A 112,258-nucleotide genomic window follows, 5' to 3' on the forward strand; every position below is an offset into this window, starting at 1 on the left:
TTCAGAGAAAGAATTGTGGTGATCAGCATCAACAAAATGTCATCAGCAAGCTCATAAGGGATTTAAACCTGACTTAAGCTGATCACCTTTGGAGAAGGAAATGGCAACCCACTCCAGTATTCTTGCCTGGAGAATCCCAGAGACAGAGGAACCTTGCGGGCTACATAGTCCATGGGGTCGCAAGAGTCAGACACAACTGATTGACTTTGACTTGACTACTCTATAGCCAAGATTACTTCCAACCATAGAACTCTAAAAGGTCAGTTTTCATAATAATCCCCAAAAAAGACAATGGCAAAGAATGTTCAAATTACCATACAATTGCACTCATTTCACATGGGAGCAAGGTAATGCCCCAGAGCCTTTAAGCTAGGCCTCAATGGTACATGAATTGAGAAGTCCAGATGTACAAGCTAGATTTAAAATGGCAGAGGAATCAGAGATGACAATACTCATCGAAACATAGAGAAAGCAAAGGAATTTCAGAAAAACATCTACTTTCTGCTACACTGACTATAATACTAAGGCCTCTGATTGTGTGATCGCAACAAACTTGAAAGTTCTTAGAGATGGAAACATCAGACCACCTTACCTGTCTCCTGAGAAACCCGTATGCAAGGCAAAAAACAAGTTAGAACCAGACATGGAACAATGGGTTGGTTCAAAATTGAGAAAGGAGTACATCAAGGCTCTATATTGTCATCCTGTTTGTTTAACATCATGCAGAATGCAGGTTGAATGAACCACAAGCTGGAATGGAGATTGCCAGAAGAAATATCAACAACCTTGGATATGCAGATGATACCACTCTAATGACTGAAAGCAAAGAGGAAGTAAAGACCCTCTTGATGAGGGTGAAAGAAAAGAGTGAAAAGGCTGGCTTAAAACTCAACCTTCAAAAAACTAAGATCATGGCATTCAGTCCTATAGCTTCATGGCAAATAGACACATGGCAAAAAGACTCTAATGCTGGGAAAGATAGAGGGCAGGAGGAAAAGGGGGTGACAGAGGATAAGATGGTTGGATAGCATCACCAACTCAATAAGCATGAGTTTGAATAACTCCAGGAGATAGTTAAGTACAGGGAAGCCTGGCATACTGCAGTCCATGGGGTTTCAGGGAGTCGATTGTGACTTGTTGACTGAACAGCGAGATTACTCTATCCAGTAAGGATCTCATTAAGATTTGATGGTGAAATCAAAAGCTTTATAGACAAATAAAAGCTAAGAGAATTCAGCTCCACCAAATCAGCTTTACAATAGATACTAAAGGAACTTTTCTAGCAAGAAGCATAAGAGAAAAAAAAGTTCAACAAAAACACACCCTAAACAACTAAGAAAATAGCAATCAGATCAGATCAGATCAGTTGCTCAGTCGTGTCCGACTCTTTGCGACCCCATGAATCACAGCACGCCAGGCCTCCCTGTCCATCATCAACTCCTGGAGTTCACCCAGACTCACGTCCATAGAGTCAGTGATGCCATCCAGCCATCTCATCCTCTGTCGTCCCCTTCTCTTTCTGCCCCCAATCCCTCCCAGCATCAGAGTCTTTTCCAATGAGTCAACTCTTTGCATGAGGTGGCCAAAGTACTGGAGTTTCAGCTTTAGCATCATTCCTTCCAAAGAAATCCCAGGGCTGATCTCCTTCAGAATGGACTGGCTGGATCTCCTTGCAACCAAATCCTATGGAATTCAGCAAAAGCAGTTCTAAGAAAGAGGTTTATAGCAATACAAGCCTACCTCAAGCAATGAAAAAACCATCAAATAAACAACTTAACTACAGCTAAACCAACTAGAAAAAGAACCAAAAAAAAAAAAAAAAAGCCACAGGTAGCAGAAGAAAAGAAATCATAAAGATTAGAACAGAAATAAATGAAAGAGAAATGAAGGAAAAAATAGCAAAGATCAGTAAAAGTAAAAACTGGCTCTTTGACAAGATAAAATTGACAGACCACTAGCCAGACTTGTTAAGAAAAATAAAAACTCAAATCAATAAAATTAGAAACAAAAAAGAAGTTACAACAGACAACTCAGAAATACAAAAGATCATAAGAGACTACTATGAGCAACTATATGCCAATAAAATGGACAAACTGGAAGAAATGGATAAGTTCTTAGAAAAGTACAATCTCATAATACTGAACCAGGAAGAAATAGAAGTGATCAGACCATTCATAAGCACCAAAATCAAAACTGTAATAAAAAAATCTTTCAACAAACAAAAGTCCAGGGCAAGATGGTTTCCCAGGTGAAATCTACCAAAGTTTACAGAATAGCTAACACCTATCCTGCTCAAACTCTTCCAGAAAATTGCAGAGGAAGGAAATCTTCCAAACTCCTTCTATGAGGCCTCCATCCCTTTGATACCAAAACAAGACAAAGATAACACCAAAAAAGAAAATTAGAGGCCAATATCACTGATGAATGTAGATGTAAATATCCTCAACAAAATTCTAGCAAAGAGAATCCAACAACACATTAAAATGATCGTACTGTGATTAAGTAGAATTTACCCCAGTGATGCCAGGATTCTTTAACATATGCAAATCATTCAATGTGATACAACATGTCAACAAACTGAAAGATAGAAACCATATGATCATCTCAGTAGATGCAGAAAAAGCTTTTGACAAAGTTCAACACTCATTTATGATAAAAACTCTCCAGAAAGTAGGCATAGAAGGAACATACCTCAACATAATAGATGCTATATACAACAAACCCACAGCAAACACTATTCTCAATGCTGAAAAAACTGAAAGCAGTTCCTCTAAGATCATGAACAAGATGAGGGTGCCCACTCTTGCCACTATTATTCAGCATAGTTTTGGAAGTCCTAGCCATGGCAATCAGAGAAGAAAAATAATCCAGATCGGAAAAGAAGTAAAACTCTCACATGCAGATGACATGATACTATACATATAAGACCCTAAAGATGCCACCAGAAAATTACTAAAGCTAATCAATGAATACTGTAAAGTTTCAAGATATTAAGTTAATACACTGAAATGCCTTACATTCCTGTATGCTAACAATGAAAAATCAGAAAGTGAAGTTAAGGAAACAATCCCACTCACCATTGCAAATAAAAGAATAAAATATCTAGGAAGAAACCTACCTGCATACAATTATAAGACACTGATGAAAGAAATCAAAGATGATGCAAACAGATGCAGAGATATTCCATGTTCTTGGATTGGAAGAATTAATATTGTAAAAAAGACTATATGGCCCAAAGCAATCTATAGATTTAACACAATCCCTACCAAACTACCCAGGGTATTTTTCAGAGAACGAGAAAAAAAAAAAAATCACAGTTTATATGTAAACATGAAATATGCTAAATAGCCTAAGAAATCTTGAGAAAGAACAGGGAGCTGGAGGAATCATCCCTTCTGATTATACTACAAAGATACAGCCATATATCAAGACAGTATGGTATTGGCATGAAAACAGAAATATAGACCAATGGAACAGATAGAAAGCCCAGAGATAAACCCACACCCCTATGAACCCCTTATCTTTGACAAAGGAGGCAAAAATATACAATGGGGAAAAGACAGCTTCTTCAATAAGTGATGCTGGGATAACTGCATAGCTACATGTAGAACAATGAAACTAGAACCATTCCTAATACCAAACACAAAAATAAATTCAAAATGGATTAAAGACTTAAATGTAAGGTGAGAAACTATAAAGCTCCTAGAGGAACACATAGGCAGTACACTCTTTGATATAAATGACCACAAGATCCTCTTTGACCCACCTCCCAGAGTAATGGAAATAAAAATAAACAAATGGGCCCTAATTAACTTAAAATCTTTTGCACAGCAAAGGAAACTAAGCATAATTAAAACTAAGCATAATTAAAAGACAACCCTCAAAATAGAAAATAATTACAAATGAAATAACTGACAAAGGACTACTCTCCAGGATATATAAGCAGCTCGTACAGCTCAATATCAGGAAAACAAACAGCCCCATCAAAAATTGGGCAGAAGGCCTAAACAGACAGTTCTCCAAAGAAGACATACAAATGGCCAGTGAACATGTGAAAAGATGCTAAACATCACTAATAGAGAAATGCACATCAAAAATACAATGAAGTATCACCTCACATGAGTTAAAATGGTCATCATCAAAAAATTTACAAACAGTAAGTGCAGAAGAGGGTGTGGAAAAAAGGGAACCCTCTTGCATTGTCGGTAGGAATACAAATACAGTCACTATGGAGAACAGTATGGGGATTCCTTAAAAAACTAGGAATAAAATGATCATATGACCCAGCAATCCCTATACTGGGCATATATTCTGAGAAAACCATAATTGAAAAAAATCATACACACTCCAAAGTTCATTGCAGCACTATTTAAAATAGCTAGGGCATGGAAGCAACCTGGGTATCTATCAATAGACGGATGGACAAAAAAGTTGTGGTGTATATATATATATATATATATAGTAGAATATTAGTCATAAAAGGAACACATTTGAGTCTGTTCTAAAGAGATGGATGAACCTAGAGCCTCTATAAAGTGAAATAACTCAGAAAGAGAAAAACAAATATCATATATTAATGCATATATATAAAATCTAGAAAGATGGTATTGATGAACCTATTTGCAAGGCAGCCTTGGAGACACAAATATAGACAGTAGACTTGCGGACAAAATGGGGGAATGAGGGTAGGACAAATTGAGAGAATAGCATTGAGACATGTACATACCATGGGTAAAACGAATAGCCAGGGGGGATTTGCTGTATGATGGGGGGATTTGCTGTATGATGAGGGAATGCAAACCCAGTGTTCTGTGACAACCTAGGCAGAGGGAGGTGAGAGGGAGGTCCGGGGGGAGGACATGTGTATACCTATGCCTGATTTGTGTTGGTACGGCAGAAACCAACAAAATATTGTAAAGTAATTATTTTCCAATTAAAAATAATTTTTTAAAAGCACAAATTTACTCAATTTTCAGAGCTTATATATCTGCAGTTTCTTTAAAATAATCAGCTTAAGATAATCCTAATAAAATCAAATTTACATTTTATGACAAGATACAAGCTTAAATATAAACTTTTCTATGCCCATTTAGTCCTCTTTCCTCCCTTTTGATGTGTTTCATGCTTCTGTATTATCTAGACCTCCATAGGAGAAAACATTCCTTTTTAATTCAGTAAGGGTTCACAACGATTCACTATTCACCTTGTAGTGCAAATCTGGATTGTGTAAACTATCAATACATAGTTTAAAATATAGCCCTTTGTCTCAAAAATGTATGTAACTGTTTCTTGACCTCTAATGGGGGGAACAGGCCTCAGAGCTTTCTGAAAGACTGTCTCCCTGGTTATAATCCTCAGGTTGGCTCATATAAAATTTTTTATTTTTTATTTTGACTATTTATATTGATTAAGTTTTTGGCCTACATTTTTGTGGCAGAACCAGCAGGATATCAAAGATACCCAGTAGAGAGAAAAACAAATATTGTAAATTAATGCACATATGTGGAACCTAGAAAAATGGTACTGATGAACCTATTTGCAGGGCAGGAATAGAGACGTAGACGTAGAGAACAGACTTGTGGACACAACAGGAAAAGGAGAGAGTGGGACAAATTGAGAGAGTAGCACTGAAGTACATATATTACCATATGTAAAGTAGATAGCTAGTGGGAAGTTGCTATATAACACATGGAGTTCAACCTGGTGCTCTGTGACAACTAGAGGGGTGGGGTTGGTGGGGGTGGTGGGAGGGGGCGGTGGATAAGAGGGAGATTCAAGAAGGAGGGGATATGTATACTTAAAAAAAGAAAGTGAAAGAGAGAGTTGTTCAGTCGCATCCGACTCTTTGCAACCCCATGGACTATACAGGTGATTGAATTCTCCAGGCCAGAATACTGGAGTGGGTAGCCTTTCCCTTCTCCTGGGGATTTTTCCAACCCAGAGATCGAACCCAAGTCTCCTGCATTGTGGGCAGATTCTTAACCCGCTGAGTCACAAGGGAAGCCCAAGAATACTGGAGTTGGTAGCCTATCCCTTCTCCAGCGGATCTTCCCCACCCAGGAATCAAACTGGGGTCTCCTGCATTGCAGGCAGATTCTTTACCAACTGAGCTATCAGTATACTTATGACTTATATGTATACTTACGACTGATTCACATTGTTATACGGCAGAAACCAATACAACATTGTAAAGCAATTATCTACCAATTAAAAATAAATTTTAAAAAATTTGGGGGAAGAAAAAAAGGCACCCAACAGTGAACATATAGTCTACCTTGAACTGGTGATCAGTATTGGCACTTTCAGTTCAGTAGCTCAGTTGTGTCTGACTTTTTGCAACCCCATGAATCGTATTACGCCAGGCCTCCCTGTCCATCACCAACTCCCGGAGTTCACTGAGACTCACGTCCATCGAGTCAGTGATGCCATCCAGTCATCTCATCCTCTGTCGTCCCCTTCTCCTCCTGCCCCTAATCCCTCCCAGCATCAGAGTCTTTTCCAATGAGTTAGCTCTCCGCATCAGGTGGCCAAAGTATTGGAGTTTCAGCTTCAACATCAGTCTCTCCAATGAACACCCAGGACTGATCTTTAGGATGGACTGGTTGGATCTCCTTGCAGTCCAAGGGACTCTCAAGAGTCTTCTCCAACACCATAGTTCAAAAGCATCAATTCTTTGGCGCTCAGCTTTCTTTATAGTCCAACTCTCACATCCATACATGACCACAGGAAAAACCATAGCCTTGACTAGACGGACTTTGTTGGCAAAGTAATGTCTCTGCTTTTTAATAAAATTGGCACTTTGAACCCCACCAACTTCTTGGTACTCCTTAGTGTTCTGATGAGTTCCCCTGATATCTGGGTTTCACTTTTTTTTAAATGGTAATTCTAAATTTTTTTTTATTTGAACTGTTTTTACTTAAGATTTAAGACTGAGGCATTTTATAGGCATGAGCCTAGGAGGTTATGGGTAGGAGGTCCAGGGAAACAGAGGTGGGTGGGTTTTTGTTAAATTTGGTTTAAATTGGGGGAAAAAAAGTTGAATTATGGTCTGAACAAACGGTTCACTACTGAATTATTTAGCCCAAGAATGAGAGACATTTGCTTCTTCTAGCCACAAGGTGTCCTCAGGTGACTGAGAACCTAGTGGAATTGTCTGAGGATCAATCCTTTTGATAAGGAGCTGTTTCACAGGGTATCCCACTACAACAGTTGAGTAAATTCTCCTCTTTCAGGGATGCATAATAGAGTCTGATCACCTAGTGGTCTGAGCATTCATAGTGGTTTTAGACTGTCAGAGGGAGAAGCTGAGATATACGAAAGAGGCCAGCGGACCCAAGAGTGACTCTTTGTGGAGCTAGATGCAGAAGCAACACAGGTCCAATCCACTACACTGTTTTCAGAAACTTGTTCAGATCGTATTTCATATCTGAATTAGACATAATAGTACTGGGAAATGGTGTCTCAAAGGCCAAATAGCTCCCGGATGGAAGAGCCACCTATGTGTATACCAGCTGGGTTTATGTATAACGTAGAACTAATACTTACAAGAAATATTGGGAATTAAAGTAAATCCTGACCTGATTCCAAAATTTATTTTTGTGTGTACAGTTAGAGAAACCCTATGGAAGGAAAAGACCTCTCATTAGGTCAGTCAGTCTCCTTGATCCTGGCCTGCAGGGTCTATTGGAAGCAAGAGTGGTAAGAGCTTTTATCTTTTCTAAAATTACATTACCAGGAGAAAATATTTGTGGGACTAGCTCCTTAGACCCTTTGAACTGGAAAGACAATTGGTAAAATTTTAGAATTCTCTCATCTTAAACTATTGTATGAATTTTAATTCGTATGCAGAAGCCCCCAAAAGGCTCCAAAATTTCAAAATAATCTCATTGAAGGATTTGCTATAGAAGGCTAATCAAAGACTAATGATATAAAAGGTATTTAAAACAAAAATTTGTAAGACCTATGTAACTGCTGCTCCCCTCTATCCTCCTTTATTCGAGTACTCACTCTAGCAATCCTCTATTTGAATTGCCTTTCCACTGTGAAAAGACTTAAAATGCTGCCTTTAAAAATGGGACTACATGAGACTGTACGTGATCCTATTCAGGACAAGGCCAAACTGAAAGGCATACTAACAAACTATTTCCCTGGTAGTCCAGTGGTTAGGAATCCACCTGCCAGAACATTTGGTGACATAAATCAAAGCAAGATCCTCTATGACCCACCTCCTAGACTAATGGAAATTTTTTGAAAAGTAAACAAGTGGGACCTGATTAAACTTAAAAGCTTTTGCACAGCAAATGAAACTATAAGCAAGGTGAAAAGACAACCCTCAGAATGGGAGAAAATAATAGCCAATGAAACAACTGACAAAGGTTAATTTCCAAAATATACAATCAGCTCATACAACTCAATACCAGAAAAACAAATAACCCAATCAAAAAGTGGGGAAAAGACTGAAACACATTTCTCCAAAGAAGACATACAGATGGCTAACAAACACAAGAAAAGATTCTCAATATTGTTCATTAGTAGAGAAATGCAAATTAAAACTACAATGAGATATCACCTCACCCTGGTCAGAATGGCCATCATCAAAAAGTCTACAAACAATAAATGCTGGAGAGGGTGTTGGAGAAAAGGAAAACCTCTTGTGCTGTTGATGGGAATGTAAATTGATCCAACCACTATAGAAGATGGTATGGAGATTTCATCCATATACCCTGAGGAAACCAAAACTGAAAAAGACACATGCACTCAGTGCTCATTGCAGCACTATTTACAAGAGCTAGAACACGGAAGCAACCTAGATGTCCATCGACAGATGAATGGATAAAGAAGTTGTAATACATACACACAATGTAATATTAGTCATAAAAAGGAATGCATATGAGTCAGTTCTAATGAGGTGGATGAACCTAGAGCCTATAATACAGTGAAGTAAGTCAGAAAGAGAAAGATAAATATCTTACAATAACTCATATATACGGAGTTTAGAAAGATGGTACCGAAGAATTTATTTGCAGGGCAGCAATAGAGAAACAGATATAGAGAACAAACTTATGGACATGGGAGAAGGGAGGAGAGGGCGAGATGTATAGAGAGAGTAACATGGAAACTTACATTACCATATGTAAAATAGATAGCCAACAGAAATTTGTTATATGGCTCAGGGCAAACAGGGGCTCTGTATCAACCTAGAGGGGTGGGATGGGGAGGGAGATGGGAGGGAGGTTCAAGAGGGAGGGGACATATGTATACTTATGGCTGACTCATGTTGAGGTTTGACAGAAAACAACAAAATTCTGTAAAGCAATTATCCTTCAATTAAAAAATAAATAAAGAAAAAAATGAATCTACCTGCCAATGCAGATGGCACAGATTCCCTCAGAACTAGCATCCCGCATGCCTCGTGGCAACTGATCGTATGTGCCACAACTACTAAAGCATGCACACCCTAGATGCTGTGCTCTGCAACAAGAGAAGTCACACAAAGAGATGCCCATGCACCACAGCTAGAGAATATATCTCACACTCCACAATTAGAGAAACCTTGTGTGCAGCAACAAAAACCCAGTGAAGCAAAAAAAAAAAAAAAAAAAAGAAGAAGAAGTCTATGGGGCAAATGTTTAAAAAAAAATAAAATGAATTTCATAAGTCCAGGGAGGATCCTCAAAACTTTTTGTAAATGGCTACAAGTTGGGATGCCACAGGTCAGACTACAGTCAAGTTGTTCAGTCACTCAGTCATGTCCAACTCTTAGCAATCCCATGGACTGCAGCAGGCTTCCCTGTCCATCAACTCCTGGAGCTTGCTCAAACTTATATCCATTGAATCAGTGATGCCATCCAATCATTTCATCTTCTGTCATTCCCTTCTCCTCCTGCCTTCAATCTTACCCAGCATCAGGGTCTTTTCCAGTGAGTCAGTTCTTCGCTTCAGGTGGCCAAAGTATTGAAGCTTCAGCTTCAGCATCAGTCCCTCCGATGAATATTCAGGATTGATTTCCTTTAGGATTCACTGGTTTGACCTCCTTGCAGTCCAAGAGACTCTCAAGAGTCTTCTCCAACACCACAGTTCAAAAGCATCAATTCTTCAGTGCTCAGCCTTCTTTATGGTCCAAATTCCACATACATATATGACTACAGGAAAAAATCATAGCATTGATTATATGGACCTTTGTCTGGCAAAGTAAGGTCTCTGCTTTTTAATATGCTTGATCACAGCTTTTTTTTTTCCCCAAGGAGCAAGCATCTTTTAATTTCATGGCTGCAGTCACCATCTGCAGTGATTTTGGAGCCCAGTAAAATGAAGTCTGTCACTGTTTCCAGTGTTTCTGCATCTATTTGCCATGAAGTAATGGCACAAGATGCCATGATCTTCATTTTTTGAATGTTGAGTTTTAAACCAGCTTTTTCACTCTCCTCTTTCACCTTCATCAACTGGCTCTTTAACGCCTCTGCATAACGGTGGTGTCATCTGCATATCTGAGGTTATTGATATTTATCCCGGCAATCTTGATTCCAGCTTTTGCTTCATCCAGCCTGGCATTTCACATGATGTACTCTGCATATAGGTTAAATAAGCAGGGTGACCACATACAGCCTTGACTTACTCCTTTCCCAATTTTGAACCAGTAATCCCATGTCCAGTTCTAATTCTTGCTTCTTGTCCTGTATACAGGTAAGGTAGTTTAGAATTCCCATCTCTTTAAGAATTTCCCACAATTTGTCATGATACTTGTAAACTGGAAAATGTCCTGAATTATTCTAGTTTTCTCACTATCGACTATTCAAACATTTCCATTTTTCTCCCATTCTCTTAACTTGAAATTGTTAAGAACCGAAACTGCTCCTTTTCTGAAGACACTCAAGCTAACATTGGATAACATGACATAAACTTCAGAGAAATCACCATAACAGGTCACATGAAATTTTCATGTCTAATGCTGTATGAGTTACTCAGAAAGTTTACCTGAACACCCAATGACATAATCAGAGACATTTCAAATTGCAAAAAAAAAAAAAAGCTTCAACCCATAAAATCTTCTTCACTTGGCGCCCTTCTTGTCTTGATGCCTTATTGTGATCTGGATTGCACCTGGTTATACTGGTTATTTTAATTTGTTCTCTATTGGCTGCTTTCAAACCATTCGTGCTTTGTGTGCTTCACTGCTAGACTATGACACCCTCCACAGCAATAACGATAGCTGGATAGCTGGAGATGATTGACAATTCCTATAAGGTTTCTCTTTATAAGGATTCATTAACTCCTCCTATTTTGAACACCACCCAAGACTTACTTCTTGGAAAACTCCATCTCATTCTTCATAGTGGCTGTAAAATCTACATTCCCATCAACAGTGCAAGAGGATCCCCTTTTCTTCACACTCTCTCCAGCATTTACTGTTTGTACATCTTTTGACAATAGCCATTCTAACCAGCATAAGGTGACTCCTCATTGTTGTTTTGATTGGCATTTTTCTAATAATTAGTGATGTTGAGCATCTTTTCATGTGCATATTGGAGAAATGGCTATTTAAATCTGCTTATCTTTTGAGTGGGTTCTTAATTTTTTTATATTGAGCTGCATGAGCTGTTTGTGTATTTTGAAGATTAATCTCTTCTTATCAGTTGCTTTACTTGTGATGGATATGTTCATGTTTTCTATTTGTTCCTGGTTCAGTCTTAGAAGATTCTACCTTTCTAAAGATTTGCCCATTTCTTCCAGCTTGTCCATTTTGTTGGCATATAGTTGCTTGTAATAGTCTCTTATAATCCTTTGTATTTCTGTTGTGTTAGTTGTAATTTCTCCTTTCTCATCTCTAATTTTACTGATTTGAATCCTGTCTCTTTCTCTTTTTTTTTTGATGGGCCTGTCTAAAAGTTATCAATTTTGTTTATCTTCTCAAAGAACTAGCTTTTAGCTTTATTAATTTCTGCTATTATTTTCTTTGTTTCTGTGTCATTTATTTCTGCTCTGATTTGTATTATTTCTCTCCTTCCAGGTTTGTTTTTTTGTTGTTGCTATTGCTGTCCTCATCCTCCACCACCCCTTTTCATTGATTGTTTCAATTTATTTTTTATTAGTTTGATTAGTATGTGTCTTGGTATGTTTTCCTTAGGTTTATCTTGTAAGGGGCTCTATGTGCTTCCTGGACTTGTGTGGCTATTTCCTTTCCCATATTAGGGATGTGTTTGATTAAAATCTCTTCAAACATTTTTTGCATATCCTGTTTTTCTTCTTTTTCTGGATTCCCTATAATCAGTATCTTGTTGTGTTTTATGTTGTCCCAGAAGTCTCTGAGATTGTCCTCGTTTCTTTTCATTCTTTTTTCTTTATTCTGTTCCATGACAGTTATTTTCATCATTCTATCTTCCAGTTCATTTATTTGTCCTTATGTCTTAGTTATTCTGCTATTAATTCCTTCGAGTGTATTTTCATTTCAGTTATTGTGTTTTTCATCTTATTTGTTGTTTAGTTCTTCTAGGTCCTTATTAAACAGTATCTTAGAGCCTATATATGGAATCTAGAAAAATGGTACTGATAAATCTATTTGCAAGGAGAGAATGGAGACACATTTTCTTGATCTGTGCCTCCTTGTTATTTTCTCCTTTTCTCCACTTTCTATCTGGCATTTATTGTTTGTAGATTTTTTTTTATTATGGCCATTCTGACTGGTGTGAGATAATATCTGACTGTTGTTTTGATTTGCATTTCTCTAATAATGACCAGTTGAGCTATTTCAAATCCTAAAAGATGATCCTGTGAAAGTGCTGCACTCAATATGCCAGCAAATTTGGAAAACTCAGCAGTGGCCACAGGATAGGAAAAGGTCAGTTTTCATTCTAATTGCAAAGAAAGACAATGCCAAAGAATGTTCAAACTACTGCATAATTGCACTCATCTCACACACTAGTAAAGTAATGCTCAAAATTCTCCAAGCCAGGCTTCAACAGTATGTGAACCATGAACTTCCAGATAGTCAAGCTGGATTTAGAAAAGGCAGAGGAACCAGAAGTCAAATTGCCAGTGTCTGCTGGATCATCAAAAAGGAAGAGAGTTCCAGAAAAACATTTACTTCTGTTTTATTGACAATGCCAAAGCCTTTGACTGTGTGGATCACAACACTGTGGAAAATTCTTCATGAGATGGGAAGACCAGACCACCTGACCTGCTTCCTGAGAAATCTGTATGCAGGTTAGGAAGCAACAGTTAGAACTGCACATAGAACAACAGACTGGTTCCAAATCAGGAAAGGAGAACATCAAGATGGAATATTTTTACTCTGCTTCTTTAACTTCTATGCAGAGTACATCATGTGAAATGCTGGGCTGGATGAAGCACAAGCTGGAATCAAGATTGCTGGGAGAAATATCAATAACCTCAGATATGCAGAAGACACCACTCTAATGGCAAAAAGTGAGGAAGAACTAAAAAAACCTCTTGATGAAAGTGAAAGAGAATGAAAAAGTTGGTGTAAAACTCAACATTCAGAAAACAAAGATCATGGCATCTGGTCCCATCACTTCATGGCAAATAGATGGGGAAACAATGGAAACAGTGAGAGACTTTATTTTTTTGGACTCCAATATCCCTGCAGATGGTGGCTGCAGCCATGAAATTAAAAGATGCTTGCTCCTTGGGAGAAAAGCCATGGCCAACCTAGACAATATATTAAAAAGCAGAGACATTACTTTGCTGACAAAGGTCTGTCTAGTCAAAGCTATGGTTTTTCCAGTAGTCATGTATGGATGTGATAGTTGGACCATAAAGTAGTCTGAGCAAAAAAAAAAAAAAAAAAAGGCTGAGTACCCAAAGAATTGATGCTTTTGAACTGTAGTGTTGGGGAAGATTCTTGAGAGTCCTTTGAACTGCAAGGAGATCCAACCAGTGAATCCTAAAAGAAATCAGTCCTGAGTATTCATTGGAAGGATTGATGCTGAAGCTGAAGCTGAAGCTCCAATACTGAGAGAGTCAGTTCCTAGGCAGGTTGATAGGGAGTCTAGGGGTCCCCAAGGAGAGAAGGGTCTGGAATTCTCAAGGAGGAAGAAAGGACAAACTTTTTTCTTTCTCCACATTCCTTAGGATTATATAACAATAAAGTGTCCTGCCTAAGGACAGTCTTTGGATTCAACCTTCTGTTGTTTTAAAATGTTAATTCTGGGAGTAGACCTGGTCTTTACAAGGGTGTATCTTGCCTGAGGACAGTGTTATCTTAAAATGTAAATTATGGGAGTAGGTCTGATGAGGTCTTTACAACCTCCAGACATTCTTTGGATTATATAAGCTCAGTGTTAACACTAGCAAGCGGGTATTCTTTCTGCCCCCTTCTGATGCCTATGTCAGAAGCTTTCTCTATCTCCTTTATACTTTAATAAAACTCTATTACACAGAAGCTCTGAGTGATCAAGCCTCGTCTCTGGCCCCGGATTGAATTCTTCTCCTCCAGGGGCCAAGAATCCTGGTGTCTTCGCGTGATTCAACAACAACCTTTCATCTTGGGGGCTCGTCCGGGATCCTTCAGGACAAGGTAAGGATGCTTGGAGCTTTAGTTCTTTGTTCTCTTAGCGAACACGTTTTTCTGCTGTGCTTTACTAACTCTACCGTGTGCTTGTGTGAATGAATGGCATGCCCTGAGTGAAGCAAGTAAGGGGCCCTGCTCTGCGGTTCCACGGTGATCTCATAGGGCTTATGGCAGAAACCTGTCGGGGCGTTATACCGACCTGCCAATGCCAAGAGGCACCCAATGTCTCCTTCGGGAATCGACCAGAAATGGGCAAAGCATGTGGACCGAACTCTCCTTTCTCGGTCAAACTTTTCGGTCTCTTTGACCATTTCATAACTCCTTGGGAATTAGAAGTACTAACCTAATCTATCGGATCATAGACTTTCAAGGGACTTGTGATCTATACTGTTATTGTATACTGTGATTTAGGTCCCAAACTTGGATCGGTAGCCAATAAAGTGCCTAGTCTCGCTAGGAGTCCAAAGTTCGGAAGCTAGATGGAGCTCTAGCTCCCAGAACATCTCTGAGGTTACAGGTTACTCAGATTGGGACTGCAATGGTTTTTTTCCTTTGGTAACGCCAGCTCTTAGTGGATCAGAGGAGGCTGTTATACTGGTGTGGTGATGCTTGGAAAGAACATCTCAGTTTTATGTTCGTGTCGGTCTTATTGTAGTCAGGAAATACTCAGGGTCGTGCACAGGCACTCAGGTGACGAATGTTTCCCCCGGTAGTCTTAGCTTGGGAGGCATTCCGGAAGGTTACTCTGACTCACCCGGGGTGACATCAGAGGCAAGCAAGGTTAAAGGTGAAGAGCTGGACGTCAAGTAGGGATGCTATCAAGTCTACCCCTGGTACATCCCCACCCCATCTCAGTGGTAGAACCGGGAGGGATGAGTACGGCACCTGCGTCGGTAAGGGACAGACTAAGTCCAACCAGGAAGGAAAAGCTTTTGGTGTAACGTCTGTCTACACCCCCATCTAGAGCAGGGAGGGACGCCTCTGGTAGAAAAATGGCCTTGGTCGCTTTTTTTCTCTCTTACAGATGGGAGCTAACAATTCCAGCCTCACTCCTTTGAACTGTATCCTGAAAAACTGGGATAGATTTGATCCCCAGGGCTTAAAGAAGACACGCCTGGTCTTCCTATGTGATACTGCATAGCCACGGTATCCATTGGAGGCGAACGGTGGCCAGTTGGAGGGTCTCTTAAGTGTAATACTGTTCTACAATTAGACTGGTTCTGTAAGGAACAAGGGAAATGGAAATGTAGCATATGTGTTGCCCTTTTTCTCTCTGCAAAATATGCCAGACTTATGTCCTAAGGGTATAGATTTGGGCGTGAAACCTTCAGCTCCCTCCTGTCCTCTTACTTTGCCCCCATACTGGGGACTCCAAATTGGGATTCAAACTGCCCACATGGAGGTCCAAACAACTCCTGTCTCAGTACGACCTCAGACTACTCTGATTTCAGTAGAAACTCAGACCATCGATGTAAGAGATGAGATGGAGGACAGGAGACAAAGAGAAGAGAAAAAACAGGTTTCTCCAATCTATCCCTGGGATCATATGCACAGAGCAGCCAGAGAGACTGAGGAACAGTCACACAAGCTGTTGCCTCTTTATGAAACACTCACTGGGAGAAATAATCAGTCTGTGAGAGTCAATAAGCCTTTCTCTTATCAAGAAATACAAAGAATCAAGGAGGATCTGGGAGACTATTTAGAGGACCCAGAAAAATATATTAGAGCTTTTAAAGGTGTTACTCTGCTTTATGACCTCACTTGGAAGGATGTGATGTATATCTTGGGACATACACTGACTCCCGAGTCAAAGACTCGAGTTTTGGAAAAAGCGGTTGCTTATGGAGATGAATGGCTTGGTAATGAATCAGTAGGGAAGAAGGAGAATGAGATAGCGGCCCTCCCCACTGGGAATCAGGCAGTCCCAACTATAGCACCAGACTGGGACTACAACACAGCTAAAGGAAGATGGGATCAGAGTCATTTTTTTTTTAAATTTTATTTTATTTTTAAACTTTACATAATTGTATTAGTTTTGCCAAATATCAAAATGAATCCACCACAGGTATACATGTGTTCCCCATTCTGAACCCTCCTCACTCCTCCCTCCCCATACCATCCCTCTGGGTCGTCCAATAGCAAATGAAGCAACTGACAAACAACTAATCTCAAAAATATACAAGCAACTCCTACAGCTCAACTCCAGAAAAATAAATGACCCAATCAAAAAATGGGCCAAAGAACTAAATAGACATTTCTCCAAAGAAGACATACAGATGGCTAACAAACACATGAAAAGATGCTCAACATCACTCATTATCAGAGAAATGCACATCAAAACCACTATGAGGTACCATTTCACACCAGTCAGAATGGGGGCGATCCAAAAGTCTACAAATAATAAATGCTGGAGAGGGTGTGGACAAAAGGGAACCCTCTTACACTGTTGGTGGGAATGCAAACTAGTACAACCACTATGGAGAACAGTGTGGAGATTCCTTAAAAAACTGGAAACAGTCATTTTGTTAGATGTATTCTTGAAGGACTTAGGCAGGCGTGTTCTAAGCCTTTAAACTATGGCAAATTGGCAGACATAGAACAGGAGAAGGAAGCTCCTGGTAAATTCCTAGATAGACTGAGAGAAGGCCTTCGCAGATTCACTGAGATTGATCCCAAAAGTGAAGAGGGAAAAGTGATCTTAAAGGATAGATTTCTCACTCAGTCGGCTCCAGATATCCGCCATAAGCTATTAAAACAGGCATATGGACCAAATCAGTCTTTAGATACTCTGTTACAACTGGCTCAGACAGTCTATTATGGTAGGGAATATGAGGAAAAGAAAGGCAAAAAAAGACAAAGGAAAAGGCGGAAGCCTTCGCCATGGCTATGAAAAACGTTCTTAAACAGCCTGAGAAAAATGTCCAGAGGGACCCAGGTGAAAAGGGATGGGCTTGCTATTACTGTGGAAAGGAGGGGCACCTCAAGCGGGATTGCCCTCAGGCATCTAAGCTGCCCCCAGCTCCATGTCCTGTCTGCAAAGGACCACACTGGAAGAGAGACTGCCCCCAGAGGCGTAGGTCTCCGGGGTCGGACTCTCAAGACAATCAGGACTGAAGGTGCCCGGGGGTCCCCACACAAGCTCCCATCCTAATTACACCTGAGGAACCCCGGGTATTAATAATTGTGGGGGGCCAATCCGTCGATTTCCTTTTAGATACTGGGGCAACTTATTCTGTGCTTACTGAAGCCCCTGGCCCACTTTCTTCCCGATCTGCTTCCATAATGGGACTGTCTGGACGAGCCAAAAGGTATTATTTCAGTTATTCTCTATCTTGCAACTGGGATTCTGTGCTGTTTTCACATGGGTTTCTGATCGTGCCAGAATCTCCCTCACCCCTTTTGGGAAGGGATATACTGAGCAAGGTCCATGCCTCTGTTTTCATGAATATGGAGCCCTTCCTTTCTCTCCCTTTAGTTGAACAAAATGTAAAACCTAGAGTATGGGCTGATGGAAAATCTGTGGGTCGAGCACAAAATGCTATTCCTGTAGTTGTTAAGCTCAAAGACCCACACGTACTTCCACATAAGAAGCAGTATCCACTGAAACCTAGTTAAGGAAGGGTTAAAACCCATCATCAAAAATTTAAAGGAGCAGGGACTATTAATTCCCTGTAACAGTCCTCGCAACACTCCTATTTTGGGTATAAAGAAATTGAATGGTAAATGGAGACTAGTTCAAGATTTACGAATAATAAATGAGGCTGTAGTTCCTTTACACCCCGTGGTGCCTAATCCTTATACTCTATTGTCTGAAATTCCTAACGGGCCAAATATTTCTCAGTAATTGATTTAAAGGATGCCTTCTATTCAGTGCCTTTGGTGGAAGAAAGTCAATTTCTATTTGCCTTTGAAGACCCTACGCAGCCAGCTTCTCAGTTAACCTGGACAGTTTTGCCCCAGGGATTTCATGACAGTCCTCACTTATTTGGACAAAGTTTGTCACGGGATCTACAAAACTTTAATAGTTCTGAAGCGGTGGTGTTACAATATGTAGATGATATTTTGCTCTGTGCTGAGACAGAGGAAGCTTATTCGCAAGCCTCAGAAGATTTCTTAAACTTTCTGTCAGGCTGTGGTTACAAGACATCAAGAGAAAAGGCTCAGCTTTGTCAACAATCGGTTAGATATCTGGGCCTAATCATATCAGAAGAGACTAGGGCCATAGGCCCTGAGAGAATTAAACCTATACTAAATCACCCCCTACCTATGACTTTAAGACAATTAAGAGGATTTTGGGGAATCACAGGTTACTGTCGCATTTGGATTCCGGATTCCGGGTTACGGGGAACTTGCCCGGCCTTTATATAAACTTTTAGCTGAAACTCAGCAGGCCCAAACCGACAAACTTGTTTGGTCTCCAGAAACTCAAAAGGCTTTTAAGGTTCTTCAGACTGCTCTCCTGCAAGCTCCAGCTCTGAGCTTGCCCACAGGGTCAGAATTTAATTTGTTTGTCACTGAAAGAAAAGGTGTGGCATTGGGAGTTTTGACACAACCCCGAGGGCCTCACCAGCAACCTATTGCTTATCTAAGCAGAGAATTAGATGTAGTTTCACGTGGATGGCCCCACTGCCTAAGAGTAATTGGGGCAGCGGCTTTATTAGCACCTGAAGCTTTAAAAATAATTAATGGACGAAACCTTACTGTACTGACTTCTCATGATGTGAGTGGAATCTTAAATTCTAAGGTTAATATTTGGATGACAGACAGTAGGCTTCTTAAGTATCAGTCATTGTTGTTAGAAGGACCAGTAACTAAGCTTAAAGTTTGTGGAAATTTAAATCCTGCCACTTTCCTTCCAGAGAAGGAAAATGAAACACCTGATCACGATTGTTCTCAATTCCTAACTTTAAACTATGCAGCTTGGGAGGATCTAAAAGATACCCCATTAGACAATCCTGACATGGAAATATTTACAGATGGCAGTTCTTTTGTTCAGGATGGAAAGCGTAAAGCAGGTTACGCCGTGGTGACTGCTGAACAGGTTTTGGAAGCAAAATCTCTCTCCCAAAGAACCAGTGCTCAGTTAGTGGAGCTTGTGGCTCTGACCTGAGCTCTAGAGTTAAGCAAAGGGCAGCGGATGAGCCTGATAATCTATGTGAGTCTACTTCTGCTGACTCCAAAAATCCTGAGTCTGCTGTTTGAGCCTCAAGACAATGCCTTCCTGTCCTGGGCTCACTCCTATGCTGCATTCCACAATCGGTCTAACTGCTGGGTCTGTGGAGCACTCCCCTCTTTATCAGTGGAAGGCTTCCAGCGGTAGACATCTCCACTTCAAGGAAAAGACTTTCTCCAAGTCTGTGAGTACCTTCGACAACAATCACATACAATGCCTCTTCTTCATCTGATGACATCTACCAACCATAAAATGGACAGATGCAACACGTTGCACTTTAACTGTGGACACAATGTGACTTTTAATTTTGATTCTGATTGTTTTGTTCTTGCTGTCTGCACCCTGCATCTGTAACTGTATAACTGGATTTGTTTCTAGCCACGTGAAAGCTTTTAAGTTACAAATGGTTGCTCAAATTCCTGCTACTGCTGTAGCTTCCTCCAACTACTCTTTGGGGCCCCTGGATCAGATATCCTCAATATGAGGATTAGGAGAATATGTTGCCTCACCAATTTAGGGACAACGCCCCTTGTCAGCTCGGAAGTAGTTATGGAACGAGAACGACTCCCCTTTTCCCTAGGCAACATAATTCTCCTAAAAGAAAAGTGGGGAATGAGAGAGTTATTTCCTAGGCAGGTTGATAGGGAGTCTAGGGGTCCCCAAGGAGAGAAGGGTCTGGAATTCTCAAGGAGGAAGAAAGGACAAACTTCTTTCTCCACATTCCTTAGGATTATATAACAATAATGTATCCTGCCTAAGGACAGTCTTTGGATTCAACCTTCTGTTATCTTAAAATGTTAATTATGGGAGTAGACCTGGTCTTTACAAGGGTGTATCTTGCCTGAGGACAGTGTTATCTTAAAATGTAAATTATGGGAGTAGGTCTGATGAGGTCTTTACAACCTCCAGACATTCTTTGGATTATATAACCTCAGTGTTAACACTAGCAAGCGGGTACTCTTTCTGCCCCCTTCTGATGCCTATGTCAGAAGCTTTCTCTATCTCCTTTATACTTTAATAAAACTCTATTACACAAAAGCTCTGAGTGATCAAGCCTCGTCTCTGGCCCAGGATTGAATTCTTCTCCTCCGGGGGCCAAGAATCCTGGTGTCTTCGCGTGATTCAACAACAACCTTTCAATACTTTGGCCACCTGATGGAAAGAACTGACTCATTGGAAAAAACCCTGATGCTGGGAAAGATTGAAGGCAAGGGGAGAATGGGATGACAGAGGATGAGATAGTTGGATGGCATCACCAACTCGGTGGACATGAGTTTGAGCAAGCTCCACGAGTTGGTGATAGGGAAGCCTGGCTGCAGTCCAGGGGTCACAAAGAGTTGGACACGACTGAGTGACTGAACTGAACTGAAAGTTTATGTGCCTGATGCACAGTGAGGCCAAATAAAAATAAACATTAAAGTTTGGAGCAAAGAAAGATTTACTAAAGGGCCAGGCAAAGAGAATAGGTGGCCCAGGCTTAAAAACGTTGAATTCCCCTATGGTTTAGGAAGGAAAATTTTTATAGGCACAATGTGAGGTGATGTGTGACTTTCTTCTGATTGGTTGATAGTGAGATAACAGGGCAGTGCTCCAGAGATCTTTTACTCAGCAGGAAGTTACCATCTTCCAGCAGGGTAGGGCTTTAGTTCCAGCAGAACTTAAAGAAATTGTTATATTTCTTGAGGGGGAACCAAGACAATGTCCCAAGGCTGCACTATTGTTTCTTGACCACTCCTCCCTTGTTTCTGCATTCCCTCCTTTTCCAGATTAGCAAATGCTTGGATCTGCCCTTTTGAACTCAGGGAAGGTAAGGAGGCTGAATGAAGCCTCAGTTCAGTTCAGTTCAGTCGCTCAGTCGCATCTGACTCTTTGCAACCCCATGCACCGCAGCACATTAAGCCTCCTTGTCCATCACCAACACCCGGAGTTTACTCAAACTCGTGTATGTCGAGGCGATGATGTCATCCAACCATTTCATCCTCTGTCGTGGCCTTGTCCTCTCGCCTTCAATCTTTCCCAGCATCAGGGTCTTTTCAAATGAGTCAGTTCTTTGCATCAGGTGGCCAAAGTATTAGAGTTTCAGCTTCAACATCAGTCTTTCCAGTGAATATTTAGGACTGATCTTTAGGATGGACTGGTTGGACCTCCTTGCAATACAAAGGACTCTTAAGAGTCTTCTCCAACACCACGGTTCAAAAGCGTCAGTTCTTCAGTGCTCAGCTTTCTTTATAGTCCAACTCTCACATCCATACATGACTACTGGAAAAACCATAATCTTGACTAGATGGACATTTGTTGGCAAAGTAATGTCTCTGCTTTTTAATCTGATGTCTAGCTTGCTCATAACTTTTCTTCCAAGGAGTAAGCATCTTTTTATTTCATGGATACAGTCACCATCTGCAATGATTTTGGAGCCCCCCCAAATAAAATGTTACTGTTTCCACTGTTTCTCCATCTATTTCCCATGAAGTGATGGGACCAGATACCATGATCTTTGTTTTCTGAATGTTGAGTTTTAAGCCAACTTTTTCACTCTCCTCTTTCACTTTCATCAAGAGGTTCTTTAGTTCTTCTTTACTTTCTGCCATAAGGGTGGTGTCATCTGCATATCTGAGATTATTAATATTTTTCCCAGCAAACTTGATTCCAGCTTGTGCTTCCTCCAGCCCAGCATTTCTCATGATGTACTCTGCATATAGGTTATATAAGCAGGGTGACAATATACAGCCTTGATGTACTCCTTTTCCTATTTGGAACCAGTCTGTTGTTCCATGTCCAGTTCTAACTGTTGCTTCCTGACCTGCATACAGATTTCTCAAGAGGCAGGTCAGGTGGTCTGGTATTCCCATCTCTTTCAGAATTTTCCACAGTTTATTGTGATCCATACAGTCAAAGGCTTTGGCATAGTCAATAAAGCAGAAATAAACGTTTTTCAGGAACTCTCTTGCTTTTTTGATGATCCAGCAGATGTTGGCAATTTGGTCTCTGGTTCCTCTGCCTTTTCTAAAACCAGCTTGAACATCTGGAAGTTCACGGTTCACATATTGCTGAAGCCTGGCTTGGAGAATTTTGAGCATTACTTTACTAGCGTGTGAGATGAATGCAATTGTGTGGTATTTTGAGCATTCTTTGGCATTGCCTTTCTTTGGGATTGGAATGAAAACTGCTTTTCTGAAAGGTCACATCCTAAAAGATGATGCTGTGAAAGTGCTTCACTTAATACACTAGCACATTTGGAAAGCTCAGCAGTGGCCACAGGACAGAAAAAGGTCAGTTTTCATTCCAATCTCTAAGAAACGCAATACCAAAGAATGCTCAAACTACCACACAACTGCATTCATCTCACACGGTAGTAAAGTAATGCTCAAAATTCTCCAAGCCAGGCTTCAACAGTATGTGAACCGTGAACTTCCAGATGTTCAAGCTGGATTTAGAAAAGGCAGAGGAACCAGAGGTCAAATTGCAAGTATCTGCTGGATCATCGAAAAAGCAAGAGAGTTCCAGAAAAACATCTACTTCTGCTTTATTGACTATGCCAAAGCCTTTGACTGTGTGGATCACAATAAACTGTGGAAAATTCTGAAAGAGATGGGAATACAGACCACCTGACCTGCCTCTTGAGAAATCTGTATGCAGGTCAGGAAGCAACAGTTAGAACTGGACATGGAACAACAGACTGGTTCCAAATAGGAAAAGGAGTACATCAAGGCTGTACATTGTCACCCTGCTTATTTAACTTCTATGCAGAGTACATCATGAGAAACACTGGGCTGGAAGAAGCACAAGCTGGAATCAAGATTGCCAGGAGAAATATCAGTAATCTCAGATATGCAGATGACACCACCCTTATGGCAGAAAGTGAAGAGGAACTAAAAAGCCTCTTGATGAAGGTGAAAGAGGAGAGTGAAAAAGTAGGCTTAAAACTCAACATTCAGAAAACGAAGATCATGGCATCTGGTCCCATCACTTCATGGGGAATAGATGGGGAAACAGTGGAAACAGTGTCGGACTTTATTGTTTTGGGATCCAAAATCACTGCAGACGGTGACTGCAGCCATGAAATTAAAAGACGCTTACTCCTTGGAAGAAAAGTTATGACCAACGTAGATAGCATATTCAAAAGCAGAAACATTACTTTGCCAACAAAGGTCCGTCTAGTCAAGGCTATGGTTTTTCCAGTGGTCATGTATGGATGTAAGAGTTGGACTGTGAAGAAAGCTGAGCGCCAAAGAATTGATGCTTTTGAACTGTGGTGTTGGAGAAGACTCTTGAGAGTCCCTTGGACTGCAAGGAGATCCAACCAGTCCATTCTGAAGGAGATCAGCCCTGGGATTTCTTTGGAAGGAATGATGCTAAAGCTGAAACTCCAGTACTTTGGCCACCTCATGCAAAGAGTTGACTCATTGGAAAAGACTCTGATGCTGGGAGGGATTGGGGGCAAGAGGAGAAGGGGACGACAGAGGATGAGATGGCTGGATGGCATCACTGACTCGATGGACATGAGTATGAGTGAGTTGGTGATGGACAGGGATGCCTGGCATGTTGTGATTCATGGGGTCGGGAAGAGTCAGACACAACTGAGTGACTGAACTGAACTGAACTGATGCAAAGCACACAATGCTTCCTGGTTTTCTGTCTCATGAATTCCCCTCAGGACACAGTCAGGAGAGTAGGGGGTGGGGATGGTAGGGCTACAGTGGCTGATAGCTTGATCCTTGTTTACAGAATGATAGGCAATATTCCCTATCCACAGTGGACACCCACCCAGTTGGTGTTAGAGCAGTGGTGTCAGGATAGCAGCAGGCTCTTCTCAGCATCTGGACCCAAGCTGGTTTTCAGGAGTCCAACAGGAGTCCATTCTCTCTTGGGAGGCCAAAAGTGACAAGGTGCACATTGCACATTATCAATATCCAACTCTGTATCAGATACTGAGCTGACAATGTAGACAGATAAACTCAATGAGATTTCTGCTCTTGGTGATTAGCAGTGGAGAAAGCATTGAGCAATCTCCTTCTCAACTACAGTGTGGATCTATGCCACCCTCTCTAAACTCCAATACTGCCCACCTGCCTAGCACTTTCTCAAAGGACAGAGTGTGCCCAAGCCAAAGTTATGTGTTGTCTGTCATCAAAGGTAACCACATGAAACTCTCCAAAGGCATGAGAGAAAGCTTTAAGGATGCTGGGGCCCCTGTTTCAGTAGCCATCTTTGCTGGAACACCTGGTTCTGCATCTATAAATTTGGTGAGTTCACATCTGGTTAGATTTTTGGCTTCTCGAGCAGATGGTTAAAGGAAGTTGCTAGTTAAGTTTTCAGATCATGACTCCCATATCATCTTGAGATTAGGCAAGCCATTCTAGAAAAACATGCGTGGCAAAAAAGGGAGTTCAAGATAAATTTGGTCCAGCCACTCAGCAAACCCACACCCCACACCCCACTCCCCCTATCTGCAACCTGACAGCTTAAAGTTTGCTGAAGATGAAAACTGTTGGTGTGATTCCCATATGAGTTTACATACTTTTCTACCCAGATCTTCTTCCTCAAAAATACTCAGGGAAAACACTTAAAAATGTGTAGAAATCTCGTTTTGAATTTACCTTTGATGGACTAGAAGCAGGCTCCCATCTCTTCTGAGCACCCAGACACCTTCAAAGGGGATGCAGCTTGATTTGGATAGGATCAATTTACCCCAGCTATTAAATCTGCACTTTTTCATTTTCAGGGCAGGTATCCTGGCCCCTTTATATTTTGACAAGATGTAGCAAGACCTGTATATAATAGGCTAGTATAGACACAACTGTATCAAATTTTTTTTTTTTTTTTTTTAATGAGTGATGGAAAAGGTGATGCCATTTACTTACATGCTAAGAGTACAGTCCTTTGACTTGTGAAGGTTACCAACCTGGCTGTAACACTGAGGTAGAAATTGTTAGGCAGTTAGTGTAGGAACTCTGAGACCTCAGCCTATTTCAATAAACATCCTACTCCATTAACCTAAAATTATATCCTTTGTCCCAAATTCCTGGCTCTCAGAGAAATGTGTTCTGGGTCTGATAAATTATCAGCACTCAGATCCAGGAAAGGTAATTAACTTCTGTTCCATATGCCTGAGGGAAAAACAACTGGTGATCATTAATTTTTAGCACATACATCTGGTCCATTGTAAAATGGCTGGAGGTCATATAAAAGGGTCATGGTTGGCAACTAAATGTCTAAGACAACTTAAAACTTGAGGATCAAAAGATAACTCAGGAATGCTACAATAAAAATTGTGACCTTTGATTGGTTAAAAATGACATATGCTAAGGGTAGAGCCAACCAGAAACGTATAGATCAATACTAGTAAGAATATAAACTACTACAGATAACGCTTTCAGGGGACACTTCATCCCCTATCAATATCTATGCTGAGAGTTTTGTACTTGTCTTCTCTCTGAAATAAATTCTGTCTGCTTGCTACCCTGAGTGTTTGCGTGTTTGTGAAGTTCTTTCTTTAACTCTGAGAACAAGAACTCAGATTCCCGTTTCAATATCCTTGGCTATAGCCTAGATACAAAAGGGAAGCCTGGCCCTTCCCACTTATATATGAATCTGGTCTTCCATTTCGTCTGCATTTTTTTTTTTTTTAATGGGGAATTGATAACACTGCAATGTACCTTGGTGATGATATGCACATTAATCATGGTACCTTGGTTGTTGACTATGATTTAGAGAGAGGATAAAATTCCCAGTCTGTATGGGATGGTCAAAGCAGGTTTGGATGGAACCCAGGGCTTTGTACTTGATGAACTTATGGCCCTTAATAACTAGCCAGCAGATGCTGGATGCCTTAGATGTGGGATGAGGCAGCAGGAGAGCCTGTCATCCAAACTTCATCCTGATGTTCATTTCCTAGTCAAGCACAGGTTCACATGTTACCTAATCTGTAGACTTGTTTGCATTGGAGCACTGGTGGGCATTGACTATTACTTATAAGATAAAACAGCATTAACTTCTGTTGTTAACAGAAAAACACCTGGGCTTGTTTGGTGGAACGGGGTGTGTGTGGGAGGGGGAGGTGACATAAATGTCATCAAATTCCCTGTATTACACTGCAAGCAGAAGTGTTTGTGCCTGATCAAAATTCTGCTTTTGGTAGAGGATGGAAACTATCCCATGGCAGAAAAGCAACCAGGACCAATCTCTAGTCTAAGGTTGGCACAGACTTGTGCCTTCTCTTCCACTTGTATCATGATTTTGTTGATTAAAAAAGACGCACAACTTGAGAGTTTTGAGATAAGTTTTATTTCAGGGCAAAATGAGGACTGCAACCTGGAGGACAGCACCTCAGACAGCTCTGAGACTGCTCCAAAGAGGCGGTGGGGGAAGGGCAATACATAAGATTTTGGTGAAAGGGGAGTTCAATACAATGAAATGTTCACTTTATGAAAGTCTTTCTGCCAGTCATGAGGAGCTGATGGCATCATTTAGTGATTTAGTGCTTTTCAAGATATGAATAGATGCAAGGGTTGGGATCATGAAATCAGTTCCTGAAAAACTATCTGAAGACCTGGTTCCACGAGATTCCCTGGAGCACAAAGTGCCTCCATTCCATCCTGAACTCCCTCGGGGTGTTGAAGGTCAACAGCTGCAGCGGCACAGGGTTCAATGTCCACAGAGGCAGATCCCCTTGTTCAGTCACTGGCAATGCTCTTGGCAAGTGCCAATTTGTAGTTGACAACTTATTAGCAAGGGACCTTTCCACCATTGGCTTAATCTTGGTTTTTCCCAGCTGGGGCAAGAGGTTAGGAGAGGTTGTATGAAAATGGCTGAAGTTGGGTGAAACAGCTAACAGCTATGGTGCGATCAGGAGTGTATCCTAATCCTGTTCCTGGTTACAGGGATTTCCCTAGTGGTCCAATGGCTGATTCCATGGCTCAGGTTTGATCCCACATGCCACAACTAAGAGTTTACATGTTGCAACTAAAGATCCTGCATGCCAGAAAAACCCCACATACCACAACTAAGACCTGGTACAGTCAAATATATATATATAAACAAAACATTAAAAAAAAAGTAAGTCATTACTTCCTCTCTCTTCTAAAAAGACAGGTAATCAGATCAGGTGACCAGGACTACCTATCTGAGGCCTAAAAGTTTTATAAGGTGATGTCTGACATCCAGAAGGGCTATTTTCAGCATCCTCCCACTTCAAGTTCTTTTCTAAAACTTATATTTATTTCACTGTGCCGGTTTTCCTTGCTTTGTATAGGCCTTCTCCAGCTGTGGCGAGCAGGGACTGCTCTCTAGTTGTGGCGCACGCAGGGTTCTCATTACGGTGGCTTCTCTTACTGTGGAGCACGGGCTCCAGAGCACAGGCTCAGTGGTTGTGGCGCACAGGCTTAGTTGCGCTGTGGCATGTGGGATCATCCAGATCAGAGACTGAACCCGAGACTCCTGCGTTGGCAGGCGGACTCTACCACTGAGACACCAGGGAGCCCTCAAGTTCTCTTTGTCAGGCCAACTGATGAGCTCTCTCAGCTGTGCTACTCATACTGTTTTAATTGAAAAGTCAAACACGAATATTAATTCAGCAAGTCAAATTTTTATTTTGCACCTGTGAATTTATGGGAACAATGCCAAGGGATCAGAGGAAGGGGGAGGACAGATACTTTTTGGATGTGGGGTCTGCACATCCACGGGAAGGTACACACACAGTTCATCTGTCTGCCCAGCCACCCAGGAAGGGAGGGGAGGAAGGATGAAGTGAGTCGGTTCTATCTTCTGGAGAAGCTTTTTCCAGAACCCAATGGTTCCTCTGCATGGGAAGAACCTAGGATTTGAGCTGCACCATCCAGAGGGGCTTCTGAATCCAGGGGGAAGGTGAACTTCTGATTAGCTAGGTACCCTGGTCAGGTCTGAGTCAGTGAATTTGATACTCCCTCACAATATCTGGTGGGTACTGATAAGATATATAGCCTCCCCATGGGTTTCAATTCTGTTATACCCCCTTTTGTCTTTCTTACTTATGATCTGATTTTACAGATAAAATATACTAAATAGACCAGTTTTCTTCTTTTATACAAATATCTAAAGTGGGTGAGTTCATAACTTCCTCCCTTAATGGGACTGTTGGGCAAGAGTGCATAGGTGGGTAGGGCAAATGTACACAGAATCTGGCCTCTATTTGAAATTTTCTCTTCCCTTGTCCTTCAAGATACATATTTTCCCCTTTTCTGGCAAGGTCAACCCAAGAGGGAAACTATTTAGAAAACAAAGAGCCCCAATAGTTTATTTCTTGTTCAGGGTATAACCAAATTATTTTATTGTATTTACTGTTCCTGGGTATATAGATGCATCTACACAGGCACAGAACTCATAACTGTAAAACTGTTACTATTCCATTGGCTTTGTTATCTCTTGATGTGGTAATGAAGTGACAAAGAGCAAAGGGTCTTGCATTCATTTGCCCGGCCTTACTGCCTGCTAATGGGACCTGACATATAAATATAAAACACAGGCCTGGTGGCCGGCTTTCTGACTCAGCCATCGATACACCACAGCTTCCATGCTTTTTCATCACTGAGCTGAGCCAACCTGGCCAGTCTCTCAGGATCAAGACAATGGTTTTCATTGCTTGAGGCTTCACTACCAGTGTCACTCCCAGTCCAGAACCCCAGGCTACGAACTTTAAAGGCTATCCTGCAGAGGATTCCCAACTCTGGGAACAGAATCTTGAATCTGAGTTCTGCTTCCAATGGAACTCAGAGTAAGCTAAATCAACTTTGTACTAATTCATTTGAGAATGAGAAATATCAGCAGAACCTCAGGATTATCTAGTATTGTGGGTTAAATTGTCTTCCCATCCCCCAAATTCATATTGAAGTCCTAACCCCAGTACCTCAGAATGTGAACTTATTTGGAAATAGGGTCATTGCAGATATAATTAAGATGGGAACAGTCTGGAATCAGTAGGGCAGGCCCTACTCCATATGACTGGTATCTTTACAAAAAGGGGAAATTTGGAGACAGACACATACACAGGAACACCATGTAAAGACAGAGAAGATGGGGTGATGCTTCAACAAGACAAAGAACATCAACAATTGTCAGCAATCACTGAAGCTAAAGGAGAGGCAAGGAACAGATCCTTCCTTTACAAGAATCCAACCTTGCTGACACCTTGATCTTGGACTCCAGGCCTCCAGAACTGAAATGATGAATTTCTGTTGTTCTGAGCCACCCAGCTTTTGGTACTTTGTTACAGCAGCCTTAAGGAATTAATACAACTGGCACACGAAGTTAATATATATATAGAATGACTTCACCAAAAGTTATGTTTCTCCTGCTCAGCTCATCCAGACACAAGAACTTCTCATTCATGGACCTGAGCTCTCCTTTACGGGCCCTGAGTGAGCTCTCCTTTCCTAGACATGACACAATGGGGAAGGGAAAGTTAAGCGCCTTTCAAATGATGGTGCTGTCACTTCTATCCCACAACTGAGTATACCAAGGACCTTCAAGGTACAAAGAAAGGACACTTTCTTTGTAGTGTGTGCCAACAAACAAATTAAAATGTGGGCTTTAACGTGGGCTTTGCCATGAATGAGCTCACAATTCCCAATAACCAGTCACCACCATAAAAGACAGACTTCCCTTTGGCAAGCTATAAAGTCCCCCACAAAGGCTTCTGAGCCTGGAAGGGCCATCTGATCATTCTGAGGTGTTCTTATGGACCAGATGGTGCCTGGGACACAGACTTCTGATGACGTGACATGGCTTGGTGTGCTTGGCCCTGCTGCCCTTGTGCCAACAGGTCCAGCCCCACCTTACTGTCTTCCTCCTAACCTATCACCCCACCTGCTTCCTGCTGTCAGGTAGGAAGAAATTACCTCCAGACGTCAGGATGGGGTAGGAATTCAGACAGGGCAGGAAGGGAGTACACTGCAAGCTGGCAAGGGACAGACCCCTCAAAGGTTTCCTGTGGTAGGGGGTACCCCAGTCCCTTCACCAGGTGGGAAGCACTGAACAGGGTTCTCTTAGACCCGAATCACCGGGCAAGTCAAAGCTGGTGCTGACACACTCTCCTGGTTTTCGGCACAGCAGAGACAGAGCAAATACTTAACTGGCCACTGTCTCGTTTCTACCTGAGAGTTAAAGGTCAGGAGGACGTGGTCTCTGTCCTGGGGGAGTCTGAAACCAGTCAGTACCAAGCACAAGTGGGATACACTTTACCCACGCTGGAGCTGCACGCAAAAATGTGTGCTAAGCCCCCGACTCAGTAGGAGTTCAGAGCCTGCTTGGACCGGCGCTTCATGTGCAGGCGCTGGTGGCGGAGGAGGTCAGAGTTCTGGGAAAAGCTTTTGACGCAGTACCTGCACTGAAAGGGCTGGGACTTGTCCATGTGAATGTTACTGCGGTGCCGGGCCAGGTGCTCAGGCCGCTGGAACACCTTCCCGCAATCACAGCACTGGCAGCGCAGCTTGGCCTTGCCCTTTGTCAGCAGGTCGTCAGAATCCCCACCCGTGGTCCCTGATGCCTCCTGTTCTTTCTTCTTCACTAACTCTAGTCCGTCTGGCTGCAAGTGTATCCGCCTGTGTGAGAGCAGGTGGGAGTTGAGGCGGAAGCTCTTCCCACAAGCACCGCACCTAAAAGGTTTCTGGACCTCGTGGGTCTCCAGGTGCCCGTCTAGGTCCTCGCTGTCACTGAACAGCTCCCCGCACACCGAGCACTCATGTGGCTTCTCCTGCTCCCTGCGGCTCCGCAGGTGTCGGATGAAGTTGACCCTCCAGCGGAAGATTTTGCCACAGTTAGGGCACACGTAGGACTTTTTAGAGGAGGTCTGCACCTCACCCGCTGCCTCAATGCCGCTCCGGTGGGAGATGGGGAGGCTGTGCTGCTTCTCTGTGGGGCTCCGCGGCTCGTCTGTGCAGTAGGGGCCAAGCTGGGAGTCCTCATCTCCAGAGCTGGACAGCACAATCTCGATTGTCACCTCCTCATCCAGGCTATTCTCGGGGAATGGTGCATCACCTCCCACTACCAGAAAGCAACAAGGTGATCAGTGATGCTGCCCAGGCCACATCCGAGCCCCTGCAAACCCTACCCAAGAAGGTTCTGCGTTGGTCCAGAAACCCACATTTTTGTAAGGAATCTTCCCCTGCAGCTATCTCTGTGGTATGCCTTGTGAGAAGGAATCCCTTAGCATGGGCCACACTGCTAACCCATTCTGCATACCTCTTTCTTCTCTCACTTCCCTACCTTTTTCTCCTAAATCCCCAGATCCAGTCCTTTTATTCATTTCTTTTCTAGCCACTGAGATCCCTTCAAGCTCTAAGACTGTATCTATCTGTGTAAGCCTTGACCATTTACACATTATTTAACTCTACCTTTCTTAATCAGACAAGGGAAAAATTGTCAGGGTGCATTAAAAGTCTTAAGACAGAGAAGGGTCCTGTATTCTATAAACAGTGACAGGAGGCTGCCAGCTACCATATTCTAGGCACTTAAATTCCCTAGGGGCTGTTCAAGACTTCTGACATGCACAAGGCCATTTGATCCTGGACACAAGCCAATAATGTACTACTTGCCATTATAAACATAGGCAAACTCAGGTCACATGCTTAAGGGCTCAGGGCTAGTGATATTGAGCCCTGCTGTGATGGTAGGGCTTTTCAAAGGCTCCAGATTACTCAAGGTCATCTCTCCCTCTCTGTATCATATCAGAGGCCAACCAACAGCCACTAGTGGTAATGCATAAAGATGCACTGGACTTTATAAACTAACTAAAGCTGGCTCAATGGATCTTGAGTCTGTGATGTTGGAAAGATGTACTGTGGGGAGGAGCTGGGTGGGCAGTGGGGACCCTGATATGAGGTCCTTGCCTGCAGCCCAGAGACCATTACACAGCTTTCCTTACAGTTGTTTCCTCATTTTTGTGAAATGAGGGGCTCAGGTCTAAAACAGGGGTGGGGGATAGTGGTGCCAGGTCCTTTGAGACAATAATAGGAATATGGTTATTCTGGACTTAAGTGCTAGAAGAAGGAGAGTTGTGGCAGCTTAGGGAAGTGAGGGCAGGTGAAACTGGACAGAACCTAGCAGGAACACCCAATACCATAGCAAGCAGGAGAGACACTGGGCAGTGGAAGAGTCTATGCGGGTATTTACCCATACATCAGAGCACAAGTGTGAGGGGACTGGGTACAATGTGAAATGGGGGAGCAGGAAGGAAAGACTTGAAGATTAGAAAATTTTCAGTCTATCTATTCTGCAAAAAATGAGAAAGTATGTTCTGGAGAGAATACCAAGCATGTGGCAGGACAACCACGGATCCTATCGACCATCTAAGAAGCCAAGAGTGGAGATGAGATAATCCAGGAATGGTCTGTAGAGGACCCTCTTGTCCGATGGCCTGGATCCTTGTAAATTTCATGGGCGACCAACAGTGGTTCTGAGAATATCCATCTTGGAATAAAAAGGAAAGAGGATGAACTAAAGGAAGGCTTTCAGATGTCAAAGGCAGTCCATGATGTCAAAGAGTTGGACAAGACTGAGCAACTAACACTACTACCTCTATCAAACTTCTAAAATAAACTAATAGAGCTATCTGGATGCAAACATGGATTATCCTTGAAAGAAAAGGAAGACAGCCCCAAAGGCAGTTCAGAGGTTGACAGAGCTGCCACTGCATCCACAGGCACATAGGATGGACAAAGCACTGAGCCAAAGATGAATCTCAAACCCTAACATCTAATGGAATTTGCCCTGTTAGGATTCAGACTTTCCTGGGAACCATCAGTCTTTCTTCTTAGATGATATTTAGATTAAGTTATGGATTTAGAGCTGATGCTGGAAGAGATTAAGGGATGTTGGGATAGAATGGATGTATTTTATATATGAGAAGTATGAATTATGGGAGAACAGAGAGTGAACGGGAACAAGTATGGATTATGGGGGAACAGAGGGTGAAGTATTACAGGCTGAATTGCACCCTCCTAAAAATACAAGATGAAGTCTTAACCCCCAGTAATCAAGAATGTGACTATAGTTGGAGATAAGATCTTTCAAGAGATAATATGCAAGAGACCTCTTGGAAGAAGAGATTAGGACATAGACATGCAGAGAGATGACCATGCGAAGACGCAGGGAGAGGACAGCTGTCTGCAAGCCAAGAAGAGAGGCCGCAGGAGAAACCTCTCTACTGAAAACTCGATCTCAATCTTCTAAACCTCCACAATGTTGAGAAAATCAGTTTCTGTTGTTTGAGCCTCCCAGTCTGCAGTACTTCATTATATCATTCCTAGGAGACTAATGTAATACATATGGGATTCATGCATATGTGCTAAGTCACTTCAGTAGTGTCTGACTCTTTGCAACACTGTGGACTGTAGCCCACCAGGCTCCTCTGTCCATGTGATTTTTCAGGCAAGAATACTGCAGTGGGTTGCCATGTCCTCCTTCAGGGGATCTCCTAAACCCAGGGATCGAACCTGTGTGCCTTAGGTCTCCTGCATTGGCAGATGGTTTCCTTATCACCAGTGCCACCTGGGAAGCCCACATATGGGATGACAGCCCCCTGAAACCAGATGAAGTGACTAAAAATGGATGCAAAGTTTCTAAAAAGGGGAAAATAATTCATCAATAATGTTGCTGTGTGCCACTGACACAACAGTGTAAAGAATTTCTAGTAGATGAGATGAGACTTACAGAGGTGTGTCCATAACACTGCAGAGAGAAAGTAACATTAGGGATGTCTCAGCTCAGCACTGAGATAATATTATGGGTGATTGGGGGAAGGTGCAGGGCAAGAGAGAAGCTAAACTGTTAGGATAACAGTAGAGAAAACAGGGAAAAGTTACTGGTTATAAGTGCTTTTACTTGTATTGTATCAATCTTCAACAATAACCCCATAAGGTAGACTTGACTATTATCTCTATCTTACAGGAGAAAAATTTAAAACAGAGATAAAATAGCCCAAGGTTCAGGGGAACTGTGCTTAACTGGGGATGGGGGTAGGGGTATGTACTAAGATTATGACTATGCTCTTCCAAGGCCAAGGAACAAAGGCTGCTTTGTATTTTCAAGAACAAAAAGCTCATGACCAGGTTGATGGCTAACTCCTCAAGAAGGGTAAGCTGTGGCTTGGGAATAAATCATTCCCTGTCAGCTGGAGGTGCTAAGGAGAGAAGCAGGAGAATAGGAAGCTATATGTAAAAAAATAAGTAAATAAAGACACCGTAACAAATATATCCTTATAACGTTAGGATGGGGAGGCTTTCTTAAGCAAGATACACAAAAAAAGAGATGAATAATTGTATTTACATATTTAAAATGTTTTTTAAAAGAACATTTCTGTGCAGACTTCCCTGGTAGTCCAGTGGCTAAGAATCCGCCTGCTAATGTGGGGGACACAGGTTTGACCCCTTCTTTAGAAAGAGCCATGTTGTCACAGGGTAGCTAATCCCATGCGCCACAGCTACTGAAGCCTGAGTGCCTAGAGCCCATGCTCCACAACAAGAAAGGCTACCGCAATGAGAAGCCCATGTACCACAATGATGAGTAGCCCCTGCTCACTGTAACGAGAGAAAACTGGCAAGCAGCAATAAAGACTCAGTACAGTCAAAAATAAATAAATAAATAAAATTTAAAAATTATGTGCTAAAAGACACTTAAAGTTAAAAAGTAGTAAGAATTATGTACAAATAATTAGAACAGGGTTTCCCCAGTGGCTCTGCAGTAAAGAATCTACCTGCAATGCAGGAGACACAGGAGATTCATCCTGGGTTGGGATGATCCCCTAAAGGAGGGCATGACAACCCACACCAGTATTCTTGCCTGGAGAATCCCACGGGCAGAGGAGCCTGGCAAGCTACAGTCCATGGTGTCGCAAAGAGTCGGACATAACTGAAGCGACTGAGAACGCACGTATGCACTTAGGAGGCAATTCACGGAAAAGGCAAGCAGATATGGAATAAAGAGCATGGGGTCTGGAGCCTAATCACATGGGTTCAGATCCTCAGTCTGATACTATGGGCCAAGGATTTGTGTCTTTCCAAAATTTCTATGCTGAAGCACTAATTCCCAATGTGATGGTATGTAAAGTGGGGTCTTTGGAAGGTAATTAGGTTTATATGAGATTTTGAAGGTGGGACTTTTGTGATAGGATTAGTACTTTTATAAGAAGAGGAGACAAGAGTTCTGTGTACCAAGGAAAGGTCATGTGAGCACATTAGGGAGAAGGAAGCCAACTAAAAGCCAGGAAGAGAGTCCTCACCACACACTGAATCTGCTGCTGACCTGATCTCCGATTTCTCAATCTCCAGAACTGTGAGAAATATATTTATACTGTTTAACAGAACATATCTCTTTGGTATTCTGATCTAGTAGCCTGTGCTGACTAAGATGGTATTTATCTCAGAAGGTGCATAAAGATACATGAATATAATCACATAAAGACCTTATACTGGTGCAGTGCTTGGGACATAAAGACACAGAGCTTACCAAATGTGAAGGGGGAAGGGCAAAAATGAAGAAAAAAGAAAAGGACCAAAGAGTATTCACTAGGCAATTCACAGAAAAAACACAATAAGCAAGATACTCAGTCTCAGTGGTAGCATTATAATGTGTGGTTGGACTGACACAAATGGAACTGGTTGGAAGGATCCTTTGTTGAGCGTGGATGTGGCTATGCAGACCCTTCACCTGCTGTCAGGAAGTGTGGGAAGAACTACCAAAATAAAAACGATGCCTATTCTCTGCAATCTATCATCTCACTGATCTTAGATAGATAGCAACCCTTAGCTTCTTGCCATTTCAAAATAGATTTGGTATCAGAGCTCAGCAATGGGAGAGTAAAAACTCCCCTGTGGTAATGAAAATCCACATTCTCTAAGTATGCTGCCAGGGCTGAGACTTCCTGTGAGCAGGCAGAAGCAGAGAGGATTCAAACTTCATCCTGAGAATCAAGCTGAACTGGGAATAAGCCACACAGGGACGATCACCCTCGGCATGCAGAAGCAGGCTCCTCAGAAAACCAGGGCATCAAAGTTTGTGGGGAGGGAGTACTGTCAACCTAGATCTGCTATAGATTTACAAAAACAGAAAATCCCTTTAGTCTACACAGGATAGGGGGTGAATGCAAATGACTGTGAACTCTGCATGATACTAGGTGGAAATACCAGAATATCACGCAAATCTTGCCTCCAAAAGGTATCAAATTGTGCATGAGTCACTGTAGTGGATTTAAGTAAGGACTGGAGACTCAGGAGTCTAAATGTTGCTGGGCACACTCTCCAGTGGTCCTCCTTTTAGCATTCTGCTAACCTGTTCTTTAATTGCAACATTGCCCAGGGACTCTGGTCTTTATGCTCAGAGAAGAAATACACAGACCATGTGTCCAAAAGCACTATGTCAGCACCCTGCCTCAACCAACCCACAAGAGAAAGGCATGGAGGGGAAGGCCTCAGATTGGGGTCAGCTGGAAAAGATCCTAGAAAAACAAAGGTAGGGCAAGCAGCCTCAGGAACTCTCAGGAACTGTCAGCAGAAATTTCAGAAAGTTCAATTCCTGAACCTACATCACCCCCACCACCACCAGCACAGATGTATATACATATACAACACACATGCATGCACATATATCACATATGCACAATTTCACACACACAAAACAGCAGACATTATATAAACATACATGTACCACATACATAAATGCCCACAGGCATGCTCACATGTATACAACACATGCCACATACCCTGCACATGTACACACTCACACACAATACACCAAACATACTACATACACACACAACCTACATGCCATTACCACATTCATGCACACACATACATGGATGCACATGTACACATCATACCCCCATGCTACATGCACCCACATACTACACACATATATACACACTCAAGCCACACATCACACACAGGTGCACCCAGCCCCACACCCTCCTAAGAATTCCTTTACCTGGGCAGGTGCTTTGAGGGAGCACTGTCTGCTGGCTTGTCTGGAACTCTGGCACCTGCAGCTCATCCCGCTTTCTTCTTTCTTCTACCTGGAATGGCTGGAGACTTGGAAAGTCTTTCCAGAGAAGAAAATGAAAAATTCATTTTTCCTGCTGCTGCAGCACTACCTGGAAAAGGCATCTTAAGAGATATCAGGCTATGATCCAAGAGCAGGCCTGGGCTCTCTCTCAGGACAGTCTCTCAGTAAATTAATGTCTGATGAGCAAATGAATCTGCCGGCAAAATGGGCCAACACCATAAACGTGGGTTTTGAAGCTAGAGAGCATGAACGTGGATCTGGGTCCTGCCCGTCCACTTGACTGCGGACAAGGAACTGCCACCCACGCTGTCATTTTCACTTTCCGTGGTGGGATTTCCAGTACTCCACGCAGACCCTGCATAAACACGGTCTGGACAGTCTGCTGGGGCAGAGACGGGATGGGAAACTGAGCACACCAGAGGCCCTGGCTGCTTGTTCCAGGTGGGGGTGGCGAATGGAATACTGGTCTGCTCTGTGCCAGCTCAAAGTCCCAAGAGAAAGGAGGCCTGGTGGTACTGCTGGCACGGTACAAAGCTTTTCCCCTGAAGAAGCAGGCATCTTAAGGCATTAAAGCACAGTGGCTACAAACACAAGCTCTGGTGACATGGAAAGCTGGGGGTAGGGGCAGAGGGGTGGGAAATGCTGCTTCTGAGCTGTGGCATGTCAACCAAACCCCAGCACCTCCCCAAGCCTCAGTTTCCTTACACTTCCTGAAGTATGTGGCTGGAAGAAGACAGGTGAGGCACCCAGAGGCACTGTGTCCAGTGCCCAGCTAAGAGGTGGCATGCCCTCCTCTTCTCCTACCTGACTTTTGGAGAGTATCTGACCTCACTTTTAAAGGGGTCATTGCGTTGTTACCACAAGCCAGGTGTTACTTACAGCAGAGGAGAAAGATATTCCTATTATATCCTAGTTCCTGGTTGAAAGAGGGCATCCCCACACCTGGGAAAACTGAAATACCACATTCTTTCCATAAGGAATGAGGGATGGGGCAGGATTCATTCTACCAAGACATGGTCCAGGGGTGATAGAGGGCTCAGGGAGTGGCAGGAGCAGGCCTGCCTCTGGCCAGCAGCAGCCTTCCATTCCACTGAGTTCTGGTATCATTCCTCACCCAAGTAGGAGACCTGGGACACGTCCTTCCCCTGGAAGTCCTGCAACTCTGGAACACGTGGCTCATTCTCTTCTCCCTGGGAGAGATCCAGCTGGGCAGCTGCATCATCTATTTACAGAAAGGGAAGGATATGCATTTATCAGGCCTCTGCTCCCACAGGAAACCAGGGTGGGAGGACAGTGGTAACTCTGAGACAGGTAGAGGAGAGAGAAGTTGGAGGGACACACAACACACCAAGAACACCAACAGGGGCCATGCAGGGAACGTGGAAGGACCAGGGCAAGCAGGGAGAGGGCAGAGGAGGGGGACACTAAAGGGGAAGTTGTGGGCTTGGGATAACTCTTTCAGGCCTATCAGAAAACCAGCAATGAAAAGAGTCAGAATAAGAACGACAGAAGAAGAGTAATGCAAGGGATACAAGTTATATTTGATTGTGTACGTAAAACAGGTAACAAGCCTAACTTTCATGTGATAGCACCAAGCAATGGTTAATCTGCAGAGTGGCCTTGGCACCGCTGTGCACAGGTGCCTCCCATTAGGGTGGACAGTGAGGTAAGATGTGGACCCCCAGGTCCCTGGTCTCAGGAGAGAGCTGAGTTAAGTCTTACTTGGAGGCAGTGAGACCCCACAGTCTTCTCCAATGATGAACTCTCCGTAGAAGCCAGTCTGGGCAGGGTCTAGAAGGGACCAGTCCTCTTCTGAGAAGCAGAAGATCATATCCTTGAAAGGAGAAACCCGGTTCTGAAACCACAGAACAAGTACACCTCAATCCAGGCACAAGCTAGGGGAGGGATGTGGGAAGGAAGATGAGTCTGAGGCAAAGCCCCTAGCAACACATACAGCTGGGATAAAGACAAAGCAGAGAGGCTGCTCCAGAGCTCACAGTCTCCCCAATTCTAGCCTGAGATCCACCCTCAGATGTATATGGTTTGGCAGAATCCAAACAGTGGATACCTCACAGGGTGGCCAAGGATGTGTAGGACAGGTCTTCCTACACAGTGCTGGAGAGGCTGCATATCTACAACCCTAAGCAGGCAAATGCAGAATGTGCTCAAATGATCAATGTAATGCAGAGATCCCAGTTCTAGAATTTATTCTACACATGTGCAGCATGAGGTCTATATGAGCTCCTCTGCTGCAGCACTGGTGATGATTGTTAAATTTATTCTCAACAGAAGACTGTTTATGTATGCTGCAGAATATCCTATAAAGCATAATCACCAGTATTAGAAAAAAATAAGAGCTTATTTGTCCTGAGTAGGAAGCCCTCCAAGGTGTATTGTTACATGAAAAAAGCATTGTGCAAAGATGGTCTAGATCCCACCTAGAAGTCTTGACCATTGGCTGCTTCTGCACAGTGAGCTAGGACTTCCCAGATAAGTGTAATATTGAGACTTTTCTTATACTTTGTGTCATGAACCATGGGAATGTATCAAAAATTAACTTTGATTTGTGACATGATGGCACATCCACATAATATCAAGAGACCATAAAAATAAGTCTTTTACAATATGGAATTACAATACTTTGCCAGTTAGAGCATGATGTTAGGTTCTCAAATTACCTGTAAATACTGATATAACAATAGATTAATGGCAAATGTAAATGTCACTGAAAAATTACTCAGTTTGTAGTAATCTGGAACCTCGATCATTTGACAGAATAGTTGGGAGATGTAAAATGTGAAAGATGGACAATTACTGGTCTAGTTGAGATTTCTGTTTGCACCTTCTAATTCCAGAACAGAAATACATAAGTACATTTCTACTAAGCATGTCACTATACATTGGCTTAACGTGCACATATTTTCTGCAAAGGGTTTTAATCACAAAGCATTTAAAATAAAATTCTATTTGGGGTTTTTAAAAAGAGCCCTTTATACACTTAATTGGAAAAGACTTCAAAATATTACCAGTTATTGCCATATGGTTGCCCTGGGGCCAGGTGCCAGGAGGAAGGGACATGGGAATGGCTGGGTAAGGAGAATTTTTGTTAATTTTCTGTTACTGACCATGTGGTATGTGGGATTTTAATTGCCTGAACAGGGGTTGAACCCATGTATCTGGCATTAGAAGCATGGAGTTTTAAAAACTGGACCACCAGGGGAGTCCCAGGAGAGTTTTCAGTGAATCTCCTCCAGTATCTTAGGACCCTTCCTCCCAGCCACATACATACTTTTTAATTTTTTCAAATTAAGCATAGAGAAAACAGAGTAATACAATAAACATGAAGGATATACAATTCTGCAGCTAGAGTCAATAAATTAACATTTTGTCCACAGTACGTTTCTCCCAACATGCATCAATGTGAATCTCCTACTACTAAAAAGTTATCCTCCGACATCAGTACAATTTTTTTTTTTTTTTTAGCACAGTGGTTCTCAACCAAGGAGGACTGATTCTGTGCTCAGAGGATATCTGGCAATGTCTGGAGACATTTTTATCACCACTGAGGGGTGGGTGCTACTGGTATTGAGGGGGTGGAGGCCAAGGATGCTGCCTAACACATCCCTGGGTAGTGGTGCCCAAGACAGCCGAACGCGACAAAGAATTATCTAGCCAAAATGTCAACAGAGCCATGGGCAAGAAACTGTTCTACAACACCCAAGAAACAACACTGGTTCAATAAGCATCTTCTGAATTATGAAACAGCATTATACTTTCAAGGAAAAAAATCATGAAGAATTACATAACTATGACAAGAAGTCAAGATAGGAATTTGCTGGGTTAAAGCTTTCTAATTGGCCCCTAGAAGTCTTTCTAAACATGCATTGCCTTAAAATGTCAATCATCTGAATATAAATAAAATTCAACAGTCTTATGCTCATATAACCATAGGTGTATGCTTACAATTACTTATTTATAATTTGGGGTTTTTTTTTTTTTGGCCAAAATCCATTGATTAGAAAAAATTAAAAGTGTGATTCTCCCCTAGGTACTTCAGGATGTAGAAAAGTAGGCCTTTATACACAATTAGGAAAAATGAACACTTGAACAACATTTGAGAGAGTGTAGCAGAAGGATACCCTGTGATCTAGTAATTCTATTTCTAGTAAATCATTAGAGATGTAAGTAAAACTGAAGGTCCCACCACTAAACCTTCCCAGAAGGAGGCTTCGCTATGGAATTGGTGTTTAATATTCTGTGCATGTCTTTTGAACTCCCACTACATACGAATACAGCATGAAATGACAGCATTGCTCTGTAAGTTTTCATCTGTCACCTCATCCATGTGTAAGAGTGTCTCCAGAGTATATGTGTAGAGGGAGCAATGGGAACACACATTTTGACTGATATTAAGTATTTCCACATTGGTTTTCAGGTAGAGTACCTAAAGGACATTTCCACTGGCAACCCAGTGGCATGCCTGTTTCCATACACCTTTGCCAATACATTGGGTATTGTGAAAAATCTAAGGTTCTAGCAACACTGTGGGTATGAGGCAGTCATGGCAGTGTAACTCCCCTTACCTCGATGAACATCTTGTTGTGGATTTACTGGTCAATTGGGTTTTGTCTTAAGAGGCTCATTTATTCATTTATGCTAGTTTTCACTGAAGTATAGTTGATTTACAATGTTGTGCTAGTCCCTGCTATACGGACTCAGTTATACACAAATGTGCATTCCTTTTTTTTACATACTTTTCCACAAAGGTTTATTACAGGATACTGAATATAGTTCCCAGTGCAATACAGTGGGACCTTGTTTATCCATTCTAAATGTAAGAGTTTGAATCTACCAATCCCAAATCTCAGTTCAACCCTTCCATCCTTCCCCAACCACAAGTCTGTTCTCTGTCTGTGAGTCTATATTTTGTAGATAGGTTCACTTGTGCCATTGTTTTAGAGTCCACATATAATACCATATGGTATTTGTCTCTTTCTGACTCACTTAGTATGGTAATCTCTAGTTGCATCTATGTTGCTGCAAATGGCAATATTCCATTATTTTTTATGGCTGAGTAGTATTTCATTGTATATATGCACCACATCTTCTTTATCCATTTATCTGTCCAAGGACATTTAGGCTGTTTCCATGTTTTGGCTATTGGGAATAGTCCTGCTATGAACATTGGGGTGCATATATCTTTTTGAACTATAGTTTTATATGGGTTTATTTCCAGGAGTGGAATTGCTGAACCATATGGCAGTTCTATTTTTAGTTTTCTGAGGACCCTCCATATGTTTCCATACATTTTTTCCCACTTACTTTTTACAGTGGCTGCACAAGCTTGCATTCCCACCAACAGGGTAGAAGGGTTCCATTTTCTCCACACGCTCTCCAGCATGTATTATTCGTAGATTTTTTAATGATGACCATTCTGACCAGTGTGATGTGGTAACCTCACTGCAGTTTTGATTTGCAGTTCCCTAATAATTAGCTTAGGGCTTCCCTAGTGGCTTAGTGGTAAAGAATCCATGTGCCAATGCAGGAGACATGAGTTTGATCCTGGGTTGAGAATGCCTAGAGAAGGAAATGGTAACCACTCCAGTATTCTTGCCCTCTGTCCTGGGAAATCCCTGGACAGAGGAGCCTGGTGGGATTGAGTCAGACACAACTTAGAGACTAAATAACAACAATAATAATTAGCAATGTTGAGAAGATGCTTGTTTATCTAATGAGTTGCTCTTCCTTTTTAAAGAAAAATCAGCTTGTTATTAACTGTGGCTATACTTAACTATCATAAAATAAAAAATAATAATACGATTTCAATTAGAAAAATTCTAAGTATACTTCAATCACTTTATGGTGGTATGAGTAATTAATCAGTAATATTAGTGACACAGAAAGAATTGCAAGAAAATGTTTAACAAGTTAGTAGGGTGATCATTTTAGAAAAGAGCTTCAATATCAGAAATGTGGCTTTGGAACAAAAACAGGGCAACACAGAAGAGAAGAAAAAGTTCAGAAACAAAATTTGGTAATATGTAAAAATTTAATTAATAAATTTTACTTATGGAAAAAAATCTATAAGTAAAAACAGGACCCTAATCAGTGGGGGGGGGGAATATGATTTTCATCTGATGTGCCTGATACAGTTGGCTAACTATTTAGAAATAAAACTAGATTCTGGTCTTTTATCATAATTACTACAAAAAACAAAAACAAACAAAAAAAAGCCTTGAGGCCCATCCCCCAACTAAAAAGCTTTCAAGCACTAAAAATAGAGAGGCCATATGAAAAAGTAATTGGCAGATACTCCACATAAATTATAAATATTCATAGTAATGAAACATCATGAATGAAATTAAAAGACAAATGACAAACTGGGAACAAAGATATACCATTAATGAAAGGCAAAGAGTACTTAAAGTATATGGAGCCCTTACAACACAACTGGTATAGCTTTCTAATATAGTAAAAAAAAGTGAGGGAATCAAGTAAATATTTTAAAACATATAAAAAAAAATTCACCTGTACTAGTACATGAAAAAAATGTATATAAAATACCAGTACCAATGTTCTCTTTGATGAAGTTTCAAAAAGAAAAGTGATAAATTTCATCTGACCCCAGAGGTCAAAAGTCCTACAATCCAATCACAGAAATCCCCTGGAATCTTCATAAGAGCTTCTATACCAATACGTAAAATTAACAAGGTTGCTGGATAGAGAGTCAATATTCAAAAATCAATTTTATTTCTATATATGAACAAGTGGAAGACGAAATATTAAAAAACCATACCACTTACAATAGCATCAAAAATCATGAAATTCTTAAGGAAAATGTTTACTAAATATGTACCCTATCCAAACACTGAAGAACTAAGTAAATGGAAGGATTTAAATGTTTCTAGATGGGAAGACTTCAAGCTATTAAGATGTCAATTGCCCCACAATGATCTATAAATTCAGTGAAATTTCATATAAAAATTCTAGGAGGCTTTATTTATTTAAGTTGATGTGTTGATTCAAAAATTTATGACATACTAAGAACTTAAGTATGGATGTGAGAGTTGGACTGTGAAGAAAGCTGAAAGCCAAAGAATTGATGCTTTTGAACTGTGGTGTTGGGGAAGACTCTTGAGAGTCCCTTGGACTGCAAGGAGATCCAACCAGTTCATTCTGAAGGAGATCAGCCCTGGGTGTTCTTTGGAAGGAATGATACTAAAGCTGAAACTCCAGTACTTTGGCCACCTCATGCGAAGAGTTGACTCATTGGAAAAGACTGTGATGCTGGGAGGGACTGGGGGCAGGAGGAGAAGGGGACGACAGAGGATGAGACGGCTGGATGGCATCACCGACTGGATGGACGTGAGTCTGAGTGAACTCTGGGAGTTGGTGATGGACAGGAAAGCCTGGCGTGCTGCGATTCATGGGGTCGCAAAGAGTCAGACACGACTGAGCGACTGAACTGAACTGAACTGAACTGAACTGAAGAACTTAAGAGTAGCCAAAAGAACTCTGTAAAACAAAAGTCAACCTGGAGGACTCACTACCAACTGCAAGGACAAAGTATAATGTTATAGTGTTCTTGACATAAAGGATCAAAACATAAATCAGTGCACTGTATAGAGCCCAGATGTCCAGACATATGTGGACAATCAATTTATGACAAAGGTCCCAAGGCAATTCAATGGAAGAAAGGGAAATCTTTCAGTAAATCGGGATAACTAAATATCAACATAAAAAAACCAAACCAAACCAAAATAAAAAACAAACCCTACGCCTCGTACCATACACAAAATATTTTAAAAGGAACCAAAGGGACTTCCCTTGCTGTCTAGTGGTTAAAACTCCATGCTTCCAAGGCAGGGGGGCTCAATCCATGGTCAGGGAGCTAAGATTCCCACATGCTGCTCATTGCAGCTGGAGGGGAAAAAAGAGAAAAAAAAAAAAAAGGAAGCAAAGACCTAAATGCAAAACCCAGAACTATAAAACACAGTAGGAAAATATTTGTGGCCATAGGCTAGACAAAGATTTGTTAGATAGGACACAAAAAGTATTAAATGATAAAAGAAAAAACTGATAAATTCAGTCTCACTAAGATTGAAGATATACGATCTTCAAAAGTGAAAGTGAAATTGCTCAGTCATGTCTGACTGTTTGCAGCCCTATGGACTGTAGCCTATCAGCTCCTCTGTCCATGGAATTTTCCAGGCACGAGTACTGGAGTGGGTTGCCATTTCCTTCTCCAGGGGATCTTCCCGACCCAGGGATCAAACCCAGGTCTCCCGCATTGCAGGCAGACGCTTTACTATCTGAGCCACCAGGGAAGCTACGATCTTCAAGATCATTAAAACAATGTAAAGGCAAGCTGAAGACTGGTAAAACATACTTTCAATACATGTATCTGACAAAGGACTTAATCTAGAACATATATGCTTTAAAAAGTTCCTAAAATACAGAAAGACAAGCAACCCGATGAGCAGGAAAACATTTGGACACTTCCAAAAAGATGCAGAAATGATGCACAAGCACATGAAAAGATACCCAACTTCATTAGTCAACAGAGAAGTACAAATCAAAACCACATTAAGATATCCATTTCAATAACCAAAATACATGTTTTTAAAAATGACAGTGCCAGGTTATGGTGAAGATATGTAAAAACTGGAACTCATATTCATTGCAGGTAGGAGTATAAGTGGTTAGATCACTATAGAAAACAGCCAGTTCTATAATTCATTATATACACTTCCCCTATGGCAAGTGTATATACCATATTCATTCCCAGGTAATTGCCCAAGAGAAAGGAAAACATATATTCACAAAAAGACTTGCATATGAAGGTTCATAAAAGCTTCATTCATAACATTCAAAAGCTGAAGTGACCCAAATATTCACCAACAGGTCAGTGGATAAAGCAACTATGTGTGTTTGTTTTTGGCCACACTATATGGCTTGTGGGATTTTAGTTACCTGACCAGTGTGGGCCCTCTACAGTGAGAGGGGAGTTTTAACCACTGGACTGCCAGAGAATTACCCTGGATAAACTAACTGTGACACAGTTATACAACAGAATACTACTCGGCAATAAGAAGGGACAAACTACTAATACACACAGGATGAATGATGCTTAAATCACTGGGCTGAGAAAGAGAAGCCTGACTCCAAAGATACATACTGTATGATTCCATTTATATAAAAATTTAAAACAAGAACAAACCTTATTGTGACAAAAAGGAAATCAATGCTGGTCTGGGAAAAAGAGCATGCAAAAGGACACAGGGAACTCCTAGGATGATGGAGATGTTTTATATCTTGATTGGTTAATGGTTACATGGGTAGACAGTTGTCAAAAACTCTCTAAACTTTACATTTAAAACAGGTGTTGTTGTTGTTCAGTTGCTAAGTCATGTCTTGACTCTGCAACCTCATGGACTATAGCATGCCAGGCTCCTCTCCTCCACTATCTCCCAAAGTTTACTCAGATTCATGTCCAAAAATAGGTGTGTTGTATGCAAATTATAGCACAAAAACTAGATTAAAAAATGTGAAAATATAGAGACCATCTTCAGCCATCATTTCAACAAAGATTTAAAAACAACATTAATATTAAAAAATATCTATGTAACAATTATACATAAATTCTACATATGTGGGTCACATTAAAAATCACCTGAGATCCTTACCCCTGAGGTCAGAGTTGGCATCACCCATATAGGGAAAACCACTTCAATGGCCAAAACATGCCACACGGGGAAAGACACTACCCAGCTTGGCACTTCCACCAAAACATGCAACCTGAATCTCAATGTGAGTTAAAACCTATCCGAGCAGAGTCTGCAGTACAACTAGTCTTCACCCTTCAGAACTGTTGACACTGTGCAAACACTGAAATTCCAAGGAGAGAATGTCAGACACAGGACAACTAATTGGGAAGCATGACACTCTAAGATTACTATTTCAATGCTGAATTTCCAGAATGTAGTAACTGCATTATGGTTATGCAAGGAACTGCCCTGGCTTTTAGGAAATATGCCCCCTTGGCATGAACAAAGCGATAAAAGGGGTAGAATTTCTGCATATAACTCCCTAAAAATTCTGGGGAAAAAAAAATGGGGGAGGGGGTGGGTAGAGGTAAGGCAGAGACAGAAAGACAGTGGGAGGGAGGGACAAGCGAGAGAAAGTGACCGAGGATGGGGGAATTAAAGCAAAGACCAGGGCTCCCCTGGTGGCTCAGTGGTAGAGAGTCCGCCTGCCTATGCAGGTGACATGGGCCCCATCCCTGATCCGCACAGTAACTAAGTCCATGTGTCACAACTACTGAACCTGTGCTCTAGAGCCCAGGAGCTGCAACTGCTAAGCCCACATGAAGCCTGTGTGCCCTAGAGCCCATGCTCCGCAACAAGAGAAGCCACTGCCAATGGGAAGTCTGTACACCACAACTAGATGAAAACCTGGCAGCAATGAAGACTCAGCACAGCCAAAAATAAAAATATAATAAATTACAAATAAATAAAGTAAGGCTCTTTGCAAGTCTACTATTCTGGCAATCTTCCCCAAAATTGATATCAATGCCAAAGAAAAAGTTAAAAATAAAAATAAACACAATATTTCAGGGACTTCCCTGCCAGTCCAGTGGTTAAGGCTCCTTGATTTCATTGCAGGGGGAATGGGTTCAATCCCTGGTCAGGGAACTAAGATCCTGCATGGTGTGCAGTGCAGCAAGAAAAAAAAAAATCAAAACTTTCTAAGGCTGAATCAGTTTGGAACTGGACTTCTCAAACTTGGATACATATCACTCAAGCACCTTGGTAAAAATGCACATTCTGCATCTGCAGGTCTAGGGTGGAACCTGAGAGCTCACATTTCTCAAGGGGTTTTATTGCTAGCCAGAGGCCAGTGGGGGAGAGAAATCTGTCCTTCAAGATAAGTTCCACAGAATGGAAGGCAAGGCTCAGGAAGTCACAGGCTCTCCTCTCAAGGGCCTGCAGGAGAGAAATTGTTATTGGTCTTAAAGGAAATACGCCGCCCTGAAATACACTACTTTGGCCCAAAGATCTTTGAGTTGTAGGGAATGGATAAATAGAAAGACTGCAAAAAAAAGTACCCTCCCCCCATTTGCCTAAAGGCAGGTCGTAAATGTTCCTCTGTGAAAGTATGCCTCCCCTCCTACCAGGGAGGTAAGGTGACTTAATCACCAGACAGAATTCTAGACTCTTATCAGCCCAGAGACAGCACAGTGAACTTAACTAAATCATCTTTATCTTCCATTAGTTTACATATCCACCTTCCCACAATTTATTAGCCCTTGAAGCTCAAAATCCTCTTGTCATTTCTCCATAAATGAACTGCCTGTGGTTAAAATGGGTTTCCCAGGTGGTGCAGTGGTAAAGAATTTGCCTGCTGGTGAACGCAATGGCACCCCACTCCAGTACTCTTGCCTGGAAAATCCGTGGATGGAGGAGCCTGGCAGGCTGCAGTCCATGGGGTCGCTGAGGGTCGGACATGACTGAGTGACTTCACTTACACTTTTCACTTTCATGCATTGGAGAAGGAAATGGCAACCCACTCCAGTGTTCTTGCCTGGAGAACCCCAGGGAAGGGGGAGCCTGGTGGGCTGCCGTCTATGGGGTCGCACAGAGTCGGACATGATTGAAGTGACTTAGCAGCAGCAGTAGACACAAGAGACTCCGGTTTGATCCCTGTGACAGGAAGATCCCCTGGAAGAGGAAATGGCCACCCACTCCCAGTATTCTTGCCTGAAAAATTCCATGGACAGAGGAACCTGGTGGGTTACAGTCCTTGGGATCACAAAGAGTCTAACATGACTGAGCACACACACACGTGGTTAAAGTGGTATATAAACTCTGGATCTGGTAAGGCATCCCATAGGCATACAAAATAAAAAATTTTCACCTGTTAATCTGTCTTCTATTAGTTCAATTTGCAGTTTCCTGGCCACTAAACCTTAGAAAGTAGAGGAAAAAGTTTTATTTTCCCCCTCCTTGGGAAGTCTCTCCATATGAGAAATTGATAAGGAAAAGATAGTAATTGACACTATTGATGAAATATGAAAGAAATCAGAAAAAATAGAAAAGAAAGAAATTCATGAAAACACTCAGAAATCTCAGAAAACTGGAAACATGTAATATTGTTTTACTTTTCCAAAATCATGCCAATTTTTATAAGAAGAATGGGTGGGGGAAATATATAGGTCCACTTAAAATCAGATTTGCAGAGGAGACCTCTGTTTCCTTCTTGAAGATGGAGGAGACATACCTTTCTTTAAGTGCTCCCACTAAGTAAAACTAAAATCCTAGGAAATGATATATTAAAAAACAAGCAAACACAGCAGACTATGAAAAGTGGAGAAAGAGAGGCACACCAGCTAGAAACCTTGGATCAGGAGGAACAACAGTGGTAAGTACCCTCATTTTTCTTTCGGCCTCATATATTAAATCAAAACTTGAAGCTGAAGGAGCCAGTAACTCCAAAACCCCAATACACAGAAGTTGCTCAGTCATGTCTGACTCTCTGCGACCCCATGGATTGTAGCCCACCAGGCTCCTCGGTCCATGGGATTTTCCAGGCATGAAAACCCCAATAGGCACAGATAAAAATAAAACCCTAACAAAAGCCTGTTCTCTCAGGCACAGGACTGAGAAAGTAGCTAGACAGACAATACCTGCTCTACTCCAGCCAAGCACCACAGAAAAAAACTCTCCAACCTTGTTCATAATAGGAGTGAGTGAGAGTCTAAACTTCCACCCTCATTAGGCTGCAATGAAGTGTCTAAACACCCCCACTGGGGTGGTCTCAGGGAATGCCAAGCAGGGATCTGGAACTTCCATCCCTGCTGCTGCTAACAGTCCTCCCCACTACCACCACTGCATCAGTGGAGACCATATCAGGAACTACCAACCAGTATCAGGAACTACCAACCCCCCTCAGGAGCCCTCTGACTTTGGAGCCAATGGAGACAAGTTAAGGAGGAAGCTTGATTTGTTCCCTCACCTGTCAGTAATATGGTAGCCTACCTGCTCGTTTTCCTCTCTCCACCTTTAAGATTTTGCTGTGTTTTTAAAAAATGTATAATTTCCTGGGATTTTAGTTGTACTTAATGAGCGCAATTAAAGAGATGGGAATACCACACCACCTTACCTGTCAAACCTGTATGCAGGTCAAGAAGCAACAGTTAGAACTGGACATGGAACAAGAGACTGGTTCAAAATTGGGAAGGGAGTATGTCTTACATGCAGAGTGCATCAGACTAAATGCTGGGCTGGATGAATCACAAGCTGTAATCAAGATTGCCAGGAGAAATATCAATAAGCTCAGATATGCAGATGATACCACTCTGAAGGCAGAAGGCAAAGAACTAATGAGCCTCTTGATGAGGATGAAAGAGGAGAGTGAAAAATCTGGCTTAAAACTCAACATTCCAAAAAGTAAGATCCTGGCATACAGTCCCATAACTTCATGGCAAATAGATGGGTAAAAAGTAGAAACAATGGCAGATTTTATTTTCTTGGGCTCCAAAATCACTGCAGAAAGTGACTGCAGCCATGAAATTAAAAGACGCTTGTTCCTTGGAAGAAAAGCTATAACAAACCTTGACAGCTTATTAAAAAGCAGAGACATCACTTTGCCAACAAAGGTCCACAATCAAAGTTATGGTTTTTCCAGTAGTCATGTAGGGATGTGAGAGTGGGACCCATAAAGAAAGCTGAGAGCCAAAGAATCGGTGCTTTTGAATTGTGGTGTTGGAGAAGACTCTTGAGAGTCCCTTGGACTGCAAGGAGATCAAACCAGTAGATCTTAGGGGAAATCAGTCCTGAATATTGATTGGAAGGACTGGTGTTGAAGCTCCAATACTTTGGCCACCTGATGTGAAGAGCCAACTCACTGGAAAAGACCCTGATGCTGGGGAAAATTGAAGGCAAAAGAAGAGGGCAGCAGAGGATAAGATGGTTAGATAGCATCACCAACTCAATGGACATGAATTTGAGCAAACTCCAGGAGATAGTGAAGGACCCAGAAGATACATCATAAGAAACTTCTGAAACCTAAAGACAAAATTTAAAAAAATGGGATCTTTCCTATAGGAAGAAAGGAAATTCATGTGATAGCAGATTTCTGGTCAGAAATTGTGCACGAAACGTACTTATCAAGTGCTGAAAGAGAACTGTCAACTGTAGATTTTATATTGATGAAAATATACTTCAGGAGTGAAGGGAAAATCTAGACATTCCCAGAGGAATAAAAAATAGTTACACTTGCCACCAGCAGATTTATCTTAAAAGAATGGCTAAAGAAAGTTCCCTAAACAGAAGGGAAACAAGGAAACAATAAAAGGAATTGTGGAACATAAGAAAGGAAGAAAATGTTAAGCCAAAATATGAGCAAAGACAATAGGCTTTTCTTCTTTTTAGGTTTATTAAATAATGTTTGACAGTTGAAGCAAAGGTTGTAACACTGTCTAACATAGTTCTAAATATCAGACATGGTTCTTAATGTATGCAGAAAAAATATTTAAATCAATCGTATTATAAAATGGGAAGGGTGAAGGGATGTAAAGCATTGGGATAAGTTCCGTATAATACCTAGAGAAAGTGAGACAGGAAGGAAGAGGGCAGGGCACAACCATTATGACACAACCATTAACAACAGAATAGGATATAAATGGGTTAGAACCAACTAAGCCCAGGAGGGTGGAAGATTTCCCTTCTAGTGGACTTGAGCCTCATTATACACTCTTGAATCACATTAGTATCTAAATGACATATCCACAGAGGCCACGGCAGTTCAGAGGACAACCATAAAAGGCCAAAAAGTGAGTGGTGGCCCAATTCCTGGAAATCTCTGCTCCTTCCCCAAATTAGAATAATCTTCCCATTCGTTAGCCTATGAAGTTACTCAGCTAATAAAAATAACCACCACCACACCTCAGGGCCACTCTTGCCTTCCCAGACCATATACACTGTGGAGTATTTTCTCCCAGCGCCTCGTACTTCCCCAGACCCTGACCTCATGCTCTGGGGCTGCTGCTCTCAACTTTTGAAATGACCCACATTGTCCACAGAGTGTGAAAGTTAAAGTGTTAGTTGCTCAGTCATGTCTGACTCTTTGTGACCCCATGGCATTCTCGAGGCAAGAATACTGGAGTGAGTAGCCATTCCCTTCTCCAGGGGATCTTCTCAATCCAGGGATGAAACCTGGGTCTTGCACACTGCAGGAGGATTCTTTACCGCCTGAGCTACCAAGGAAGCCCATCTACAGAGTGTGTATTTCTCTAAACTCGCTTCCACTTTACTATGGTCTGCTAGTGTATTCCCTCCTGCACAAAGCCAAGGACCCTCACTTGGTGGACTGTCCCAGGGAATCATTCAAGACCTAGGACATGACCATCCTCTCCTGTGTGCCATATTTTTTCTGCAACACTATCACTAAAAAGTTATATGACAAAAATTCTTTGCTTGATCAAACTTTAGTCAGGCTCCTGAACCTTCCCCTATGCCCTCTGTGCACTTCCGCATAAAACCCAATTTCAGCATTAAGTCAGTTTAACCAGCAACTAAGCTTAGCACAGCAGAGTGGTTTAACCAGAATCTTCTGTCTTCCACAAGTGACTGTGTTCCTCATCCCTTACCACCCCCTAGGTCATGTCTGATCACCCTGGTCCAGGGGTCCCCAGTGCCCGGGCCATGTACTGGTACCGGTCTGTGGCTTGTTAGATACCAGGCCACACAGTTAAGAGGTGAGTGGTGGACAAGTGAGCAAAGCTTCATCAGTATTTACAGATGCTCCCCATCACTGCATTACTGCCTGAGCTCTGCCTCCCATCAGATCAGTGGCAACATTAGATTCTCATAGGAGTTTGAAGGCTACACTGAACTGAGGAGATACCCCACATCCAAGGTCAGGAGCTGCGGCTAAACTTTGCTGGAGTGGCCGTGACCGGGTACCCCGCATCCAAGGTCAGAGAAACCTCAGCAAGACAGAAGGCGCTGGAATGGCGGCTGTGTGGTGCTCGAGCAGCTGTGAGAAGATACCCCAAATCCAAGGGCAAACGAGATGCCCCAGCAAGAGGGTAGGAGGGGCGAATTCGCATTTAGAATCAAACCCCATTCCTGCCAGAGACGCTCAGAGGGCTCAAACAAACCTTGTGCACACCAGGACCCAGGGACCCCATAGAGACTGAGACAGAACTGTTTTGAGTGTCTCCTGGTGATTGCAGCCATGAAATTAAAAGATGCTTACTCCTTGGAAGGAAAGTAAGCAAAAGTTGACCAACCTAGACAGCATATTAAAGGGCAGAGACATTACTTTGTCAACAAAGGTCCGTCTAGTCAAGGCTTTGGTTTTTCCAGTAGTCATGCATGGATGTGAGAGCTGGACTATAAATAAAGCTGAGCACAGAAGAATTGATGCTTTTGAACTGTGGTGTTGGAGAAGACTCTTGAGAGTTCCTTGGACTGCAAGGAAATCCAACCAGTCCATCCTAAAGGAAATCAGTCCTGGGTGTTCATTGGAAGGACTGATGTTGAAGCTAAAACTCCAATACTTTGGCCACCTGATGCAAAGAGCTGACTCTCTGGTTGGATGGCATCACCGACTTGATGGACATGGGTTTGGGTAGACTCTGGGAGTTGGTGATGGACAGGGAGGGCTGGCGTGCTGAGGTTCATGGGGTTGCAGAGTCGGACATGACTGAGCTGACTGACTGTGGAGGTATGGGTCAGCAGTGGACTGCCACAGGGACAGGGGCTCTGGGTGCAGCAGACTTGGGTATGGCGTAAGTCCTCTTGGAGGAGGTTGCCATTAACCCTACCAGAGAACTGCCAGAACTTATACAGGACTGGGAAATAGACTCTTGCAGGGCACAAACAGAACCTTCTGTGCACCAGGAGTCTCCAGCGGAGGTGTGGGTTGGTGGTGGCCTGTTGCGGGGTTTGGGGCAGTTAGTGTAGCAGTGCTTGGCATGGGATATTTTGAAGGAGGTCCTCATTATCTTCACTACCTCCACCATAGTTTAGCCCCAGGTAAATAGCAGGGAGGGAACACAGCTTCACCCATCAACAGAAAATTGGATTAAAGATTTACTGAACATGGCCCCACCCATCAGAACAAGACCCAGGTTCCCCCTCAGTCAGTCTCTCCCATCAGGAAGCTTCCATAAGCCTCTTATTCTTCTCCATCAGAGAGCAGACAGACTGAAAACCACAATCACAGGAAACTAACCAGTCTGATCACATGGACCACAGCCTTGTCTAACTCAATGAAACTATGAGCCATGCTGTGTAGGGCCACCCGAGACGGATAGGTCATGGTGGAGAGTTCTGACAAAATGTGGTCCACTGAAGAAGGGAATGGCAAACCACTTCAGTATTCTTGCCTTGAGAACCCCATGAACAGCATGAAAAGGCAAAAAGATAGGACACTGAAAGATGAACTCTCCAGGCCAGTAGGTGCCCAATATGCTACAGGAGATCAGTAGAAGAAGTAACTCCAGAAAGAACGAAGAGATGGAGCCAAAGCAAAAAGCACACCCAGCTGTGGGTGTGACAGGTGACAGAAGCAAAGTTCGATGTTGTAAAGAGCAATACTGCATAGGAACCTGGAATGTCAGGTCCATGAATCAAGGCAAATTGGAGGTGGTCAAACAGGAGATGGCAAGACTGAACGTCGACATTTTAGGAATCAGCAAACTAAAATGGACTGGATGCAAAAAAAAAAAAAATAATAATAATAAAATGGACTGGATGGGTGAACTTAACTCAGATGACCATTATATCTATTACTGTGGGCAAGAATCCCGTAGAAGAGATGGAATAGTCATCATGGTCAACAAAGGAGTCTGAAATGCAGTACTTGGATGCAATCTCAAAAACAACAGAATGATCTCTGTTCATTTCCAAGGCAAGCCATTCAATATCACTGTAATCCAAGCCTATGCCCCAACCAGTAACGCTGAAAAAGCTGAAGTTGAATGGTTCTATGAAGACTTACAAGAACTTCTGAACTAACACCAAAAAAGATGTCCTTTTACAAGTGGTTAACCAGATTTCCCAGCACCACTTGTTAAAGAGATTGTCTTTAATCCATTGTATATTCTTGCCTCCTTTGTCGAAGATAAGGTGTCCATATGTGCGTGGATTTATCTCTGGGCTTTCTATTTTGTTCCATTGATCTATATTTCTGTCTTTGTGCCAGTACCATACTGTCTTGATAACTGTGGCTTTGTAGTAGAGCCTGAAGTCAGGTAGGTTGATTCCTCCAGTTCCATTTTTCTTTCTCAAGATCGCTTTGGCTATTCGAGGTTTTTTGTATTTCCATACAAATTGTGAAATTATTTGTTCTAGCTCTGTGAAGAATACTGTTGGTAGCTTGATAGGGATTGCGTTGAATCTATAAATTGCTTTGGGTAGTATACTCATTTTCACTATATTGATTCTTCCAATCCATGAACATGGTATATTTCTCCATCTATTAGTGTCCTCTTGATTTCTTTCACCAGTGTTTTATAGTTTTCTATATATAGGTCTTTAGTTTCTTTAGGTAGATATATTCCTAAGTATTTTATTCTTTTTGTTGCAATGGTGAATGGAATTGTTTCCTTAATTTCTCTTTCTGTTTTCTCATTATTAGTGTATAGGAATGCAAGGGATTTCTGTGTGTTGATTTTATATCCTGCAACTTTACTATAATCATTGATTAGTTCTAGTAATTTTCTGGTGGAGTCTTTAGGGTTTTCTATGTAGAGGATCATGTCATCTGCAAATAGTGAGAGTTTTACTTCTTCTTTTCCAATTTGGATTCCTTTTATTTCTTTTTCTGCTCTGATTGCTGTGGCCAAAACTTCCAAAACTATGTTGAATAGTAATGGTGAAAGTGGGCACCCTTGTCTTGTTTCTGACTTTAGAGGAAATGCTTTCAATTTTTCACCATTGAGGATAATGTTTGCTGTGGGTTTGTCATATATAGCTTTTATTATGTTGAGGTATGTTCCTTCTATTCCTGCTTTCTGGAGAGTTTTTATCATAAATGGGTGTTGAATTTTGTCAAAGGCTTTCTCTGCATCTATTGAGATAATCATATGGTTTTTGTTTTCAATTTGTTAATGTGGTGTATTACATTGATTGATTTGCGGATATTGAAGAATCCTTGCATCCCTGGGATAAAGCCCACTTGGTCATGGTGTATGATCTTTTTAATGTGTTGTTGGATTCTGATTGCTAGAATTTTGTTTAGGATTTTTGCATCTATGTTCATCAGTGATATTGGCCTGTAGTTTTCTTTTTTTGTGGGATCTTTGTCAGGTTTTGGTATTAAGGTGATGGTGGCCTCATAGAATGAGTTTGGAAGTTTGTAAAAGAATGAAACTAGAACACTTTCTAACACTTTCTAACACCATATACAAAAATAAACTCAAAATGGATTAAAGATCTCAACGTGAGACCAGAAACTATAAAACTCCTAGAGGAGAACATAGGCAAAACACTCTCTGACATACATCACAGCAGGATCCTCTATGACCCACCTCCCAGAATATTGGAAATAAAAGCAAAAATAAACAAATGGGACCTAATTAACCTTAAAAGCTTCTGCACATCAAAGGAAACTATTAGCAAGGTGAAAAGACAGCCTTCAGAATGGGAGAAAATAATAGCAAATGAAGCAACCGACAAACAACTAATCTCAAAAATATACAAGCAACTCCTACAGCTCAACTCCAGAAAAATAAATGACCCAATCAAAAAATGGGCCAAAGAACTAAATAGACATTTCTCCAAAGAAGACATACAGATGGCTAACAAACACATGAAAAGATGCTCAACATCACTCATTATCAGAGAAATGCAAATCAAAACCACTATGAGATACCATTTCACACCAGTCAGAATGGCTGCGATCCAAAAGTCTACAAATAATAAATGCTGGAGAGGGTGTGGACAAAAGGGAACCCTCTTACACTGTTGGTGGGAATGCAAACTAGTACAGCCACTATGGAGAACAGTGTGGAGATTCCTTAAAAAACTGGAAATAGAACTGCCTTATGATCCAGCAATTCCACTGCTGGGCATACACACTGAGGAAACCAGAAGGGAAAGAGACACGTGTACCCTAATGTTCATCGCAGCACTGTTTATAATAGCCAGGACATGGAAGCAACCTAGATGTCCATCAGCAGATGAATGGATAAGAAAGCTGTGGTACATACACACAATGGAGTATTACTCAGCCATTAAAAAGAATACATTTGAATCAGTTCTAATGAGGTGGATGAAACTGGAGCCTATTATACAGAGTGAAGTAAGCCAGAAGGAAAAACACCAATACAGTATACTAACGCATATATATGGAATTTAGAAAGATGGTAACGATAACCCTGTATACGAGACAGCAAAAGAGACACTGATGTATAGAACAGGCTTATGGACTCTGTGGGAGAGGGAGAGGGTGGGAAGATTTGGGAGAATGGCATTGAAACATGTGAAATGTCATGTATGAAACGAGATGCCAGTCCAGGTTCAATGCGATGCTGGATGCTTGGGGCTGATGCACTGGGATGACCCAGAGGGATGGTATGGGGAGGGAGGAGGAGGAGGGGTTCAGGATGGGGAACACATGAGAAATAAAGGAATAAAAAATTAAAAAAAAAAAAAAAAAGATGTCCTTTTCATTATAGGGGACTGGAATGCAAAAGTAGGAAGTCAAGAAACATTTGGAATAACAGGCAAATTTGGCCTTGGAATACGGAATGAAGCAGGGCAAAGACTAATAGAGAAGACTCTACATATGGAAATCACCAGATGGTCAATACCAAAATCAGACTGATTATATTCTTTGCAGCCAAAGATTGAGAAGCTCTATACAGTCAGCAAAAACAAGACCGGGAGCTCAGATCATGAACTCCTTATTGACAAATTCAGACTTAAATTGAATAAAGTAGAGAAAACCACTAGACCATTCAGGTATGACCTAAATCAATTTCTTACGATTATACAGTGGAAGTGAGAAATAGATTCAAGGGATTAGATCTGACAGACAGACTGCCTGATGAACTATGGACGGAGGTTTGTGACATTGTACAGAAGACAGGGATCAAGACCATCCCCAAGAAAAAGAAATGCAAAAAAGCAAAATGGCTGTCTGCAAAGGCCTTACAAACAGCTGAGAAAAAAAGAGAAGCTAAAGGCAAAGGAGAAAAGGAAAGATATATCCATCTGAATGCAGAGTTCCAAAGAATAGCAAAGAGAGGTAAGAAAGCCTTCCTCAGTGATAAATGCAAAGAAATAGAGGAAAACATAGAATGGGATAGACTAGAGATCTCTTCAAGAAAATTAGAGATACCAAGGTAACACTTCATGCAAAGATGGGCTCTATAAAGGACAGAAATGGTATGGACATAACAAAAGCAGAAGATATTATGAAGAGGTGGCAAGAATACACAAAACTATACAAAAAAGATCTTAATGACCCAGATAAACATGATGCTGTGATCACTCACCTAGACCCAGACATCCTGGAATGCAAAATCAAGCAGGCCTTCTCTACAAACAAAGCTAATGGAGGTGATGGAATTTCAGTTGAGCTATTTCAAACCCTAAAAGATGACGCTGTGAAAGTGCTGCACTCCATATGGTAGAAATTTGAAAAACTCAGCAGTGACCATTGGACTTGAAAAATTTCATTCCAATCCCAAAGAAAGGCAATGCTAAAGAATGTTCAAGGTACCTCAAAACTGTAGTCATCTCACACACTAGCAAAGTAATGCTCAAAATTCTCCAAGCCAAGCTTCAACGATACAAGAACCATGAACTTCCAGATGTTCAAGCTGGATTTAGAAAAGGTAGAGGAACCAGAGACCAAATTGCCAACATTCTCTGGATCATAGAAAAAGCAAGACAGTTGCAGAAAAACATCTACTTCTGCTTTATTGATTAGGCCAAAGCCTTTGACTGTGTGGATCACAAGAAACTGTGGAAATACCAGACCACCTTACCTGCCTCCTGAGAAATCTGTTTGCAGGTCAAGAAACAACAGTTAGAACTGGACATAGAACAACAGACTGGTTCCAAATTGGGAAAGGAGTAAGTCAATGCTGTATAATGTCACCCTGCTTATTTAACTTCTCTGCAGAGTACATCATGTGAAATGCCAGGCTGGATGAAGCACAAGCTGGAATCAAGATTGCTGGGAGAAATCAATAACCACAGATATGCAGATGACACCACCCTTATGGCAGAAAGTGAAGAAGAAATAAAGAACCTCTAGATGAAAGTGAAAGAGGAGAGTGATAAAGTTGGTTTAAAGCTCAACGTTCAGAAAACTAAGATCATGGCATCCAGTCCCATCACTTCATGGCAAATAGATGGGGAAACAATGGAAATAGTGAGAGACTTTATTTTCTTGGGCTCCAAAATCACTGCAGATGGTGACTGTGGCCATGAAATTAAAAGACACTTGCTCCTTGGAAGAAAACTATGTTCAACTTAGATAGCATATTAAAAAGCAGAGGTATTAATTTGCTGACAAAGGTCCACCTAATGAATGCTATGGTTTTTCCAGTAGTCATGTATGGATGTGAGAGTTGGACTGTAAAGAAGCTGAATGCCAAAGAATTGATGCTTTTGAACTGTGGTGTTGGAGAAGACTCTTGAGAGTTCCTCGTTCTGTAAGGAGATCAAAGCAGTCAATCCTAAAGAAATTCAACACTGAATATTCAATGGAATGACTGATGCTGAAGCTGAAGCTCCAATACTTTGGCCACCTGATGGGAAGAACTGACTCATTTGAAAAGACCCCGATGCTCGGAAAGATAGAAGGCAGGAGGAGAAGGGGACGACAGAGGATGAGATGGTTGGATGGCATCACCGACTTGATGGACATGAGTTTGAGCAAGCTCTCAGAGTTGGTAATGGACCATGCTCTAGTCCATGGGGTTGCAAAGAGTCAGACAGAACCAAGCTACTGAATCAAACTGAGCAACAAAGATCCAGTAAAGTCAAAAAAAAAAAAAAAAAAAAGCAACTTTTTTAAAAAAGAAAAGAAGCGTGAATATAGAACTCAATAGCACCATCAAAAATAAGATCTAAGCAACATTTATACACTACTTCACTCAACAACTGCAACATTTTTTTAATTTAAATGCTCACAGAATATAAACTAGACAACCCTATACTGGATCATCAAAATCCTAGAAGAAGAGGAGAAACTCCCAACAAATTTGAAATCATACAATATGTTCTCTGAAAACAATGAAATTGAACTAGAAATCAATAATAGAAACATAAAAGGAAAATTTTCAAATCTTTGGAAACTGAACACCACACTTCTAAAGTATGGTGAAGAATAAGGCTCAAGAGAATTTAAAAATACACTAAAGTGATTGATAATAAAACAAAAACACACTGTACTACAATTTGTGGGATGTTGTTAAAGCAGGATAGCATGAAAATGCTTATATAAGAAAAGCTTACATTTGGGGACTTCCCTGGTGGTTTACCAGAGAAGGCAATGGCACCCCACTCCAGTACTCTTGCCTGGAAAATCCCATGGACGGTGGAGCCTGGTTGGCTGCAGTCCATGGGGTCGCTAAGAGTCAGACACGACTAAGTGACTTCCCTTTCACTTTTCACTTTCATGCATTGGAGAAGGAAATGGCAACCCACTCCAGTGTTCTTGCCTGGAGAATCCCAGGGATGGGGAAGCCTGGTGGGCTTCTGTCTATGGTTGCACAGAGTCGTACATAACTGAAGCGACTTAGCAGCAGCAGTAGCAGCAGCTGGTGGTTTACCTGTTAAGAATATTGTCTTCCAATGAAGGAGACACAGGTTTGATCCCTGGTCAGGGAACTAAAATTTCACATGCCTTGGGGCCAACTGAGCCCACAAACACTAGAGCACATGTGCCATAACTAAAGCTTTTGCATTGCAATGTAGATCCTGCATGCTGGAGCTAAAATCTGATGCAGCCAAATAAATAGATAAATATTTTTTAAAAAGGAAAAGAAAAACACAGATTACCACAACTCATCCATTGTGAAATAGATAGCATGACCAGTCCTATACCATTAAGGAAGTTGAATCTATAATTAAAATACCACACACACCCCACTCCACCCTCAAATCTTTATAGTTCATGTAGTTTCCCTAAAGAATCCTACCAAACATTCAAAGAATGAACACTAATTCTACACAATCTCTTTTAGAAAACAAGAAGAGGGAACACTTTACAGTTAATCTTCAGAAGCTAGTATTACCCTGGCCAATTTAGGCAAAGACAGTAAAGAAAACAAACAAAAACCACTGACAGACATCTCTCATGAATAAAGAATAAAAAATCCTTAATGACATAATAGCAAATAAAATTCAGCAATATATAAAGAGAATTTCACATCAAGAAGTCATGAATGACAAGAAAGCATTTATTCCAGGGATGAAAAGCTGGTTCAAATTCAAAAGTCAATCAATACAATCCACAATATTAACAGTCTAAAGAAAATTCAAATAATCATATCAACTGATAAAGGAAAGGTTTTGACAAATTCAACAATCACACATAATAAAAACTCCAGAAAAACAGGAATTAAGAAACTTGAACAACTTGATAAAGAGAATTTATTTAAATTTTACAGCTAACATGTTTAACTGTGAAAGACTAAATGCTTTCCCCTCAAGATGGGGAATAGGGCAAGGATGGAGATTTGTTCCCGCCTCTGCTATTCAACAGTATGCTGGAAGTTCTATCCAGTGGAATAGGGCGAGAGAAGGAAATAAAAGAATAAAAACTGAAAAGAAAGAAAACTGCCCTAATTTGCAGATGACATAATTGTACAGAAAATCCAGAACTGCTTAAAATTAAAAACAAAAACCAAAACCCCACCAAAACCCTTCTTAAACTCACCAATGATTCTAGCATGGTCTCAGAATACAAAATAAACTTACAAGAATCAAGTATGTTTCTTATCCTATAAATAAATGTGTTGTCACCACAATTTTAAATATATTATAATTTACAACTGATGATAAAGTGAAGTACCTAGGTCTAAATCTAACAAAACACATAGAAAATGTATAATCTAAGAATTTATATAACAGTGATGAAATAAATGTTTAAAAAAGTAAATGAAGAACAATATTGCATTCACAGATTGGAAGACTCAGATGATAAAAATGCCCATGTTCCCCAAACTGAAATATAGGTTGGTTTAACAAAATCCCTATCAAAATATCAGTAAGATCCTTTGTAGTCATGGACAAGATTATTCTAAAATTTACAGAGAAAAGAATTAAAATAGCTAAAATCAAAGGGATTAAAATAGCTAAAATAATTTTGAAAAAGAAAGAATAAAATAAAAGAATCAATCTACCCAACTTTAAAACTTAGCATATAGCTACAGTAATCAAACTTGTACAGTACTAGCAGAGAAAGAGACAAATAAATCAATGGAACAGAATAGAGAACCTAGGAAAAGACTCACACAAATATGCTCAACAGATTTTTGACAAAGGGACAAAAGCAATTCAGTGGGGGAGAGACAGCCTTTTCAACAAATGGTATTGGAGCAACTGGACATCCACTGGTAAAAAATATGAACCTTGACCTCAATCTCACATTTATACAAAATTAGAGGTCATGGACTTAAATGTAAATGGATCACAGATCATGGATTAAAGGTAAAAAGGACTCAAATGTAAAATGTGAAACTATCTCACTTTTAGGAAAAAATAGGAGAAAATCTTTGGGATCTAATACTAAGCCAAGAGTTCTTAGACTTTATACCAAAAGCCTGATACTTAAAAGGAAAAACTAACAACCTGGACTTAATCCAGATTTAACACTTTTGCTCTGTTAAAAACTCTGTTAAAGGGATGGAAAGACAAGTTTCAGAGTAAGAGGAAAAATCTGCAAAACACATATCCAACAAAGGACAAATATATATTGAGTTCTTAAAACAATAGTAAAAAAGTAAATGGTCCAATTAGAACCATGGGCAAAAGTCATAAAGAAACATTTCACATAAGAGGATATTCAGATAGTGGAGAAGCATAGGAAAAGATACCCAACTTTATTAGCCTTGAGGGAAATGCAAATTTAAACCACAATATCACTTATCAGAATGGCTAAAAAAAAAAGTGACAACAATGAACGGTGAGAGGATGTAGACAATGTCATTATTCATACATAGCTCACAGGAATGCAAAATGGAACCGTTACTCTTGAAAAGGAAGTTACTCTGGAAAATAAAAGTTTCCCTACAAAACTAAATATACACTTCCCATTAAACCAACAACTGCATGCCTGAGCATTTATCCCAAAGAAACAAAGACTGACATTCACACAAAACCTGTACACAAATGTTTACAGCAGCTTTATGCAAAATGGCCTCTGTGGGGAGAGAGCAAATTAGCCAAGATGGCTGTGTTCAGGCTCTCTCGCCCCACATTTTGTAAATAATGACTATTAACAGTTGAAATCATTTTTATAGCACTGCACATGCACTCATGAGCTACTCCCTTGGCTACTTTGTGGGGTATCCCTGTATGAGCTTCACCATGAAAAACTCTGGCTGCTGCTACATTGGGGCCATGCTGGAGGAACATCATGATTATGGTATATGAGATTGTATTATGGCTCTGTTATGGCTACATTATGATTACATTGTGGCTGCTGCTATGGCTCCCACAATAGCCAGGAGAGAGGCTGTATTATGGCTGCTATGCCAGCCAGGAAAGAATAAACGTGTCTGCAGTTCCTATGGCTCCTCAAGTCTTCTTCCAGCCTCTTAGCTTGTGCCTTGCCTACCCTGGGTTCAGCGAACAGTGTGGACAGTGTGAAAAGAGAGACAATTGGCACTGTGAGCAGGATCAGCAAGACAGCCCCAACTAGAAACAACCAAAATGTCCTTCAATGGGTGACTGGTTAAACAAACTGTAGTATAGCCATACCAAGACATTCTACTCAGTACTAAAAAAGGAACAGACTACTGATACATGCAAAACCCTGGCTGAAGCTCCACAGAATTATGCTGTAAATTCCCAAATGTTACATACTATATGAATCCATTCATATAATTTTCTTGAAACGGCAACATTCAGTTCAGTTCAGTTCAGTCCAGTCACTCGGTCACGTCCGACTCTTTGCGGCCCCATGAATCGCAGCACGCCAGGCCTCCCTGTCCATCACCATCTCCCAGAGTTCACTCAAACTCATGTCCAGCGAGTCGGTGATGCCATCCAGCCATCTTATCCTCTGTTGTCCCCTTTTCCTCCTGCCCCCAATCCCTCCCAGCATCAGAGTCTTTTCCAATGAGTCAACTCTTTGCATGAGATGGCCAAAGTACTGGAGTTTCAGCCTTAGCATCATTCCTTCCAAAGAACACCCAGGGCTGATCTCCTTTAGAATGGACTGGTTGGATCTCCTTGCAGTCCAAGGGACTCTCAAGAGTCTTCTCCAACACCACAGTTCAAAAGCATCAATTCTTTGGCGCTCAGCTCTCTTCACAGTCCAACTCTCGCATCCATACATGACCACTGGAAAAACTATAGCCTTGACTAAACGGACCTTTGCTGGCAAAGTAATGTCTCTGCTTTTCAATATGCTATCTAGGTTGGTCATAACTTTTTCTTCTAAGGAGTAAGCATTACAGAGATGTAAAACAAGTTAATAGTTGTCAGAGAAAGATGAGAGCATGGTGTAAAAGAGAAGTGGGTTTGGTTATAAAAGGCAAAATGAAGGATTCTCCAATGAAGCAAATGACCTGTATCCTTTATGTATCCATGTCAACTCGCTAGTTGTGACACTGTATATTTTCACAAGATATTGCCATTTAAGAACTTTACACAGTTTGTTATGATCCACACAGTCAAGGCTGTAGCGTAGTCAATGAAACAGAAATAGACGTTTTTCTGGAATTCCCTTGCTTGTTCTATGATCCAGTGGATGCTGGCAATTTCGTCACTAGTTCCTCTGCCTTTTCTAAATCCAGCTTGTACATCTGGAAATTCTTGGTTCACGTACTGTTGAAGCTTAGCTTTAAGGATTTTGAGGACTACCTTACTAACATGTGAAATACGAGAGAAATATCAATAACCCAGATATGCAGATGATACCACCCTAATGGCAGAAAGCACAAAGGAACTAAAGAGGCTCTAAGAGGAGAGTGAAAAAGTTGGCTTAAAACTCAACATTCAAAAAACTAAGATCATGGCATCCAATCCCATCACTTCATGGCAAATAGGGAAACAATGGAAACAATGACAGACTTTATTTTCCTGGGCTCCAAAATCACTGTGGATGGTGACTGCAGCCATGAAATGAAAAGACACTTGATCCTTGAAAGGAAAGTTATGACAAACACAGACAGCATATTAAATAGCAGAGACATCACTTTGGCAACAAAGTTCTGTATAGTCAAAGTTATGGCTTCTCCAGCAGTCATGTATGGATGGATGTGAGTTGGACCATAAAGAAAGCTGAGTGCTGAAGAACCGATGCTTTCAAACTGTGGTGTGAGAGAAGACTCTTGAGAGTCTCTTAGACTGCAAGGAGATCAAACCAGTCAATCCTAAAGGAAATAAGTTCTGAATATTCATTGGAAGGACTGATGCTGAAGCTGAGGCTCCAAAACTCTGGTCACCTGATGCGAAGAGCGGACACAATGGAAAAGACCCTGATGCTGGGAAAGACTGAGGGCAGCAGGAGAAGGGGAGTGACAAGAGGATGAAATGGTTGGATGGCATCATTGACTCAATGGACAAGAGTTTGAGCAAACTCCAGGAAATGGTGAAGGCAGGAAAGCCTGGCATGCTACAGTCCATGGGGTCAGAAAAAGTCAGACATCACTTAGTGACTGAACAATAACAAGTATTACTTAGTATAAAAGTATAAGCAATCTTATACTTAGTATAAAAGTAAAGGGATCTCTTATGAGTATAAGAGATTCAACTTCATGTAAATTGAACTACATGTGATTTTAGTTATGTAAAAAAATTAAAAATATATAAATTTCATGTGCACCATGATCTCAGAACAGCATTACTAACAATAGCCAAAAGGCCGAAGCAACCTAAGTGTCCATCAATGAATGAACAGATAGACAAAATGCATTATATACATAACAGGGAATACTATTCAGCCTTAAAAAGGAAGGAGATTCTGCACATGTTACTTCAAGGATGAACCTTCAGGTCATTATGCTTAATGAAATAAGCCAGTCATGAAAAAAAAATGCTGTATGATTCCACTTATAGGAGATATCTGGAGTAGTCAAATCATAGAAGAAGCAGAATGGTGGCTTCAAGGGGCTGGGAGGTATGAGGAATGGAGGGAGTTACTTAATTTGTGAGGAATTTCAACTTGGGCAGATGGAGAAGGAAATGGCAACCCACTCCAGTATTCTTGCCTGGAGAATCCCATGGACAGAGGAGCCTGGCAGGCTATAGTCCACGGGATCACAAGAGTCAGACATGACTTAGAGACTAAAGCACCACCACCACCAGATGAAAAAACACTAGAGGTTGGCTCCACAACAATATCAATGTTTAATATTACTGAACACTTAAAAACACTATGTGAAAAATGGTTAAGATAGTATATTTTGTTATGCCTATACTACCATAAATTTTTTAAAACCAAAAAAAAAAAAAAAGATTTTCATGATGGTGATTTCTAGTTCATTAGGCAGCAACTATCTTCAACAGAGTGATAAAACAACACTGAATATCAAAATATACATCTTTTTTCCCACAAGATGCATATCAAGGCTCATTAGATATTGAATTTACAATATCTCCCTGTGTGTCACACTAATCAAAGATATATCAATTTTTAATAAGAAATATGAGTTTCATCTCCTTTGGGTCGTGTATGTTCAACAACCATCACAGTACCTGATAGATACTGAAACACATGTGCCAAGCACTAAGGCTCATGAGTGACTGCCCCAGAAATCACTCACCGGGGGTAGCTGGAAGGTAGTCACCTGCTGTGCATCCCTCAAACTCGCTTCCTGAAGAATGGAAGTGTCTTGCAGGACTGAAAGAGATCAGAAAAGAATCCCATAAAAATCTGAGTCTCTTTTCTTACCTGTAGAAAAAGGATTACCAGATGATGTACGTAAAAAGCATTTGCAAATCATAAGGGTTTCTATTGCTTTGCTTTAAGACATGTCAATGTGGGCTTTAAAACGAAATGCTTGGGTTCCAGTTGGCTCTGCCACCAACCAGCTATGTGACTCCCTGCAGGTCCAGGGACCTCAGCTCTATCATCCATAATATGAGGGAAATAAAGGTTAAAACTCCACGGAGTAAAAGGTTAGTAAGAGCTGTTGGCAACAAAGATTTTGTGGGACTCTAGTGTAATGTAAATTTATACATTTATAAGTTTATAAATTGCAAAGCTCCTTAAGGAAGCCTATCTTTCTTATCTCTATTAGATGCTCCTGGAAGAGTACTTGGCACAATACCCTAACCACTAATCACACAAAAATGTACACAAAAAATGTAGAGTGTAGCATTGGGATCATCTCACTCTCCCTTATCCTGGGCTATCAAGAGCCTCTGCTATATTCTCATGTGATTTCTCTCCCCTGACAAGCTCCTGCCTGCACTTCTGCAAGAAGTGAGCCATATACCTGGCTCATGTATATGCAGTGCAGTCATGTCAAATGAGCTGTGTTTCAAAAAGTGCTCCTTTCATAGAATAAACTTGGAAGGATGTACTACCATCTCTCAGTTTAGAGAAAATTCAGATTAACCCCAGTTCATAATGCAAAATCAGTGCCAAATAGAAGCCAATGCTCCTCACCTTTCACACCTGGGATGCAAAGCTTTCTGCAAACAGGGGCAGGTGTGACTACTTGGAACAAGAGCCCAAGACAGGAGCCAGCTCAGCCAGCAGTGACATTTGGGGAGCAGTTCCCTATGGGATGCAGCCTCATCACTCTGCTGCCAGAAGCTCAGGGTTGGTGGGTATGGATTTGGGGAAGGGATTTTTTTTTAATAATTATTTTTTAATTTATTTGGCTGTGCCAGGTCTTAGCTGTGGCACTCTGGATCTTTTATCTTCATTGTGGCATGCTGGATCTTTAGTTGTAGCATGCAAACTCTTAGTTGCAGCATGTGGGATCTAGCTCCCTGACCAGGAATCAAACTTGAGCCACCTGCATTGTGAGCATAGAGTGAGTATCAGTCACTGGACCACCCAGGAAGTCCCTTGAAGAAGGGATGTTTTAATTTTGCTCTCATATCTACCACCTTCTGAGGGATAAAACACAGCCCTACCCTACCTTTCAGCGTGATAAATGAGCATATCAATACTTTGAGGATTACTTTGAAAAGCTTTCAGCCTCTAAATAAAAACTATATTTTGGGGAAAATCTTCAAGACTAGTAACTATATGGTTTTTACTGGAAATTCTTCCCAGTGACTCAATCACCTGAACGTTTAAGGTATTGCTAATAGCTAACTCTCATCATGCTTTCTTTGTCCATTTATTATTGCTCAGGGAAATGGCAGCACTGACCCTTTTGACACGCAGCAGCTGGCTTATCTCAGAACTCTACCAGGAAGTGAGTAGGCTGACACAGTTCCTTAAGACCCTCTCATAGCCACCTGTAGAACCTGTAGAACCCAGGCTGCTGGCATGGGCATGCATGCTATGTCACTTCAGTCGTGTCTGACTCTTTGCAACCTTATGGGCTATAGGCCACCAAGTTCCTCTGTCCATGGGATTCTCCAGGCAAGAATATTGGAGTGGGTTGCCATGGTGGTTCTCCTCCAGGGGATCTTCCCAACCCAGGGATTCAACCTGCATCTCCTGGGTCTCCTGCAATGGCAGGTGGGTTCTTTACCACTAGTACCACCTGGGAAACATTGTTTATCTGGGCAAATGGTTGTTTCTCATGCCTGTGGTTGTGGGCTGAATTGCATCTCCACTGAATTCATATTAAAGACCCAACCCCCAATACCTCAGAACGGGAATATATTTGGACATAGGATTTTTCAAGAAGTAATTAAGTTAAAATGAGGTAATGGGAGTGGGCCCTAATCCAATATGCCTGATGCTCTCATAAGAAGAGGAGATTAAGACACAGACATACATAATGAAGACCATGTTAGGACACAGAAATTTCTGTTGTTTCAGCTGCCCAGTCTGTGGGACTGTATTACAGCAGCTCCAAAAAACTAGCACATCTGTCTTGACTTTTAACCAAGGAAAGGTTGGAGTTTATTTGATTTGTACAAAAATTAGTATAGTTTCACACATAAAGAAACGTACTATGTAACTTTTCTATACTCCAAAGCTTATTACAGTAAAGACAATTTCTGTGAATCACCAAGAATGGATTTCTGGTCTCCTTATGCTTTCTTCTGCCATCTATAACTGTAGTACAAAGTGATAAGTCCACCTGAGCTAATCCTCACACCATACAGGTCACTCTCTTCCACCTGAGAGCACCAATTTTTTCCATGGTGATTACAACTAAAAATCATGGGCAGGGGACTTCCCTGGTGGTCCAGCGTTTAAGACTCCATGCTCCCAATGTAGGGGCTCAGATTCAATCCCTGATTAGGGAACTAGATCCCACATGCTACAAGGTGCAGCAAAAAAAAAAAAAATCTTAAAAAAACTCCCTGGACTTTCATGGTGGCTCAGTGGCAAAGAATCCACCTGCCAATGCAGGAGGTTCAATCCCTGGTCTAGGAAGATTCCACAAGTCTTGGAGCAGCTAAGTGTGTACGCTACAACTATTGAGCCTGTGCTCTAGAGTCTGGGAACTACAACTACTGAGCTCATGCGCCGCAACTACTGAAGCACACCTTAGGGTCTGGGCTCTGCATGAAAAGCCCATGTACCGCAACTGGAGAAAAACCCTCACAGCAACGAAGAGCTGGCACAGACAAAAAGAAATAAGTAAAATTAAAAAACAAAAACCCTAGGAGTTTGCATGCCACAACTAAGAGTGTGAACGCCACAGTGCAGCCAAGAAAAAATAAAAAATCATGGGCAACTCACCCCCCCAGTCAGTATTTTATGGGTAGCCAGACATACCTCATTTTATTGCACTTTGCAGATATTATGTGTTTTAAAAAGTAAAGATTTTTGGCAACTCTGCCTCAAAGCAATCCTACTGGTGCCAATTTCCCAACAGCATTTGCTTACCTCATGTTTCTGTGTCACATTTTGAGAGTTCTTGTAATATTTCAAACTTTTTCATTATTATCCTATCTGTCACAGTGACCTGTGATCAGTGATCTTTGATTACTATTACTATACAGTAACTTTGGTTACTATTGTAATTGTTTTGGGGTGCCATAAACTCTGCCCACATAAGACAGCAAATTTAACAGATAAATGTTGTGTGTGTTGTGCTGGCTCCCTGATTTCTCTCCCTCTTTTTGGACCTCTATTCTGTGAGACACAACAATACTGAAATAAGGCCAATGAACAATCCTACAAGGGCCTCTAAGTATTCAAATGAAAGGAAGGGCCACATACCTCTCACATTAGAAGATTTAAAACAGTGAGGAAGGCATATCAAAAGCTGAAACAGACTGAAACTCTTCCCTTGTGCGGCCCAGTGGCTAAGACTGCACTCCCAATGCAGGCGGCCTGGGTTCAATCCCTGGCCAGGGAACTAGATCCCACAAGTAGCAACTAAGAGTTTGCATGCAGCAATGAAAGATTCTGCATGCCATCAGCCAAATAAATAAATATTAAAAATAAAAAAAGCTGAGGCAGGCTAAAAGCTAGGCCTCTTGCATCAAACAGCCAAGTTGCGAATGCAAACAAAAAATTATTGCAAGAAATTAAAAGTGCTACTCCAATGAACACACAAGAAGGTGCAATAGCCTTATTGCTGGTACAGTGGAAGTTTTAGTGGTCTGGATAGATCAAACAAGCCTCAACATTCCCTTAAGCCAAAACCTAATCCAGAACAAGGCCGTACTTCTTTTTATTCGACAAAGGCTGAGAGAGGTAAAAAAGCCATAAATAAAACGTTTGAAACTAGCAAATGCTGGTTCACAAGATTCAAGGAAAAAAGCTCTTCTCCATAAAATAAAAGTGAAAGATGAAACAAGTTATCCAGAAGATCAAGTTAACATCATTAACGATGGCGCCTACACTGCACAACAGATTTTCAGTGTGGATAAAGCAGCCTTATATTGGAAGAAGATGCCACATAGGACTTTCATAGCTACAAAAAGGGCAATGCCTGGCTTCAAAGCTTTAAAGAACAGGCTGACTCTTTTGTTAGGCACTAATACAGCTGGTGACTGTAAGTTGAAACCAATGCTCATTTACCATTCCAAAACTCCTAGGACCCTGAAGAATTATGCTAAAGCCACTCCGCCTGTGCTCTATAAATGGAGCAAAGCCTAGATGACAGCACATCTGGTTACAACATGGTTTACTGAATATTTTAAGCCCCACTGAAGAGACTTACTGCTCAGAAATAAAGATTCCTTTCAAAATAGTACTGCTTTTTGAATAGTCTCCCAAGAGATCTCTGATGGAGATATACAAGATTAATGTTGTTTTCATGCCTACTAACACAACATCCATTCTGAAGCTCATAGATCAAAGAGTAGTTTCAACTTTCAAGTCTTATTATTTAAGGTAAGAAATACATTTCACAAAGCTATAGCTGCCATACACAGTGATTCTTCTGATGGATCTGGACAAAGTAAACTGAAAATCTCCTGGAAGGGATTCACTGTTCTAGATGCCATTAGAATATTCATGAGAACGTTCCCGGTGGTCTAGTAGTTAGGGGCTTCCCACATAGCTCAGTAGGTAAAGAATCTGTCTGCAATGCAGGAGACCCAGGTTTGATCCCTGGATCAGGAAGATCCCCTGGAGAAGGAAATGGCAACCCACCCCAGTATTCTTGCTTGGAGAATCCCATGCACAGAGGAGTCTGGCAGGCTACAGTCCATGGGGTCGTAAGAGTTGGACACAACTTAGCGACTAAACCACCACCACCAGTGGTTAGGACTCAGCACTTTCACTGCCAGGGCTCAGGTTCAATAGCTGGTCGGGGAACAAAAATCCCACAAATCGGCATGGCCAGGAAAAAAAAAACCACTCATGGGAAGATACCAAAATATCAACATCAACACAACAGGAGTTTAAAAGAAGTTGACACCAATCCTCATGGATGACTCTGAGTGGTTCAAGGCTTGAGTGGAGAAAGAGATGACATATGTGGTAGAAATAGCAAAGAAACAGAATTAGAAGTGGAGCTTGAAGATGTGACTGACTTGTGAAAATCTTATGATAAAACTTGAAGAGTTGCTTCTTATGGATGAGTAGAGAAAGCAGTTTCTTGAGATGACATCTACTCCTGGTGAAGGTGCTGTGAAGACTGCTGGTGAAATGGCAACAAAAGCTTTAGAATATTACATGAACTCAATTGATACAGCAATGACAGTGAGAGGGCTGATTCTATTTTAAAAAGAAAGAAGTTCTGTGGGTAAAATGCTATGAAACAGCATTATATACTATAGAAAAATTGTTCCTGAAAGGAATGATTCAATCGATGAGGCAAAAGTTAATTACTGTCTCATTTTAAGACACTGCCAGTTACGCCAACCTTCAGCAACTGCCATTTTGATGAGTCAGCAGCCACCAACACGGAGGCAAGACCTTTCATCAGCAAAAAGATTTCAACTTGCTGAAGGCTCACACAATGGTTAACAATAAAATATTTTCAATTAAAATAAGTACAATTTTGAGACACACATATCACCCTGTTCCCTAGGGGGCATTTTTATATTTTCTTTCAACATTATAAAATCTTGAGAGCAGAAGCTACTTAAGTGAGAAAAGAGATGTTCAGAGAGATAAGAGGACATGGCTATACTCAGCTCCCCACGCAGGCCCTATTTGGACAGTGATGGTGCCCAGCTGTCTCCAAACCAACAAAACAAACTCAGAGATGCGCCCTCAAAGCAGTGAGATGATGCAGCCTCAAAAAACACCTACTCACAGAAGAGGTCCCTCTGGGCAGACCTGGCACCACGAAGAGGACACTCTCATGAGATTCTCATTCAATTGTTCTAGGGAAGGACCAGACCCTGAAAAAGGTTCAGAGCCACTCAGGGGGCAGGAGAGAACCAAAAATGTCAAGAGCTACTTCCAAGCGCACAGGGCCAGGAACAAACGCCCCTCCCCCACTCCCATGGGCACCCTACCTGGGTCCCCGCTGAGCTGGCCTGAGAGCCTGCTTGGAAGCCCAGGGCTCTGAGCCAGAGCTATGGGCTGGGCATCCTGGCTCTTTGCAAGGTCACTGTGGGGCTCTGCTGGCAGCTGCTCTTGCTCTTGGTCTGGAGGGCTGTCCCCATCGTCAATCACCACAGGGTCTTCACAGTGCTTGAGCTGCAATCCCAGAGAGGGCTCTTTAGAGCTCGGTGGAGAGGTCCCTGGCCAGATGAGGACCAGCAATTGTGCCAGGGACTGGGCAAACTTCCCCCTCCCTGGGCCTGCTGACCATTAACACAACCACTAGAAGCACAGACCCACCTTGTTCAGGCTATAAAGAGAGATGACATAACCGTGTCACAAATTAGAGCCTTTAGGTAATGGATTCTGCCTTTTGGGGGTATCAAACTTCAATGTGGACATAACGAAAGCACATGGCTCTAGATGGAATTCCTCATCCCTGGCCAGGGAATACGTGACCCCACCAAAGCATCAAAGCGCGTGGCCACCCTCTCCACATCTGCTGCCCAGCCCCACTCTCTCCCTTTCCCTTCCCATCCTCCCAGCCAGCTTAGCCCAGCCCCCTCTGCTCACCCATTGCCAGGGTCTCCCCGGCTCTCGTTCCAGGGCCTCCACAGCAGACACAGCCTGATCACCACTCTCAGGTTCCTGGGCCCGCACCCAGCCCTGGACCTCCCGGGGCAGGATGGCCAAGAACTGCTCCAGCACCAGCAGCTCCAGGATTTGCTCCTTGGTGTGCCTTTCAGGTCGCAGCCAGCCCCGGCATAGGTCCCAGAGGCGGTGTAGGGCCTCCCGGGGGCCTGCAGCCTCCTGGTAGCAGAAACGTCGGAAGAGGCGGCGGGAGGACTCGGGATTGGGAAGCTCACCCTGGGAGGAAGGGTTCTCTCCCGGTGGGCTCCTCATTTTCCTGGGCTCCTCACTTTCCTTTGGAGCCAAGACTCGGGGGCACAGGGCTGTGGGCATGATGGGATTTGATGGGGGTCAGCAGCAGAAGACGACCCTATTTCCAAACAGAAATCACTGGCTTCAATGTTCTGGTCTCCTGTAGTAGTTTTTTGGGGGTGGTGATGGGAAAAGTGAAAAAGCCCACAGAGATCAGCCTTTGGGAGAAGCACCAGGATATGTGACATTTGTCAGTGTGGATGATCCTTACATAAAGGCAGAGAAGGAACAACCCCATTCCCAAAAGCATCATTATATGATTTCCCTAACTGAGGATTGGATGAACAAGGCAGGCAGTCCAGGAGAAAAGCAGTGACATTTCAACGTGGCACTGGTGTTCCAAGCATCCCAGGAGACCAATGGGGCCGCATGCAGGAGAGAGATGGTAATTAACACTCTGTGGTACCTTCGATGGCCAGGTCCTCCTGGAAGGGACCTGAAATGGACGAGCTGAGAAGGCCGCTATCTTGAGGCTTCAGAGCCAAAGTCACCGTCCTTGCCCTTGAGACCTTTACAAAATGAGCTGAAAAGACAAAGACAGACATGCACAGGAAAAGCCTTCAAAGCTGATCCAGGACAGGAAATTCACCCTGCTGGTAGTGAGTGCTATCAGAGTTAGACCAACACAGAGCGAGTAAGCCTTGCTCAGTGGAGTATGCACCAGGAAGCAGGGAAGAAAGCAGACAGCCCAGAAGACACCCAGACAAAAGAAGCATGTGTGCATGTCAGTTGCTCAGTTGTGTCCGACTCTTTGTGATGCGATGGACTGTAGCCTGCCAGGCTCCTCTGTCCATGGGGATTCTCCAGGCAACAATACTGGACTGGGTTGTCATGCCCTCCTCCAGAGGATCTTTCCGACCCAGGGATCTAACCTGCATCTCCTGAATTACAGGCAGATTCTTTACTGCTGAGCCACCAGGGAAGCCCCCAAACAAGAGATGGGGAGAGTCAAAAGAGGCACACCCTGAGTTAACTACAGAAAAATAACAGTAAGTATTTAAAAGCATCGGGGTTTTAAAAGGAGCCTCCACCCAATTCACTAAAGTCTGAATAGTAAACTTCAGTATATATTTAAAGATGTCTGGACTTTTGACCTGGCCTCCACCCATCTTGCCTTCTCTTCTCTTGTCATCTTCAAACCACAATGAAGAAAACCACACACACCTCACAGACCTTCCCCAGGCAGGACAGAGGTGGGGCACTAATGGCACAGCCTCCACATATGAGGGGCTCAGGAGCCCCTGCATCTCCTCAGTGAACATATGCAGGGCAACATCAGAGTAGCAGCCACTAAACCAGAGTACGGGACCCAGGGAAAACGAATGGCAAATACGGTCCCCTCCCCCACCATCAGGCCTCTGAGATCATTGGACGTGGTCCCTTGCTCTCAACACCCGGTTTAGGAGGCTCCCCAGCATGCCAGCACACATTACAGTTTGCCCCACCACCGGATTTCCCCCAGTGTCTGCTCATGCATCTGACACCCAATCTCAGTCCTACTCAACTCCACCTTCCCTGAACTCGGCCATCACACACCTCCAGGGCCTTGAGGTTCCTCAGGTCTGCACCCACCCTTAGTACTCTAGGGCATCTGGCTCTGGGCTTAGCCCATCATCCCTAACCAGACAGCCTGTCACCCTGGCACCGGCACGTAGGAAGCTCAGAAATGATGAGTGATGAATGAATTAACGTTGATTAATTCAAGAGGATCCAACAGGGGGCGGGGCGTACTTATAAGCCGCTCTACGAGAAGGAACGGAGCTGGACGAGCTGAAAGGGAAGGGGATGAGCATACCGTATGCCAAGGAAAGGGGCAAGCTTTCCTTTGATCCAGATTTCTCTCCTTTTTCCCTCCCTATACACCCGCACCCACCTCCACTCTAGCCAGCTCCCGGCTCCTCACCTCACAGCATGGAACTCCTTCTCAGCGTCTACCTCAAAGCCCTCCTGCGGCGGAAGTCTACGGCGGCAGCTCCTCATCCTTCCAGCCCGGTCTCCCGGGTGTCCTTCCTGAGGCGGGTTCTCTGCGAGGGCCACTCTGTCCCTGGCTAGCCAAGATCCTGTTTCCTGCTCATCCAGAAAACCACGGCTCCGCTTAAGAGGGAAGAAGTGGGATCAAATGCAGGCGCCTGAAAAACATTTGTGTCGTCTCATCCCCCTGCCCAGAGATTCAGAGCTCAGCCCTGGGAAGGGAGGCCGGAGCGCGCGGAGCTGGGAGCCAGGGGACCGAGGAGCGCGCAGTCGCGTGCGCGGGCCGCAGAAGCCGGGGCCGCCGGGGCCGCACTCACCTCCTCGCCGAGTCCCAGTTGGCGGGCCGTACAGGCCTGACCGCCTCCGGAGCCCGCCGGACGCTGAGGAAAGGAAAGGCCGAAGCCCTCCGGCTCCCTCCCCTGGGACACTTCCTGCTCCGCTCTAGGACCGGGGAGGTCTCCGCATCTCAGTGGTTCTCTCCTCCGCCCCCCGGCCGAGGTGTGCGCTAGGGGTGACATTCGACACCCCCGGCCCGGCCCGGCCGGCGCGCCCCGCCCTGCCACGCCCCGCTTCGCGCGCGCCCAGGCCTCGGCGCCTGGCCGGGGGCTTTGTGGGTCCGTCAAGCCGTCTCTGCCGGGCCTCCCCGCGGGCTTGCGCCGGGGGCGCGCGTCGAGGCGGGGCTGGAGGCAGGGGCCTCGAAGGCGCGACGGGGACCGCGCCTGGAGGCGAGTGGCGAAGTGGCGGGGCAGAGAACCGGGCCAGCGGGAGGGTCGCACGGGTGCGCCCTGCTGTGGGCGGCCGCCTGTGGGAAGGTTGGTCTCGGGGCTCCTCTCTTCTCTGTTCTCCGCCTTGGGACTCGTACGAGGGGCTTATTTACTCCCAGAAGGGCCGATCCGGGAGCCGAGGCTGAATGCTGGAGTTGGGAGGGGGAGCGGAGGAAGAAGGCTGCGGCGCACCGCGGGCCGTTACATTTCAGAATCCCGGTGTGGCACCCGCCCCCCCCTCCGCCACGCCTGCAGGCCCAACCTCCTTCCAGCCTAAACCCCTCCTCTACCCTCGACCCGCGGCCGCTGGAGAGGCAAGGAAGGCTCGGGAAAGGAAGACTCACCTCCCGCCTCTGTCCTCTATCGGATGCCCAAGGTGTCAGCCCTGGCTTTCAGAGGGTTTGCGGAGTTTCACAGCTACTCGTTACACGTCCCTTCTGGGCATCAGGACAACCCAGGGAGGGCCCAGAGGGACTTCGGTCCGTCTTGGCCCCCAGTGGGTGGTCGGGGTGCTTATTGCTCCCTTAAGTGTAGGGTGTAGCTAGCTGTTCACACTGGGTCAGGGGAACGGGCTAATGGACTTTGACTTGAAGTCGAGTCGTGGCGAAGGCCAGGAAGAATTAGGGCCTCTGGACTTCTAGACAGGGCTCCTTGCCACTACACTATGCTGAACATGTAGCTCGAAGACAGGTCTTCCTGGGACCATCCTTAATCTTCCAGTTCTGGAGCTTGGGAGAAAGCATGTCTGGGGGTCCTGAGCAGAGCTGATTGACACCGACAGTTCTCTTTTTTCATCTGCTGAGCACTGAAGTTGAACTTTCCCATAGAAGAAGGCAGAGATGTCTCTATCTGCTGAAGAGGATGGGCTTCCCAGGTGGCTCAGTGGTAAAGAATTGGTAAAGAATCCTCCTGCCAATGCAGGAGCCACTGCATATGCGGATTGGATTCCTGGGTCTGGAAGATCCCCTGAAGGAGGAAATAAATGGCAACCCACTCCAGTATTCTTGCCATGACTGAGCATGCAGACAGACTAGAGAGGATACACTACTGCAGATAACTAATGTCCGGTCAGATCAAGCAGAACAATACCAGTTCCCCTAAAGAAAGGAAGTGGGCTGGTTGAACAGATGTGAAAGAGGTGGATGGACCCTGAAACTTTATTTATTTATTTATATATTTTTTGGTGGTGCTGCATGGCATGTGGCGTCTTAGTTCCCCAACCAGGGGTGGAACATGCACCCTCTGAATTGGAAGCACAGAATCTAAACCACTGGACCACCAAGGGGGGTCTGGAACTGGATTTCTTGGCATTGCTTTCCTCATTTCAAGGACTTGGGAGCCTTTTGTTCCTTCCTCTAAATAACAAATAATCATTCCTGAGTAAGGGAGTTAACAGGGAGCCGCCGTTTGGGATATGCTTGGATTCTGTGACTTTTGCAGGAGATAAAGCAAAGGAGTAAAATTCATTTTTGTGAACAGTGATTGGTCCCCCAAATGACAGCCAGGTGCAGGCAGGGTCACCCATCTCCCTGGAACCTGCAGATACCAGTGGGAACTACCCCCTTCAGATTTAACTGGATTCAACAGAACTCATGTGTACCCCTTTCTCAGGAGCACCAGCCAGGTACCATGGTTTGGAGGAGAGCAGGGGAGGAACCAAGGATTAGCCAAGGCAGGTCAGACTAAGGTGCTTTGGCAAATAGTACAGCCTGCTCTAAAAGTCCAGATCCTATATGCCTGAGTTTCCAGCCCTGTGATCGCTTGGGTGAGGGAACTACCTGTTAAGTGTTGGTAATCTGAGCTCATAGTTCTGTCCATTGCAGTTCTAAAGCAGGTACATTCAGAGCCCAGAAATCCCTAACTCACAGCATCAGATCAGTCCTCACTGCCCTGTCTAGTTTCTTCCCCTGAACTGACACCTCTCTGTGAACTCTCTCTTCGAAGCTTTGTGTTTATTTACTGCATTTTGCTCAGTACAGTGGTTATGAGTCAGAGCACCCAGGTTAAAACCTGCCTTGTCAATTCCTAACCAGATGATCTTGGCTATACTTAACCTTTCTGTGCTCAGTTTCTTCACCCAAAAAATGGATAATGCTGTCTACCTTACTGAATGTGTGGGGCCATTCAGTTATTTGACAAATGTGTACTGAGTACTCACTAGGCATTCATGGTGCTAGGTTCTATTCCAGGTTCTCAGGGTGTGTCTGTGATTGGCTGAGGGGATCGGTGAGAAGGGCAGGACAAAATCAATAACATGATCTGCTATGTTTGATTCGCACTGGAGAGGAAGAAGAACGTTGAGCAATATCAGGTAATGAATACTGGGGATGAGCTGGGGATGGTCACAGTATTAAGAAAGAGGTCAGGGCAGGTTCCATTGTGATAGTGACATCTGAGGTGAGGGAGTTGATCAAGCCCAAGCATGGGTGAAAACAGGGTCCCAAGTGGAGGCCACCATGACAGCAAAGGCCCTAAACATGTAGAAGCACAGGGAGGCAGTTAGTGAGGGCCATGGTGTGTCAGCTTGGGGTGGAGGTGGGGTGGCAACTGGAGACCATGGGAAGGTACTTTCTTTGACATCAAATGGGATTATGACAGATACCACGAGTAAAGCAACAGAAAACCCTGAATGTAAATCCTACTTAAGGACCATTGAGCCATCTCACAAGTAATGTTTCATTTGGTTTCTATTATGTTGCTGATTGAATGTATTTTTATAAAGTGCTGTGTGCCACCAATTTTGTCAACCTTGGGGAGATCATAGTGGATAGACAGTCCTGGCTTTTAGAAGCTAGAAGAGGAATCAAATGATAGATGGCATGAAAAAATAAAGTAAGAAGGAGCCTGCTAGGGTGGTTGGGTAGGACCTTCATAAGATAACATTTGAGCAGAGAGCAGGTGGAGGGCAAATTGAACAGAAGTGTGCAGCAGAGGAACAGCATATGCAAAGGCCATAAAGAAGGAGGTTTGTCCCCTGGTTAGAGAAAGGGGAGACTGGAATGGAGTGACCATGGATTTTACACTTAGAAATTTTCAAGTGAGGGCATGGCTTGATGGGGTTTTAATTTTATCATTATCACTGTGCAGAGCAGATTGGATCTGGATAGAGGGAGGCAGAGGCTATTTTTGAAGCAGCCACAGAAATGCAAGCAGGACATGGGCCATTCCAGAGTCAGCTGGTGGAGGTGAGGCTGGTGAGCAGTAGTGGTTTCCTCCATGGTGTGCTACTGGGTGTGAAAGGAGTGAGAAACGTGTGTAGTTTTGGCCCCAGTTGGGTGACTGGAGAGTCTGCCCAGGAAACTGCAAAACAGTTTCTGGGAAGGGGTTGGGAGACAAAGATGAGTTTTGGACTTGCTAGGTCTGAAATGCTCAAGACAAATAGCTATGATGGTTCTGGGAGAAAGCCAAGGCTAGAGGTGGAAATCTGTTGTCACAGCACGCAATAGGAGTTGAGATCCTAGAATAGACTAGCATGGGTAGAGGAGCTGTCTTGGAGGAGTTGAATGGTCCACACTAGCTTTGGAGACTAGAAAGAGAGGAGAGAGATCCAGAGGGGAAAAAGAGGAAAGGGGGAAGCGGGTAGGGGGAGGAGAAGGAGCAGCCACTATGAGGTGGAGAGAAGTCTGGGCAGTGCTGAGCCTTGGAATCCCATACAGGCAAAGGTGTTTTCAAGAAAGAGGGATAGTCAATGAGGATAAGTGCTGCTGCAAGATCCAATGAAATGAGGCAAAACCACTGATAAGAGCACTGACCCATAGTATTTGGTATAGAGGCTCCCTGAGCAGAACAGAGGTAGAGCTGCTGGGATAGGGTAGTTTAGAGAGAGAAAGGAGGTGAGGGAGTGGAGACAGTTGGGTAGAAAAAAGTGGCAGTGGCTGAGGGAGAATGGGTCCCATCTTAAAGATGGGAGAATTACAGTGTGTGGCTTAAAGGAAGGAGGGGCTGGGCAGGAGCCAGGAGGAGCAGAGAAGGGAGAAGAGGAGGCAAGGTGGTCTTTGGACCCTGAGCCTAACAGGGAGCAAGTGAGTGGAAGTCCATGGTGGACTTCTGAATACACAGACACTTCAGCAAAAGAAGAAGCAGGATGTGATGGTTTATTTTATGCATCAATTTGGCAAGGTCTTGGTACCCAGTTATTTGATCACACAGAAGTCTCAAATTTGCTGTGAAGATACTTTTTGAATGAGATTAACATTTAAATTGGTAGACTTTGCATAAAACAGATTATCCTCCATAAATAAATGGGCTTCAATCAGTTAGTCTCTAAGAGTAAAGACCAAGGGAATTCCCTGGTGGTCCAGTGGTTACGACGGCACAGAGTTTTAACAATGTAGGGGGCATGAGTTTGATCCCTGGTTGAGGAACCAAGATCACACATGCCCTGCAGCACCGCCAAAAGATTAAAACAAGAGTAAAGACTGAGGTTTACACACACTGTCCTCCCCCCATCCCACACTTAAGGAATTCTGCCTGCAAACTGCCTTCTATCTTGAACTGCAACATCATCTCTTCCCTTGGTCTCTGATCTGCTGGCCTACCCTGCACATTTTGGGCTTGCAAGCCTCCACAATTATGTGAACCAGTCTTGTGAAATAAATCAATCAGTCCCCTCCCCTCTTCATACACACACACACACACACACACCCTATTGGTTTTGTTTCTCTGGAGAACCCTGACTGACAGGAAGGAACAAGAGATAGTAGAGATGTGAGAGCAGGAGGAAGGCATGACACACTCACCTTGCAGAGTAGAAAGGTGAATGGACTGTAGCAAAGGAAACCATAGATTATGCCAAACATGGAAAGTGAACTTTGCACCATAAAGTACCATGTATAGCTTTCCTAAAAATGCCGTATCTACAAACAGAAGGGCAGCAATTACATCTTCCCCTGGGGAGAAGGTCATCATTCCACAGGATGTACTTGTAGATGAATGACAAATACAGGTGTATAAAATGTGCCACCTTGTTGTCTGATTCCTGGACAGCCACATCTGGCTTACCTGAGAGCTCATTAGAAATAGAACCCTCGGGTCCCAAACACAGTCTGAATCGTGAACCAAATACTAGGACTAGACTTTCTAGTTACTTGCAATTTGTTTTGTTTTGTTTTTTGGGTGAGTTGAATGGCATGTGGGATCTTAGTTCCCTGACCGGTGTTTGAACCCATGCCCCTTGCAGTGGAAGCTCCACTTCCACTTCCACCAGGGAAGTCCAGCTCTTTGCAGTTTGGGAAGCTCTGTTGTAAAGGAGTCAGCATGATTCTGGGCAGAGTAGATGCTCAACAAACTATAGCTTGACTAGCAGTCCTAAGAATAACAGTGCTGAGTATTACTATGACTTATTCATAGACTTCTAGGAAGCAAGGACAGTAGGGTTCTGACCTGGTACCCCAATATCCAGCAGAGGTTATGGCTGATAAAAAGGGCTCTGAGAACCCACTGAGTGAAGAAATTTGGCTTGATTAATTTTCTTGCAATACAGGCCTCCCAGCTGTCACATGAAGGCTGCTCATCTATTTTTATATTTTGTTTTGTTCCTTTTGCCAAAGTCAAAAAGACTTTGAGAACTACACAAAGACGAACATAACCAACTATTCAAGTGCTCCAATGAAAGCACCTAAAATAACCCAGTTGTTCACTGGAAAAAGGTGCCAAGGATGGAGGAGAAGGAGGAGGGTGTTAGGGAAGTAGGGGTCATTTGCACTTTGGATGCTCTTTAGAGATGGACTCAGGACAGGTGGGATTAACTAAGGATCATGAGTTGTCAGGAGGTGAGGGTGACATAATGGAATAGTCACAAATGAGTGTAGCAAGCAGATCTGGGGTGTGGGTGGTAAGAAAATAAGAGTCACTCCAAGATGGGTGCACTGTGGCATTTCACAGTTGTGGCAAAACCTTAGGAAAGCCATGTTTCCTGTAAACACATAGATACTTTATTGTGTCTGTCTTTCCTGCCTGTTCTTTTTTAAAAAATTTTATTTATTAAAACCGTAGGAAAACCATGCTTCCTGTGAACACATAGATGCTTTACTGTGTCTGTCTTTCCTGCCTGTTTTTTTAAAAAATTTTTATTTATTTTGGCTGTGCTTGGTCTTCATTGCTGTGCACAGGCTTTCTCTAGTTGCAGCGAGCGAGGGCTACTCTTTAGTTGCTGTGCTCAGCCTTCTCATTGTAATGGCTTTGTGCCTTGCAGAGCACGGGTTCTGGGCAGGCAAGCTTCAGAAGTTGTGGCTCACAGTCTCTAGAGCTCACCCTCGGGCTTGGTTCTCTTAAGGCAGGTGGAAAATCCCAGAGCAGGGATGGAACTTGTGTCTTCTGCACTGGCAAGCGGATTCTGAACCACTGTATCATGAGGGAAATCCTCCTGCCTGTTTTCTCTGTCCACTCTAATTTTCAGTTTTGCTCCTGCATAGTCTTTGACTCTTTCTGGAGGGAATCAACCCTGGCTATTGCAGTTCTTTGAATGTTCCCTTTCATTCTGTCTGTTCCTTAAGTGAGGTGAATCCCAGGATCCTGGAATTTCAGGAAGCTGGAGCTCAGGGAGAGAAAACTGGTCAAGGATCCCAGATGTATGGGGATCGGGGTGGGGAAGGCAGATGTCATGCACAATATGTTCAGCATATGTTAGGCTTACCATCTGCATTTTATCACTTAATGCACACTGGAATCCCAGGAAGCTGGAGCCCTCAGGGCCACATGAAGAGCTTGGAGTCTGTCCTGTAGGACAGAAGTGTTCACTACATGCTGGATCCCATACTCTAAGGTGTGTCCTGATCCCTTCTCAGAGCACAGAACCTATGCTAGCCCCTTCATCTCTATCTAGCCTTCCTATTCAAGTGTGGTTTAAGTCATATAACCATGGAGTACCTTTATCTTAGGTATTTTTTCTCAGTCAGTCTCAGGAACAGGGAAATCTTATTTCTGTTCCCTTGCTCTGCTGGTTGCTTAGATGTTGGGAGGCAGTGGATAAGTTTCTCTACTCATATATGATGATACAATACCTGGGTCACATGAATCAAACAAAATTTTTTGCATAAGTACTCCAGTGACTGGGGCTTCTCCGGTGGCTCAATGATAAAGAATCCACCTGCAGTGCAGGATTTGCAGGAGATATGGGTTGGATCCCTGGGTGGGGAAGATCCCCTGGAGGAGGGCATGGTAACCCACTCCAGTACTCTTGCCTGGAGAATCCCATGGACAGAGGAGCCTGGCAGGCTACAGTTTATAGGTTTGCAAAGAGTCAGACATGACTGAGTGACTTAGCACATGCACACGCACCCCAGCACAGAGTCAGGGATACTTAGGAGGTACTTACATGTCATAGTCCCCCTTTCCTCCTCAGTTAGCTGTACATGAACTTTTAAACTTCTTAGTGTTCAACACCTGTAATTATAGTGCATCTCAGTTTGAGTTTCTGCTACTGAACACCTGGATGGTAGTCACTATGTATATTTGCTCCAGACATAGAGAATTCTGAATTCTGAGTCCTTATTCCTCAGATACTCTGAGTGCTTTCACTAAATCTTTTAAACATAGCATGATCTATTTCAGGAATTTCCTGACACTACTGACCCTTCTAATTTTTCCAGTCTCCCTTCAGCCCCATTCTCTCAAGCTCAGTTTATTTCACGTGCAGATAGGGATGGCAGTGAGAGTCCTGTAATGGGTCAAAATGTATCCCACAACATGATATACTTAAATCCTGATCTCTTATTACTGTGGAAGTAGCCTTATTTGGAAATAGGATCTTTGTAGTTGTGAACAAGTTATGACAAGGTCATACTGAATTAGAGTGACCTTGAAGTCCAATGATGGGTTCGTAGGTCATATGAAGATAAATACCAGGATGAAGGCCATGTGACCATGAAGCCAGAGATGGGAGTGGTGTGTCTACAAGGCCAGGAATGCCAGGGATTGCTGGTAATCACCAGACGCTAAGAGAAAGCAAGGAAGGATTCTCCCCCTAGAGTATGGTCCTGCCACGCCCTGATTTCACACTCTGGCCTCCAGAACTTGAGAGAAGAAATTCCTGTTGTTTCAGGTTACCCAGTCTGTACGATTTGTTACAGCAGCCCTAAGGAACTAACACAGGCCTGGGTGCTTCCCTGGTGGCCCAGTGGCTAAGACTCCGTGTTCCCAATGCAAGGGGCCTGGGTTTGAGCCCTGGTTAGGGAATTAGATCCTGCATGCCGCAACTAAGACCTTGTGCAGCCAAATAAGTAAATATTAAAAACAAACAAACAAACACAGGCCTTGACCCACCCACCCTCACACACCCACTAATTTGGCTTACAATATTAGAATACTTGTCACAGTCTTACTTCTGCCTGTTTGTGATTATTTCCAGCCTTGCTCATAGTCTCTTGTAGATAAATTTGAGACCCCGCATTGAAATGTGAAAGTTATCTGCTTTTCTCTGCTTTTTACCTCCCCGACCTACCTAACTGGTTAAAACTGACAGAGCCCCCATTCATCTCTTTTGCATTCTGGTTGTTTTTGTTGAGGTCATCTCCTCGGAACACAGAGATAATTGCCAGCACATATGCTGTCCTAATCACTCTCCTCTCTGAGTTAATTCAATTTAGCATTTACTGGGTGTCAACTCAGAGCAGCCTGGCTCAAGGGTGAGCAAATGGAGCTTCTTCTGGAAGATGGGAAAACCTCATTGGCACAACACGAAGATGAAATAAGTGAATGAATGACCATTATGCAAAATACTTGTTATTTGGAGGGAATTGTGTGACCAACCTGCAGATGAGGTTAGAGGCTAAAGAATTTGGATTTCACTGGTAAGCTAGTACTTCTCACGATTTTTTTTTGCCTGCAGCCCAAAGACATACAAATCATGATTCACGCCAATAATTTCTGCTCTATTCTATTATGCAGAAAAAAGGCTGGAGTGTTGGCAGATGCTCTATTCAGCCAAACTCTACCCAGGTTTCCCTGAGCATTTTTCCAACTAGATCTGACTTTCAGGCCTCCATTCTTGCTTTACATTGTCCAACTTTAGGAGGAATCCTGCTCAGTCAGTTTAACCAGAAGCCCCCACCCTCAAGATTTCTGATTACCCTTGAAATCTCTGATCAGGTTGCTCATCCTCCCCACCATCCCTCAGGTGATATCTGATTACCCTGGCCTACCTTAAACAAGAATCCCCTTAGGTCAGGTTGCTTTATCCTGAATGCCCCTTTATTCCTAAGGTTTTCCCTTGGTAATATTCTATCCACTGACCTTGCTCCTTGGCTATGAATTTCAACCTTTCCTTTTTGCCTTTGGAGTTGAGCCCAATCATTCTTTCCATTACAGAATCCCACTTCGGTGGTCTGTACACCTATCCCAGTAGTCCCCTGAATAAAGACTGTCTTATTGTGCTTTAAATAGTGTCATGAATAATTTTTTTTTAATACTATTATAGGCTCTTATGGGTCTTTTAACACAGTGGAGTGTTAACGAAGCATTCTCCTTAGGCTAAGGGAACTGTGATGTGTACCAGAGTTCAGTTAAGTATTTTGGGAAAACCCAGGAGAGAGGTGGGCTGCTGGCTTACTGACTTGACAAGAAAACAGACAGTTGTTAGTGAGTATGGGAGTTGAAGGCCAGAAAGTCAGCTGCCCCGTAACTGTAATTGAGTCCAATCACTGATGAGGGGTCTTGTATGTCTCAGTCACCATTAGGTTGTGGAAAGGCATTGTCAGGTAAAAATTCTCTCCCAGAACTGTAGAAAGTCTGGGAACTAAAAACTCATCTTGTAGTAACTTGCTGAGAAATAACATTCTAAAGCCTGTGTTGTGGGCTTTGGGAATAAAGGTCTGGCTCCTAAACCTCATCACAAATAGTAATACCCAGAATTCTGAATTGTAGGGTGGGCCCTGGGTCTGACTCATGCTGGTAGCCTTCCTGGAGACTCCCCAGCTGTGTCAGAAGGGAGGCAGGCTACTGGGACTTAACAAATGAGACAGATGTACTGTCTATAACCAACTCAATGCGAACACAGCTGTCTTCCTCTGTGGCCTGAATGATCCAGGCCTCCCAAACTAGAAACAGATAGTTTAAATGTTACTTTGTATTCTTATTTTCTTTCTTTACATTATTTAGGCTAGATGAAAGGTTATCATCTACTTGTATCCTTGAAAGTGAAAGTGAAGTCGCTCTGTCGTGTCCGACTCTTTGCGGCCCCATGGACTGTAGCCTACCAGGCTCCTCCATCCATGGGATTTTCCAGGCAAGAGCACTAGAGTGGGTTGCCATTTCCTTCTCCAGGGGATCTTCCCAACCCAGGGATCGAACTCTGGTCTCCCGCATCACAGGCAGACGCTTTAACCTCTGAGCTACCAGGGAAGCCCTAGCCTCACTTTAAAAAAAAAAAAAAAAAAATCTGCCTTTATCCTCACAATTACTTGATATAATTGCTTGTTCTTTTTGTTGTTGTTGTTAGGAAAATATTTATGGTTTTATTGCATGATGAGGCATTGAAACATCTGAACAAATCAGTATCTGGGTAATGAGGCTTTCTCCTTCACTTTTATGGGTTACTAAAGCAATTTGTCAGTAGATTTTCAAAAAAAGAAAAAAAGACAACCTTTTGCATTACTTAAGTCATTCCAAGGTATACGCTGGTACAACACAAGCTTCTATCAGATGCAGCTAGTCTAGAATCCAAATATCATGCAAAACAGCTCAGTAGAGCAGCACACTGCATCCATTCCCACCAAGGCCCTGCTTATTTGTTGATATTAGGAGCATCTGAAGGAATGTGAATAGTTGAATAGTAAGTGGAAGAGGAAGAAGAAATAGCATGAATGCCTGGCTGGGAGGGGTTCAGTCCAAGTTGTGCAGGGCAAGCCTGAACATGTCATTGGTACAAATCCAAGCAACCTTGATGCTCTTTAATTGGAACATCTGGTGGAACCACATGATGGGGTCTTCATTGGCCTTGAGCTGGCCAAAACTGTGCTGATGATGCAACTATCCGGCATGGGCTGATGGTCCTGAGCCATGATGCTGTGCTGGGTTTTCTGGAATGGAAGCTAGGCAATTTCTTCACAATGGCAGCTTTCCCTTGGAATTGCTGTCCTTCCCATGTGAATCCTGAGGTGTCGAAATAAACTGCTCCTAGTTGGATTCTATCATTATCAAATAACTGGTAGTAATGTTGAATGAAGCTGGAGCCAATTTGCTCCCAAACTGGCTTGTCTCCCATTCTGAAGCATCACCCAGCCTCATTGAGATCCAAAGAGCTGGCACAATGGTGGCAGAGACCCAACTTGGTCTTCCTGTTTTGTTTTAAAATTTACTTATTCTACTAGTGCAGAGTTAACACCCTGAAAAATCCTCAGAAGTTATCCAGCATCAAACTTCTTAACTGAGTTGAAAACAAAGCCTGGAAAAGTTAACAGGGTATTTAAGGAATTTCCAGGGACTCAACAAGTTCATCTGACCTCTGATTTCTGGGACTCTTTACAGGGACTGCTGCCTGGTCTGTTATAACAGAGCCTTCTGGTTGCTGGAGGCTGGACAATCCATGCCCTTGGCCTTCTCTTCTGTTCTCCACTGGACCCTCTCACCTTTCATAATTCGTCCTTGTTGTTGTTCAATTGCTAAGTCATGTCTGACTCTTTGAGACCCCATGTGTTGAAGGAAGGGAACCCCTTTTCCAGGGCCCAAGAGTGGGCTCTTGTCTGACACTCAGAAATGTATTGTTTAAGAAATGAATTGTCACATAAGCTGACAAAGCAAAAGACTTTATTAAGAAGAGGTGCCTATGCAAAGAAGAGTAGGGTAAGAGAACCCAGGAGAACTGCTGTGCCACATGGCTCACAGTCTTGGATTATATGGTAATGGGATTAGTTTCCAGATTTTCTCTGGCGAATCACTCTGACTCAGGGTCCTTCCTGGTGGGTCAAGCATTGCTCAACCAAAATGGATGCCAGTGAGGATTCTGGGAGGTAGTAGGACATGGGGAGAAACATCAATAACCTCAGATATGCAGATGACACCACCTTATGGCAGAAAGTGAAGAACTAAAGAGCCTCTTGATGAAAGTAAAAGAGGAGAGTGAAAAAGCTGGCTTAAAACTCAACATTTAGAAAATGAAGATCATGGCATCCAATCCCATCACTTCATGGCAAATAGATGGGGAAACAATGGAAACAATGACAGACTTTATTTTTTTGGGTTCCAAAATCACTGCAGATGGTGACTACAGCCATGAAATTGAAAGACACCTGCTCCTTGGAAGAAGAGCTATGACCAACCTAGACAGCATATTAAAAAGCAGAGACATTACTTTGCTGCAAAGGTCCACCTAGTCAAAGCTATGGTTTTTGCAGTAGTCATGTATGGATGTGCAAGTTGGACTATAAAGAAAGCTGAGTGCTGAAGAATTGATGCTTTTGAGCTGTGGTGTTGGAGAAGACTCTTGAAAGTCCACTGGACTACAAGGAGGTCAAACCAGTGAATCCTAAAGGAAATCAATCCTGAATATTCATTGGAAGGACTGATGCTGAAGCTGAAACTCCAATCCTTTGGCCACCTGATGGGAAGAACTGACTCATTGGAAAAGACCCAGATGCTGGGAAAGATTGAAGGCAGAAGGAGAAGGTGACAACAGAGGATGAGATGGTTGGATGGCATCACTGACTCAATGGACATGACTTTGAGCAAGCTCTGGGAGTTGGTGATGGACAGGGAAGCCTGTCATGCTGCAGTCCATGGGGTCACAAAGATGCAATTGAACTGAACTGAACTGAGGACACGGGGCGTCTCCTTTTGACCTCTTTCAAATTCATCCATTGGTGATGGCTTGTTAGTTCTGTGTTCCTTACTGGGACCTCCTGTCTTAAAATATAATTCATGCAAATGGTTACTGTGGTGCCTGGCCAGGGTGGGCAGTTTCAGTCAGTGTGCTTCCCCTAACACATGGACTGCAGCATACCAGGCTTCCCTGTCCTTCATTGTCTCCCAGAATTTGCTCAAACTCATGTCCATTGAGTTAGTGATGCCATCCAATCATTTCATCCTCTATCGACCCCTTCTCTTCCTGCCTTCAATCTTTCCCAGCATCAGGGTTTTTACCAATGAGTTGGCTCTTCGAATCAGGTGGCCAAAGTATTGGAGCTTCAGCTTTAGCATCAGTCCTTCCAGTGAATATTCAAGGTTGATTTCCTTTAGGATTGACTGGTATGATCTTGCTGTCCAAGGGACTCTCTAGTGTCTTCTCCAACACCACAATTTTAAAGCATCAATTCTTCTATGCTCAGCCTTCTTCTTTATGGTCCAACTCTCACATCCATCTATTGAAAAATCGTAACTTTGACTATATGGACCTTTGTCCTCAAAGTGATGTCTCTCCTAGACCATTTCAACCTGTGGGCACCCCCCACCCCCCACCAACACACACACACACACCAGCCTCCAGGAGTTTCTGGGGGCCTGCCCTGCCAGAGCCAATTTCTCTGACGCAGGGGTGGTTGAGCCTTACAAAGGCCACGAACTGAGGGAGGGATGGGCTGGCCATAAGGGAGAGTCTAGAACTGTGGCCTCCTAATCAGTCACTTGGACTGGGAAGGGGAGGGTCCAGATGTGTGCACATCTAGCCAAGTACATTTTGCCTTGGCTCAGGAATTTCTGAGGGTGGGCAATATATTTCAAATAGCCTACCCCCTGGCGCTGGACTCCTGCAAATGACCAGACCCAGGAGCTGCCCATCACAGTAGGTAATGACCCGTTACCAACTTTGGTTCTGTGACACCAACTCTGTTGTAAGAAAATCTCGTGTTGGCCCTAACACCATTGTAAGGGTGAAATTGCGGGAGGTTTCGGGGATCAATATCTATTCCAAAAATGCTGGGCAGATGTTTGAAATCAGAATTAACCAGAATTTCAGTTCTCCCATTTCTAGGGTGAAAGGTTGTTTAAAGAAATTTTAAATACAAGTAGTTTTCTTAGGGAGATTTATGAAAAAAAGAAGAGGAAGAAGGAGAAGCTAGCAGGTTCATGCCTCTCTATTGTTTGGATTTGATGACAGAAATAGAAGGAATGAGCAGGAACAAAAGGCATGGCACTCCCTGGGCTTTCTTGCGCCCCCTGCTGGTCTGTGCCTGCGGGGATTCCTCACATCTGCAAATAAAAAACTGGTCTTATATTTGAGAACCATCGCCACAGGGAAAATCTCGCCCGATTCTGAGCTTCCATTTCTCAAACTACAACTACTCTCCAGGTTTTGTGAATTTGCCTTCCCTTTCTTGCCACTTCCAGTGACTTCTCTGATAGCACCTTTTGCACATTTCCTTGGAGAAGGCAATGGCACCCCACTCCAGTACTCTTGCCTGGAAAATCCCATGGACGGAGGAGCCTGGTAGGCTGCAGTCCTTGGGGTCGCTAGAGTCGGACAAGACTGAGCGACTTCACTTTCACTTTTCACTTTCATGCATTGGAGAAGGAAATGGCAACCCACTCCAGTGTTCTTGCCTGGAGAATCCCAGGGACGGGGGAGCCTGGTGGGCTGCCGTCTATGGGGTCGCACAGAGTTGGACACGACTGAAGCGACTTAGCAGCAGCAGCAGCACATTTCCTGTTGTTGTTCTGAGTCTTTGTGACTCCATGGACTGCAGCACACCAGGCTTCCCTGTCCTCCACCATCTCCCCAAGCTTGCTCAAACTCATGCATGCCCTTTGAGTCGATGATGCCATCCAACCATCTCATCCTCTGTCGTCCCCTTCTCCTGCCTCTGATCTTTCCCTGTATCAGGGTCTTTCCTATTGGGGGATTAAGAAAAAAAAAAAAAATCTGCAAGTTACCTATTGAATGCCATTCAGAATGAGAACAGGGAGCTCTTTTAACCTGGATTGTTCTGTCCGGTATGACTTTTTGCGACCCCACGGACTGTAGCTGGCAAGGCTCCTCCATCCATGGGATTTCTGAGGCAAGAATGCTGAAGTGGGTTGCCATTTTCTTCTCCAGGGGAGCTTCCAGACACAAAGGATGGAACCAGCATCTCTTGTGTCTTCTACATCGGCAGGCAGATTATCACTAGCACAACCTGGGAACCCTTTAAACCTGGGACCTTGCAGCAAATCCTCCTTTCCCAACAGGTCTTAGACTGGTGCATTTCACCCTGTGAGTTGCACATGGGTTAATCAATGTAGTGGGGCAACACTCACTTTTTTTTTTTTTAAAAGAAGAGACTAGTGGAGATGAAATATCAGAGCACATTGCTCTAGTTTGGAAATGAGTCCATAGACTCAGGTATTTCTGAAATAGGGCTTTTGTTTTCTCAATATCTGCAAGAAGGAAGACTGAGGGGAGTATCCATCATCAAGAAACCACTAGTTAACTTCATTACAGTTCCCATTTCCACAATTTTATGGGTGCTTTTAGAGAACAAAAGGAGACACCCTCACCTTCCAAATACCGTTGGTTTGAATATCTACACTGCAGTCTGGGAAGTCCTGAAAAGTAAACACAATCTACCTTTGAAATCACAAGCTTTGAAATCTACCCTAAATAACTATAGATAAGGTAGAATTTGCATTTGGAAAGGGACCCAAATATACATTTAAAAGAGAAGTGGAGGACTCTCCCCTTTATGGGGAACAAAAAAGAGAAACCGGACCTAGAGGGAGGAAAATGAAATTTTTTGTTACATTAACCTTTAGAATTTTAGGCTATGTCAGGGTAAGTATTGTTCCCAGAATTTTGTACCCATTTTGAACATACACACATATTTACATATACGTACATAAATATGTACTCAATAAAAGGTTAAATGTATTTCTTTGGCTTGCAATTTTAGAAGTGTGAGAGACAGTAACCATATCATTATATCATTAGTTCTTTATTTTTTTCAATATTTATTTGGCTGCGTTCGGTCTTAGTTGTGGCAGGAGAGGTCAAGCATTGTGGCTTAGTTGCCCCGGGGCACATGGGATCTTACTAGGGATCAAACCCGCACCCCCTGCACTGGAATGCAGATACTTAACCACTGGACCACCAGGGAAGTCCTTATCTTGAGTTCTCAAAGGGCAGTCTTTGGAATACCTGTGTTGAATTCCAATTGTGTGTATAATGAAAACCCTGATTCCTGGCTCCTTCCAAAACCTTGCAAATGGCAAGCACTAAGTGGGAGTCTTTTCAACCTGCATTTAGCACCATCTGACAATCATTTATTCTCAAAGAGCAGTGGAATCCTGTCCACATCAAAACTACCTGGAATTTTCTCTGAAAGCAAGGCTTCCTTAGTCATAGAACTGCTGGAAGGTGGACCCAAGAAATCTTCGTTTTTCCTAAGTTGAGGTGAGTTTCTGAAACACTGTAAAGTTTGAACTGCGTTAGATGATTTGGGTACACTCTAAAAGTTTTTCAGTCATTACCCCATAGACTCATTTTTTTGTTGTTTTCATTTGTTTTTGTTTGGTTCACCCTTGGCAGTGACAGTGTGGCCCTCCTGTGGTCCCCTGAGGACCACCAAGGAATTTCCTCTTTTTTTTTTTTAAATTAGCAGCAGTTAGAACCGCACATGGAACTACTGACTGGTTCTGGATTGGGAGAAGAGTACATCAAGGCTGTATATTGTCACCCTGCTTATTTAACTTATATGCAGAGTGTATCATGCAAAATGTGGGACTGGATGAAGCACAAGTTGGAATCAAGATTGCAGGGAGAAATATCAATATCAATATGCAGATGACACCACCCTTATGGCAGAAAGTGAAGAAGAACTAAAGAGCCTCTTCATGAAAGTGAGAGAGTGGAAAATTTGACTTAAAATTCAACATTCAAAAAATGAAGATGATGGCATCCCTACATTTCATGGCAAGAGATGGGCAAACAATGGAAACAGTGACAGACTTTATTTTCTTGGGCTCCAAGATCACTGAAGATGGTGACTGCAGCCATGAAATTAAAAGATGCTTGCTTCTTGGAAGGAAAGCTATGACCAACCTCAGTTCAGTTCAGTTGCTCAGTCATGTCTGACTCTTTGAGACCCCTTGGACTGCAGCACTCCAGGCTTCCCTGTCCATCACCAACTCCCGGAGTTTACTCAAACTCATGTCAATTGAGTCTGTGATGCCATCCAACCATCTCATTCTCTGTTGTCACCTTCCTCCCACCTTCAATCTTTCCCAGCATCAGGGTCTTTTCAGTGAGTCAGTTCTTCACATCAGGTGGCCAAAGTACTGGAGTTTCAGCTTCAGCATCAGTCCGTCCAATGAATATTCAGGACTGAATTCTTTTAGGCTCTACTGGTTTGATCCCCTTGTGTTGCAGGAAGGGGGACCCCTCCCAGGGCCCAAAACTGGGCTCTTGTCTAACACTTGGAAATGAATTGTCCGAGGAGACACATGTGCTGACAAAGCAAGAGATTTTATTGGGAAATGGCACCCGGGTGGACTGCAGTAGGGGAAGGGAACCCAGGAGAACTGCTCTGCTGCATGGCTCGCGGTCTCAGGTTTTATGGTGATGGGATTAGTTTCCGGGTGGTCTTTGGCCAATCATTCTAATTCAGAGTCTTTCCTGGTGGCACACGCATAGCTCAGCCAAGATGGATGCTAGCGAGAGGGATTCTGGGCAGTGGATGGACACGCGGTGTCTCCTTTAGACCTTTCCCGAACTCTTCCAGTTTGTGGTGGCTTATTAGTTCAGTATTCCTTATCAGGATCTCCTGTCATAAAACAACTCATGCAAATGGTTACTATGGTGCCTGGCCAGGATGGGTGGTTTCAATCAGTGTGCTTCCCCTAACACTTGCAGTCCAAGGGACTCTCAAGGAGTCTTCTGCAACACCACAGTTCAAAAGCATCAATTTTTCGGCACTCAGCTTTCTGTATAGTCCAACTCTCACATCCATACATGACTACTGGAAACACCATAGCCTTGACTAGACGGACCTTTGTCGGCAAAGTAATGTCCCTGCTTTTTAATATGCTGTCTACGTTGATCATAACTCATCCTCCAAGGAGCAAGCATCTTTTAATTTCATGACTGCAGTCACCATCTGCAGTGATTTTGGAGCCCCCGAAATAAAGTCTGTCACTGTTTCCACTATTTCCCCATTTATTTGCCATGAAGTGATGGGACCAGATGGCATGATCTTAGTTTTCTGAATGTTGAGATTTAAGCCAACTTTTCACTCTCCTCTTTTACTTTCATCAAGAAGCTCTTTAGTTCTTCTTGATTTTCTGCCATAGGGTGGTGTCATCTGCATATCTGAGGTTATTGTTATTGTTCCCAGCAGTCTTGATTCCAGCTTGTGCTTCATCCAGCCCAGTGTTTCTCATTATGTACTCTGCATATAAGTTAAACAAGCAGGATGATAATATAAGCCTTGATGTCCTCCTTTCCCTATTTGGAACCAGTCTGTTGTTCCTTGTCCAGTTCTGTTGCTTCCTGATACAGATTTCTCAAGAGGCAGGCCAGGTGGCCTGGTATTCTCACCTCTTGAAGAATTTTCCACAGTTTATTGTGATCCACACAGTCAAAATCACTGCAAATGGTGATCATAGCCATGAAATTAAAAGATGCTTACTCCTTGGAAGGAAAGCTATGACCAACCTAGACAGCATATTAAAAAGCAGAGACATTACTTTGTCAACAAAGGTCCATCTAGTCAAGGCTATGGTTTTTTCAGTATTCATGTATGGATGTGCGAGTTGGACTATAAAGAAAGCTGAGCGCTGAAGAATTGATGCTTTTGAACTGTGGTGTTGGAGAAGACTCTTGAGAGTCCCTTGGACTACAAGGAGATCCAAGCAGTCCATCCTAAAGGAGATCAGCCCTGGGTGTTCTTTGGAGGGACTGATGCTGAAGCTGAAACTCCAATACTTTGGCCACCTGATGCAAAGAGCTGACTCATTTGAAAAGACCCTGATGCTGGAAAAGATTGAGGGCAGGAGGAGAAGAGGATGACAGAGGATGAGATGATTGGATGGCATCACTGACTCAATGGACATGAGTTTGGGTAAACTCCAGGAGTTGGTGATGGATAGGGAGGCCTGGTGTGCTGCAGTTCATGGGGTCACAGAGTCAGACATGACTGAGCGACTGAACTGAACTGACACAGTCAAAGGCTTTGGCACAGTCAATAAAACAGAAGTAGATGTTTTTCTCAAACTCTCTTGCTCTTTTGATGATCCAGCGGATATTGGCAACTTGATCTCTGGTTTCTCTGCCTTTTCTAAATCCAGCTTGAATATCTGGAAGTTCACGGTTCACATACTGTTGCATCCTGGCTTGGAGAATTTTGAGCATTACTTTACTAGTATGGGAGATGAGTGCAATTGTAGTAGTTTGAGAATTCTTTGGCATTGACTTTCTTTGGGATTGGAATGAAAACGGACCTTTTCCAGGCTTGTGGCCACTGCTGAGTTTTCCAAATTTGCTGGTCTATTGAGTTCACCACATTCACAGCATTATCTTTGAGGATTTGAAATAGCTTACCTGGAGTTCCATCACTTCCACTAGCTTTGTTCGTAGTGATGCTTCCTAAAGCCCACTTGACTTCGCATTCCAGGATGTCTGACTCTAGGTGAGTGATCATACCATCGTGATTATCTGGGTTGTGAAGACTTTTTGTGTAGTTCTTCTGTGTATTCTTGCCACCTCTTTGTAATATCTCTGCTTCTACTAGGTCCATACCATTTCTGTCCTTTATTGTGCCCATCTTTGCACGAAATGTTCCCTTGCTATCTCTAGTTTTCTTGAAGAGATCTCTAGTCTTTCCCATTCTATTGTTTTCTTCTATTTCTTTGCATTGATCACTGAGGAAGGCTTTTTTATCTCTCCTTGTTATTCTTTGGAACTCTGCATTCAAATGGATATATCTTTCATTTTTTCCTTTGCCTTTCACTTCTCTTCTTTGTAGTTCCTCTTCACTTTCGGCCATAAGGGTGGTGTTATCTGCGTATCTGAGGTTATTGAAATTTCTCCTGGCAATCTTGATTCCAGCTTGTGTTTCTTCCAGCCCAAGGTTTCTCATGATTTACTCTGCATATAAGTTAAATAAGCAGGGTGACAATATGCAGTCTTGACGTACTCCTTTTCCTATTTGGAACCAGTCTGTTATTCCATGTCCAGTTCTAACTGTTGCTTCCTGACCTGCATATAGTAGTCATATGACTATATTATTATTTTAAAGAATATTTAAGAATCAGCAATTGATAAGTATTTAAAAAATAGATCTTTGATCTTTCCTGGTGGCTCAGAAGGTAAAGCGTCTGCCTACAATGCCTACCATGTGGGAGACCAGGGTTCAATCCCTGGGTCGGGAAGATCTCCTGGAGAAGGAAATGGCAACTCACTCCAGTATGCTTGCCTGGAAAATCCCATGGATGGTGGAACCTGGTAGGCTACAGTCCATGGGGTCGAAAAGAGTCAGACACGACTGAGCGACTTCACTTTCACTTTCTTTAAAAAATAAAGACTTTTTTTTTGGTTGTGCTGTGCAGCTTGTGGAATCTCAGTTCCACAATGAAGGATTGAACCTGAGCCATAGCAGTGAAAGCGCTGAATCCTAGTTGCTAAACCACCAGGGAATTCCCTAAAGATATTGAATTTTATTAAATATATCATGAGCCTTTTTATTAAATATATTATGTTGGTTCTATTAAAATGATGAATGATATTAATCAATTTCTTTTTTTTTCACTTTTATTAAGTTATTATTGACATACAAAACTGCTTATGTTTAAGGTGTACAGCCGAATCACTTGACTTAGGTATATTGAAAAATGATTGTCACAATAAGTTTATTTAACATTCATCATCTCATAGTCAAAAAAATAAAAAGGAAAACCATATTTTAGGATTTACTCTCTTAACAACTTTCAAATACACCATATAGCATTGTTAACTATAGTCATTGTGCTGTACATTACATACCCAGTACTTATTTATCTTATAACTGGAAATTTGTACCTTTGATCATTTTCCTCCAATTCTTCCAGCTCCAGCTTCTGGTAACCACAAATTTGATCTCTGTTTTGATGAGATTGCCTTTTAAAAAAAAATTTCACATATAAGTGATAATATACAGTATTTGCTTTTCTTTGTCTCACTTATTGCACTTAGTATAATGTCCTCAGGGTTCATCCATGTTGCCAGAAATGACTGGATTTCCTTATTTTTTTAATCCATTTTCCCTAATTTTTATTGGAGTAAAATTGATTTACAGTGTTGTATTAGTTTCTGCTGTTCACCAAAGTGAATCAGTTATGTGTATACACATATCCCCTCTTTTTTAGATTTCCTTCCTATTTAGGTCACCACAGAACATACAGAGTAGAGGTCCCTGTGCTATACAGTAGGTTTGTGTAAGTTATTGATTTTATATATAGTAGTGTATATTTTGGAGAAGGCAATGGCACCCCACTCCAGTACTCTTGCCTGGAAAATCCCATGGATGGAGGAGCCTGGTAGGCTGCAGTCCCCGAGGTCTCTAAGAGTCGGACACGACTGAGCGACTTCACTTTCACTTTTCACTTCCATGCATTGGAGAAGGAAATGGCAACCCACTCCATTGTTCTTGCCTGGAGAATCCCAGGGACGGAGGAGCCTGGTGGGCTGCCGTCTGTGGGGTCGCACAGAGTCGGACACGACTAAAGCGACTTAGCAGCAGCAGCAACAGCAGCAGTGTATATTTGTCAGTCCCAATCTCTCAGTTCCTCCCACCCCACTCCCCGCTTTCCTCCTTGGTAGCCATACATTTGTTCCCTATGTCTGTCTCTATTGCTGCTTTGCAAATAAGATCATCTATACCATATTTCTAGATTCCACATATATGCATTAATATGCAATACTTGTTTATCTTCTGACTCACTTCACTCTGTATGACAGTCTCTAGGTCCCTTCACATCTCTGCAAATGGCACAAATTCATTCTTTTTTATGGCTGAGTAATGTTTCTTTGTATATATGTACCACGTCTTCTTTATCCATTCCTCTGTTGGTGGACATTTTTGTTGCTTCCATGTCCTGGTTATTGTAAATAGTATTGCAAGGAACATCAGGGTGCATGTACCATTTTGAGTTACGGTTTTCTCAGGAGGGGATTGTTGGGTCATATGGTAGTTCTATTTTTAGTTTTTTGAGAAACCTCCATACTGTTTTCCCTAGTAGCTGTGCCAATTTACAATCCCAACAACAGTGCACAATTTCTTAACATTGGAACTTATCCACAACCCTGAAATTAACTGGCCACTTCATCCACCACAGTTCACTGCACTCTTTTGATATGTTACTGGATCTGGGTATGTGTGTTTTCTTAGTAGCTTTGCAACTATATTCCAGTGTCTGGATTGTTGTTGAGTCATTCAGTTGTATCTGACTCTTTGCGACCCCGTGGACTGCAGCACACAGGTTTCCCTGTCCTTCACTATCTCCCTGAGTTTGCTCAAATTCACATACGTTGAGTCAATGATGCCGTTCAACTATCTTATCCTCTGTTGCCCTCAATCTCCTCTTGCCCTCAACATTTCTCAGCATCAGGATCTTTTTTAGTGAGTTTGCTTTTTTTGCATCAAGTGACCAAAGTATTGGAGCTTCAGCTTTAGCATAAGTCCTTCCAGTGAATATTCAGGGTTGGTTTCCTTTAGGATTGATTTGTTTGACCCTCCTAGCTGTCCAAGGGACACTCAAGAGTCTTCTCCAGCACCGTAATTGAAAAGCATCAATTCTTCAACATTCAGCCTTCTTTATGGTCCAACTCTTGTCTGTACATGACTACCGGAAAAACCATAGCTTTGACTATATGGATCTTTGTCAGCAAAGTAATGTCTCTGGTTTTTAATATGCTGTTTAGGTTTGTCATAATTTTTCTTCCAAGGAACAAGTGTCTTTTAATTTCATGACTACAGTCACTGTCCACAGTGATTTTGGAGCCCAAGAAAATAAAATCTGTCACTATTTTCACTTTTCCCCCATCTTTTTGCCATGAAGTGATGGGACTGGATGCTATGATCTTAGTTTTCTGAATGTTGAGTTTTAAGCCAGCTTTTTTCACTGTCCTCTTTGAATTTCATTAAAGGGCTCTTTAGTTCCTCTTTACTTTCTGCCATTAAAGTAGTATCATCTGTATATCTGAGGTTGTTGATATTTCTCCCAGCAATCTTTCTTTTCTGTTTTTAAAATTAATTCATTTATTTTAATTAAAGGATAATTACAATATTTTGATGGTTTTGCCATACATCAACATGAATTGGCCACAGGTACACATGTGTCCTCCATCCCTGAATCCGCCTCCCAACTCCCTCCCAACCCTATCCATCTAAGTTATCCCCGAGCACTGGCTTTGGGTGCTCTGCTTTATGCACAGAACTTTCACTGGTCATCTTTTTACATATAGTAATGTATATGTTTCAATGCTATTCTCTCATATCATCCCACCATATCCTTCTCCCATTGAGTCCAAAAGTCTGTTCTTTATGTCTATGTCTCCTTTGCTGCCCTACAAGTAGGATCATTGGTACCATCTTTTTAAATTCCATTTAATGTGCTAATATACAGTACTTGTATTTCTCTTTCTGAGTTACTTCACTCTGTATAATAGGCTCTAGGTTCATTTACTTCATTAGAACTGACTCAAATATGCATTCTTTTTATAGCTGAGTAATATTCCATTTTGTATATGTGCCACAACTTCCTTATCCATTCATCTGCTGATGGACATCTAGGTTGCTTCCATGTCCTAGCAATTGTAAATAGTGCTTCAGTGAACAGTGGGGTACATGTGTCTCTTTAAATTTTAGTTTCCTTGGGGTATATGCCTAGCAGTGGGATTTCTGGATTATATGGCAATTCTATTCTGTTTTTTTAAGGAATCTCCACACTATTCTCCATAGTGGCTGTACCAGTTTGCATTTCCACTAACAGTATAAGAGGGTTCCTTTTTCTCCACACCATCTCCAGTGTTTATTGTATAGACTTTTTGATAGCAGCCATTCTGACTGGTGTGAGATGATATCTCATTGTGGTTTTGATTTGCATTTCTCTAATAATGAATGATGTTGAGCGTCTCTTCATGTGTTTATTAGCCATTTGTATGCCTTCTTTGGAGAAGTGTCTGTTTAGGTCTTTGCCCACTTTTTGATTGGGCTGTTTGTTTTCTAGTATTGAGCTGCATGAACTACTTGTATATTTTGGAGATTAATTCTTTCTCAGTTGTTTAATTTGCTGTAATTTTCTCCTATTCTGAGGGTTGTCTTTTCACCTTGCTTATGGCTTTCTTTGTTGTGCAAAAGCTTTTAAGTTTAATTAGGTCCCATTTATTTATTATTGTTTTTATTTCCATTACTCCAGGAGGTGGATCATAGAAGATCTTGCTGTGATTTATGTCAGTGAGTATGCTGCCTATGTTTTCCTCTAAGAGTTTTATAGTTTCTGGTCTTACATTTAGGTCTTTAATCCATTTTGAGTTTATTTTTGTGTATGGTGTTAGAAAGTGCTCTAGCTTTCTCCTGGCAATCTTGATTCTAGTTTGTGAGTCATCCAGCCTGACGTTTCACATGATGTATTCTGCATATAAGTTAAATAAGCAGGGTGACGCATACAGCCTTGAGGTACTCCTTTCCCAATTTGGAATCATTCTGTTGTTCCATGTCCAGTTCTAACTGTTGCTTCTTGACCTGCATACAGGTTTGACAGATAAGGTGGTCTGGTATTCCCATCTCTAAGAATTTTCCAGTTTGTTGTGATCCACACAATTAAAGGCTTTAGCATAGTCAGTGAAACAGAAGTATATGTTTTTTTGGAATTCCCTTGCTTTTTCTGTGATCCAGCATATGTTGGCAATTTGATCTTCGGTCCCTCTGCCTTTTCTAAATCCAGCTTGTACATCTGCAAGTTTTCAGTTCATGTACTGCTGAAACCTTGCTTGGGGGATTTTGAATGTAATTTTGCTGGCATGTAAAATGAGTGCAATTGTACATTAGTTTGAACATTCTTTGGCATTGCTTTCTTTGGGATTGGGATGAAAACTGACCTTTTCCAGTCCTATGGCCACTGCTGAGTTTTCCAAATTTGCTGGCATATTGGGTGCAGCACTTTAAGAGCATCATCTTTTAGAGTTTGGAATAGCTCAGCTAGAATTCCATCACCTCAACTGGCTTCATCCCTAGGAATGCTTTCTGTGGCCCACTTGATTTCACACTCTAGGATGTCTGGCTTCCTGGCCTTGCTGCTTCTGGCTGCCCTGGGGTCGATCTGCCACCCCCATGGCCTGCGTCCAGCAGAGTTCTGGCCCCGCATTTCCTCTCCTCTTTCTCTGCAGCTCATTGTCCAGGTCCAGCGAGTCTGGCTGCCCTGAGGGGTGCGTGCAGTGCTTTGGGACCTCCCACCCTGCTGTGCTCGGAACCTGGGGCCTTGTCTGGATTAAATCTGGAAAAAAGGATACCTTTCTTGGGGTCATGAAACAGAGGGCATAGGTAGGAGAGTGTGGAGCCAAGCAGAGCTAAACAGAGCTGAGAGCTATGAAGAAGCAGGAGACAGGCAGATACCTGGCTTTGCAGAGCCTTTTCTTCATTCTGTAGGTCTCAGGACTGAAACTTTCCTCCACACAGTAACCTTTGTTGTCTTCCTAATCATGGGATGAAGACTTTAAAAGTCTTAAACTCACTTATTGTCCTAAACTTTATGACTTAAGCTATAAACTATTGTTAAATTAATGGCAGCACTACTGTTTTTCACCCTATATTGTGTCATATATAGTTCCCTAGCGAAAAACAGTTCAGTGCCAAATAATAGCTCCTATCTGGATTGCCAAGTGCTAGAAACCACTGCTTGTTTTCACTACCCACAGCAACATTTGCCTATATATTTCATAATTTTAGTTCAGCTTCCCTGAAGAGAAAACTGACCTTTTGAAGTGACTCATGCAACTTCTTTTTACAAGTCTGACATCCCTAATGTAGTCTTCAGAGTTTTCTATAATGCTCTAACAGAAATTTTCACTTTTTTTTAATTGGTAAAGGATAACATAATTATCAGAGAAGGCAATGGCAACCCACTCCAGTACTCTTGCCTGGAAAATCCCATGGACATAGGAGCCTGGTAGGCTGCAGTCCATGGGGTTGCAAAGTGTCAGACACGACTGAGCGACTTCACTTTCACTTTCCTGCATTGGAGAAGGAAATGGCAACCCACTCCAGTGTTCTTGCCTGGAGAATCCCAGAGACGGTGGAGCCTGGTGGGCTGCCGTCTATGGGGTCATACAGAGTCAGACACGACTGAAGTGACTTAGCAGCAACATAATTATAATAGTGTCCTAGGATGTAAAGGTAGCAGATGGAGAGTTGAGAGACATTGACTACAGGTGTTCACCTACAGTTCTCAAAATGTGGTCAGGGAATCCTTGTGGAACCCTGGCATCCTTTCAGAGGATATACAAGGTCAAAACCATGCTCATAATAATGTTGAGACATTATTTTCACTCTCATAAGGGTACAGTGGAATTTTTGGCAGGTAACATGATGTATAATATTGTACCAGACTGAATGCAGAAGTGGATTTGAGAATTCCGCTCTTCTGTACTAAATCAGACAGCAATGAAATGTGCAAAGTATAAAACAATGTTACTTCTCTCATTAGACATTTTTTAGTTTTAGGACATAGTCATTTTTATGAAAAATAGTTTTATTATTAAAATAGGTTTATTATTGTGACTTTCAATAAATTACTGATTATTGAGCATATTTTTCTCTGTTTTAATTTCTGATACAGTAAATACCGGGCTTCCCTGGTGGCTCGGATGGTAAAGTATCCACCTGCAATGTGAGAGAGCTGGTTCCATCCCTGGGTTGGGAGGATCCCTTGGAGGAGGGCATGAAAACCCACTCCAGTATTCTTGCCCAGGAAATCCCATGGACAGAGGAGCCTGGTGGGCTACAGTCTATGGGGTCGCAAAGAGTCAGACATGACTGAGCAACTAAGCACAGCACACAGCACAGTAAATACCAATATATATGCTCCTTCCATAAATGTTCCCTGGGATTCTTATTTTTGAGAGTGTAAAGGGGTATTTAGTGGTTCTCTTTTGAGAACTGCTACTGTAGGCTTGAGAATGTTTTAAAGCTTGAACAAGCTGATCTTTCTAAGTCTTGGTGTCTCCTTTTATAAAGTAAGAGTATTAGACTGGATGATTTCTAATATCTTTTTATTTCTAAACAATTGAAAAAGGCTTTCCTGCCTGTTCACAAGAGCTTTTCTTGTGAAAAGGTTTTGATGAAGGATGCACAGAAGGGCATTTGGTCACCCTAAGCAAGAGGGGAGGAGGGAGATGCCCATTATGGTGAATGCTTTACCATGTGGGGCTCTTGGTTACAACAAGGGGGATTTCTCCCCTACTTCCTATAAGTAACTTTTTTTTTTTTTTGTCGACTACACAGCACACGGAACTCCCCTGTCTTGGGAATGAACCCTTGACCCCTTCAATAGAAGCACGGAGTCTTAATCCATGGACCTCCTGGAAAGTCCCTTTAAGTAACTATATTATGTTCATCTAGAAAAATAACATCTTTCTCCAGTATCCTATCATTCACCTCTCTCCTGGAAATTCCAATACCTTGCACAATCTTTCCTTCCGTGACTAGCTTTCTCCCTTCTCTTGTTCTCTGCACTCTGTGATCCTTGCTGCAGTCTCTGATCTTAGTTTCCTTAGCTAAGGAGGAGGAAGGTGGAAGGGTTAGTGCTACTAACAATCATAACCAGCAGAGGGTAGCAGAGAATAGCAGAAGCAAACTTACTAGGCTTTTCCCACTCTAGTTAAGCAATGAGGTTAGCTGTTCCCATTGTAGACCTAGCTACGCCAGGCCAGGTGGCCGGTTTTGTTTAGAACCCTAAAGAGGAGAGCAGAGGCTAAACCTAAGAAGTGTTGAGACCCCTTCACCCCTGTCCAGGACGCAGCTGGAGCCAGGTTTTGGAAAGGAGAAGTGCCCAGAATGTGGGCAGGAAAAGCGTTGTGACAGCAGTTCCAGGCCACTTCCATTTTTTTTTTTTCCTTTCCTTTTTTGTTTTGAGAATCCTTGTAAATTAAAAAAAGAAGAAGTGACAGAGCAGGGTTACGAAACTGTGGTGTGTTTTAAATATTTACCTTGAATAAACCTCCCATTTACAGAAAACTGAAGGTCCAGTGCAATGATAGGTTCTTTTTATTTAAAAATTTTTAAAAATATTAGTTATTTATTAAAAAGACTTCCCTTGTGGCTCAGCTGGTAAAGAATCCGCCTGCGATGCGGGAGACCTGGATTCAATCCCTGGGTTGGGAAGATCCCCTGGAGAAGGGAAAGGCTACCCACTCCAGTATTCTGGCCTGGAGAATTTCATGAACTGTATAATTCATGGGGTCGCAAACAGTCGGACACGACTGAGTGACTTCCACTTTCACTTTTTCATTAAAAGGACTAAGTTATGTTTGACATATAACGTTATATTAGTTTCATATGTGCAACATAGTGGTTTAATATTTTTATACATTATGAAGTAATTGCCACACTAAGTCCAGTTACCATTTGTTACTATTAAAGTTATTATATTATTGACTGTATTTTCTATCCTGAATAATACACCCTTTGATTTATTAATTTTATAACTGAAAATTTGTTCTTCCTAATCACCTGCACCTATTTCACTTTCCCCTGCAACTACCAGTTTTTTCTGTGTCTATGAATCTATTCTTGTTTTTAGATTCCACACGTAAGTGAAATATGGTGTTTATTTTTCTCTGTGTGACATTTCACCTCTTGGTGGGTCCATCCATATTGTCACAAATGGTAAGATTTTATTTTATTTTTTTATGACTGAGTAATATGTATATATACCATATCTTCTTTTTAAAAATTAATTTATTTTTATTTGGAGGATAATTGCTTTACAATGCTGTGGCTGTTTCTGCCATACATAAACATGAATCAGCCATAGATTTACATATATTCCCTCCACCTTGAACCCCTCCCTTCCATCTCCCACTCCATCCCACCCCTCAAGGTTGTCACAGAGCACCGGGTTGACTCCCTGTGTCATACAGCAAATTCCCACTGGTTCTTTACTACACATATGGTAATGCATTGTGCTTCAATGCTACTCTCTCAATCCATCACACTCTCTCCTTCCCCGCTGTGTCCACAAGTCTGTTCTCTACATCTGCATCTTTATAGTTGCCCTGCATTAGGTTCATCTGTATCATTTTTCTAGATGCCATATATGTGCATTAATGTATGAGAGGATCTATGTTAAGTTATCTCCCTGCTGCTGCTGCTGCTAAGTCACTTCAGTCGTGTCCGACTCTGTGCGACCCCATAGACGGCAGCCCACCAGGCTCCCCCGTCCCTGGGATTCTCCAGGCAAGAACACTGGAGTGGGTTGCCATTTCCTTCTCCAATGCATGAAAGGGAAAAGTGAAAGTGAAGTCGCTCAGTCGGGTCTGACTCTTAGCAACCCCATGGGCTGCAGCCCACCAGGCTCCTCCGTCCATGGGATTCTTCAGGCAAGAGTACTGGAGTGGGGTGCCATTGCCTTCTCCGAAGTTACTTCACTAGAAGTGACTAAAATTTTTATTGGTGAATAATATTCCATTGTATATGTGAACCATATCTTCTTTATCCATTCATCTGTTGATGGTTGCTTCCATATCTTGGAATTTACAATGAATATAAGGTTGCATATCTTTTTGGATCAGTGTCTTTGTTTTCTTTGAATAGGTACCCAGAAGTAGAATTGTTGGATTGTATGGTAATTCTATTTTTAATTTTTCTATACTATTTTTCGCAGTGGCTGCATCAGTTTTCATTCCCACCAGTGGTGCATGAGGGTTCCCTTTTCTCCACATCCTCACCAACAATTGTTGTTTTTGTCTTTTTTATAGTAGCCAAGCATGAAGTGATAACTCATTGTAGCTAAATTCTTTTTAAATTTATTTTTGGCCACACCATGTGACTGGTGGGATCTTAGTTCCCAGACCAAGGATCAAATCTGCACCCTTGGCAGTGAAATTTCATTGTGGTTTTGATTTGCATTTCCCTGACAATTGGTGATATTGAGTATTTTTCATGTGCCTACTGGCCACCTGTATGTCTTTGGAAAAGCGTTCAGATCCTCTGCCTGTTTTTTAATGCTTTAAAACATTTTGATATTGAGTTTTATATTAATAGTTTGTATATCAACCCCTTATTGGATATGTCATTTGCAAATGTCTTATGACAGGTTTATTTTGTGCACAAAAAGAATGAAGGAAATATTTGACCTGATGCAAAATTTTGAAATTTTTCTTTTTAGCACAAAGATCTCACTTTGGGACTCTAGGCAAAGTGGATTACGTTATACTATTAGGAACGTGAGCAATAGCTGTTGTTAAATAGTTGTTCTGACATTTGTTAAAATGGTAAGGGAGACTTTATTTAGAACTATCATAATAGCCCTGCCAAGGAATTCCTTGTTGAGTTCTTTGGAGAATGAGTGAGGTATACATACACAGACATCTCTATGTATATCAAATATAGTTCAAATTATATATTTGAATGCTTTATTTTTTGTAGCTTTATTGAGATATAATTGACATATAACACTGTGGAAGTTTAAAATATACATGTTGCTTTGATACATTTATATATTGAAAAATATAATAATTCCATGTATGTTCTTCTCCATCTCTGAGACCTGTCTCTGCCCCTCATCAAGGCTAATCGTGGGTGACATGACAATAGGGGCCAAGGAGGTGCTTTTAGTGTACACTTCTTTCTAACTCTCTCTATTCACCTTGATTCTTCTTCCAAACTCAAAACCCTGCCCTCCTTTTTACCAACATCTGTCCTCAGAGGTGGTGCTGATGGCCACCTAAGTAAAGTAAATTTAAGCCTCTACATTTTTTCCAAGACGTAAAATGATTTGTTTTGTGAACAGACAATTCTGCATGTGAACTGAGAAGCTTGGGACTCTTCCCTAGTGCCCCTGCTTTTGGAAGCAAATCAGTTGCCCCAAAGTCAGTTCATCTAACACTGGTTTGCCCAATGTTTAATTACATTTGCTCCAAAATTGTACAAGTGACATTTTCACAGATTTTAGGAAGCTTCAATCTCTTTTGCAATATTGTGTATTAGATGGTATTTCTTGTCTACAATTTATTATTAATATTTTACAAAAATTTAAAGCATATATAGTATCTAACTGGCTTTATTCTCAGGTTACTAACAAGAAATGTACTTTCAGTTCTTAACATATGGTTTACTACATCCTGTTTGAATCTCTTCCTGGGGATTTTGCTCTTTTTAAATGGATATTTACCAATATTCCTGTTTTGCCTACTCATATGGAGCATGTGGGATGTGGGGCTGGCCTGCATGAGGCCCTGTTGTTTCTCATCTACTGACATTTGTAGATGTCATTTGGGTTCATGCTAGTGAAAAGAGCATGGAGATTTTCCCATTGTCTTACAACTTTCCTATTGTCTAGGTTTAATCCATTATTACAAGAGAACATGCTCTGTATGATTTAAATTCTTTGAATTGCATTCAGGGTTTTTTTTTTTTTTTTTCCTCAGTGGTTCAGGGCATGGTGAAGTGAAGTGAGTGACTCACTTCACTTATGACAGTCACTCACTTCACTTCACCATGCCCTGAACCACTGAGGAAAAAAAAACCTCAATGTAATTCAAAGAATTTAAATCATACGTTGAGGGTTTGTTTTTTTTCCCTCAGTGGTGCAGGGCATGGTATACTTTGATAAATGTTCCAGTGTTCCCCTGAAAAAAATTTGTTTTCTACTGTTTTTAGGTAGAGTGGTCTATATATGTCAACTGAATCCAATTAGTTGATTTTGGTGTTCAGTCCTTTTATCACCTTGTGTGTGTTAGTTGCTCAGTCATATTTGACTCTTTGCGACCCCACTGTAGTCAGCCAGGCTCCTCTGTTCTTGGGATTTCCCAGGCAAGAATACTAAAGTAGTTTGCCATTCCCTTCTCCAGGGGATGTTAAAGCTATCGTTTTTCCAATAATCATGTATGGATGTGAGAGTTAGACTATAAAGAAAGCTGAGAGCTGAAGAATTGATGCTTTTGAACTGTGGTGTTGGAGAAGACTCTTGAGAGTCCCTTGGACTGCAAGGAGATCCAATCAGTCCATCCTAAAGGAAATCAGTCCTGAATATTTATTGGAGGACTGATGTTGAAGCTGAAACTCCAATACTTTGGCCACCTGATGTGAACAGCTGACTCACTTGAAAAGACCCTGATGCTGGGAAAGATTGAAGGCTGGAGGAGAAGGGGACAACAGAGGATGAGATGGTTGGATGGGATCACTGACTCAATGAACATGAGTTTGAGTAAACTCTTCGAGTTGGTGATGGACAGGGAGGCCTGGCGTGCTGCAGTCCATGGGGTCGCAAAGAGTCAGACACGACTGATAGACTGAACTGAACTAACCATCCTTTTTTGCCTCTAGCAATTTTATTTTCTTGCAACATTTTTTATCTTTGCTCTTGGTGGTTCTGGGTTGGAGATGTTGGGGAGTAAAAACACTTTTTCCTTCAACTTTTTAAATTCTCGATTGGGACCCCTGTAACTAAAGATAGGTTAACACAAGAAAAGTGTATGGATTTATTTAATGCAAATTTTACTTCCTTGGCACTCAGATGGTAGAGTCTGTCTGCAATGATCCTTGGGTTGGGAAGATCCACTGGAGAAGGGAATGGCTACCCACTCCAGTATTCCTGTCTGGAGAATTCCATGGACAGAGAAGCCTGGTGGGCTACAGTCCATGGGGCTGCAAAGAGTTGGACATGACTGAATGACTAACATTTTACATGACATAAGAGCCTTCATAAGGAAATGAAGACCTGAAAAGGCAATTAAACATAAACATTATGATAGATTTATTGAAAAGTGGAAAGTCATGGAAAGATGTGATCAGACAGAAAAAGGGTATGAGCTAAGTGCAGTAAACTAGGGGGAACTTAGCAAGGCCTGTTCATTGATTCCTCTTTGTATCCCTTTAGGATGAGGATTTGCCTTTCTACCAGGTATAGGGAAGGTCCTCTTACCTGAGGATTTCATGATGTGCTTTGAGGAAAGGTCAGAAAGTCCTTCCTGCACATCCCATTTCTAAATTCCTTCAGCTCAAAATATTCAATATACCAAGGTACTACATTTTGGGGAGGATGACCTGAGTTTCATCACAGGAGTCTTTAGTGCCCTTCCTGGATATGTAGGAGGTAATAAGGAAACCCAGGAGCCTTTCATGGCTCAATGAAACTCTGAGCCATGCCATATAGGGCCCCCAAGTCAGACAGGTTATGGTGGAGAGTTCTGACAAAACATAGTCCACTATAGAAGGAATTGACAAACCACTTTAGCATACTTGCCTTGAGAACCCAATGAACAGTATGAAAAGGCAAAGAGTTAGGACACTGAAAGACGAACCCCCCAGGTTGGTAGGTGTCCAATATGCTACTGGAGAAAAATAGAGAAATAACTCCAGAAGGAATGAAGAGGCTGAACCAAAGCGAAAAGCTTATTGTGGTGGCTTCTCTTGTTGCAGAGTATGGTTCTAGGGTGAGTGGGCTCAGCAGTTGCAGTTCCTAGGCTGTAGAGCACAGGCTCAATAGTTGTGGCATATGGGCTTAGTTGCTCTGTGACATGTGGGATCTGCTCAGACCAGGGACTGAACTTCTGTCTTGTGCATTGGCAGATGGATTCTTTACCACTGAGCCACCAGAGAAGCTCAATACCATGTCTTATATTTGAGACTTTAGGCTGTTTTGAGTTTATTTTTTATATGATGTGACGAAGTGTTCTAACGTCATTGATTTACATGCAGTTGTCCATTTTTCCCATTCTGCTTGCTGAAGTGACTCTTTTCTCCACTGTATATTCTTACCTCCTTTGCTGAAGATGAATTTTTAAAATTAATTAGTTAATTAATTTAAAAATTTTATTTATTTGACTGCACCGGGTCTTAGTTGCAGCATGTAGAATCTAGTTCCCTGGCCAGGGATCGAACCCAAGCCCCCTGCATTGAGAGCCTGGAGTCTTAGTCACTGAACCACCAGGGAAGTCCCCAAAGATTAATTGATATGTGGGTTTATTTATATGTGATATGTGAGTAATTGGTATGTGGGTTTATTTCTCTATTCTGGGAGAACTAGGGGTTATCTATTTCTTTATTTATTTTTGGCTGTGCTGGGTCTTCATTGCTGCACACGGGCTTTCTCTAGTTGCAGTGAGTGGGGATTACTCTTCATTGTGTTACACGGGCTTCTCATCATGGTGGCTTCTCTTGTTGGGGAGCACAGGCCCTAGAGCACACAGGCTTCAGCAGTTGTGTTATATGGGTTCTAGATTGAGGGCTCAATAGTTGTGGTGCAGGGGCTTAACTGTTTCCCATCATGTGGAATCTTCCCTAACCAGAGTTCAAACCTGTGTGTCTTCTGCGTTGGCAGGTGGAATCTTATCCACTGTACCACCAGGGAAGTCCCAGAAGTAGGGGTTCTTAATTGTATTCATTTTCTGTGGCTGCCATAACAACTTGGCACAAACTTATTGGCTTGTAACAATAAAAAATGATTATCTTACTGTTCTGCAGGTCTGAATTCAAATATGGGTCTCGCAGTGTTAAAATCATGGTGTCAGCAAGGCTGCCTTCCTTT

At 42.4% G+C, this 112,258-nt stretch overlaps 1 protein-coding gene and 1 pseudogene across 2 annotated transcripts; both read right to left on the minus strand.

The window, feature by feature from the left end:
* Nucleotides 1-28,268: 28,268 nt before the first annotated feature.
* Nucleotides 28,269-77,846, minus strand: ZNF496 (zinc finger protein 496). Of its 2 annotated transcripts, none has more exons than XM_070374193.1 (10): nt 77,192-77,846; nt 76,807-77,032; nt 75,310-75,426; nt 74,535-74,961; nt 73,934-74,117; nt 67,693-67,769; nt 39,450-39,561; nt 38,842-38,949; nt 37,650-37,763; nt 28,269-31,715 (listed from the first exon to the last, which is right to left on the minus strand). In XM_070374193.1, exons 4-10 carry the CDS (start codon nt 74,922-74,924, stop codon nt 30,958-30,960), a joined length of 1,743 nt encoding a protein of 580 aa, XP_070230294.1. In that variant the 5' UTR covers nt 74,925-74,961; nt 75,310-75,426; nt 76,807-77,032; nt 77,192-77,846; the 3' UTR covers nt 28,269-30,957. The 2 variants fall into 2 exon arrangements, with proteins under 2 accessions (XP_070230294.1, XP_005891163.1); XM_005891101.3 differs by having other exon boundaries at nt 39,450-39,582; nt 77,192-77,843.
* Nucleotides 77,847-88,456: 10,610 nt separating this feature from the next.
* Nucleotides 88,457-88,838, minus strand: LOC102265111 (nuclear transport factor 2 pseudogene; annotated as a pseudogene).
* Between the last annotated feature and the right edge of the window lie 23,420 nt (nt 88,839-112,258).

The sequence above is a fragment of the Bos mutus genome, chromosome 7 (assembly GCF_027580195.1).
Source record: "Bos mutus isolate GX-2022 chromosome 7, NWIPB_WYAK_1.1, whole genome shotgun sequence".
Lineage (NCBI taxonomy): Eukaryota > Metazoa > Chordata > Mammalia > Artiodactyla > Bovidae > Bos > Bos mutus.

What these genes read in the sequence shown, in the direction of transcription:
- ZNF496 (XM_005891101.3), bottom strand. Translation starts at nt 74,924, where the DNA reads ATGCCCACAGCCCTGTGCCCCCGAGTCTTGGCTCCAAAGGAAAGTGAG. An exon ending in CTACCTTCCAGCTACCCCCG is followed by an intron (nt 39,583 to 67,692) that starts GTGAGTGATTTC and finishes CTGTGGTTTCAG; the next exon opens with AACCGGGTTTCTCCTTTCAA. An exon ending in TGGGGTCTCACTGCCTCCAA is followed by an intron (nt 38,950 to 39,449) that starts GTAAGACTTAAC and finishes TTCTGTAAATAG; the next exon opens with ATGATGCAGCTGCCCAGCTG.